Source organism: Triplophysa rosa, linkage group LG12 (genome assembly GCF_024868665.1).
Source record: "Triplophysa rosa linkage group LG12, Trosa_1v2, whole genome shotgun sequence".
In the NCBI taxonomy this organism is placed as follows: domain Eukaryota; kingdom Metazoa; phylum Chordata; class Actinopteri; order Cypriniformes; family Nemacheilidae; genus Triplophysa; species Triplophysa rosa.
Genome location: NC_079901.1, coordinates 10,259,406 through 10,379,443, shown reverse-complemented (window position 1 = coordinate 10,379,443; position 120,038 = coordinate 10,259,406). Strand labels below are relative to the sequence as shown.

The 120,038-nt window shown below is 38.1% G+C and overlaps 5 protein-coding genes across 7 annotated transcripts; 2 read left to right on the top strand and 3 right to left on the bottom strand.

Annotated features, from left to right (window-relative positions):
* The first annotated feature begins 12,368 nt into the window (after positions 1-12,368).
* On the top strand, positions 12,369-79,288 carry LOC130562597 (latent-transforming growth factor beta-binding protein 4). Of its 3 annotated transcripts, XM_057347693.1 has the most exons (40): positions 12,369-12,693; positions 16,972-17,042; positions 18,715-19,009; positions 23,795-23,997; positions 30,540-30,746; positions 40,545-40,769; positions 45,496-45,770; positions 46,134-46,236; positions 47,746-47,814; positions 54,692-54,814; positions 56,641-56,805; positions 57,219-57,662; positions 57,753-57,860; positions 58,450-58,578; positions 59,020-59,145; positions 59,377-59,496; positions 60,318-60,437; positions 60,551-60,670; positions 60,770-60,889; positions 60,993-61,112; positions 61,216-61,335; positions 62,470-62,589; positions 62,749-62,868; positions 64,339-64,458; positions 64,553-64,672; positions 68,114-68,239; positions 68,557-68,682; positions 69,471-69,593; positions 70,930-71,061; positions 71,152-71,277; positions 71,389-71,532; positions 73,873-74,124; positions 74,223-74,294; positions 74,399-74,527; positions 74,941-75,084; positions 75,206-75,358; positions 75,441-75,720; positions 75,860-76,113; positions 76,194-76,343; positions 76,616-79,288. In XM_057347693.1, the coding sequence occupies exons 1-40, from the start codon at positions 12,485-12,487 to the stop codon at positions 76,750-76,752; spliced, it is 6,300 nt and encodes a 2,099-aa protein (XP_057203676.1). In that variant the 5' UTR covers positions 12,369-12,484; the 3' UTR covers positions 76,753-79,288. The 3 variants fall into 3 exon arrangements, with proteins under 3 accessions (XP_057203676.1, XP_057203674.1, XP_057203675.1); XM_057347691.1 differs by lacking the exons at positions 12,369-12,693; positions 16,972-17,042; positions 18,715-19,009; ... (4 more) ...; positions 46,134-46,236; positions 47,746-47,814 and adding exons at positions 48,684-48,723; positions 49,245-49,519; positions 49,883-49,985; positions 51,495-51,563; XM_057347692.1 differs by lacking the exons at positions 12,369-12,693; positions 16,972-17,042; positions 18,715-19,009; ... (4 more) ...; positions 46,134-46,236; positions 47,746-47,814 and adding exons at positions 48,737-48,871; positions 49,245-49,519; positions 49,883-49,985; positions 51,495-51,563.
* Positions 79,289-83,003: 3,715 nt separating this feature from the next.
* esrrd (estrogen-related receptor delta) lies at positions 83,004-89,244 on the top strand. The gene is made up of 7 exons (XM_057348393.1): positions 83,004-83,167; positions 83,620-83,975; positions 86,415-86,531; positions 86,772-86,882; positions 87,042-87,203; positions 87,299-87,568; positions 88,133-89,244. Exons 1-7 carry the CDS (start codon positions 83,112-83,114, stop codon positions 88,375-88,377), a joined length of 1,317 nt encoding a protein of 438 aa, XP_057204376.1. The 5' UTR covers positions 83,004-83,111; the 3' UTR covers positions 88,378-89,244.
* Positions 89,245-89,353: 109 nt separating this feature from the next.
* On the bottom strand, positions 89,354-96,551 carry shkbp1 (SH3KBP1 binding protein 1). Its single transcript, XM_057348392.1, has 18 exons — positions 96,370-96,551; positions 95,957-96,010; positions 95,403-95,448; positions 95,232-95,305; positions 95,087-95,145; positions 94,904-94,984; positions 94,648-94,815; positions 94,367-94,457; positions 94,087-94,277; positions 93,850-93,965; positions 93,629-93,716; positions 92,714-92,830; positions 92,445-92,615; positions 92,173-92,328; positions 91,956-92,052; positions 91,687-91,871; positions 91,310-91,436; positions 89,354-91,118 (listed from the first exon to the last, which is right to left on the bottom strand). The coding sequence occupies exons 1-18, from the start codon at positions 96,414-96,416 to the stop codon at positions 90,509-90,511; spliced, it is 2,478 nt and encodes an 825-aa protein (XP_057204375.1). The 5' UTR covers positions 96,417-96,551; the 3' UTR covers positions 89,354-90,508.
* Positions 96,552-104,239: 7,688 nt separating this feature from the next.
* On the bottom strand, positions 104,240-107,248 carry LOC130562541 (serine/arginine repetitive matrix protein 1-like). The gene is made up of 14 exons (XM_057347628.1): positions 106,716-107,248; positions 106,298-106,370; positions 106,115-106,183; positions 105,963-106,031; positions 105,810-105,878; positions 105,657-105,725; positions 105,504-105,572; positions 105,351-105,419; positions 105,202-105,267; positions 105,056-105,121; positions 104,734-104,817; positions 104,587-104,657; positions 104,418-104,499; positions 104,240-104,333 (listed from the first exon to the last, which is right to left on the bottom strand). The coding sequence occupies exons 1-14, from the start codon at positions 106,900-106,902 to the stop codon at positions 104,240-104,242; spliced, it is 1,137 nt and encodes a 378-aa protein (XP_057203611.1). The 5' UTR covers positions 106,903-107,248.
* A 7,907-nt stretch (positions 107,249-115,155) lies between these two features.
* On the bottom strand, positions 115,156-118,174 carry LOC130562980 (proton-coupled zinc antiporter SLC30A1). Its single transcript, XM_057348349.1, has 3 exons — positions 117,789-118,174; positions 116,525-116,767; positions 115,156-116,412 (listed from the first exon to the last, which is right to left on the bottom strand). Exons 1-3 carry the CDS (start codon positions 118,057-118,059, stop codon positions 115,637-115,639), a joined length of 1,290 nt encoding a protein of 429 aa, XP_057204332.1. The 5' UTR covers positions 118,060-118,174; the 3' UTR covers positions 115,156-115,636.
* Positions 118,175-120,038: the final 1,864 nt, after the last annotated feature.

The following is a 120,038-nucleotide window of genomic DNA, read 5'->3' as shown; positions in this document are numbered from 1 at the left end:
ACACACACACACACACACACATTCTCTTGTTCTTTCTTTCCTTATCATAATTTTCCATTTTATTTCTTCCTTTACACACACACAGAGGCCTTCAGATATATGGCGTCAGAGCCGCTGTGCCTGGTCGCTTGTTACACACAGGTCAAGGTGAACCATTATATGGACACTCCATCAGGAGTTTCAGCAGAAAGTAGAAGACCTGGCACAAGCCCAGAGACCACAGAGAAGGCTACAGTAACAGCTTCAGCCACAGAACACCTATCTTCTGTTTTACACGAGCCTGAGGGACGTGAGAACTCCAGCATAATCAGAAGAAGAGTGAGGAGCGAATGATAATATCGAGTACCCTTCTCTTATCTCCTATAGTGAGAACTTTGAAATGAAATGAAAGAAAGTTCTTTGCATTTTGCTCGACAATTTATATAATGGATGTACATTAATATTATAGGTCGGGTTCTTATATCATGTATGTTTCATGTTCACACTTAGAAAGATAAGGTCTATATTTATCCACATTAACTACACATGCATCTCTTTGAGATCCCTTATAATATGAATATTGCAGCATAGGCTCTTGTAATGTGGGTATGTCTGAAAGGTTATGACTAATGTATGCTTTGTGGACTGAACCAAATGTGTCCCACTGGACTTCTGGATCAACGGGGAAGTAGAGAAAAGTACACAAGATGCCTGCTGTATAAGAGAAAGTGTAACGCAAACTTTAATCAAAAAAAGTTGACAATGATCCACTGTGGCTTCAAGCGACTGTGTTCTTGTGCTAGCGTTGATTTAATTCAAAGAAGTTCTTGGTACAATGGATAGAACAAGATGTTTGAGTCATTGAGTTTAGTAGATGATGCTTATTTTTCTGACAGTAGTTTTAGGCTGTTGGGCTTGCACAGTGTGAGTCAACCAACCCTGTTTTCTTTCAATCCTCCGATCCACCCCCATCGTTTCCTCGTTCTTATATTTCTGACTCAATGGAGCGAAGGGGGTCCTCCACTCTTCATGTGTCGTGACATATGAGAGCTTTACATGTTCTTGGGTTGTAAACGTGCTTTTTGTATCGGTGTGTACAGATGGCATTTTAGGTTATAATGATGACTATTTCTATTAACCCTTGGCCCAAAAATAAACTTGGTGTGATTACTTAACGGTCACATTCTACACATTTAGCACTTTTTTAAATCTCTTCTGATTTTAGAATATTCAAAACTGCTTATTTTTGCCTTGCTAACAGTCTCATTTTTGTGCTCATTTATTTCTCCTTGTCTGTGTGTTTCTCTTCCATTCTGCTTCTACTCCCACTCATTTCCAGCAGCCGCTTGGCTGTTGCATAGGATTGTTCAATGTATGTTTGAGCCTCGCAAGGCATTCAGGCTATGTGCGAGTGGCTTTCCGACTGGGCCTTGAGCATGGAAGTACCGCTTGTATTTCTCCCTAATTGGGTTGGAAATAATCGCGTTTCACCGCTGAATGGTTAAGCCACAGCAGAGTGGAGAGAGGGTGACAGCCTTGTCTCACGGGGTCTCATGGGTCCTTATGCTGCTGCTGCAACAGCTGCCTAGCTCAGTGCCGCTTACCCCAGGCCATATTCTGAGATGGGAAAAAAACAGTCAACAAACACCTGAGAAAATGGACATCTTCATTTTGTTAAAGTGTGTGCATCTGCTCCCATCCTGTCCAACTGATTAGTCATTTAATGACGAGGTGGCAAAACTGCCAACCCGTGATTAGGCTGAGCGCGGGTTATAAAATATTCACTTTGACATGTGGATCATGTCAGATTAGAAGAGAAGGCAGATTCATGAAACAAGACGGAAATGAGCTCTATATTTAGAACATGCCCTTTAGTCATTCAATGGCTAATTGTAATGTGCTTCCTATAATTTAATCATTTGTTGGATTTCTCATATCCACACCACACGAGGAATCATATATGTTAACATTTTTATCATGACTATTTAACACTTTTAAAAATCTCAGTTTAGCCCATAGACCGTAAAAAAGATGGTCGATGCATCCCCATTAACTTCCATTGTAGAAGAATGAAGCCAAAATGTCCAAGATGGCCGCTGACATATTGTGCCGATATCGTCATTTGGAGCCAGAGTCTGCGTAGTTAGTATCAAGGTTCCGCCCATATTCCCTGATAACTCAATCGTAAATGAAGAAAACATGTCACCACGCCCCTTTTTATTACATCTTATAACTAAAACCCAACTTATTAGAAAAACGAACACTTGAACATTAACACTTGAACACTAACAACTAACTCAAATGACAGAAGCTTGACAGCAGCAACCTCAAAGTTTTTTTATATAAAACTTGATTTTGTTTTTGCTTACGTTCATTCAATTCACTTTCTCTCTCTCTGTCTTTCTCTTTATAGCAGGCGTGGCGCCCCCTGGAGTTGGCGATCACTGATAATAAACATGCTCCCACATGGCCATCATCACAGGTGCCAGGCCATTGTGGAGGAGCCGGAGAACGATCGAGAGGAGAGGATTTTGGCAATACTAGGGATTATTGGCACTGTGCTCAACCTACTGGTTGTCATCTTCGTCTACATTTATACCACGTTTTAAGATCCTAAGTTACAAGATGCCTTCATCAGCTGGAGGAATGGCAATAAGGCAGAGAAGAACAACTGTGGATAAAGACTGGCATCATTTGTCTTCAACAAAAACCATTAAGAAGTGCCTGACCTATTCAATCACTCTACTAAATGCAACATATAACTTTGCTGACATCTTCTAGATTCAGTTAAAAGATAAACGTTATATTTTATGTGTATATTATTATGATTATTATTACATTTTGAAGTATATATCTGTTCATTTTGTATAGTCTCAATTATAATTGCATGTTGTCTGATTTCTACATAACTGTTAAATGCTGTTTCAGATGTGTGTAAAGTTCAATTACAGCTGACCTTGTTGTCTGGACACAGCTAGGATGTGGGTCAAGAAAAGAGCAGCATAAAGTAGGCACTAAATTCTGCTTTGAGCATGCAGAGATACTTTACGAGAGAGAATCATTATCACATTTGTTATTTTACTGCTTTAGTCAGAATCCTCTCTATATGAAGCACAATACAGCAGAATGCAGCAACTTTGATCTGTTCTTTCTCGGGCGTGGTGCGGGCTAAGCAAAAGTGTGCGTTTACTTGTAACATGAAGGCACACTGACAATTGGTGGCCTCTTTTGTTGCTGTCACACTCATAATGTGCACTTTCTACTCAATGTACCTTTTGAATTTAACAAATCTGAACCTGAGAAGTAAGTTTTGTACAACAAATGTGGTTTGACATTCTGTTGGATTCATTTTTAAATAATAAGAAAGACAGTGGTTATACTGGGCTCTTCTGCAATGTTTTGAAAGAAAATAAAACATAAATGATAAAGAAAAGCATCCGAATTTTTTAATAATTGAGGATATTAAAGGGATACTTCATGAAAAAATGAAAATTCTGTCATCATTTAACTGCCCTCAGAGAGTTTCAAACCTGTATAAATTTCTTTGTTCTGTTGAACACAAAGAAAGGTATTTGGAAGAATGTTAGCAATTTTTAGTTTTGGGACATCATTCACCATTAGAAAAAACAATTGTATATTTTTGTTCTGTTGAACAAAAAAGAAGATATTTTAAGGAATTTAGGAAAGCAAACAGTTCTGGGGCACCTTTGACTACCATTTAAATTTTTTCTATGGTAGTCAATGAACTGAAAATGGAATTCTTCGACATATCTTCCTTTGTGTTCAGCAGAACAATAAGTAATTTATACAGGTGTGGAACAACTCGAGGGTGAGTAGGCTATATATATTATGAAGTCAGAACTGTCAACTATCCCTGTAAGACAATGTTCAGTTTTCTTATTGATTGATTTTACACATTCTGTTTAGATTTATATGAAATGAAGAGTAACTGCTAAAATCCATCTGACAAAAAATGGCGAAATAGTTATATTTACTAAGCCTTTTGGTATTTGTAATTTGTTCTGTTTGTAAAAGTGCAGTTAAAGCAAAAGCATAGTTGCTAATTCTCTGAAATAAGACCCCTGGCATATGTTGCTCTCTGACACCACAGTAGCTGGAAAGACATGTTGAATCTCCAAGATGATGTGCGAAGGTATAAAAGAAGAGAATTCCCTCACTCATATTTGCTCATTGGGTAAAATGACGTAGGGATGGGGTGAGGGAGAACGAGCGAGCAAGCAGGAACCACTGGGTGCTGAAATGCCCGCAGCAAACACACGCCATCTGCTCTTCTCATGGACAGTAGCATTTCCCAACATACCATCCTTACACTGTCATCTTATTGTGAATGTAAAAGTTTTAATTTCTTATGTTGTTAAATATTCTGTAATAGATGCAATATGTTCTGTATGGCATATTATTTTGTATTCTAAATTATTTCTATACTGTACATTCTATATATAAATAACATTATATTGTATTTGGGTCAATTAAACAACACTAATTTTTGTCCTGTTTTCAATCATGCATTTCATACAGCACAGATTAAAATATAAATTTGTAGTTTTCCGAACAATGCTCATGTGGCATGGACTGTCCAGAGATTATAAACCAGTAAAGGGTATGTTTAAAAGATGCCGAATCTTAAAACAATTATCCTTAATATTTTTGTATATCATATCAAGTTAAAAGTGTCAGGTGGCTATTTTCTTATCATATGACAATCCTTATTTATCATTAATCCATACAGTCTAATGCTATTCTTGCTATGTGAGAGACAAGTTAATCTAACCACTTAATACATTTTTGACTTATTTTATACTATAAACTTCTTTGATTTGCAATCAGTCATACTTGAATTGTTGCCATCCACAAAAGCTCAGAGAATCATAGCTTTAAAGGGATACTTCACGCAAAAATGAAAATTCTGTCATCATTTAATCACCTTCAAGATTTTGTTCCAAATCTGTATAAATTTCTTTGATCTGATGAACACAGAGAAATATATTTGGAAGAATGCTTGTAACCAGACAGATTTTGCCCCCATTGACTCCCATAGGAAAAAACACAAAAGAAGACATTTTGAAGAATGTAGGACAGCAAACAGTTCTGGGGTACTTTTGGGACTACCATTGTATTTTTTCCTACTATGGTAGTCAATGTCTGGTGACAAGCATTCTTCCAAATATATTTCTCTGTGTTCATCAGAACAAAGATATGTATACAGATTTGGAACAACTTGGTGAGTAAATTATGAAAAATCATTTTGGGTGAAGTATCACTTTAACTTTTCTCTTCCAGCAGCAGTTTTAAGTCTTCACTGAGTTCAGTCTGTTGACCTACGACAATACAATGGATACAAAGCAATGCTGTCATATTCCCATAGTCCCGTATCTTTTAAAGCCGTGAAAGTCTGTCAACCAGAGACCTATATTTTTCAGATCTAAAAGCACTTATACATATTTCAAGTGATACTGTTTGGTTTTGTCCTTTTCCTGAACTCCCAGGAAAACATGACCGTATATAGAAACAGAATTGTTCCGTAATAGTGAGTCGAGGGGATGCAAGGAAACGTGTTGTTTGTCCCTAATCAGGCATCTTGTCACTATATCAACCATGTCAACATGTAAACCCAACCATGTCGAGAGGTTTGAAAGATCAGCGTTTGGCTGTGTTTGTCTGTTACACAACTCCACACATTGTCCCAAGTAAAGCAGATGCAGAGAACAGTGTTTTCTTAAAATAAAGATTGGGAAGATACTGTTGTTTTTGCTGTCCTTTTGGCTGAAGCTTTCCTGAATTATTTACACAGACCTTCTGTTTGGATTCTCTATTTAAAGGGTTTTTTTATGAATTCAGATAGGCCTACAGTATATGTGCAGAACAGTTATTGAGACATTCACTGACAGTTAGTTGCCCTGCAAAAGAGCTTTAAAGGGACAGTTCATCCAAATGTCACTACAGTGCTCACCTTCATGTCATTCCAAATCTGTATGATATTATTTCTTCTGCAGAACACAGAGAAGATATTTTGAAGAATGTTTGTAAAGAAACAACATCGCCCTCCTTTGGCTTCCATTGTCTAGACATTAAACCACTGAGATGTTTCTCATAATATCCTATTTTGTGTTCCACAGAAGAAAGCATTATACACAATCTCTGCAGAAAATCTAAAAACTTAATGCGATCATGCAGTTACATAATACAGAATAAAGCAGCAACAACACCACTGGATATCACTCAGGCACGGTGGTGTAGTACTGCTAATACAAAATACTGTTACATTGTCAGAATGTGTGCATCTTCTCCACTTTATGTATCTCTGCACTGAGAACGGCTCTGTATTCTTTCATTTGGTGTTGGCTTCATCAGCACATTCTTGTAGCTTTGGGCTAGAATGCTTTCTGAACTTCCATAAACTACTCACAGTCAGCTCACAGTCAGCTCTCATTACAACAGCTGATAGAAGTAAGATTGTGAGTGATTTGACTATAATCTGTGGAACAAAAAATTGGACTATACAATCTATTTTTAACTTTTTCAGTGCCAGTTAATGCAAGCATTTTTTTAAATCATTTTCACAAAACCTTCATGGCCCCACAATAGTTTCTTCTATGAATATATGAACATGCAATATATCAAATGAGAGTGCAGAGCCTTTGCTTAAAAACATATTATGATATGTTCTTTTATCTCACTTCATCCAGTGCGGATTTATAGAGCATATGCTTGTTTTTTGGATCTGTAAATGCTGTAATCTTTTAGAATATGTATGACATCCCCCTTCTGTTCACACTGAAAAAACACAGTAAAAAAAAAAGATTTCTGGCTGGGGCACCAGAAATATACCATAAAATACATAAGTACAATAAATACATGTTTTGTGAAAATTTGCATTCTTTTTCTGTAATTTGACGTATTTCAAAAAAATCTAATTTCCTTCAAATTACAGTTTTTTACATTATACTGTAGGTTAAAAATCTGGCGGGTGAAACTGTAAAATTCTGTAAAATTACATAGAAAATGAAATTATAGATCCTCTTCTTAGTATTATTAACCGTTTTCAATTTGTAGCAATAAACAATGAGGTGTCACGCAAATTGCAAGTCCAGTACGGTGTACCACAGGGCTCAGTCTTAAGGCTCTTCGCATTATACATGCTACCTCTAGGAGATATAATAAAGTGACATGGAGTTAGCTTTCACTGTTATGCTGATGATATTCAACTTTATATTTCCTCGAAGCCTCAAAATACACAGCAGTTCCATCGAATAATGGAATGTATAGGCGATATAAAAAACTGGATGAGTAACAACTTTTTATTACTGAACTTGGACAAAACAGAAGTGTTACTTATTGGACCGAAAACCACCATACGTAACAACCAAGAATACTGCACAACTATTGACGAATGTTCCATACAACCCTCGTCGTCAGCTAAGAATCTTGACGTTCTATTAGATAGTAATCTGTCATTTGAGAGCCACGTCGCCAACATCTGTAAAATTGCGTTTTTCCATCTTATTAATATATCTAAACTACTTCATATGCTGTCAATGTCAGATGCAGAGAAGTTAATTCATGCATTCATGACATCAAGACTAGATTACTGTAATGCAATGTTAGGTGGTTTCCCTGCAGGCTTATTACAAAAACACCAAATGGTCCAAAACGCGGCAGCTCGAGTTCTTACACGTACAAAAAAGTATGAACATATTAGCCCGGTTCTGTCAACCTTGCACTGGTTACCTATAAAGCATAGCGTTAACTTTAAAATCTTGCTTATTACCTATAAAGCCCTACATGGTTTAGCTCCTCAGTACTTGAGTGAACTCCTCTTGTATTACAGTCATTCACGTGCATTACGCTCTCAGGCGTCCTGTCAGTTGGTAATACCTAGAATTTCAAAATCAAGTGCAGGTGGTAGATCCTTTTCCTATCTAGCGCCTAAACTTTGGAATAGTCTTCCTGGCACTGTCCAGGAGGCAGACACACTCTGTCAGTTTACAGTAAATCTAGACTAAAGACGCATCTTTTTAATCTTGCATACACTACACTTCCATAATATAAATCCTCTGAGGGTTTAGGCTGCATTAGTTAGATCAACCGGAACCAGAAACACAACTGATGTACTTGTTGCATCAAAGAGTGCAGAACAGTACTCTACTCTCAGCCAGTCTTGTCTCATTGTTCCAAGGTTACCACAGTGAGCAGGATGCAGTTCATGGCCAGAACTGATGGTAGAACGGAGAATGGGAAGCGGCTGAGATGATAGAGCTGGATAAAGAAGGACGCCGTGACTTGACACGTCTTCACTACAAAATTTTAAATGCTATTAGATTATTAATGATAATCTTAAAACTATAATTGACCTTATTAGTAAGTTTATTTATTTTTATTTAGCATTGTTGTGCAAGCCCTGTCGAGCTTGTGCAGAGGCAGCAGCTTTTGCCAGAGGGGAACTGGAATCCCCTGGTTGGGCCGGGGTTCTCCTGAGGTTTTTTTTCTCGATTAGAGTTTTGGGTTCCTCGCCACCGTTTGCATACTGTTTTTGCACTATCTGCCTGACCGGGGGGGTTAATATTGCATATAAGGAATTTATAGTCTTGTTAATATTTGACCTGTGTTTCTCCTTTATCTTAAATTGTGCTTTCACTGTGCATGCGTGCGTGTTTGTCTGTGTGTGTGTGTGTGCGTGCGTGTTGTCTCTGTGTGTGTGCTTGGTCTGTTGTGTGTGCTTGTCTGTGTGTGTGTGCTTGTCTGTGTGTGTGTGTGTGCTTGTCTGTGTGTATGTGTGTGCTTTTCTGTGTGTGTGTGTGTGTGTGCGTGCGTGCGTGTGTGTGTGCGTGCGCGTCCGTGTGTCTGCGAGTCCGTGTGTGTGTCTATGTCTATGTGTGTTAGTATGTTTGCATATTGTGTGTGTGGAGTGTTTTGTATGTGGGTATGTCTGTCTTCTGTGTTTTGACCTTTTTCTTGTTTTTACAGGTATAACTTTAATTGTTTTGCTTATAGTCAATATCTCTCATGTACAGCTGCTTTGTAACAATGAAAATTGTAAAAAGCGCTATGTAAATAAGATTGAGTTGAGTTGAAAAGGGTTCATTTCTTTTCATTTCTTCAGTTTATAAAGAAAATCTCTCTCTCTCTCTCTCTCTCTCTCTCTCTCTCTCTCTCTCTCTCTCTGCCTTGTGCAATTAGCCCTGTGTCAGGTTTTATCAGAGGAACATCTCTGCTGTTAATCCTGCTCCAAAGGGCTTAGAGTTTCTGCACTGAAAGCAAAAATTACATTCCCTTTAAAAGTCACAGGACACTTCCCAAAAGATCCAGGAGAACATATGCCATTCAGAAGGGACTTGTTTTTTCTCTTTGGCTTATACATTCAGTAGGCTACTGTAATTACAAACTGTTGAGGACAAATGAAAAAAGTCACAAAACTCATGCACTATATTTATAGTATTTATATTATAGCAATTTAAATAATTATTCAATAAAATCATGAAAAGTTATGGTCATTATTGACTTTTTACTTCATGTAAAAGAGAAGTTTGAACACTCTACTGTAAACACATGGAACAAAAGTATCATTTTTAGGCGACTGGTTCTTTTAAAGTGACAGTGACCATTTAAAAACAAAATTAAAAAAATCTTTCATCTTTACTCACCCTGTGTTCTGTAAAAGAAAGAAAGTCATACAACAAGGTTTGGAATGACATTATAAGGTGAGGAAATGGTAAATGATTTTGTTGTTGTTTGATTTTAGGTGAACTGTCCCTTGAATGAAGACAGATGATTCTTTTCTCCAATCAATCTTCATGTCTTCATTCTTATCGATTAAGTAAAGCCCTTTGAAACCTGCTTGGCTAACATGGTCTCTGTGTCTTTTTTGTGTACAGCTGTCAGCAGTCAAAGGCTGCAGCCGATCAGAGACTAGACAGAATGTTTTGGTGAGGTTGGGGGAGAACACAGCAGGAGCCTTTCCATTCCTGATCGTAACCCCAGTCCAAAACCAGTGCAAACCAGATAATAAATGTGAAGCAGTCCATATTTGAAGAAGGGCTCTCCATGCATCCAAAAGGGCACAGGCTGTAACCTGACTCTTTGTAAAAGAACTCAAGAGGAACGTGGAGGAGACGCTTGTGGAATGACAGTAGATCCAGTCAGTGAAGAGAGGAAAGGACATCAAATCCATTTACTTGATAGAGAGAGGAACTATGGCTCAGGACGATGCACTTCAGGTAATTAAGGTTTATCATAAATGGATGATATAAAACTAATACATATGTAGAATGTTTGCTTAATGTCAGGGTCACTTTCCATCTGTCTGAGGAATGTAAATTGGAGATTAACTCATGTGCACATCTATTGAATAATAAAATACATAAAAGGGGTGAGAAACAGGAGCTGTGTAGTGCCTATAAGTTTTTCAAGACAAATTGACATGTTCCTTCTGGCAGTGGTTTTGTATGTTAATTTTTAACATATTTGAAATGTTGTTGGCCAAAACAATGGTTTTATTGTGTTTTTTCAACATTACTTTTTACATTTTTGCTGATTTGTGTTGTGCTTCTTGTTTGTTTAACTGTTTATCATGCATGGTTTAAATCGTTGGGGCACGTTGTCATGCTCTGTGTGGTGAAACAATTTCTTTGAATTTTAGTGCCATCTAGTGAATATGACACAACAGCACAGATTTAACCCTTACCTTGATACAAAAAATTACTCTGCACATTTCGTTTTATTTCATATTTTCGTACACATCAGGACTAAGACCACACAATATGTTTCATTTACATTTTAACAGGGATGGAAATGGAAATCTTTACATCTCATTAATGGTCTCCAAATGCTATGCACATTTCATCTTAAATAAAGTGTCATTTTCTGCATCTATGGTTTAAAAAGTATGGTTTCAAGATTTTACCAGTTTATAATCATAATCAGCATTTACCTTGAATGATCTTATAAACCATGAAAGATGTTAAGTTTATGACAGAACACAGCAGTCAGGTTAAACATTTTAAAACTGGATTTTGCTAGCAACACCCAGATCATGAGTTTAATACCCAAGGAACACACAAACCCAACTAAAGTTTGCTGAAATGTACAGCTTTGCAATGATAAAATGTGTATTTGTTTTACAATTTCATAAAACCATTAAATTAAATTAAAATAGAATTATTTCTGCGACCATGTTTTTCAGAATTGATAATGCATCAGTTTCATATTATGCATACAAATATGTGTGTGTGTTTGCAATTCAAATGACACAAAAACATGTTGATAGATAATGTTACTTCAAAGTATAAGTTCTACCTCTCCTCTGCAGGAACAGCCTACAGAAGTCATAGCATCGGTCCCTGGTGAGGAAGGTCCAGTGGCCACAGAGGACGATGACAGCAAGGACTGTGGAGAGAGGATATTCTTCCTTATCGGGGTCTCTGCCATCATCCTTAATCTTCTAGTAGTGGTGTTTGTGTACATTTACACCCCCGTGTGAAGAGAAGTTCACTACTTTTGACTAGACACCCAACCTTCAGACATCTGGACTTTCTTACCACTCAAAGGAATAGGCACACGGTTGTTTGGCTGAGCAGCATAGAAAAATACATTTCCTAACTGTAGGATACATTTTTTGTTTGACGTTTTGTGTTTTTTATGTATTTTGTTGCAGTGTTATAATGCACACCTGTGGCAGAATAAGGTTTAGGCGACATGCAAGCGTCTTGGTTTGTATGCTGATTTCAACTTGAGAAGAAATGTTAACCTTGCATACATAAATAATGAAAGGCTTGTAAAAACGGTGTTTTATTTTCTTTTTAGATTTTTTTCAACACTTTCAAACTTTTGATAAAAAATAAAATAAAAAACACTTAAATTAATTTAAATTATTATATTAATTTAAATAAATTAATTGAATTATTATTTTATCACCTTCAATTATTACATTACATATACATTTTATTTTTCATATGATTAGTTAACTACAAAAATTACGTGTGTTTTAATTATGGCTTTTATTTTGATAAACGGAAATATTAGAGTGCAGCTCCCCTTCGAAAAAAAATATTAATGAATAAAAAATAAAACCAATATGAATAATATGATATGAACCAACAAAATATGTGAACCAACGAAATAAAACTAAGACTTATAAAATAAGAAATGATTAACACTTTTAAACTGCACGATTTTCAGGTAGTGTTTATAAACGACAACCTATCAAGCGACTCTCTCTCTGAGTCTGGGCTCTGATTGGCTGCCTTCTGCCTACTTCTGCCTACAAGACAGAAATCATTCTGATTGGCTCAAAGTTTTTTGCACCTCTTTCATTCGAGTCACTCATGGAGCCTGCGGACTGAACGCAACGCCAGAGCAGAGATGGAGAGAGGACACCGTTACAATGAATGAGGAACCAGTGACATTGATGCAAGAGTGATTATGTCTTTCAATCTGAGAGCAACACATCAAAAGTAATTAACTGAAAAGTACCACGTTCGGAACAGCGATGTCGGAACAGAGGAGACTGTCTTTCTGCATATTTGCAAGTCTATTTATAGCTGTTATTTCACTCGCGATCGCAAACTCATCAGTCAGTGATCAGTCATCATCACATCACATCGGTCATAATAATATAAATTCTGCGCAAACCCGGAGCAAAGCACAGAGACAAAGACCTCAGACCAACACTACACGAATACAAATTGATTTAAAAGGGTAAGTGCGTTCTTTAAAGTCATCTCAAACGGCCTTGAATTTAATTTACATAATAGGCTACAATAGATTAGATATTTGCCGTATTATATGTGATTTTAGTATTTTTTTAGATTCCAAAACAAACGAATTCAATCAATAATTGTGCACTTAACATTTAATCATTTTTAGAAACTTTTGTTATTGTTATTATTAAGTTACTTAAAAGAAAAACAAGAGCCAATAATAACAGTACTGCAATGTCAAATTTGACGTTGTAGTCCAGATGCAAAACAAAAATATGTAGAAGTAGCTAGTAGAAAAACATAGAAAAAGAGAAAACAACAAAGATATTTAAAAAAGGGTTATTCATAGGAAGTGCCTTGTGTATACAGTCAAAATAGGTTGTGTACATCCCTTAAAAATGTTTTGACTATGATACCAGGAGAGCTTCTAGTAAAGGAGGCACGTCATGCTTTTAACTGAACATCCAATCCTTGTCTTGACCCGCTGTCTAAACTGTTGCTTTTTGTCTTTAGTGTGTCATCGTGTTCTACATTTAAAAGCCATTTATAGATCCCACGAGACAGCTCCTCACTTTACTTTAACCAGACACCCCACAGTTATTTAAAGAATTATCATAACACCATAAAAAACCGACCTACCGTATATCTTCACAGTGGTACTAAAGACCCTAACTTTCACCCAAAGCTATCACCGGAAGTGTTGATCCTTCAAGCATGAGAGGAATTCCTGATTATCCTGCAAAAGCTGAGACACAGCGACTGGTCTTTTTAAGCCATTACAATGCAGTAAATTACTTTCTCTTTTTACATTCATATTGAGCTAAAATGCAATTGAATCTCTGCAAAAGTTCACCATGGATGCACCACTGCTCTTCAGAAACAATCATTGTGCCTACAGGTCATCCAAGGACATTGACTGTGGCCAAACGTTCTTTGGTGGCAGGGAGGAAGGATATGGTAGCGTTTTAACAAGCTGTGAAAGGAGAGGGAGGTGTTGTTGTGGAGTTTAGTGATGCGAACAGGCCAAATGCAGGTTCAGGAGTTCAGAGCACGAAAGGCAAGTTTTAAGAACGGGCTCCTATTCAGATCCCATCAACGGCGTCTTTGACACCTCTGAAATTTAAAAGGGGGACAGAAACACTTTCATTCCTTATTCATGGTGGTGGCAAGCAAATGGGAGCTTTATGATAATCCAGCAGTTAGCGCACATGTTTGACCTCGATGACTGCAGTCAAAGTTTTATAGAAGCCTATGTTTGGACCTCTGTTATGGGGTGCTGAGGAAAAAAGTTGGGGCCAAGGAGAAAACCATAAACGTTGTATTTTCTCTTGCTTTCTTTGGAATGCAACACATTGTTTTTAAATAAAAGTGCAGTAGTGCCCTTTTAAAATCTTTATTTTACAGTCTTTGTTTGAGATGCTCATGCTCATTGTACTTTGGGAAAGATGTAAAGACTCGCCTATTGCTCCATTGTGTTTGATGCCTTAGAAACATTGCCTTCTGTATTTGCAGTCAGCTCACACAGGGAGAACAAAAAGTTAAATGTTGCCTGTAGGCGAGAGATGCAAAAACAGCTGGTAAAGAACAGACGTTGTATTTTGGACGATACCCAAAAGCCAACATAATTGTTCTCAAAATTATGAGTGGATTTTAAGTAATGTAATATATGTTCTCCTTACAGAAAAAACTGAAAATTCTGTCATCATTTACTCACCCTCAAATTGTTTCAAATCTGTGTAAATTTCATTGTTATGCTAAACGCAAAGAAAGATATTTAGAAGAATGTTTGTAAGCAAACACATCTGGGGCACTATAGATTTCCGTATAGGGAAAAAACTACTATGGTAGTTAATGGTGCCCCAGAGCTGTTTAGTTTCTGACATTCTTCAAAATATCTTCTTTTGTGGTCAACAGTACAAAGATTTTATACAGTTTTGGAACAACTTGAGGGTTAGTAAATGATGACAAAATGTTCACTTTTTGGTTAACTATCCCTTTAGGAACTGCAGTGTGTCTGTTGTATCAAGATTACCACGTGAACTGAATAAGCACAGACATGTTTGATCACTATGGAGTCTTGCTTTAATGGGATGTGAGGAAGGTCACTCCTCTCTCAGCTCTGTAAACATTGCTCAGGTCTGATTTGGAATGTATCGTTTAAGTGTTGAGTCCGCATTAAAACCCAAACTGGGTATAAAAGCTGACGCTAAATTTCCATTCTGTCAGTTCAGGCATTTCCCTATTTGGGTCTAATAGTGAAGGGTCAAGGCCTTTATTTATGAGATCAGACAGATAGGCTGGTGTAAAGGAGTTACAGTCAGAGACGTGAGACCGTTTTAGTTTGAGGATGAACAGAATCATATTAATGTTTCTGTAGCAGGCACTATAATGAATGAAAAACGAATACTTATTGACATACTTATGGAAACTAATACTTATAACTAATACTTATTAAAAACCAATCAAATAATGAGTCGTGAGAAAATACATTTTGATATATATTTTACAGTACAGTTTTATCCATCCAGCATTATGTGTGTAAATGTAAGTAACACATTTAACATCTTGGTCCTGTGAGAGCCGCCGTAGTGCTTCGAAAGTGAGGGGGAGGGGCTTAGTGAGCCGTTGGTTGCAATTCTCAACCTCACCGCTAGTTGCCACTAAAATTCACACACCGGACTTTTAATTAATTTTTCAATTAGCTTTTATAGTTTTCATTTTATGCCATTTTTTTGTTAATATTTTAGCAATTTTGTTGTATGCTCCTGTCATTCTACTAATTTTGTGTTTATTTTTCATATTGGTTTATAAATGTATTTTTATAGTTTTATTTATTTCGTTTTCATTTAGACATATAAATATAAACCATATAAAGATAGTTTTTTATTTATTTTTAGTTCATAATTTTAGTACCTCAACTTAACCTCTTGAGACGCACTCGTTCGTTGGCGGTATTGACGTCACTATTACTATTTAACACAATTATACTATTTAACGTTGTTTACAATGACTATATATATTACGGTCAAAAAGTATTAACAAGATTCACAAACTATACATCGTTTAAAGTGTATTAAGGTTTACTGTCAGTATATGATCTCTGTTTTGTGATGTAAATGCTTCAGCAACAATATAGTAATTTGTGACGGAAGTGCAAATAACAACATGCAGAGTAAAAAAGGGACTTTATACCTTTGTTTTGATATAACGATCATGAGTCGAATCCAATCTGTCGCAGCTGTGAAAAAAGTTCAGGAAAACTGTTTAGTGGAATACATCCAATGGCCTTTTTTGTCCACAATAGCGTAAAAACGTTCAGTTGCTAAGGCTATAAACATTTCTGTTTTCGTTAGTTTTTCAAATATTTAGGTCGATGTTTTACTTAATTTCAATTAACAGAAATATTTTAAGTAAACTAGTTTCAGTAAACTATAATAACCTGAATTAGCTTTGAGTACTCTTCGAGTACTATTGAAAGGTTTTAGGCCATTCTGGCCTCCGATCGCCAATACCACTTCTGTCTCAATCAGCTTGTGCTGAACAGAGATCACACATCTCTCTTCCTCATATACAGCTCCAGTAATGTCCCTTCTGAAGCCAGACAATAAAAGCACAAAACTGTAACTAATTATCAAATCCCTCTCAGTGTTGTAGAAGGGTTAGGTGATCGGAGTTATGCACGCCGGTCACAGTGTTTAAAACAAGTCGTGGGATTGTGCTAGTGTGCTATTGTCTTTACGTCCCAAAGCCACTAAATAGATGCTGTCGGGCATCTGAAGAAAATTCTTAATCCACTAAAGTTTACCCATCTGAAAAGTGCCATGCCTACGCTGCTCTGGGAAACGCAATATTTCTCCTGTGCATGGCCGCAGGGACAGAGGCCCAACAAGAGGGGTGTCCATAACAAACTCACACCCCCTCTCGTTTTTATTCATCGCCGCTATTTGTCCACGCTGAATACAACACAGGGTGAAGGGTCAGTTTAAACTCAGGGCTATTCACCCAGTCAATGCATATTAAGGGGCCCGGGGCCACGGATTGTAAGTCTTTTAAAGATGCACTTTCAGAGGTGTTTAAATCGCGATTATGCCCGACAGATTGAATTTGCGTGGAGTCTGAAATAAACAGTAAAATAAGCAGCAATGTTTTTCTCAACCTTACACAGCGTGATGCGTGTGAAAATGAAGGATTGTTTAGTTTGTGCTTATGCTTTTTTTAATCATACAATCACCCCATCACCTTTGATCTCTCTCTGACACCATTGATCTTTTTGCAGACCCAACGTTTGTGGCACCAGGTGTTGCCTTTCATGGCTAGTCAACCCCAAGACCGGACAATGCACAAAACGTGAGTAGATTTTCATTCTTTTGGTTCCAATTCTGATTAGTTTATACACTTCATGTTGTTACAAAGACATATATATATATATATATATATATGTCTTGTATCTTGCTCAAATCCGTTTATTTTGTCTCACTTGTAAAGTGTGCAGATGAACAGGAGTGTCAACACAGCTGGCTGTTGTAACAGCTTCATTCATAAACAGAAGGGGGATGATGTGCAAAGCCAATGAGCTTTCATTTATACAGGATGGATGAAGTATAAAAACAAACCTTGCGATAGTAGTATTAAAACTTTGTAGAGGTTTATCTGCTCGCTTTTTAAAGATGGCATACAAGTAGGATTTTTTAACAGAATGTGTCAGAATTAGGATCTTGTATGTTTGTAAACGGACGAAAACGCACAGACTGTATGACATCAGTTTAACTTAGCTTCTCAGATGACATTGTAACCCTCACAACACTCTTACTCCGGGATTCAGAAATGGTGAAACTTATTGTGTAGAATTGGTAACAAGTGTTAGATGTAGGTCAGATACAATCTGATACAGCCTTGACTTGAAGGCATAGTTCACCCAAATATGAAAATTCTGTCATCATCAGAAGACAAAAGAAGATATATAAAGGATTTGGGAACCAAACAATAGTGGTACTTGCATTGGTTTTGTGTCTGTACATTAGAAGTCAATGGGTACCGCCGTTGTTCGGTACCAACATTCTTCAAAATATCTTCTTTTGTAAAATGACAAGAGGGTGAGTAAATGATGACAGAATTTTCATTTTTGGGTGAACATTCCCTGTAAGAGTCAGTCATATTTTTTTTTGAGTAAAATCATGCATTACGTCCATGTTACAGTTGATGGAGACAGTTACGACAGACGAGATGTTATATCAAAAAGCCTAGCATTGCCTCAAGTGATTCTTAAGTTAATGGTCATAAGTGCACACATGTAAATCTGGTTTTGATTTAGTTTTACTGTACACAGTGTTCTTTGTTTCAGTGTGTAGCTGTTATTGTTGTTATTTGTTCACAATTCATTCTTTGTTTATTCATTTTTTATTGATATATTTTTATTAGGCTTATGTGGAGCATTAAAGATTTGCACTCACAGAGATCCCTTTGAGTTTCTGCCGTAAAAACATACTTTTTGTGTGTAAACAACATAGGAGTCTGAACATTATAACATTCCTCTTAAGTAGGCCAAAATGACCAGGCCAATACCTGGTTAAGGCAGCTTTCAACAGCCTGAGCTCTTGACCACAACTAATCCAGTACCTCAGCTTTCTCATCATAATCTACATCTTGCTAATCCTTATTTAGATAGATTTACACTCTTATAACTAACCCCTTGACCCAGGTGCCTTTAAAGGGCCAGTGCAACTTAAACTCAGTTCATTGTTTGTTGTCATGGGAGAGCAACCAAAAAAACTGCCCCAGATCCTGCGGTTAAGGGGGGAATAGCCTACCTCTTTGCACCAAATGAGGGGGGCCTTCCCAAAATGTTTTGTCCTGAGACCTGTAAAATTTAGCGCCATGCCCATTTGTCCAATTTAGGAGTTTCTGAATGGCTGTAGTGGCTGCAATGCTCCGTTTTACAAGTTGGGAAAACATTAAAAGAAAGTGTTGCCATGTTGGAAAAAATACAATAAACATGTTCTGTTTGTCACTGTCTCACTAGCAAGATGTCATCCCCGATGCCATAATAAAGCGATTTGTCGTCGGCCGAACATCTGTCAGTGTCGTCCTGGTTTTCACGGTCATCGCTGTGAGCACGCTAATGTTTCCTCAACCCCGAGCTCCTGGTTTGAAGCACAGCTTGGTCCCACCGTACTCTCAACTACAGCCACACCAGCAGTCACTGCAGTTTCCACCACCACCCACCAGAACGTCTCCATGTTTGACTCGGACCGAGCTCCCAGAGAAGCCAACCCAGATGTCTGGAAGTCGTATTCATTACAGTGGCAACCGCTCAAGTAAGTGAACTTATAATGCTATATTTTTTAACAGTACAAAACAGTTCCAAGAAATGTTAAACGTTTCGAATTCAGAGAATGGCACTTATCACCTCAAAAATAAACGCTTAAGCCAATTTAGAGTCAAATTAATCCAAACGCTCTATCAGATGCCGTCGGAAAATATCAAGAAAATGCTATTATACACTCATGGTGTGCTGTAAAACTGCCAGAAAAAAAAACAGATCCCATCCTTTATCTCCATAACGTAATCACAAATGGCCACACTGCGTCTCATTTGTACAAATGATTAAAATATTGATGTCTGAGATTCTGTGAACCTGGAGACTGCAGTGTACTTTGTGAGTTTATAAACGTTTTGCTTAAATAACTAGCTCATAAATGGCTGATTAAATACTATCCTCCATTGAAATGAGTGGAGGCTTGGACCCGGAAACAGTATTCCTTACGTCACGACTTAACAAGTGGACTGCAGCTGATTGTACTTCAGGTTCATTTATCACACTGGAAATGAAAGGTCACATTGGAATGGATACGGTTGGAATAAAATATGGAAAACCGTGTTCTTCGTGATAATTAATTATTTATATACTTGTGCACTATGCATTCAGTTGCAAAAGTATTAGTCATCAAGTATGCCATGCATACCTAGAACGTGCAGGCTCAGAATATACATGCTGTATGCTGCAAAAAAAGTATGATTATGTTAGTAGGAAGTACGGGTATGAACAGTGTGAGTAAGGCGGTTATTCTGAACAATCCTAGACACTAAAACCAGTGATTTGACCTTTACTCTATGACATACACACCCCCTGTTTATGTTAGGAGACACGTTAAAGTGAGATCATATCAGTTACGGATGTGAGGGTGAAAGTAAACGGTTGTCTTATTCATTTTTTTCTTGTAAGCTTTAAAATGTCACATTTTATCAGTGACAGTCCTGCTGATGGAACCCATATGACTGTTTTACTCTCCAAAACCCACACGTGGAGCTGTGTTGTGCTGACCTTGCATTGTTTTGCTCTGATACATCTTAGTAAAACCAACACAAATGTTGGTAACACTTTACAACAAGGTTGTATTTGTTAACATTAGTAAATAAATGCATTAACTAACATTAAAAGAGCAGTTCATCAAGTTGTTTCAAATCTGTATACATTTCTTTGTTCTGTTGAACACAAAAGAAGATATTTAGAAGAATGTAGAAAAGCAAACAGTTCTGGGGCACTTTTGACTACCATTGAAATTGTTCCTACTATAGTAGTCAACTGTTTGTTTACAAGCATTCTTCCAAATATCTTTCTCTGTGTTCATCAGAACAAAGAAATTTATACATATTTGGAACAACTCAAGGTGAGTAAATGATGATAGAATTCTCATTTTTGGGTGAACTGCCCCTTTAACCAACAATGAGCAATATAGTTTTTAGCATTTATTAATGTTTGTTAATGTTAGTTAATATCAAAATAGTTGTTCATGTTAGCTCATGGTGTATTAACCAATGTTAACATTTGCAACATTTGATTTAAAACTAATTAGTAAATGCGAAATTGACAATAACTAAGATGAATAAATGCTGTATAAGTATTGTTCATTGTTAGTTCAAGTTCGCTATTTCATTAACTAACGTTAACAAACACAACCTTATTGTAAAGTGTTACTACCTAAATGTTTTTCAAAAAAGAAATGTTGTTACTAGAACTTGTCCACAGGGGGCACTCTCAACTCCAGATTCACATGATCTACTGTAAATTCCCACACTACGGTATCCCACTGCCAGTAAGCGGCAGCACAGAGCTTTTGCACATAGAGTACATCCCTGAAAAGAGACAAACTAAAGCGTGTTTGTCCTCCATTTATCCTCCTAAGTTACTTTGAAAATGTACTTTAATGTACAAAACACTCCATAAAGGAATTTTATGTTTATATTTGGGATTTTAATTCTATTTAACATGTACACTACTGTAATAATATGCAGCATTATAACAACTGTAAACAATGATGTCGATTCTTTTTGCAGTCAGAAACCTTAAGTAACCCTTATCTTCACATACAGTATTGTAGCCTGCTCTCCCACCCTGATCCAAAAACTTGAGCTATCAAACTAATCTCACCGGGATAATCTGAGCAAGAAGAAGGACTGCTCACTGTTAAACTGACATATTTATTGTGATTGGCACGTCCAATGAGCAGATGCTGATTTATGAGAGTCTTTTGTATTGCGTTCAGATGCAAAAGAACAAAAGATGATCTCTCTTTAAAGATTTCGAAGAAAAGTATTATGTTTGGAGAGCCACACCTCATCTGATCTCAGATTGATGGGGCAATGAATATCATAAAGTTAAGAAGTCTTGTCCTTTGGAAGTCTCTGATCTGAGCTTTGATATCCAAGATGGAAGGTATCTACTCTCTCTCAAAACAAGATAGAAATGAAGATACAAAGGGTATTGGGCTTGGCAGTCATGGTTCATGGTCATCCAGATGGATTTGGGAGCAGAGATTCAGATGTGGTTTTTAATAGGAACTCATCAATGCCAAACAAGAATGACCAGTTTACCTCTCTGTCTTCAACCTAGTGATTATGTATTTTATTTGCATGTGGTTCGCATTTATATTGACGATCTGAAATAGTAAAACTCAGACGTTGCACCCATGAGTTGTACCTCATAAATAGACTCGCATCACATGGAATAAGAATTGAAACAACTGTTTTCCCAAACTTTTCATTTCGCCTGTCAAGAAGCTGCAAAATCTCTGTCTGATATGGTATAATGAAAACCATTTTTTATATATACTATATATATATATATATATATATAAACTGCAACAAATTTTATAGTTTGGGCTTGGGTTCCAGAGCTTTATTGCCTGTTCTGAGGTAGTTTAGACCCACTTGGACTATGCCATGATGTCAGACTGTTGAGCAAGATAGTCTGATATTAAGCTTGGGAAGGAAGGGCCTGGTCTTGTGGAAACAGCTCGCTCACAATAGACTATTGAAAAGCTCCATTTAAGGGTCCGCTTCATCTGCTGTACCTGATGGGCCAATGTTGCTTACCTTGTGCTGACAGGCTGCGATTTCCTGAGATTTCAACAGCTTTTTTGATATCACATTCAATGTATAAACAAGATTGTATGATAAGTTCTCTGGTTTTGCATTGCTCCATGCCTGGCAACCGACCCCAGAGGGTGTAAACAACTGCAAAAACAACAAAGTTCTGCTGTTCACGGCTTATCTCGATACGAATGCTTGCTTTCGTCCGGAATGAAAGGTATGGGGTCTATGTATATCTTTTAGAAACTGCTTTGTCTAAAATGTTCTCAGAAAGGTTGTGACTCATTACAGAGAGGTTTACAGGAAACGTCCCTGATTATAGAAAGTGTTTAGGGAATTTTCTCAAAAGCATAAAATAAGAAATGGAGTATTAGTCTACACAGACAGACATGTATTTGGGTTTACAATCCAAAATGAGTATTGCACTTGGAAGAAAACGACTTTATTGTACAGTATACTGTATATGTTCTTGAGTAAGTTTAAAATAGTTAATCTGAGAAAACAGTTTTCTGGTCACTTTAGGGAGCATAACAGTCAGTTCCATGATCTACAGTAGATGTGAAAATGTTTAGAGCTTAGAGCAACTGTTGTAAATCCTCAGGGTTGTGTATTAGGATCTGCCCACTTGTCGTATTTAATGCTTTTCAGTGAATAGGACCTTGCTCAAATCATCCCCGGTGGATATCTGCTATGTTTACATTAATTACGTGCGTGTGTGAGACACTGGCTGTGGTTGTGTGTAAGTAGTAATGTCCATATAATCTGTTTTGCTAAGGACTCTCACCAGCATGTCTTTAAAGTCTGTGTTGAGGAAAATGAGCTTATGTTTTAGTCAGCCATAGTACCAACCTGTTTCTTTTACTTGGCAATAAGAAACATAATGCCTTTGTATGTGTGCCTGTGCCCATTAAATTTCTGTATAAATATTCAAACATGATCTGTCAAACCATTCCCTGTCATATTTCACTAAACCTCCGTCATGTTTACTTTGAGTCAGGTTTGGAGCGGCCTCGCAACATTTGCTTCAGCTTGGACATGCAGTTGTTCAGGAAACCGCTGCCATGTGAGAAGAAAGTTGGTTTCTGCTGCTCTCTTGTAATATTAGCCAGAGTTCTTTTAATAATTTTAATGGACTGTAAAACCGTGCGCTGTTTGAATTCAAAGAAGACATTTTAGATGGCTTGAATGGCTTTTAAGTATAACAAATGTCTGAATCATGGTGGGCTCTGTTTTAAATGTACGTCTTTATTATGAATCAGAATACAAGACATATGTTATTTATCTTGTAAGAATTCAAGTTGTATACTGTACCTAACATCAGAGTTGTCATTCACTGAAATGCACATACATCTTTATAAAATACATGACATTATATACTATATATGAAGAGTTTAAATGAGATAACTCTTTTTTATTATTCTGCATTCCAGTTAATATCAATCAAACTGCAGTTGGTTTGTTTTTATTTAAGCCATAATAACTCAAAAAATACAGCTAACTAACACAATAAAAACATAACATAATAAAAAAACATGATTTTTGAAAAACTTTTAAAACGAAGTTGACTCATTTTGGAACCAAACTCTTCATATTACTGTTATTACATCATCCTTCTACTGTATATACTATTTTACTGTACTATATACAATGTACGCAGTGTATGTGTCTTATTGGTTATGGAGATATTACTCTTCAAAGAGGAAGCATGTGCTTGTTTCACTGTGTCTCAGGTTAGAGGAGGCTCAGTCAGCCATACTGAAGAAAGCTCTGACTAGTAAAACTGCTGGGGAGAAGATCACAGGACTTATACTGAAATACATTGAATCAGAGCGAAGTAAACCACAGTCCTCCTCTTCTACCCAAGTCACAACAGTCTCCAGCATAAAGACCTTCCACACACAACGGGGACAGTACACCCTCATCTACACAGCAGGTCAGTCCATACCAGCTATACCAATGTTAATGTGTTTTATGCAAAACAGACACCTTTCGGTATAGTTCTTAACATCTCCGTTGTTTCTACTAGACAGCACTGAGATTAAATAAAGGCTTGTGTTATGCTTCTCAAAAAATTCTCCTGAAGTAATTATCCAGTAATCTGTCATGTGACTCTAGATTTTGAAAAGAACAAAGTCTCAAACTGTGCTCAGGTTTGCCAAGATACCGAAGTGTTGTTATGAACTCAAATATTTCTCATTCAATTCTTCCATAAACAGATTTGAACGGTGGCATTCACAGTTATATCATAGTGCTGTACTTTATATCAATAAATATCATCGCTTTTTTTTAGTTTGTTTGTTTTGTAGCAAGGTTAATTTAGTTTCTGTTTATTATTTATTGTTTATCTGTTTATTTTAGTTTCTGTTTATTAAAAAAGATAAACAAAAAAATAATAAAATATCAAAAGCATATAACAAAATTGCTAAAAATGTAACTAAAATTAATATAAAAACTACAAATAAAATCTAATTTAAAATATGAATAAAACTAAAAACAAATCTATAATAACTGTAAACAGGCACCGAAGTTTCAAAACGTTAAGTCATTTAAAGAGTTAAAACTAAACAAACCTTTCTCTATGATAAAAAATCCATGGGTAGTTGACAGACTAATATAATACGTTAACTGATGCATAAATTGAAACGATTTTCTATAATAGGACTGTATTTATAAAAGCAAATTGTACATTCTAAAGTTAAATCTGTCAGCATGTGAACCTTCAAGAAGTAGCAATGGCTTCAAAATAAAAAGAACTTGCTACAGTATATCTTGTTTTAATAATTTGGCATGGTTCCTGGATTGAAAACTTTTAGGCAGCGATAAATTTTATCTGTCCGTAGATTCGGGCTAGTTTGGATTTGGACAGTCCCTGATAAGCCATTGTAGCTTATTCCTGCCATTGTTTAGTTTGGCCCAGAGGTGTTAGTGCAGTAATTACTCAGGAGATGAATGTGGTGTTTTGTTAATGGGAACCCCTGTGTCTCCATGACCTCATAATCTGTTGGAATGGCCCTCTGTGGTTACAGATAGGAAGTGTGGGGAGTCTGACCCCATTTTCACTCACTAACACACACACACACATCGCAGGACACATGTCTGCTGTTGCTTATCTGAAGATTTATGGTCTTGAAGCCCTTGAATAATAATCCAGAGCTGATAAGTGAAAGTCTAGGGATTAGAGACACTGAACTGCGTGTCACTGCACCTTTTGGTAATTCAAGGAATTTAAAATGAACCATGACTTTGTTATGAAGATGTTTCGGCTCGGTGGAATATTTTTGTTACTTTGAGCTGGTATATACAGTTATACTTCATCCGAGTGCAGTTTAACATAATGAAGTGCAAACTTTATCAGAGGCCACAAATATTTCCCAGAAGGCCCTTTCTTCATCAGTCCTAGGCTTTTAAATCGAGAGCCAACTTGTAAAAATCCCTCCGTTACACACGTAACCTCAGGGCTTTCCTGCTTACCTTTCTTATCTGCTATGTTAACATTACAGTAGCACTACAGTAGTTACAGTATATACTTCCATTCTCAGATTGTCAATGTTCTTCGGCTTTAGAAATGGAAAATGAAACCAGAGACGTCACTTCACGTGGAAAAAGAAAGGGCTCCTGCCGAAAGCCAAATCTCTCGAAATACACCACCTAATGCAGACTGTAAAGGTAGAGTCCAAGTTTCCAAGTCGGGAAAGATTGCAACGAGTGACATAGCCGCTCCACTTTCTGATGGATGAGGAATCCTTTTTTTATTAATGACTTTTTTTAGCGATGACGTGCAAAATGGCACACATAAATATTTACACTCGTGCGATGATAGAAACATTTTCCTGGTTTCCCTGTGTAAATAACATGAAGAGATTGCAGTTGGCCACAGTGATACAGCTGTGGCTGGACTTGATGAAGACATTACTGTAGATCTTTATTGACGGAGTCAGGAGTGTTGCGCAATAGCTGGACCCTTATGCTCTCAATCAAGGTTTTATCATCCAGATTGTGTTGCCAAATGTGAATGCTTGTGTGAGATGTTGTTGACAGTGGATTTAGGTAAGCTTGTGATGAATGCTGTGATGAGTTTCTTCAGTGTCTGAAGTCAATAGCAGTGGTAAATGGAATAGTCCAAATAGGGGAAAGCAGTTGTAGGTTTAAAAACCATCTTAAAAGTACACTTGATGCTGAATCCACACTATATACATTATAATAATATTAAACCGAGTGGACAAATGATTTTCTTTGCTGTTGTGATGTAGTGATGGTCAGTTGCATTGCGTTTATTTTTCGTACCCCATTGGCAGATATTTTGCTTGTTATAAGCATAAACTTAAAAAAGTAAGTCATTTGGCTTCTTAAGTAAATGTGTCTTAATTTAAGAATATTTAGATATTTGTACTAAAAAAAAGACAAGAATACTACCGCAAAAAAAATTTCAGTGCTGCCCCATCTAAACTAAGCATCTGTAACAACCACCCCACCACCATGTGAAGGGTTTTGCTGAAAGTTTGATTAATATTTTGTGAAGCAATCGTAGTCGTACCCAAAACAACAAGACTGGTTGCCATGTTACGGCATGTTTTTCTGCTTCATTAATATGTTAAGTCTGACATCATGACACATTTTGACAAGCACTCTCACAGTGACTGACGTCCCTGTCCAGTTATAACAACTGGTGTGCATTATACTTTAATATACAGCAGTCATGGTATGGGGTGGGAATCGAAAATCAATTCCAATTCCGGAATCAGAATCGAAAGGTTAGGAATCGGATACTTGATATACAATTAAAATTTCAATTCCTCTTAGGCTATCAATTCCAAATGTTAAAGGGATAGTTTACCCAAAAATGAAAATTGTGCCATCATGTTCTCACCCTCATGTAATGTAATACCTGTATAAATTACTTTGTTCAGATGAACACAGAGAAAGATATTTTGGAAGTTACAAATGAGTTCGTCATGCCGTTTTGCTGTGTACTGAACCTATTCACTGCTCCATCAATGTTTCATGCCAAATCGCTTATTTCCTTGTTTAAAATGTACTGCAAGATGCAGTTCCTTTCCAAACCGCTATAAGCGCCGAACCTGTTTTTAGCCTAAATGCGATATGTCCTCTCGACCAATCAGAATTCGTTCGATGCAATCCAACATGGCGACGCTTTGAAGCGTTTGTTTGTGCTCAGTCTTCAAAATGAGTGCTTTAAACTATAATAACACTTTTGATGGCCTGGATAAGCCAGTGAGACCTACACCTGGGGGTAGAAAACGCCGACTGGACAAAGAAAATCACAAAAAGCAACAAAAAAAGAAGGTTCGTCACTCAGGTGGCACGTTAATACCCACCTGATGATGAATTTCAACAAGTTTTATGAAAGACCAAACAAGGTTGACCAGGACAGGGCCATACTTCATCTCCTGGACATAACGCGAATGAAAAGGCAGCGTCTGAAAATATTTTTATTTAATTAGTGGTATTTGTATGCGTGTTATTTTTAAATTATTTGTTTTATGTGGTGGACAATATTGAAACATGAAATTGAAAATGTTTATTTTATTTTACTATATAGTTTGTTACTATTTATTCTATTTGGCTGTTATTTATTTCATGCATTTGCATTTATTTGATTTATATTAATTTACAGTATGAGTCCCTGATGTCATATGTTGCATGTTCTCTTGTTTGTTTGTTTTTAAAAAGACATAAACCAACATGTTTTTGAAAAAAAAGGATGGATTTGTAGCGTTTTGAAAAAATAAAAATAAACTTTGAATTTATAATCGACAATATTGTTGTTTCATTTAACAATCATTGTTTAACATGTTCAGACTGAGCCAACAGACCATTTTAACAGGATAAATTGAATATTAACAAAATGTATGGGTCTAGGTAAAAAAATGTCATTTTCATGAAAACTATTCAAATGGATTATAGCGTTTTGGAAAAGAGCTCTTCAAATATTAGTTACACTAGCAATTTTCACTTCTGGGACATCATTGACTATCATTGTAGGACAATTTAAAATGGTAGCAAAAGGTGCCCCAGAACTGTTTGTTTTCCTAAATTCATAACAATATCTTATTTTGTGTTTCTACAATGGTATTGGATGATGTACCGAAACTGAAAATTGCTAATATTCTTCCAAATATCTTTCTTTGTGTTCAAGAACAAAGAAATGTATACAGGTTTAAAACTTGAGGGTGAGTAAATGATGACAGAAATTTCATTTTTGAGTGAACTATCCCTTTAACTTGTGATCTGATAATATCTCAACAAAAGCCTTCATAAAAATTTATATTTTTACTGTAGTAACCATAGTTTAACTATGGTATTTGTGGTAAAGCACAGTAACCACAAATGTACCATAGTTTCATAGTAACTACAGTTTAACCATGATATTTGTAGTTAAACTATGGTAATACAGATTGTAATAAATTGGACAAAACATGGTTGCTGTGTGAAACACAAAACGGTGCTCATAAATACTGTATATATTTTTGCAAACCAGTTAATAAGCAGGCTACATTACCATTCAGGTTGACATCTAAATGTTTTACTTCAACCTGGGAATCGATAAGAATCAAAATCAATAAGCAGAATAGGAATTGATAAAATGAACAAAAAACGATACCCAACCCTAGTCATGATGTGCATTGATAACTTTGTTTTGAATGTGTAATAATGTAAATGAGCCACATCAATTGTGTTCTAAATTGTTTTGTTTCTTCCGCTAAAATAACATGGACGAAAAAATGATTTTCAGGACTACATCAGGAGGTCATGTGGGGTGAGCGGGGTTGGATCCTCCCTACGGTAGCGTTATTAATTTACCGTCCCACAAGGCTTTCTTCCACCAGCTGCAGAGACTCGCAGTCAGTCTTCTGGACTACAGGTGTCGGGGAGAAATTTGTTCTTCTCCAAAACAGAGTTTCCCCTCGAGGCTCCCAGACAGAAAACAGGGTCATTTGTACCAGATTCAAAAACTGTGTCAAGTCACCTAATTCTAAACCATTTAATCCATTGTTTGCTGTTCTTCCGAGGAAGATTTTTTGCTCAGGGTTACTCTCTTACAGCTCTGTGATGTTTTATTCATTTATGAACTTCATTATAAGAACAGTAATAATATTCAAACATATGATACTGCTGTAAATGCTACATTACCATTTGGATATTTTGCTGACACTTTTATTCAAAAGTGAGAAAAATAACAAAGCGATCCATCCCGTTAAAAGTTTGCAACTATAAGATTAATATGGATGGCACAACTCGGGTCATTTAGTTTTGAATTTTATGAGAAATGTTTGAGTTAATGTTGAAATGTTGTTCATTTTTAATATCTTTGTTTGTTGTTTGTATGCTTTTATACGTATCTGTTGTATGTTGGTATGTCGTCTGTTTATGATATTGATAATAGTTCACCCAACAATGAAAAATTTGAAATTTACTCATGTCGTTTCGAACCTATGACATACTCTCTTATGTATAAGACAAAAGGTGGAATATTATTGGGGTCAGATGCTGTCAAGCTCCAAAATGACAAATGTTTCCATTAAAGTATCAAACACAAATTCATTTGATTTAGATACTACAAATCTTTTGTTTAATCATGTCACACTTTTAATATACGGTATAATGCTGCTTTCATTTTTAAGCACCTATATATTCTTCAATACATCAAATTTTGTGTTCCACAGCACAAAATGACGTTCTCTCTGCTGGCTTCGAAACAACCTGAGAGCGAGTAAATGACAATTTTCTTTGTGGGTGAACTATCCCTTTAATGTTTGGAGGACACAGGGGAACAGTAAAATCTTGCCAAATGACAGTGTTGAAAATGCAAAGCAAAAGAAAAATACCCCCTCCCTTCATCTACAAGCCCCCAGTACTCACACACACGCACATTTAAACAGCGCTGACCTCACCCCCATGTGCAATGCCAGAGACTCAAAGTCTCTCCCCCACTAGTTTTCTCTCTTTCCTCCTCTCGTTCGCCGCCCACTCTCGTTTCTCCTCCTCGTATGAAAGAGAAACTTCTCCTCATGTAGCGAGTGCATGGAGAAGTCTGTCAGTGTGTTTGTCAGCGCAGGGCGGAGAGAGTTGGCCAGCGAGGACCAGTGAACACCAGCGGGTGATGGATACAATCCCGACTGCGCGGAGCGTTTGGATCGCAGCAAGAGTTAGCTTTTAGATATCCGGACGGCATTAGTCACTTTTATTCACTTTCTTGCGCTTCTAAACATATACACACCCTTACAAAGCTGCGCACGGTATATGCATACACAGGTGTGAGTGGCACACATTACCCATAATTCTGTGCACTGTTTGGCATCGTTCTTCTTATTGGGATATCGCAAGGAAAAACAGACACAGGAGGACGTTGAGAAAAAAATGTGTGTGTGATGCGTCTGTAAACGGGACTCACCATGCGTGCTCACAGACTGACTCTGCTGCTTTGCTTTGGCTTTGCTCTCTGCATCTGTTTAGTCAACGCTCAGCCGTCATCCGGCCAACATTCGCCCGGAGTCATCCGCGGGGGTGCGGAGCGGATCAAGGTTATGTTCACCCCCACCATCTGCAGACTGCGCTGCACGCAGGGACGCTGCACCAACTACTGTGAGCGGGGAAATGTCACCACTATCTACAACAGTGAGCAGGGACGACAACCGGTGCCCGGATCTGGCTTTAGAGTTTGTGAGTACACACACACACACACAGACACACTCCTAGCCCAAAACAAAAATTCTGTCATCATTTATTTACCCTCATGTCATTTGTGGCTCTTTCTTCTGTGGAGCACAAAAGAAGATATTTTGAGAAATGCCTCGGTCGTTTTGTGTCCATACAATGGAAGTCAATGGGGACCAATGTCGTTTGATTACCAACGCTCTTCAAAATATCTTCTTTTGTGTTCTGCAGAAGAAAGCCATACACTCTTAAAAAGGATGTGTTAACATTTTTCAAAAGCACTATTGACTTCTTTTCATAGTTTTACAAATGTGGACAACCTAAAGAGAAATTTTGTCAGGTGTACTGAAGCTCACCTCTGTGGACACATTGCTCCCCGAAGTATGTGAAGCACACTCACACATGCACAGACCTGCAGGTGTGTAAGACATTTATCTCCAAGTATTTACGAGCAGTGTGTTTGTATGTAGACATCTGTTGCGTCTGTGTTATTTAGGAACAACAAATGTGAGGGGTGTGGCCTTCACTGATGTTTAACAGACCTCTGTTAGATACTTTCGTCTGTCCTGAGAGATGAGGTTGAGATGCTTATCAAACGTTTAGTTGTTCTTTCTATATTTGCCTTTGTTTAGATTTATATAACATAATGGGTGTTTAGGTGCATAGGAATAATCAGAATACTGGAGGGGGACAAAAAATGATACACCTTATAGGTTTGGCTCATGAACATTATTCATAATATTCTGTAGGTCACTGTTTAACATTTGCGGAACTGACTTTTCCTTGGTCTTAAAGTTGGCTTTTTTGTTGGTATCGGAAACCTTCAAGAAATGTGATACAGTTTGTAGTATTGTGTCTGTTACGGTACCGCCATGGTGCTGTCTATTCTGGTCTTTTTTTGGATTAAATAAAATCCCTAGGCAAGTGACACTGGTTTGCACTCGGGACCTGGTTTCTATTCAGAGCTTCGCTTCTTGTCCAAGAGGAAATCGGCTCCAACAACCCAGAAACATTGTGACCTATTTATACAAGTGCCGCCTGTAATCTCCATCAAGACAAGCCCATTATGGGCCGCTGAAATGAACTTGTAAAACAACAAAGCCTCCTCTGGCAAAATTTATACAAGGAGATGATCATTTGTGCTTTAGTCTGGTAAACATGCTTTCCCTACATAAAAGAAGAAGGTGATTTATACACGTTATCCAACGGTGTGGCACCCACATGCGCTCGGCTCGAGGTGTTAGGAGGTAAATGTGCACGATAGCGCACATGTTTGTGGAATCAAAGGAATGCCATTGGCTTCCAGTTTTTGAGATACTGTAGCAGCAGGTATGTTTTGAAATATTGTCTCGGACTCCTAAACTACTGCCTATGTTGTCGAGTGGATTCTGGAGTTTGGATCTTCGTCCTGCTGGCATTCAGTGTTGAGCCCAGAGTGCTGGTTTTCATTTTGGTCTTCTAAAGTCATTTGAATGCTTTTTTTCTTTTTTTTTGAGGAGTTCTTAAAAATGTGCAATGGACTTCAACATGCCAATTGAAGGTAGTTGCTAGTGAAGGGCCTGGGACTGTTACTTGCCTATCACCATTGTTATGATGTCATTTTCCAGTGGCTTGAGAGTATTTTGTTGAATTCATGCTGTATTTCTGGTGAGGGGCGGTTCTGGCAAAAGCTGAGCAACTTTTATTGACATGAGCGGCAATGCCAGTGGAGTTATATACCTCCTTAGTTTGACATGGTACAACATATGACTGACGGAAAATCTTCTTTCTCCCTTCACAAATGTTTATATAAATTATGTTTAAATAACGCAAGCCCTATTGCTGTATGGCTAGATTCAATTCCAATTAGAATTCTGTATCGTTTGCTCAGTCTTTATTGTGTAGATTCATTTTTAAGAATCTATTAGCCTGGTAATTTTTTGCCTTTGTCAAATTATTGTCATACTAATATACTGTCAGAAAAAAAGTACAAAACTGGACCTTTCACCGTCACTGGAGTGTACCACTAAAAGTTCACTTTGGTGTGCATAACTGTAGCTGCTTTTCCGGCAGAATGAACATTCGTCTTACTATTTTGTGGGGTTTCTTTTGCGTGCTAATCAGATATTCACATAACTCAATTGGTGGAGCATCACGTCAGCAATACAAGAATGCCAGGGAACACAAATCTCCATAACGGCAAAATACATAAAAGAAAATTCCAAGAAATATTGGAAAAGCAGTGGGTGAGGGACCATCTGAAAAGTTCACGTTCAGTTCAAACAAACTCACATTTTGGGAGCAGAGCTCAAATTGTCATTTTATGACATCACACGTGATGCAATACTAACATTTTTTATCTTTAAAATATTATAGGTCATATTAAAGTAGTAAACACTCCTATGGATTATATTTGTTACCACTAGCATGCAGGTTCTGGGTGAACAAAAAGAAAAAGCTTGCGATCGTTCAATCGCTTTAACTGGAGAAGAATGGAGACATGCACTTCCTGTGTGCATCATTAATGTGCCTGTCTGAAGAGCAATCAAGCAGCCATTACTTCTCACACTGTACATGTGTTATTTCTCTCAGGGGTAATTCATTTACCTGCAGTGGACCTCAGGGGCCTGAAAAACATCTGGACGATGGCACAGGGCCAGAGAATATCAGGGGCGTTCCTCAGTCTGTGTTAGAGTGTGTGCATGCGTGTGCATCTCTTATTCCGCATGCATTTACACATGAGTGGATGATCCATAAAAACCTATTAGTGCAGCGTCCATTTGACAGACGTGTACATAAACTCATGTATTCATGGATTTTAAGGGGATAGGTGATATATTGCACAGTAAACTTTTTAACTCGGGTGTGTAAGATACATTATCTTTGTATACTTTCATGGCTCTTGCAGAACTGCACTTACATGCTAGAGTGACCTCTTGTACTTGTGAACTAAACCAGCCGCTGCCATTGAAATGAATGAGACAGCTCACAGATATTTTTTGTCATTTTGTATTACTTTAGTGTTCAGGTGCCTTGCACTAACTCTCCATAGAAATCTTTACAGCATGTGTCTTTAATTTACCTCAGAGTTTTGCTTTATGTGCTTTATCATTTTCCCTTTTAATCAGATCTTGGTCAGCTTTGAAGTTCATAGAGATGCATGCAAATACTCATGTCTATTAATACAAAGACCTCCTGAGCCGTGAAGCACATTTTTTAAAGACACTCTACTTGAGGTATATCCAGTAAACAGATGTCCACTAAATGTCCAGTCTTGCTTTCCTAGACCTTAAGACATAAATGTGACCCTGAAGCACAAAACCAGTCATAAGGGTACATTTTTTGAAACTGAGATATATACATCATCTGAAAGCTGAACAAATAACTTTCCATTGATATGTGGCTTGTTAGGATAGGACCATATTTGATAGAGATACAACTATGTAAAACTCTGGAATCTGAGGGTGCAAAAAAACCTAAATATTGAGGAAATCGCCTTAAAAGTTGTATATCAGAAGCGCTGTAGCAGGCCGTTGATAAGAAGAAACATGATTGTTAACGCTTTCTATGGGCTTACCGCTGTAATGCTTTTGTGGAGAGTAGATGAGTTTTACTGCGGACAGCAGCGAGGGATGTTTGTAGGCATGTTTCCAGCCATTTTGGAAACAGATACACTAGTAACAGTGACTTCCTCTGGATGAAGTTTTGAAGTGTAAATGAGAACGTAACCGATCTTCCCTGCTTGGATCCTCTCCAATGAAAATGTCTTTTTTTCACGTTTGTATCCCATCAACGGTTTTGTAATTTTGTTGTTTCAGTCAAGCAGAGTATCCCTGGTGTTTCTTCATTTCAAAAGAATTTTATTTACATATTTTTCCGATCACTGAAAGGGCTTCCTGTTTTATAGATGAAGCCAATATTTATCTGAACCCTCAATAGTTTGAAAACAACTGTGTATCTATGGTCTAAAAGTTCACAAATTGATGGCAGAAAGCTAGAAAATAGAGGGTAATGGTTACAGGGAATTTTCAGTTGTAGTGTTATGAAGTGCAAGCGTACTACCAGCTGTTTATATTTACATGGATGGGCTGACGGGTAAATTATCGTCCTGGTATAAAGAACACCCCACCTCCTTTATCTATGAATTACAAACCTCTGCCACATCATATCCAAACAACGCCCTGCTCACCCTCTACCTCTTTCTTTCTCAATTTACATCTGGAACGGTCTGTGGTAAAATACAATTTGGCCGGTTAATATACAAATCAAGAGGTCAAAAGGGTTTTTTTACCGAAGAAGAAAGAGTTTATACAAGGCTTAGTCTTGTGTGTTTGTGTGTAGTACACTAAATCCACAAGGTTCATAGGCTAATGATTTAGGTAAAATACAAACTACACAAAACATACAGTATGTTTAGCCATGTGACTTATTAGGCCATGTTCACGCTTGACTTCTTTTTGTGAAGCTGCTAGCGTCTGTTTTATACTATAATCCTATGGAGTAAACCGTGTTTTCAAAAAAGTCCTGAGCACTTTTTTAAACGCCAGCGCCACCATCTTTTTCTGCAGCTCAGAGCGTCTTTTGAGGTTGAAAAAAGTTCAACTTTTCTAAAAAAAAAGCCCTACGTCATGCACCTTTTTCAAAGCTAACCAATGACGGAGACCTGTGATTTCCATAACAACATGCGAGGAACGTGGTTGGTCGAGAAGGCTCAAGCTCGAAAAAATTTTATGGCGGCCGAAATGCCCATTGGAGCATAGTTTTATATATATGTAAGTTTAATTTTCACTTTCAATAACTTTTGAACTTTTTCTTGTCAAAAAAGAAGTCAAATGTGAACACGGCCTTAGATGACATTTTAGTCTTTATTGTCCCTTAAGGCAAACATATGTTTTAATGCAGTTCAGTTGTGACTGAATATCGTATACTCTGATGGCCTTCATGACTGTAAACTGTGATCTGAATCTGATGCAGTGGTAGAAAGTTAGAATAAAATCAAATGGGAACATTTGGTCTAAACACCTCACATTACGTGCCTTGACAAAATGGAAAATCCAGGTTGTCAAAGAAAATGCCTCAAACCACATCACCTCCTGCCTTTTGCATGAATTAAACCGCTTCCTGTACAAAGCACAATCCTTTCCTGGACTACTGTAGCACAGCGAAACAGCTCATTTGTGCCAGAGAGATTCAAGTAGATGATTCCGTGATTAAACCTTTTGAAGAAATTAAAGGAAAGTGGGTTTCAGGTAAGCCCTGCTGCCAGTCAGACTACACAAAACAGAAAGTATGTGCTTAGGTCATTTCCTCTTTACACTCCTGTGAGCACAGCTACCCTGGAGTCATCGGCTTTTCTCAAATGTGAATTGAGGTTCATTTTCTAATATGTAAGAATAGTTTGGTCTCACGCTCATCATGATTCTAGTAAAATAGGCCATTGCATGTTGTGTTGCATGGTAATGTTTGTTCACCAGCTAAACCAGCACCAAACCAGCATTGAAAGCCATGCAGTTCTACCTAAAACGTTAAGGAAATTGATGCTCATATTATATCTGATTCAGATGTCTGTCAAACCGTTGACTCTTCTCTGGAGTTATCGTGCTATGTCAGGGAAACCGTTTGGTAGCAAACAAACCACTTCAATGTACACAAATGAGCGCCTGCACATTATCTCTCCCCAGAGCCTTTAAAAACACACACGCAAACCAACACACACAACAGAAAGTCATTCTTGACACTCGGAGTGGTTTTCACTGTCACACACATGCACAGAGTCACTAGTGACCCAGCGTAGAACCCTGCCATAAAAATGATGAATACGTGTGGACTTTGGATGCCGTTCAGCCATCCAGCTTCCGCTAAACCTTGGCTAATAGTTGTGTGTCTGCCTCTGAGGAATGAAAGGTAAAACTCATCTAACTGAACATAATTGCTTGGGTGACCTCAGGGTCTTAAGACTGAATGAAAGTCAAATCACACGCATACTTTTGTCGCCACCAGCTGAGAGGAATTGGGCCTGCCAAAGCGGGCTGACCTTTTCTCCACACTTACTTTTTCAATCTTACAGGAAAGCAAGACTGGCCTACTAATGTATTGTAATATATTTATTTTTATGGAAACGTGGTTTTGTTTAAATGCGGGCATGCTACAAAGTTTCCACGAAGCATGCCCTACCCACATTTTTATTAATATTTAAAGTTGGTGGTGAAAAGTCGGTTTAGTCACTTTGTTAAACTTTAATGAAATTTTACAAAGACATAAGACATTACATACAAAGGCATTTTTTTTCATAATGTCCGTTGGTGATTCATGCACGGTAACCAGAAATGAGCATTTAGGTAAATAGGATGTTTTTTGATGTCATGTTTACATTAGATACGTTACAGAGCATGTGGTTTGGTTATGTCACAATCACTCTCTTAATCTTCTTCAACATCAAACTTGTTTTCGCTTTCCATCACATTAGGTTTGTTTATTCTCTTCCTGTAAGGAGCGAATTCTGCATTTTGTGTGTTTGACAGATGTGTTTGGATCTAGCGATTGCGTTAGAGTGATTGTAGAGGAATACTGCAAAAGCACAGCTCAGCTGACAACCGCAGAGAGATCTTTCTCTCTCCTAAACTTTGGATCATATGGCACATTTATTTCCATTTATTTAGGCCTGATCCCAGTCCACGCTCTCCAGATTAATACATCACAGACATGATATTGAGAGCATGCTCAGGGTTCTAATGAAATGTAAAAATTACATCTCGGAAATGGTTGTGTAACATTGATCATTTTATATTATAAGCTTGTTTTTTTTATTTTTGGTGGATAAATCTCAGGGCTCTAGACTAACTTTTTGCACTGGTTGCACTGGTGCGCCTAACTTTTTTTTCTTAGGTACACCAGCACAAAAGTTAGGTTCACCCAAATTTTCGACCGCATCGCATTTAACACCGCAGTTTTACAAGTTCACTTTTTTTTTAAAATCGCTATCCATATAGGCAATATTGACTTGTAAATGATTAACTAACAATCTGGTCAACATAAAGTTCTTTATTTGAAGCACAATTATACAAGAAAGCAGGGCTCTAGACTAGTGTTGGGCGATATTCAATATAATCAGATCGTTCGATCGCCAGCCTGTGGATCGCCGATACACGATAGTATCGAGGGGCGGGGCAATTACGCATTTATCTATGACCAGCTGGATTTGTGGACAAAAACAGTAGCTTATGTGTCTAGAAAATGCTCATGTGTGACTGCAATTAGCATTCTATCAGAGTTTAAGTTCAGTGCAGCTGGCAACATTGTTACTTACCAGCGCAACCTTTGAAACAAGAGAAAGTAAACTATTGCTATAAGTCAATATCATTCATCCAAATGCGTCACTGATGCCCGCGTGCGCTGTTATTACTTGATTGCCAAACGGGAAAAACTCGTGCGCTGGTTTTAAACCCTCACGCGCATAGCAATTCCTGAGCCGCGCGCATCACAAGCTCTCTCGTGCACTGAAAACTCAAAGCCCGCACATTATAAACTCTCTCTGGCGCGAGGAAAAGCCCGAGCCGCGCGCATCACAAGCTCTCTCGTGCACTGAAAACTCAAAGCCCGCACATTATAAACTCTCTCTGGCGCGAGGAAAAGCCTAGCCGCGCGCATCACAAGCTCTCTCGTGCTCTGAAAACTCAAAGCCCGCACATTATAAACTCTCTCTGGCGCGAGGAAAAGCCAAAGCCGCGCGCATCACAAGCTCTCTCGTGCTCGAAAACTCAAAGCCCGCACATTATATCTCTCTGGCGCGAGGAAAAGCCCGAGCCGCGCATCACAACTCTCTCGTGCATACAAGCTCTTCGTGCATGAAAACTCAAAGCCCGCACATTATAAACTCTCTCTGGTGCGAGGAAAAGCCTAAGCCGCGTGCATTGCAAGCTCTCTTGCATGAAGAAATGCGCAATGCGCGTTTGTAATATTGATTTGCAACATATATTGGCAAACAGCCAACTATCGTCTAGGGAATCAGCTATCGCCGATAGGTCTGAGGATCGTCGATACACGATAGTATATCTATCGGAAAACCCTACTCTAGACTAACACTTGAGAGAGGTGGCACTGGTGCTACCAAGTTATTCAGTTGGTGGCACCAGCCCTTAATTTGATAGCACCAGAGTCGTGGGGTGAGGTAAGAAAAAAGAATCACTAAAACTTCATTAAAATGTGTTTAATACATTAATAAATCAATTAGAAATTAATACAAATCATTGTTTATTATTGAATTATTTTTATTGTACATGTAAACTCTCTTTCAACACTTTACCATATTTAAAGCACATCTTTCTTAAAGCTACTTTCTTCCTTTATTTGTTGTGAACGACTCCTATAAGAGAACACAATTCCTTTAATATCAGTGAGTGTTTTTGGGCCCGTCCGTTGTTGTTTGATGAACATTATAAACAGAGATCTTTATTATGCTGCTGCCCCTTTAAGAGCTCGCGCAATATACTGGAACACGTGTTTTGTTTCCCAACTGTTTGGTCACGAAACAAACTGAATACCTTTACAAGGTTTCTTGTTAATATGGGAATTTTTAGGTTATTTTGTGTTAATATGTCCGTTTCAGAGTAAGAAGGCGTGAAAGAGAACTCCGTTTAGTATTTTGTGCTCTGACTCTCTGGGCGCGCGCATATCTCAAACAACCCGCGAGACCTGAAAGCTTTTAGTGATTATTCATCATGAAAGCTGCATTGATACTCGTTTGGCTTCTATCAATAGCGACTCACAAATAAATAGTATTTAGCGTGATGTATAACGTTTTGTATGCTTTGCAGTATTGTTAAGAGATCTTTATACAATAGTTCAGTGCTTAAAGTTTAAACACGTGTTTCCTGCATTAGCTTCACAGGCATACAATACTGGCAACACATTTGGTTATCTTTGCTGTTTTGTACCTTAGCAGGGGAAATTCTTGTATTCTGCATATTTATTTCAGTTGCAAGATTGAGCGCTTCACTCGTCTGCTCTTCCGGTCCTTCGCCTCTACCCGTAACCCGCGAATTACGTCTTTGGGGGCGGGGCCACTGATAGATGAGCGAATGGTTGAAGGAGGGGAGACGAAAATGAGTGACCGAATGCGCAGCTTGCGCAATATAACATTTCTGCGCATTAATTTATAATACGCAAAAATTATATATTGATCAGTTTGACAGTCGCACTGGCAGGAAAATTTGTCGCAAAATGAGACCATTTAGTCGCAGTCTAGCGTGTCAGAGCATTGGTTATGATTTTCGGACGGATCAGGCCTTAACTTAACATTCTTAACGAAAAAGTTGTCAATCGTTCTTTTCATCTTCTCTCATCATCCGCGGCAATATCCACTATGTTTATCTGACGGGCCTATAGGCTACTCACCTCTCTGTCCGACTGCAGCACAGCATTTTCAAACGTACACACACGTACAGGAATATCTGGACCACGGCCAATCAGAGGGGGGTCCGCCCTTCACTATCTCTGATTGGTTTAGACCACGATATGGGCCTAATGTGTCTGTTGTTGAACCACAGGGAGACTTTCGCAGAGACTTTTTTCCCTCGAACTGCTGGTGCGACCTCAGATTTTTTGGTCGCACTCTAGAGCCCTGAATCTCACTCAGTCGTGTTCCAACAAGAAAAAAATAATTGTATACAGTCTCTGGAAGACTGGAATGAATAATTTTCAAATACATCAGGTCATTTTTTTTGTATTCTTTTATAGCCTAAAGGAATGAAGAATGCTGCCATTTTATAGTAATTTAGGTTTTTGTCTCTTATCTCTGTAACTAATGTTCTCTCTTTTTCTCTGCAGTCGTGTGTCCTATGTTGTGTCAGAATGGAGGTGTGTGCATTCAGAAGGACCAGTGTCTGTGTCCACCCAACTTCACCGGGAAGTTCTGCCACATCCCCATCTCTTCTGGCTCTTCCACCAATGATATTGAAAAACCACCGTCAGATGCTGCCCATTCAGCCAATCACCCGATGACGTCTGAGTACATGCTGCCATTGCAGACTCCAGAGCAAAGCAACACCAATGGTGAGTTTCCGAGAGTGTGCACAGGCTTTAAATCTGATCATTGGCCAAACAACAAAACACAGAGAACATGAGTTCACATCACAACATCAGGCACAAGAACCTGTGCCAACACGTTCAACACAGAACGCATGGCTGTCATGATCCTAGAAAAATATTACTAGAAAAAATGCTTAAAGGGACGACAGGATCATGAAAGGTGCATCATGTTGATAGACTATATCAGGTGAGCTGTCACAAAAGAAACCTGCTGTTTATTTACTGTATTTAAGGTGAATATCTTTTCATTTTATTATTTTTTACTGTGATTTAAAACACTACAGAGTAATCGATTTCTAAAAACTGTTATTTGAAATCGACAACAAAACACACAACTACGCAACAGGAATCCGCCTCCTCCTGCATTGCTCCGCCCTCAAACGTGCTGTGCAACGCAGGCATGAAATACTAAGCTTTATCATAGCTTAGACCATGCAAATAATAATGCAAATGAATAAAATAAGCGAAGACGACACGAGTACAAGCAACACACTGGTTCCAGATAAACGATGACGCTCAAAACTGCACCGTTACACAGCTAATATTACAACAACCACAACAGCATATTTTGGTTCTGACAAACAGCAAAACCAATGTTACTCACATACTGATCAGAATCAAAGAATTTAGACGATCTTTCTCTCCAACGTCTCCCTGCTGCAAAGCCTTCGCCATAGTACCACGGGTCCTAACGCGCCTTTGCTGGAAAGTCTTTATAATAATAACTCGGGTCCAGCTCCTGACTGACTTTTATCCTTCTTTTTGTCTTTAAAACCAACAGACCCTTTACTTTTATGTAATAAAAAAGACATCGCACTTTCTACAGTCTTTCTAATGCCCGCTTGCTCTCTTCCCTCATCAACAAGAGCGCACACACCCCTTACTGCTGATTGGCTACACATTTGTTTTGGTACTCGGCCCGACTCATTTTGAAAAAATGCTAACACCGCCTTTAAGTAATCTACTGTATGTAAGTACTGTATATTGCCCAACACCTTTGCAAGCCTAATTACATAAAATTAAGTGAAAATTCTCAGAAAGAGTAATATGTGCTTTGGCAAAAAGTTGAGTTATGTAACCCATGACCACAGAGCCAGACTGTTTCATGATGATGAAAAATAACAGTGTCACAGACTGGCAACATTTATTTTCTGTTTTCATTTGGCAGTGGCTCACAATTTGGATGCATCCCAAAGGTGCCAGTATCAGCCTTGCTGTTTACTCAAAGCACAGTGTTGAATGAAAGCAGAAACATGTCCGATACATCATGCAAATGTCAGTCACATCTGGAGTGAAACACGGTAGTAGATCATGTGTCTGTCAAAACATCAAGAGTCCTGACGTCACCTTGTACCATATCCATCGAGAAACATAAGCTCCGAACTTTAACTTAATCAAGAAACTTTGGCCAATGTCAGGATGTGGCCCCTGCTAAGCTGTGATGGCATTTTAATTTCTTTTTGCGGCTTTTTTGCCTCTTTATTAGACAGACGTAATCGAGAGTGACGGGAAGCTATTAAAAAGGGGGTAAGGGAAAAGGACCAGATCACAGCACAGGCCAGAAGTGATTCTCCAACACACAAATGAGCACCATTGATTACGGATGCAAAATGCCATAGCTCAAGTGGATTTTTTTTTTTTCAATTTTGTAAGGCCCAATGCCATGTGATTTTAGCACTGCATTTGGCATCATACCTAAGAAAAAAACTATTAAAAATAAGTAAGTTAAATCAAAATCTGACGGTCATTCAGTAAATGCATCACATACTTTGCTGTTTATTTCTTTCCGAATTTGTGTTTATATATGCAAGCAATAATGATTAATCTTTTTCAGTTCCATCTGTCATTTTGGGGAGTGTCAGGTGAGTTCATTTTTTGGCATGGATCAAAATGAGCAGGCACACAAAGGCCACCTCTGTAACCTTCTGTATGTTGAAGAAAAAAGACGAATTGCGTTATAAATGTTTCCCGGCTACAGAGAACTGACTTATGAGTTTTGTCTGCAGGCACATATGCTTTTAAAAGATGGATTCACAACTGGCCTTTGATGTGTCTCCATCATGTTTCACCTCTCTGCCTTATCATTTCCTCTGATTTTAACTCTCTGTAATTGGGAGGGGACAAACAGAAACATCGTCCTGGGCCTTGTAATAAGGCACGGCCAACTAAACGTGTCTTCACACTGCTTATTGTATAGGGGTTAGGTTCCAGCCTTATAATTTAGTCCTAGGCTTCATAAATTATAGTGGCAGCGCTTGATAAAAGATAGGATACAGTACTTTGTATTTCAGCATAAACTCTGAATATAGAGGAATTATAAATCGTTCTTTTAACAGTAAGATCTAGATGCATGAACCTTGTGTTCTTGCATGTAGTGAAAGTTTACTTAATTTACTGACTACATGGTCATGCCAGGAGAGAGTGCAAATATTGGAAGTAATTTTGCACAGATAAGGCTGGTAAGCAATTTTTTCACTAGCATTAACACAAATATTAATGAAGTGTTTGACTTTTACTTCAAAACGATGCGCATTTTGGTGCTCTAGAATCTTTTTATTTGTATCAACAACACAGCTTTCCTGTAGCTCAATGGTTAGAGCATGGCGCTAGCAACGCCAAAGTCATGGGTTCGATCCCAGGGGATTGCACATAGTCAGAAACCAATGTATAGTACAATGCAATGTAAGTTGCTTTGGATAAAAGCGTCTGCCAAATGCATAAATGTAAATTTATGTATCCACAAACTGAAGGATGAGTCGAAATTATGTTTTGTGGTTGTCAACAGCTCAGCACAGATGTTACCCAAACCATTTGTGTGCTGTGTTCTAAAATAACAGCTTCTTTTTTATTTGGTTTTACAGTAAAATAAAGGGAAATGACATTATGACCAGAAATAACTTATAACTTACACATACACATAAAGGTACTGTGGATAATAGTGTGATCTGAAGTTCTTCAACTTTATTGTAAGAGATGACTTTAGTATGGCACAAAATGGTAGTTAAAGGGACAGTTCACCCAAAAATAAAAATTCTGTCATCAATTACCCTCGAGTTCCAAATCTGTATACATATCTTTGTTCTGATGAGCACAGAGAAAGATATTTGGAAGAATGCTTGTCACCAAACAGTTCTAGGGCACCATTGACTACTATAGTAGGAAAAGTTACAATGGAAGTCAAAAGTGCCCCAGAACTGTTTGCTTTCCTTCATTCTTCAAAAAATCTTCTTTTGTGTTCAACAGAACAAAGAAATTTATGATGCAATTTTTCCTACTATGGTAGTCAATGGTGCCCCAGAAATGTTTGGTCACAAGCATTCTTCCAAATATCTTTCTCAGTGTTCATCAGAGCAAATTTTCAGAACAGAATTTTCATTTTTGGATGAATTGTTCCTTTAAATTAGCTTGCTTAAACTATATAAGGTGAAACATTACTTTGATATTTTGTTTCACTGGTTTTTCTTGGTTCTCATGCTGTTAGGGGCTAGTGCCAGGGAGGACCTCTTATTGTGCAAGCGTTAACTTGGATCAGGGTTATTGGCCCTAAAGACTGTCTACACTGTTGTGTAACAATTCGATTCCCAAACTAAACCTAATGTTCCCAGATGGTACTGAAGAGATGTTCTGCAAATAAGACCGATACTCTCTATTTCATATTTAGGCCTTCATTATCAGATAGCCATGTGTCTTAAACACACAGATACACTATTCATCCAGACATTAAAACCATCAGCTATTCTTTTATTCAACATTTAGGACTGGTAAGCGACAGCATTGTGTTTTACTGCCTGTTTGGCAAGAATTGGGTGATCCCGGAGGAAAATTGGAAAAGCTTTTTGCCAAGTTTAATCTCCCAGAGGCACCATAGTGAGTCACGGTTCGAACATGTTTCAGGAGAATGAGTTCTCTGATTTCTGAGATCGTAACATTCGTTCTCCCTGCGCTTTTCGCTTTCATTGTGTTATTTCTGGAGCATCGGTCTGTTTATGCGAAAAACAGTAAACGCGTTACAGGAATGAGGACTCTTTCTCAAGTGTGGGGCGTGAGTGACAGATGGGGTGGGCCGTAAATTCCTGAAGTCGGTTGCATTGTGTGTATCGCAGATAGTGTTATAACATGACCCGTGACAGCTGGCCTTGAAGCAATGACGGAGGGGTCAGAATATGTGTGTGAGTAAGCGTGTTAGGAATGGTTATAAAGCCTTCCGCAGTGTTTACAGGCATGTTCATGGGAAGCGGTGCGGTTGCGATGTTTGAGGGATTCATCCCAGGGGTCGGTTTTTATTGCGACTGAAAGATTTCAGGCGTTTTCCTTTTGGTATGTGTGGGTCACATTAAACTGTCTTGGAAACTTGTTGCAATGCCTTTATAGTTTATTTCGTGCCATTTATGCGTTTTATTGTTTCTCTCATAATTTACTCACCGTGATGCCATCACAGATGTGTATGACTTCATTTCTTCAGTCGGACACAAACAAATAATGTTATACTAAAATGCTTTCATGTTTTCCTCTTCTATGGGGATCTAAGCTCCAAAAAGCCCATACATCCATCATTGATGTAATCCACATGAATCAAATGGGTTAATAAATGTCTAATTGTCTGGCGTTTACTTTTTTTTTATTAATTAACTACAATGTGGATCAGACGTCATGCTGACATGAAAAGTTAGTTTTTTTTTTCTCTCTTCAGGGTCCCCCATGGTGAAGGTAAGAGTCCAGCACCCTCCAGAGGCCAGTGTTAAAATCCACCAGGTGTTAAAGGTGGGTTACGGACCCACCGTGCACCAGCAGTCCGAAATGGTCACCTGGTCCGCAGGGCTTTCGGGTGCTCGCACGCACCATCTTCCAGGGGAGAGAGCAGAGGCCCCGCCCCCACAGATACAAGCCCAGACCATACGTGGAGATTCAGTGTACACCGAATCATCTGGATTTAAATACTGCTTCAGAGAAATCCGCAATGGACAGGTTAGATTGAAGCTCCTCTGTTTCAGATCTGTTCTCGATTCTCATACTTTACATATCTTTCGTTGAGCAACAGATTCAGATCCGGCTAGAATAAAGCTCACCCCTGTGTAAGCTTGGAATATGATGGATAAATTGGGGTCGACTTGTATATGAATGTGATATAATATTTAATAATTACCCTGTCATTTGATTATGCCTGTTTTTGCAGTTTAGTTTTCATACTGTAAATGATTTGGGAGCTTTATGTTGTGACTGTTTGAGAGTATGTCTGCATATTAATCCAGCTTGAAAATGTTTTCAAGAATCAAGTGAATGAAAGTGAATCCACTAAATGAACGTATACGTCTTCTTTCTTTCCCACAGTGCAGTTCTCCTCTGCCCGGTCTGCGGAGTCAAGAGATGTGCTGCCGGGGGTTCGGGAAAGCCTGGGGTATCAACGAATGCACGCTCTGCCCAACAGGCTCAGGTGAGTCTTATTCCAGCTGCCGGACCACCTCACTCACAATAAAAACCTTTTGCTGGGAGATACAGGTTTAGAAGCACAGTTTGTACTCTGAGAACAAACAGGCAACAATGCACTAAATAAAAACAGGTTTGTTCCCTCTGAACGAATAAGGTCAGCTGGCTAACAAAACATGCGTCTTGTAAAGCAGGAAATGCAGCAGACGCTGTGACTTCAGGAGATAAACATAGCTTGTTCGGGGTTCTTGGGCTTGTCATTTTAGTCTTGCTATTATTATTGTAACAGTCAAAGTGCCGCCATCAAACAGCTGCCCGTCTGGCCAAACATTACAGTATTTACATTCCTGGTAAATATTTTTTTCCTTCATAGCTTTAATAGCAAGTGACGCTACTTTTAATTTTAAACACAGTGAAGAAGGATTACATATTCAATGGTTATTTTATGAGACAGTAATACAGATATAAAACATACAGTGAAGCCAAAATTTTACTGGAAATGCTGTCACACTTTTTTAAGTTAAAGCAGTGTTGTCATATTATTGGTTATGGCTTTTCTTTCAAAAATAAACATTAAAACAATATTAGAACATCCAAAATAGAAATGACCAATGAAAGACGACCCTATAGTCTAAAACACACGCGACAATTTACCCCGACCTGACATCTATGGCAAATACATTTAGCCTAACACCAAAGTTCAACTTTTCGATTGAAACTGACCTTCATTGCATTGTTTTCCTTTGCCTGTGTAGTTGGCCGTATTGTGTTAATTTGTTTCAGTTCACAAATGATTCTAATTTAAAACAGTTTTGAAGTAAATGTTTGAAAGAAACACACAAAAGCACTGTTAGAAAATACAAACATTTGCGCAATTGGACTTTGGATTCAAAACCTAGTTACAGAGATGTTCTCTTGAAATCTTCTGGGCACTTCTTCTGTTGTTCCTTTGTCTTGTTTGCCAGCTATGTATTTTCATAACTTCTTGCCGACCCTGAGGGGTTGATAACTCTGAGCGCACGGTTACATAATTTCACCCAGTGCCGTGAAGGGTCTAATACAATACAATGCGATGGTTTGTGTTGCGCCCCAGCGTCACAAATATTTGACCTCACAGGGACAAACAGTTATTTTTCTTTTTCATGAGGCACTGCGGAAACTATTTCTGAAACGCTGGAAGACATTGTTGTGAAAAACAGATTAGTGCACATGTCTTACCACATAAAGAGAGTAGTCACTCACTCTACATTTAGATGATGAGGTGCAAAACTCTTCACAGGAAATTGAGGGTTTGGTCAACGACCAAAAGAATAAGAGAAAGAGGTTGTTATACATTTTCCCATATGTAAGAACAAAAACAAAATGGCCTGCTGGAGAGGCTTAGTCCAGATCTATTGTTGTATTTGTTTTATCCATGTTGTTTATAAATCACATGCTGTGGTCTTCAGAGTAATTTCTGCAGGCATTTTTACAGTAGCAGAGGTCATTGAAGCTCAATGTGCTGCTATCTTCACAGGAAACAGTGTGAATGGACAGGGGAGTTGCCCGAAAGGCTTTGAGAGGGTCAACGGGACGCAGTGTGTGGGTAAGAGTCCTCCATTCTTCTGTTTTGGATGAGTGATAGTGCTCGTGTTCTTTTTCACAGGATCCCCATTTCACATATTCGGCCGAATACCGAACATGCGTTTTTTGCTATTTTCGGCCGAATATATTCGGTGGCCGAACATTCGGTGCATCCCTAATATAAGGTGAAACATTACTTTGATATTTTGTTTCACTGGTTTTTCTTGGTTCTCATGCTGTTAGGGGCTAGTGCCAGGGAGGACCTCTTATTGTGCAAGCGTTAACTTGGATCAGGGTTATTGGCCCTAAAGACTGTCTACACTGTTGTGTAACAATTCGATTCCCAAACTAAACCTAATGTTCCCAGATGGTACTGAAGAGATGTTCTGCAAATAAGACCGATACTCTCTATTTCATATTTAGGCCTTCATTATCAGATAGCCATGTGTCTTAAACACACAGATACACTATTCATCCAGACATTAAAACCATCAGCTATTCTTTTATTCAACATTTAGGACTGGTAAGCGACAGCATTGTGTTTTACTGCCTGTTTGGCAAGAATTGGGTGATCCCGGAGGAAAATTGGAAAAGCTTTTTGCCAAGTTTAATCTCCCAGAGGCACCATAGTGAGTCACGGTTCGAACATGTTTCAGGAGAATGAGTTCTCTGATTTCTGAGATCGTAACATTCGTTCTCCCTGCGCTTTTCGCTTTCATTGTGTTATTTCTGGAGCATCGGTCTGTTTATGCGAAAAACAGTAAACGCGTTACAGGAATGAGGACTCTTTCTCAAGTGTGGGGCGTGAGTGACAGATGGGGTGGGCCGTAAATTCCTGAAGTCGGTTGCATTGTGTGTATCGCAGATAGTGTTATAACATGACCCGTGACAGCTGGCCTTGAAGCAATGACGGAGGGGTCAGAATATGTGTGTGAGTAAGCGTGTTAGGAATGGTTATAAAGCCTTCCGCAGTGTTTACAGGCATGTTCATGGGAAGCGGTGCGGTTGCGATGTTTGAGGGATTCATCCCAGGGGTCGGTTTTTATTGCGACTGAAAGATTTCAGGCGTTTTCCTTTTGGTATGTGTGGGTCACATTAAACTGTCTTGGAAACTTGTTGCAATGCCTTTATAGTTTATTTCGTGCCATTTATGCGTTTTATTGTTTCTCTCATAATTTACTCACCGTGATGCCATCACAGATGTGTATGACTTCATTTCTTCAGTCGGACACAAACAAATAATGTTATACTAAAATGCTTTCATGTTTTCCTCTTCTATGGGGATCTAAGCTCCAAAAAGCCCATACATCCATCATTGATGTAATCCACATGAATCAAATGGGTTAATAAATGTCTAATTGTCTGGCGTTTACTTTTTTTTTATTAATTAACTACAATGTGGATCAGACGTCATGCTGACATGAAAAGTTAGTTTTTTTTTTCTCTCTTCAGGGTCCCCCATGGTGAAGGTAAGAGTCCAGCACCCTCCAGAGGCCAGTGTTAAAATCCACCAGGTGTTAAAGGTGGGTTACGGACCCACCGTGCACCAGCAGTCCGAAATGGTCACCTGGTCCGCAGGGCTTTCGGGTGCTCGCACGCACCATCTTCCAGGGGAGAGAGCAGAGGCCCCGCCCCCACAGATACAAGCCCAGACCATACGTGGAGATTCAGTGTACACCGAATCATCTGGATTTAAATACTGCTTCAGAGAAATCCGCAATGGACAGGTTAGATTGAAGCTCCTCTGTTTCAGATCTGTTCTCGATTCTCATACTTTACATATCTTTCGTTGAGCAACAGATTCAGATCCGGCTAGAATAAAGCTCACCCCTGTGTAAGCTTGGAATATGATGGATAAATTGGGGTCGACTTGTATATGAATGTGATATAATATTTAATAATTACCCTGTCATTTGATTATGCCTGTTTTTGCAGTTTAGTTTTCATACTGTAAATGATTTGGGAGCTTTATGTTGTGACTGTTTGAGAGTATGTCTGCATATTAATCCAGCTTGAAAATGTTTTCAAGAATCAAGTGAATGAAAGTGAATCCACTAAATGAACGTATACGTCTTCTTTCTTTCCCACAGTGCAGTTCTCCTCTGCCCGGTCTGCGGAGTCAAGAGATGTGCTGCCGGGGGTTCGGGAAAGCCTGGGGTATCAACGAATGCACGCTCTGCCCAACAGGCTCAGGTGAGTCTTATTCCAGCTGCCGGACCACCTCACTCACAATAAAAACCTTTTGCTGGGAGATACAGGTTTAGAAGCACAGTTTGTACTCTGAGAACAAACAGGCAACAATGCACTAAATAAAAACAGGTTTGTTCCCTCTGAACGAATAAGGTCAGCTGGCTAACAAAACATGCGTCTTGTAAAGCAGGAAATGCAGCAGACGCTGTGACTTCAGGAGATAAACATAGCTTGTTCGGGGTTCTTGGGCTTGTCATTTTAGTCTTGCTATTATTATTGTAACAGTCAAAGTGCCGCCATCAAACAGCTGCCCGTCTGGCCAAACATTACAGTATTTACATTCCTGGTAAATATTTTTTTCCTTCATAGCTTTAATAGCAAGTGACGCTACTTTTAATTTTAAACACAGTGAAGAAGGATTACATATTCAATGGTTATTTTATGAGACAGTAATACAGATATAAAACATACAGTGAAGCCAAAATTTTACTGGAAATGCTGTCACACTTTTTTAAGTTAAAGCAGTGTTGTCATATTATTGGTTATGGCTTTTCTTTCAAAAATAAACATTAAAACAATATTAGAACATCCAAAATAGAAATGACCAATGAAAGACGACCCTATAGTCTAAAACACACGCGACAATTTACCCCGACCTGACATCTATGGCAAATACATTTAGCCTAACACCAAAGTTCAACTTTTCGATTGAAACTGACCTTCATTGCATTGTTTTCCTTTGCCTGTGTAGTTGGCCGTATTGTGTTAATTTGTTTCAGTTCACAAATGATTCTAATTTAAAACAGTTTTGAAGTAAATGTTTGAAAGAAACACACAAAAGCACTGTTAGAAAATACAAACATTTGCGCAATTGGACTTTGGATTCAAAACCTAGTTACAGAGATGTTCTCTTGAAATCTTCTGGGCACTTCTTCTGTTGTTCCTTTGTCTTGTTTGCCAGCTATGTATTTTCATAACTTCTTGCCGACCCTGAGGGGTTGATAACTCTGAGCGCACGGTTACATAATTTCACCCAGTGCCGTGAAGGGTCTAATACAATACAATGCGATGGTTTGTGTTGCGCCCCAGCGTCACAAATATTTGACCTCACAGGGACAAACAGTTATTTTTCTTTTTCATGAGGCACTGCGGAAACTATTTCTGAAACGCTGGAAGACATTGTTGTGAAAAACAGATTAGTGCACATGTCTTACCACATAAAGAGAGTAGTCACTCACTCTACATTTAGATGATGAGGTGCAAAACTCTTCACAGGAAATTGAGGGTTTGGTCAACGACCAAAAGAATAAGAGAAAGAGGTTGTTATACATTTTCCCATATGTAAGAACAAAAACAAAATGGCCTGCTGGAGAGGCTTAGTCCAGATCTATTGTTGTATTTGTTTTATCCATGTTGTTTATAAATCACATGCTGTGGTCTTCAGAGTAATTTCTGCAGGCATTTTTACAGTAGCAGAGGTCATTGAAGCTCAATGTGCTGCTATCTTCACAGGAAACAGTGTGAATGGACAGGGGAGTTGCCCGAAAGGCTTTGAGAGGGTCAACGGGACGCAGTGTGTGGGTAAGAGTCCTCCATTCTTCTGTTTTGGATGAGTGATAGTGCTCGTGTTCTTTTTCACAGGATCCAAAACCTTATCTGTCTTCTTTATCGAAGGAAAGAAAAATGAATCTTCTGGGCTAATCCAGGGTTATTCATAACCCTGGGTTAAAACAAAACCTTTTCATTTAAGACTTAATTTCATGTTGAAATTGGGAACAGTGGTGATTCTTCTTGATCCTGCGGGATGTTAAACCAAAATGAGCTTGCTCTTGGCTAACAAAAACTACAAGTACCACACTACAAAAAAAGTGTTATTTTGAAGTCAGAGTTGGAGTTGAAAATTTTTGAATTTGACCCAACAATGGATTAAAACAACCCAGCATTTTGGGTTGAAACAACCCAGCATAAATTAACTCACAACTCAACGGATGGGTTTGACCCTTTTTGACCCAAAAACCCAGCATTTTTTGAGTGTACCATCTGATTCCATAACCATACCATAGTACCAACACAGTCTTTTTTTGGTAAAGACCACTGGCAATAACCGAAGACCAGGAACACAGCTCAGTTATGCTTCAGTTTGGACTAAAGTACCGTGAAGCATATCCAACATGATTTAGCCACTCCATCTATACAAAAGCAAAACATATTTCCCCCCAAGGTAATTTTTTTACTTACAAAGCTATTACTCCAAACAAGATGTTTGTAATTATGACTGGATGAGTCTTTTATGATATGTCATGATTTGATGTTTATGAAATAATGACACAAAAGGTATGAAAGGTGTACTCTACTGCTCATTTCCACAGATGGTTTGCTAAATAGATCAGATTATGAAGTTATAGCTGAAGGTGATCTGATGCGCAAATAATGACAACTCCAGATCTTTTACAACTCACTCACTCACTCCATTGTGACATACAGGGATTATCATTATTTTTGCTTTTTTACTATTTTTGCAATACTGTTTGCTAACGCTAATGGGACAGACAGTTGACTTGAGTGTTACTTTGGTCATATGTGTCAACTTCTGGCATGAGTTTAAGGTGGGACCCTGTTTGTCTGAACATGTTAAAGGGGTCATATGACACGGCTAAAACAAATATTATCGTTTGTTTTAGATGTAATGCAATGTGTATACACGATTTAAGGTTAAAAAACGCTGTATTTTCCACATACCGTGCATGTTTGTATCTCGTCTTTGCCCCGCCTCTCTGAAACGCGCAGATTTTTTACAAAGCTCATGGCTCTGAAAAGCGAGGTGTGCTATGATTGGCCAGTTAACCAGTGCGTAGTGATTGGTCAAATACTGCAAGCGTGTGATGGAAATGTAACGCCTCTTACCATATTTGGAACATCAGGTTCCAAAGCAATTGTACTGACAGGTACGCCCACCTTACTTGCGTATACATTTGGGCGGTCTTAGTCAAATCATACCATGAACTGATGTAGATTTGTGGGGGTGTGGTTACATGATGCGTTTCAGGCAGGTCTGGGTGAGCATTCGCTTTTAGATAGAATGCATCTTTTGTTCCGACACTTTAATTTTTGCAATTTTACGTGTCTAATACATGCATGGGCAGCTTATAACACACCAAAGACACAGAAAGACACGTATTCGTGCCATATGACCCCTTTAAAAGTGTTCTGGAAACCATTGTTTTTGCAATTCTTTTATCTTCATTTTCTGCACCAGATGATGGCCAAACAAAAGCAGCCTGTTAAATGGCTAACATGATCTAAAATACATATTTACACACAAACTAGGACTATCAATGTTAACGTGTTAACGCATGCGATAACATATTTTTAGATTAATGCATTAAAAATATTTGACGCAATTAACGAAGCATCCGTTTATTTTGTCAACCTTTGTCTAGCGTTACATTATACAGTATAATCACGCTCTTATTCATGTGAAGGCTTTTAAACCACTTAAGCGTGATTTGAAAGAGTTGCTTTGACGCGTTCAGTGTAGATAGACAGTTTCTAGCTGTGGGATGCGGGAAAACGCAACCCGACAGTGGTCCAGTCTGGAGTATACAGTCACGGGCTGAAGGCTGCGTCAGTGAATCTCTGTCAGAATCTGTCAGACAGTGCACCAGTATTAAGTTCTCTTTCGTGCTTGAATGAACAAAACCGCACAAGATTATGCCAGAAAGCCTGTTTTGTCTAGCATTTTCGTAAGCACAGACTAAATAAAATCTAAAATGAATGCAAAGAGTTGTGAAAATTGGAAAGGGCGTCAGATCTGCGTAGAGAGAGAGAGAGCTCTTAAACCTGCTGCTGTGACTCCTGTCATTATTAGACATCTGTCCGATTAACCGAAAATAAATATCAAGTGATTTATGCACAACTTGTGAGTGACGTACGGTAAAATGCTGCTGCATCCGAAAGCCAGAGGGTGCTCTCATGCAGAAACTCCAAATACGCACTGCAGAAGAAGACCATAACACAAGTAGTTCTAGGAAATGCCTAAGGACATGTTTTTATCACTGCTCTTCAAGCCTCCTCAGGTATATTAATGAAAATAAAGTATATTTATAATGATCATGTTTGACGGGTGTTGCTTTTTTAAATGCACGTTATAAGCGACTCAAACTCGCGCTGCTTTTAGATCGAGCAGCATTTCCTACTGATCCCAGAGCCGTGCTTCACGGACAAGCTACGCATCAATAAAATAATCAATACTTTGCATTATCACAGCCTTCTGTATTTAATTTAGAATTTAGCATTAAAGACTGTAAAGTGTTTGAGAACTTCATTCAATATCTGTATATTTCCTACCTGTTAGACATGATAGCTCTCAATTATACTGTTGAATGGCTATAATTAATGTTAAAATAAATAAAAAATGATCAATTTAATAGAGACATCTGTTGCAGAGGCTTTCATTAATAAAATAATGCTGTTAAAGAAATTGTTGTTTCTACATAAATTTTGAGATTAAATGTGAAATTATTTGAATGTAAAAGTACATATAAAGCATTAATGTTATGTGCGATTAATTGCGATTAATCACAGAAAAAAATGTGTGATTAATCAGATTTGTTTTTAATCGATTGACAGCACTAACACAAACACATATAAAAAAGGACATATCAACACATCTGCCTGTTGTGACGGCCGTGTTTCCCCCTCTGGTGTAGATATTAATGAGTGTTTGCAGCCTGGTTTCTGTGAGAATGGGAATTGTGTTAACACCCGGGGGAGCTACAGTTGTGTCTGCAAAGAGGGCTTCTTATTGGACGCCTCTCAAGGGATCTGCATCTGTGAGTATGGAGCTGTCGGACGCCACGCCGTCGCCTGAGAGGAGGCTGGTGACAGGAATACGACAGGGCAGCCATTCCACACAGCTACAACCCTCAGTCATACATGCACTTAATGTAAATGCGAGACCTTTTCGCAGGGCAGAATACACCTGCAGAAAAGATCTTGTCCAAAAAAATGTCTTGTCTAGAGTGGTTTATTCTAGTTAAAGAGACTTGAAGGTTTTGGCTGTGTGGCAGTGTAGTTCTGTCTATTCCCGCAGGCATTTCTTAGCACCTGTAGCTCGGCTTCCGAGATGACTGCTGGGCGGAGCTGTCCCTTGACCTCTGACCTGACTATATGCGTCTTTGCATCGGGGCCTGTCTGATCATCCCTGCCTCTGTATTATCAGCAACTGACCGTTCAGTCTGTCTGGTGTTTTACAGATGATATGGAGCTGCCTCTATTTGTCTGTGTTTTGCGTCTGGGATACTCAGTGGTTCTGTTTTAATCACATTTTCTTCTTCTTTGAATGTGGTCAAGCCTCCTTTAGACTCTGAGCGCATGTATATGTGTGTCAGTCAGCTTTCAGGTAAGTTTACTCAAGTGAACTGTCCTGATGTGTGTACTAGATGTGTATTACTGCATTGATTGCTCAAGCTGTTTTGTGCTGTATGTGATTTCCAGTGGCTCTTTGGCTGATTATTGTATGCCTGGCTCTACTTCAAACCTGTTTGTGCTGCTAAACCATAATTGCCATAATTGACATTTATGTGGAATGTGTAGCAGAAATGCTTATTTCCTTTGGACTGTTTTTTTTTTTCAAATAAATTGAAATGTTTTTTGGTGTTTTAGGTGGGACAACAATTTCAAACCAATCTAGTCAGTTTGTCTCTTTTAATATGCACTGAATTTAAAGAAACAGTGCACCAAATATACTGTCATTATTTACACTCTCTCATGTCAGTATAAAGCTGTATAATTTTTCCTCCGTAAAAACAAAAGGGTTGCACAATGTCCACTGATGCTAATGTACAATTACTTGAAGTGACAGTTCACCCAAAAATAAAAATTCTGTCATCATTTACTCGCCCTCAAGTTGTTCCAAATCTGTGTACATTTCTTTGTTCTGATGAACACAAAGAAAAATATTTGTAAGAATGATTGTAATCAAACAGTTCTTGGCCACCATTGACTACCATAGTAGGAAAAATGACAATGGTAGTCAAAAGTGCCCCAAAATTGTTTGCTTTCCTACATTCTTCAAAATATCTTCTGTTGTGTTCAACATATCAAAGACATTTATAAATACATTTTTCCTACGATGGTTGTCAATGGTGGCCAAAAACTGTTTGGTTACAAGCGTTCTTCTAAAAATCTTTCTTTGTGTTCATCAGAACAAAGTGTATACAGATTTGGAACAATTTAAATGGGAAATGTCTCCGTGATTCTGTGGCCATACAATGGAAGTCAATGGGGGCCAATGTTGTTTGATTATCAACATTCTTCAAAATATCTTCTTTTGTTTTCTGCAGAAGAAAGTAATTCATGCAGGTTTGAAATGAAATGAGGATGAGTAAATAATGACAGAATTAAAATTTTTGAGTGAACTATCCCTTTAAGAGACATTGAAACCATCTAAAGGAACCAGATGGAAAACCATCTCCCTTAAAAACCTTTTCAGTTTGTTAAAGGAATGTGATATGCATGTACGTTCCTGCATGTTCAGATTTATGTTGTCTTTATTAGTTGTCTACGTAAGACCTGAATCTAAATGAAATTATTTGGTTCCTAACTGCGTGTTATCTGTGAGTCATAAGTGTTACTCCTCTATTATTTCCCCCCACAGCACAGAAGGTGATCTCTGAGGAGAAGGACCAGTGTTTCCGCATCGTAAATCAGGGTTCCTGTTCGCTACCCATCCTGAGGAACATCACCAAGCAAATCTGCTGCTGCAGTCGAGTTGGCAAAGCCTGGGGGAAGAAGTGTGAGTTATGTCCTTACTTTGGCTCAGGTAAGAAGTTTTCAGAGTCACACAAACTTACATCTCAACATTCGTGGAATGCATTTGTGTTAAAAAAAAATCCACTGGAATGAACATCTTTGATGCAGAAGTGCAGGCGGAGAGCGGGAAAAGATAAATGATAGAGCTGAGAACATTATTTTAGTACAGAACATTGAAACAACATGGATTTCGACTGTTCCTCATGGACGTCATCCCACCCACACGTCGGCAATAATTCTTTTGAAAATATCTGGCGGCATATCAAAGGAGTCAATATTTACAGCGTAATTTGTCTTAATCCACATACCGCTTGGATTTCAAAACAAGTGTGTTGTGTTGTCCCTGTTGACCATTTAGAAAACGTAAGGTTCTGACAAAAACACTTCGTGGACTAAATTCTTGGCGTTGAACTCTGTCCACAGCTGCTTTCAAAGAGATCTGTCCTGCAGGACCAGGTTACCATTATTCTGCTTCAGCCGTCAAGTTAAACCAGAAGCTAGCTGAGATGCTCAACACTGGTGGGCCGCCTTTGGTCTCCGAGAACGTTCGAACATCCACTCTAAACATCGGACTCCAACCTGCGGTCCCTGAAAGCTCAAGAACACACACAAATGCACAGTCCACCAGAACCCAGCAACCTCCACAACTGTCCAACACACAAACCATTAGAGTCCAACAACCAGTGATCGCTCAGTCAAGACCAGTCCAACCTCCACAATCCACTTCAGTTATTGTACAAACGCCACCAAAACCAAACCTGTCGACAGGAAGCGGGTCTCAAACCACTAATGCCAGACCTCAGCAGCCCAACCTCGGTCCTGGCAGCGTCGCCACGGCAACCAGCCAGCCAACTAGAGTGATCACACGTGAGTGATAACCTCCTTAAAGAATCTTAAAAGATGTGTATTTATTATTGTGTGTGTTATTGTGTATGAGTTCAATTGAATTGTTTTCAGCTGTTGTCCGGACGTACACAAGCCGACCATCTGTTAACAGGCAGCCGATATATCCAGCCAGACCACTTCCTGTGCCAGCTACGCCCCGCCCACTTCCACCTAGACAAGGTATGGCAACCATTAAGCCTTATTCCAAATGAAAAATACGGCTCAAGCTTCTTACATTTTTGGGGGTGCTTTGTAGTGTTTGCACTGGTGTGGACTTCACAGCAAACTTCTAGAGTGAAAACAATCTAATAGAAATATAGATGTTGGGTTAAATTGAAGGAAAATTTAAGTAAAGAGATACCGGGTTTTCTTCAAGATGTTTATAATATTTGTCCTAACAGCTAAAAAAAAGAATTAGTGGCTATTTAAGCAGGAAGTCAAACAGAATTGTCCTTATCGTTTCGGCAAATGGATAAACACAAAGACTATTTAAGAGATTTTGAGCAGGCCAAGAAAATTCACCAGCTGCCTCATACACTTGACCGACCTTTCTGATTACTGAAGTTGAAGTGCTACCAAATGTAAATCAAGCTTAAAGAATGTGGAGCCGGAGGACGCGCTATAATTTTCTCATTATTCACGTGCATCCCACTATGTGGTTCAATGGATTTTGGTTTGGAGGCGGATGAATAAGTGTCAGTCATGTTAAGAGCTCCGCATCCGAGATGTTGACCAGATATTATTATGTCCTGATGTGTGCTTTATCCAGGCGTGCGAGTGTGTGAATCGAGACCTCAGGTGTGTGGACAGGGTCGCTGCGTTGACCAGCCAGGTGGCAGACACACATGTTTGTGCAATACTGGATACATATTCAATGCACAGCAAGGTCATTGCCAAGGTATGAATATGTGTGTTATTGCATTACTTTAAATTGAACTTTAATTCAGACTTCCAGATAACAGAAAAAAAAAAAATTTTAAATAGATTTTCAAATAACGTCTTCCAAATTCATATCTTAATTGTTCCTTCATCACTAAATCTCTGCATTGTTCCCACGGCACATTTCAGACTGTTTTCACGACTATATTTTTGCCATTGTTTAGGGATTCCTTTGTCTCCTCAGCATTTCCACAACACTAAAAGTTCAAAGGTCCGGGAGAGAGTTTTCTCTGTAGTTAGAAGCACTACATTGATGTGAAAGTACTGTGACCTCCAGGGTCATGAGAGTGAAGGGTTCAGGGACAATAATCCTTTTGTCCTGATCCGTTCTGGACAGAATGGTGAAGATCAATGTAAGGTCATTGCTCACCATCATCTCTCTCTCCGCACACACACGCAGATATAAACGAGTGCCTGTTGACACCCAGGCCATGTTCTGCAGGACAGTGTCAGAACACAGATGGGAGTTTCCGTTGCGTGTGTCCGTCAGGATACCAGACCAAAACCCAGCAGACCCAGTGCATTGGTCAGACATGTTTTCTTTCAATGCACTGTTTTAAAGCATCCTCTTTTTATTAGATCCGAGTACATTTTGATTTTTTTATGCATAATTTAGCAATATACATAATCATAAAGTAATAGCGATAATGTTATGGTAGATGAAAACAGCACATCCATTCTTTAATGAGATTGATGAAAATGATGAATATTCATAATTAATCATTAACTAATAAATCTGACTGTATCAACGCCACAGATGTTGATGAGTGCCGTCAGGTGCCTAACCCCTGTAATAATGGCCGCTGTGAGAACACACTTGGCAGCTTCAGGTGTGTGTGCAGAATTGGATACAAGCTACAGGAAAACATCTGCACAGGTAATTACAATCATTTAAGCTGCAATGGAAACATTTACATTAGGGGAAGGAAAACAACTAGAACATTTCTTAATAAAGACAATGGCAGCACATGCAAAGTAGCCGATATGTTGTATTTGTATGATAAAAGATAACTGATGATGTACATTATTTCAAATAGCGAATTTGATTTTTATATAGACTGTTTCATCAGATGCGCTAACTTCCCAGTCTGTGTTTGGCTAGTGTCTAATAATAGAACTTTTTATATTTAATTTATGTTAATATTAATTAATATTATTATTTTATTGTATAATAATTGTATTAAATAAACAATTTGTTGAATTTTGTTGCATGTTCATTTTATTAAATAAACATTTTGTTGAATGGGTCTCGTAGTTTTGACGCATTTAAAGAAACGTATGGTACATTGACATCTAGCGGTTGAGCTTGGCATCGCAGTCTAAGTTCAAAATATTGGAGAGACAAGTTTAGCCATCTAATGGTTCTTCTCGGTTTCTTTTGCTTGTTATCAGAAATAATCTACATGCACTCTGTTGTTTGTGAATGTGTACCGGAAGTTAAGGGCAGTCCACGAACGTGCGCATGCGCAGTAACGTTTGTTTATGTTGTCACTTTGAAACCGTCTATATTATATTATAGTTTTTATTCAATATTATATTTACAATTTATTTATAAAATGTAGTAACTATTACATTCATTATTTCAGTATCAGTGTCATTTCTTAAGACATTATTAAGAGGCATGTGGTCATAGTCATGTTTTCTCATTTCTGAAGAAGTGAATTCCGATTCATTTTATGTGCTATTTTGTTTATTTAGACATAGATGAGTGTGTTGATCCTCTACGGTGCTCTGGTCAGGAATGTGCGAACACTCCGGGTTCATTCAGGTGTATTTCCTGTAAGCCTGGCTTTGATCTACTCAACGGACAGTGTTCAGGTAATCCCCAGCACTCTGCCAATTATGAACCTTTCTTTTACAATATTTTAGATGTGTTTGTTGCGTAACATTCACAGATCTTCTTGGGTAAAGAATGTCTTTCCCTGATTTAGATATCGACGAGTGTCGTCGGACCCCGTCCCCCTGCGCTGACGGCCGTTGTGAGAACACACCGGGCAGCTACAGGTGCTCGTGTCGAACAGGATACAAGTTCCAGGCCAACACATGTGTGGGTAAGAAAATCTGAATTATAAAAAATGTTTGATTATGACTCCAGGTGTGCTTAGATGTAAACCACAGTTGTGTGTGTGGGTCTATGGTGTGCATTACAGATGTGGATGAGTGTCAGGACTCATTACAGTGTCCTGGTCAGGAGTGTGTGAACTCTCAGGGTTCGTACAGGTGTGTGTCGTGCAGACCTGGCTTCGGTCCCATCAATGGAAGATGTTCAGGTAAAAAACCTTATTTAAAGCTTTCAAACCACTAGAAGGGGGAGTTGTGATTCTGTAAAACAACACCACTACCAGAATGATAACAAAACATCTTTCCGTTCAGATATTGATGAATGCCGTCAGACACCTTCTCCTTGTTCTAACGGTCTGTGCGAGAACACACCTGGCAGTTTCAGGTGTACGTGCAGGACAGGATTCAGACAGCAGGGCGGCACATGCATCGGTACAGTTATTAATATTAATTATAAAAAATGTGCAATTTTTCTGATTTTGTGCATCTCATGTGTGTGTGTGTTTGTGTACACGGGCGTTTCATGATATTTCAGATGTGAATGAGTGTGAAGATCCAGCTCAATGTCCTGGTCAGGAGTGTGTTAACACTCTGGGTTCCTATAGATGTGTCTCCTGCAGGCCTGGATTTAGCCTGAGAAACGGCGCATGTGCAGGTATACAATATTGAAGTTCATGAGAATCCAGAAATTGACCAAGCTGCTATAAAACCAAAAAGCATTAAAGTTCCAGTGTATGAAATTTAGCGGCATCTAGAGGTGAGGTTGTGAATTGCAACCAACGGCTCATTCCACCCCTTCCTTTCGAAACACTACGGGGGCTCTCACAGGACTAAGATGTCGATTATATATTTATGAAACGCGCTCCGTAGAGCAGTTTGTCCGTTTAGGGCTACTGTAGAAACAACATGGTTTCAGACATTTCATTTCAGAGAGGTGCCACTTATGCCACCAAGTTGGTGGCACCAGCCCTTAATTTGATAGTACCAGAGTCGTGGGGTGAGGCAAGAAAAAAAACCACTAAAACTACATCCAAACATGTTTGATACATTAATAAATCAATTACAAACTTATAAAAAATCATTGTTTATGACATAATGATTATTGATTGTATTGCTTATACACAAACTCTCTTTCAATACAAAGTAGGCCTAAAGTTTTAAGTGTATTTAAAGGGTAAACTTATGGTGAAAGAGAACTCCGTTTAGTAGTTTTCACTCTTGACTCCCAGGGCACACATGTTAAAACACATGTTTTCTGCCTTAGCTTCACACTGCATACAATACACGCAACACAATTTGTTATTGTTGCTGTTTTGTACGTTAGCTGTGGAAATGCTTGTATTCTGCAGGCAAAACATATTTATTTTAGCTCCGCTCTGTCGGTCCTACCGCTTCATCATCAATAGCATTAAATGCATCTTTTACCCACAAATTACGTCTTTGGAGGGTGGGGGCACTGATAGATAAACGAATGGCTGGTGGGGAGACGAAATGGAGTGACTGGATGCGCCGCTTGCGCAATATAACATTTCGGCGCATTCAATTTATAACGTGCAAAAATTATATATTGATCAGTTTGGCAGTCGCACCGGTGCGACCATTAAGAAAAACTGGTCGCAACAGCAGGAATAATAGTCGCAAAATGCGACCAAATGCGACCAAATATTGCATTTCTGTCTGTGGATCCTCGAAAAAATGACACATTGGACCTTTAAACCATTCAACCGTTATCTTAAGCTGCATGGAAATGTATGAATTATAATTCACTTTGTAATTTTATGTATCTCAGATATCGACGAGTGCCGTCAGACTCCTTCACTGTGTGTTGACGGAAGATGTGAGAACACTGCAGGTAGCTACAGCTGTCTGTGTCGGCCTGGCTTCAGATTGGATGGAAATATCTGCAGAGGTATAGCATGACATAACCATCAATACTGTTTTACTACATTACACCTTGTTAAGTGCAACATTTTATTGCTGTGTTTTAGATATCACACTCATAGGTTATTTAAAGTAGCTCAGGTCAGGAAATAATGATGTTTAGGGGCTGTTTCTTGCCCTGTTCCAGATGTGAACGAGTGTGAGAATGAACTTCAGTGCCCAGGGAAACACTGTGTGAACTCGGTTGGCTCCTTCAGTTGCGTGTCCTGCCAGCCGGGCTTCGAGGTTCTGAATAGCCAATGTCAAGGTATCACTTTCTGATCATCTAGTAGGTGAATGAACACGTAAAGTATAGATATTATTTTTACTTGTCTTCAAGGTTTTAGGTTAAACAAATAAACGACAAAAAAGAAGTGTGATGTTAGTACACTGCTACTAAACCGAAAATGAGAATCTGCTTTCAGTTAATTAGTTTATTAGTTTTTTTATGTACTTCTCAGAAATATACTTCTATTAATTACACCTTTACCTGTTAAGTATACTTGATTTACAGTATACTAACAGAAGTCAGAGTATATTTGGCCTATACTCAATATTTTGGCATATATACAGTATATATATACATATTCTAAGTATACTTTGCTTGAGTAGCCAACTTTTTTCACATAGTTTTACATACTGTCTTATAAACTTACATGTTCAAGTTTATATAGTAACAATGTACTATAAATAATACATACTTAATCAATTTTAAAGGGATAGTTCACCCAAAAATGAAAATTCTATCATGAATTACTCACCCTCAAGTTCTTCCAAACCTGTATAAATTTCTTTGTTCAACTTTAGGTTGAGTAATTCATGACAGAATTTTCATTTTTGGGTGAACTATCCCTTTAAGTATGATGTTAAGTTCACAATGTGTACTTTTATACTCTAAAATGTGCTACAAGGATTGAACTAGTAAATGAGTATGCCTATTAGTTCACTTGTAGTGTAGTTGAAATACAAACAAAACATGTTGTGTATTTTAAGTATACTTTAAGTATAACGGTAAACTTCAAAGTACTTCTATGAACTAAAACGTGGGCCATTTCAGTCCCAAGTAGTACACTTAGAAGTATACTACTAGTACATTGATACACAAAGTATACTTAAAATAAACATGAGCATTACTTAAAGGGATAGTTCACTCAAAAATAAAAATTCTGTCATCATTTACTCACCCTCAGGTTGTTTCAAACCTATATAAATGTCTTACTTGTTAAACGCAAAGAAAGATATTTGTAAGAATGTTAGCAATTTTCAGTTCTGCGACATCATCCACTACCATAGGAGGAAAACAATATCGTATATTTTGTTGTTCTGTTGAACACAAAGTGAGATATTTTGAAGAATTTAGGAACACAAACAGTTCTGGAGCACCTTTGACTACCATTTAATTTTTCCTACTGTGGCAGTCAATGATGTCACAGAATTGAAAATTGCTAACATTCTTCCAAATATCTTTCTTTGTGTTCATTTATACAGGTATGAAATGACATGAGGGTGAGCAAATGATGACAGAATTTTCATTTTTGGGTGAACTAGCACTTTACGTCTTAATAAAATGAACTTGAAGTGTGCTTCTTTTTTGTGGCGTTAGTCAACATTTCTTTAAAGTGTTCACTGTTTTGATAAACCTTTTGAAGGTCACTTAAAGGTATGGAACGACTATCTGCAGCCATTTTGCAAACTTGACGTCCATCACAGCTGCTTTGTTTCACTTGTGTCTTTTCAGACGTAGATGAATGCGTCCGAAATCCCTCGCGCTGCACTAACGGCCAGTGTAAGAATACTCCGGGCAGCTATAGATGCGTTTGCTCTCTTGGTTTCCAGCTAAAGGAAGGCGCCTGCGCTGGTAAGTGAACACGCAGGGTCATTACATCATTGTGTGATTTCTTCCATCTCATTTAACAGCATTGACACAATCTTTACAAATCTGTCTCTATCAGACATTGACGAATGTTTGGACCCACTGCAGTGTCCCGGTCAGCAATGCCTGAATTCTCCGGGCTCGTACCGCTGTGTTCCCTGCAGAGACGGGTACAGCATGCAGAACGGACGCTGTGCAGGTTAGATGAGCCCTAAAACCCAAACCGCAGACCACAACCACGACCATTTACGACATCTGGATCTATAAAATCAAAATGTCACTTTGAATCTTTGTAAATTCTTGTTTTGCACGCGTCTTGGAGCAACCTTTATGCTGTGGATCTTTCAAGTCCTTTTGAAGGTTATTTGAGTGTAAACAGCTGCTGCTCTGCTGGCTTTTCTTAAGAGCTTCAGAATAAAGGATGTACTGGAGAAAGTTGCCTTTGGCAGACAAAGGCATCTAATGTGTCAGTACAAAACTTCATTCCTTCGGGGAATATCTGTCTGTGATCGACTCTCTTCCTTCCTCTCTCTGTAGATGAGAATTAGGTGTGAAGGGGGCATGTGGTCTACAGATGGCAGAACTCAAACCTCAGCCATGTGTTTGGGCACGATTATCTATTTCCGTGTTTCTGTTTGAATCATACAGACGATGAGATAAAGCGAAGGAGCCATCTAAAGGTGGTGGGGTCAGGGGAGTGTTGAAAGGATAGACTCAAAACATCTGTCTTGAAGATGTATCGTCTATCTGTCCCTCTCCTTTAAAGGCAGTTATAATTATAAACAGCACATCATAGAATCTTCTAGGCATTACATGTCTATTTTCACATTTAAATATGAAGTCATTTTTAATAGTAATTTATTCAAATGCACAGAAAGTATATACACTGCGTTCCAAATTATTATGCAAATGATATCTTTCTCTGGTTTTCCTAATTTGTCGATGCAAATGACAGTCAGTATAATTTTCAAGTAATCAACAGTTAGGGTACATTTGGAATTTTATTGAACAAACCTCCCACTGACAACAGTATTTATTTAAAAAATGAAAAACTCAAAATGCACTGTTCCAAATTATTATGCACAACAGAGTTTGAAAACATTTCATAGGTTGTAAAAAACTGAAAATGGTCATTTGTTGAATTTGCAGCATTAGGAGGTCATATTTACTGAAATCAAAAGCTATTTCAATCAAAAACATCCTAACAGGGCAAGTTACATGTTAACATAGGACCCCTTCTTTGATATCACCTTCACAATTCTTGCATCCATTGAACTTGTGAGTTTTTGGATAGTTTCTGATTGAATTTCTTTGCAGGATGTCAGAATAGCCTCCCAGAGCTGCTGTTTTGATGCTAACTGCCTCCCACCATCATAGATCTTTCGCTTGAGGATGCTCCAAAGGTTCTCAATAGGGTTGAGGTCAGGGGAGGATGGTGGCCACACCATGAGTTTCTCTCCTTTTATGCCCATAGCAGCCAATGACACAGAGGTATTCTTTGCAGCATGAGATGGTGCATTGTCATGCATGAAGATGATTTTGCTACGGAAGGCATGGTTCTTCTTTTTGTACCATGGAAGAAAGTGCTCAGTCAGAAACTCTACATACCTTGCAGAGTTCATTTTCACACCTTCAGGGACCCTAAAGGGGCCCACCAGCTGTCTCCCCATGATTCCAGCCCAAAACATGACTCCGCCACCTCCTTGCTGACGTCGCAGCCTTGTTGGGACATGGTGGCCATCCACCAACCATCCACTACTCCATCCATCTGGACCATCCAGGGTTGCACGGCACTCATCAGTAAACAAGACTGTTTGAAAATTAGTCTTCATGTATGTGTGGGCCCACTGCAACCGTTTCTGCTTGTGAGCATTGGTTAGGGGTGGCCGAATAGTAGGTTTATGCACAACTGCAAGCATCTGGAGGATCCTACACCTTGAGGTTTTCGGGACTCCCGAGGCACCAGCAGCTTCAAATACCTGTTTGCTGCTTTGCAATGGCATTTTTGCAGCTGCTCTCTTAATCCGATGAATTTGTCTGGAAGAAACCTTCCTCATTCTGCCTTTATCTGCACGAACCCTTCTGTGCTCTGAATCAGCCACAAATCTCTTCACAGTACGATGATCTCGCTTAAGTTTTCGTGAAATATCTAATGTTTTCATACCTTGTCCAAGACATTGCACTATTTGACGCTTTTCGGCAGCAGACAGATCCTTTTTCTTTCCCATATTGCTTGAAACCTGTGGCCTGCTTAATAATGTGGAACGTCCTTCTTAAGTAGTTTTCCTTTAATTGGGCTCACCTGGCAAACTACTTATCACAGGTGTCTGAGATTGATTTCAGTGATCCAAAGAGCACTGAGACACAATACCATCCATAAGTTTAATTGAACAATATAAAATTAAATGTTTACGACACTTAAATCCAATTTGCATAATAATTTGGAACGCTGATTGTGTAGAAGCGATTTTTGAGGTTGTGGTTTTTTTTTTAAGTGTGGCGCGTTTGCTGTGTTCTGGATCAGACCAACAGTCTAGTGATATTAGCAATGTTACATACTACTTAGTTGGTTTGATCCCGCCACCTTTAAATAATTGTAAATAATAAGACTAAAGAGGAATTAATAAAAAAAAAATGTGGATGAACTTTTCCCATTAAAAAAAAGTATTTGAGTGTGCTATTAGTATACTTGTGTTAAACTAAAAGTAAGAAAGTATACTTTCATTCTACTTTTTATGTTCTTACACGTACACTTATAGTATACTATAAGTACATTTTGCCTATACTTTTACCTATTTTGGTCAAGCTATACTTCAGATCTATACTTAAAATATACGTTTAATAGTAATTTAAGTATAAAAATTAATACCAAAATAGGAACATAGTAGTATACCTAAAGTGCAATATATAGTAAGTTCCCTTAAAGAAAACCTTACTACAGTAAGTATAGATAGTTTCATCGGACGTACGCGCCTGGCTCGAAGTTAACTTCCGATCTGTTTTCGGTTATAATATAGCAATGTATTATATATTTAAATTTATATTGATATTTTATTGTATATTAATTGCATTAATTTAAATGAAAACTACGGAGGTTCATGTTCACTTGTACTGTAGGAGAGTTGCAGTACAAACAAATAAACAAAGTTGTAAACTTATACTACTAAAGTATACTTAAAAGTATTCTTTTACAAACTACTAAATAGTAGACCAATTTAGTCTCGAGTAGTATTGAAATGATACACTTAAAAGAATACTACTAACAATTTATTGTTTGGATACCACAAGTGAATTGAAAATGTACAGTACTTGAACTTAATTTATGGATACTTAATAAAATTTGAAACATACTTTTGTGAAGGTTAGGTATTTTGTGTTTGTCAGCTGTACAAAGTTCATAAAACCGCATGCACATAAGGTTAACTGCCCATGCGGTGTTAACTAATAGGATGTTATCCTAAGACATTCTTTCAAAAGGGGTTAAAATCTCTTAATATTGAAACCGAAAAAATATATGATGTAAAAATCATAAGTCTTAGCCAAAATGATCTTGTCAGACAGATTGTCTGTTAGTTTCTGGCTTGTCGCACGCATTAATAAACGCTTAATGCTTAACACAACTTGTTTGTTTTCTCTTCAGACGTTGATGAATGTGCGAGCGCTCAGATGTGTGGACCACAGAGCTTGTGTGTGAATACAGACGGGTCTTATCACTGCGACTGCCTACCAGGATACAGAGCAGCTGGTCCCAGACGCCAATGCCGAGGTCAGAGAGCATTCAGATTCACATTTAGTTTATTATACACTATTTTTTTTTAGATTTACTATATTTTTACACCCGGGGTGATTATTAACGTTATAGTGTCGTCTTTATGGGCTCCAATTAACACTTCTGCCATAACACTTTTCTCTCAGGCAAGTTTCTTACACTCTGAATATTTAATGAGGTCAGCACTGAGGCTGTTTGTTGCTAAGCAACCGGTGTTACACTGTAACACTGATATGAAATGTGAATGTCTGAATTTGGGTTTGTTTTTGATCCAATTTCTCCCGTTCCATCATTCTGTGCTCATTCTGGCTCAGACATTAATGAGTGTCTGGAAGGAGATTTCTGCTTTCCAAGCGGAGAGTGTGTGAATACAGATGGCTCGTATAAGTGCGTTTGCGCGCAGGGCTACAAGAGCGGCGTCAACGGGACGTCCTGCCAAGGTATGACACATGACATAATACAAAGCCATGGATCGTACTGTTATACTGCCATTCATCAGCAAAAGGAGCTGGGAAATATGAAATCTAAAGAGACAAATGTGTTCTTGTTGTTATCCTCATAAATCTCAACCCTCGGATCTGTGGATATTTTGGTCATAGGGAAGTTGTTTTGAAGGGAAGGTCTCAAATCTGATTTTTTTTTTACTTTTTATAAAATCATAAAAATTTCAAAACTACATTGCTCCGAATAATGAAATAAACTTCTTTGTTCTACCTCACAAACCTCTGGATAAAATAAATATATAGAATAATTACACAGTATTAAGGGGGGGGGGTAACACAATGTCATGTTAATCTTGAGTCCCTACAGAGCATTGGTTCTCAAACTTTTTCATCGGAAGGCCCCCTTTGCGTAGAGTGCATCACTTTGCGGCCCCCCAAATAAAAATTTACCAGATAATCTTATACTTAGAATTTTATTAAAACCAGAAACTCAGATTTGTTATACAGTGCTGGAACATCCATACTTTTGTTTGGTGATCTTATTTTTCGGATTTTTGATTGCATAAAATTTATGATAATTTTCTAGATTTCATATAATGCCACAAAATCTGTGCCCCCCCGGATCCATCTGGGGTCCCCAGTTTGAGAACCACTGCTATAAAGTACAGTGTGTTTTTTACCTTTCCCCAGTCAACTCATTGTCAGAGTAGATATGTTTTATGTTTTGGTTCTACTGAGTTTTGTTTGGGATGATGTCATTCTGATTTGTCTTTGTGTGTTACCAGATATTGATGAGTGTGCACGAGAGGGAGTTTGCCAGGACGGCCGCTGCACCAATACAGAGGGATCATTCCTGTGCCACTGCCAAACTGGCTTCACCACTAACCCAGAGAGAACAACCTGCCTGGGTACAAACATACACATGCCATTGCATACAGACAACAGAATTTAACTGTGAATTGCTTCAAATTGAAGAGAATGTGAATGAAATTTGAATTGCGATTTAAAGAATTTGAGATTTGGGAATTTAAGATTAACCCTCCTGCAATGTGCAAACTTTGGCAATGAATTAATGTGTGGGGTTATATTAACCTCACAAATGTTTTAATATACAATAAATTACTCAAATTTAAATTATTAGACTTTTTTAACTCACACCTTACCTACCTAATATTTAAATATTATAAGAAGCTGTTGAATCTCATAAAATTTGAGAAACAATTTTTTTCAAGATTTTTTTTTGTTGAGAAACATCTTTAAAAAAAAAGAACAAACAACACCATTCAAGCTCTAGTTCCAGAGGGCATGGGAGAAAAATTAATGAAAATAATTGAAAACATATTTATTATTTTCATATAATTATGTTATTATCACATAAATGCATTTTCTTGATGACAATTTTCAAGACTCAAGATTTTAAAAAACTTTTCAAAAGATGTCAAAGTTGCTTTGGGGTCTATTAGACCCTAAACATAACAGGACGGTTAAATATTCAAACAAACAAAAATACCAAATTTTATTCATTTAAATGTACTGATTTTGACCAACTATGCAAATTTAATCCTTGCTCAGTAAAATATGTTTTTCTAAACTGTTCAAATCAGTAGATTTACATCTGTGTCTCTCTATCGCCATCTCTGTTTGAAACATAAAATTGCAGGTTGTCTTTATCATTTCCCACAAAATGAAACCTAACAGTTTAATTTATAATTAGCTAATAGTTGTGGATTCGGGGTAAGGTAAGAAGACTCTTACCAGATTTTTATGTATATGCTTAGTACGTTTTTCTTAAGAGTCATTTTTGTTTTTCAACCAGGAAAGTTACAGATTGCATCTCTAATTATTATGATATCGTCGCTGTCCTTCCGAAACCTTGAATGTCCAAATCACAAATTTGAAAAACTGTGTACTTTTTAAATGATTATATACTGTGTTGTTCAAGTTCACAAGCACTTTACAATAGTTTTATTGGTTAGATATAAAAAAACAGTGACAAACATAAAGGGGAACAAGCTAACAATAATGATTTATGGCAAAAAAGTACAACTCACGAAATATGGAGAGGTTTCAGAGGGACAGCAGCGATATGCTTTTGGAAATACTGTTATATGTTTTGTGTAAGTCTGAATCTTATCTGAATTGGTAATAAAACAATCCAAAAACCTCGCTCTGTACTGTCTCAAATCTCCAACAAACAAGGACAAGTGTGCTTGTGTGCTCACTTCAAGCTATTTCCTCCTTCAGATGTGAATGAGTGTTTGGACTCCGAGGGGGCCGTGTGTGGATCCCAGCGCTGTGAGAACACCATCGGCTCTTTCCACTGTGTGTCGTCCTGTGAGCCTGGATACCACATCACAGTCATAGGAGAGTGTGTGGGTAAGCTTCAGAGCCCATAAACGAATAACACAAAATACGACTTTGGCCATGTTCTGTGTACAGAAATCAAATAAAGAATCTCTCTCGCAGATATCAATGAGTGTGCCAATGCGACTGTGTGTGGGAAAAACTCCTACTGTCAGAATCTGATTGGCACATATCAGTGCATCTGCGACCGGGGCTATGAGTCCACGGGCGATGGGCAGGCATGTGTCGGTGAGTCATGTACATACTTGCATGCTGTCAGATTCTGTAAACGTGTGCAGAAAAACTGCCCAACAGTGTCACAATAAATGTACAATACACTTGATGTTTCTTACTCATCAGACATAAATGAGTGTGAGATAATGGAGGGTGTGTGCGGATTTGCGCGCTGCTGGAATGTGGAGGGAAGTTTCACATGCGAGTGTGAGAATGCACAGGAGGAATATATGCCACTAGTACAGCGGTGTGTGAAGAGAGCGAGTGCAGGTGAGCACACACGAGTTTAACCTAAACAGGAAGATTATTACTCTTTCACTGCTGCCCTCTAGTATTTGAGTAAGGTCAGAAAAGGTTGTTTTTAGAAACTAACTTCTTGAATGAGTTATGTCAAATGTTCTTAAAAATAGTATTTGAACAGCAGTAAACCCTGCAAATATGACTTTCCTAAAGGCAGAATATGTATTCAATCAAATGGTAAATTAATTAAACTAAATAATACTAATTAAATAAAAATAAAGTGAGTAGTTTAGGAATTTATCAGAATGATCATAAAATTATTAACTCAGTTTAAGTATGTTTCCTTTCATGGCCTTGACAATTATATACAGTTTAAATGTTAATCTTCTTTTAACTTTTTATTTATTTGTTTATTTACTATTGTTTATTTATTTATTTTTGTACATTTTGGTACATGAATGTGTGTGCATTGTATGTTATTTGGCATTTAGTAAAAGTGAAGTGCACATTTTAAATTAAAGCAAGGCAGGCAGGCAAGTTTATTTATATAGCACATTTCATACACAAGGGCAATTCAAAGTGCTACATAAAATGATTGACAGAGAGAAATAAGACGTATCTTTAAAATGCAAATGATTTACGATCACAAATACTTTAGATTTTAAGAGACAATAAAACAGCAATAAAATTGATTAAAAATGTGAGTGTATATATAAAAAGAATAAGAGCAAAAGAAAAAAAAATTAGAAATAGAAGAAATAGAATATTAAACGTATTAAACTTTTGGTTATCACCAAATTTTATCACCAAAAATAATTATAAGAAAAAAATGTGTGTAAATATTAAGATATATGAAATATATGAATAGATGTTTGCAAAAACAAATAACTCTTTTTTTTTTTAATTCTGAAAAATCATGTTTTTTTTATTTTGCATTCCAATTAATATCCATCTAACTGCATTTGGGTTGTTTTGATTACAATTGCTATGACAATTTTCTTCAATTCTCCTAACAATTTTCCTAAACTCTTAACACAGCAACACACCTAAAATGCACAATTGGCAAAACTGTTAATTTCATGTTCAAAATCACACATCGTAAACCAAATTCCAACAATAATTTACACAATAAATTATTGTTGGACACAATACACTGTATCACCAAAACACTAACACGTGTTCTCTGCTAACAGGAACATTTAATTCAATCATATCACCATGTCATAAAAAACACTAAAATCAGATGGAATAACAGATGTGTCAGGTCTGCCCTTATACAATATCCTAACTGTTGGTTTCTTGAAAAATCTGGACAATAGATTGTGTCCAAGATGAGATTTGTCTGTATTTCACCAGCCTCTCTATATGATAGCCTGTGTTTTATGATAGGGGTTTTCAAACTGGGGTCCGATGAGCCCCAGTGAGCCTCCAGAAGGTTAAGTGTTTATCTGCTTTTTTTGCTACATGATAGTTTTCTGAATTGTTTATATTTGTCTATTTCAAGTGAATATTTCCTTTTAACTTAAAGTAATAACAGTACAAATACATGTTGAAACTGTCTCTTCGGGTTATATAGGCCTACCTCTAAGTTTGGAAACAATATGTTGTCTTTGTACTGTAATATCACATTCACTGTTTATCTAATAAAATTTAAATGTTTCTTTACACATATAAAATTATAGATGGATATGTATTTTAGGAAAGGGGTCCCTCACAAAAGGTTCACCTTACTGTAATGTTCTGTCCCTCACTTGAGAATGACAGAAGGTGTAAATATAGACTACGGCTGTGATTTATATAGTTGCATAACTTCAATTTGCTTTATATCATGAGCAATGGAATAAAATACAGATGATATATTTGTGTTATTCAGAATATGAACCGTGATGTTATCTGTTCTGACAAACAGTGTAAAAGCATTTGTAAATTTGCAGTAAAAAAATACATAGTTTTGGTCTTTGTTGAACTTGTGAGTTAAAGAAGTTAAAGCATTTTAAATGTGTGTTAAATGTATGCATTTTGTGTCAAAGCAACAAGAAATGTGTTAATTGTATAACTTACACAGCCAGATGTTGTGATAACTGTGTTAAGAGTTTAGGAAAATTGTTAAAAGTATTGGAAAAATTGTCATAGCAATTGTAAAAAACTGTAAGTAATGACTCACATCTTACACAATTAAACACAATAAAAACATGATTTTTAATAATAAAAAAAGACATTTTTGCAAATAAACTCTATATAAATATAAAGAAAATTTCAAATTATTTTTTCAGTGCTTCAGGATTCTCTGTACATGTATATGTTTAATTCAATCATATGACCATGTTTGTGTTATTACTGTGTTTACTGTATTTTTGTATGGATTTACAGCAGGTAGTTCTGGACTGATGGACGGAGATTCCTCTTCCACAGCTGTGCACGGATCAGTTGATTCTGGTTCAGAGTCCGGTTCTCTTCCTCAAGCTCGTCCTGGAGAGCTGAGAGAGTGTTACTTCGGCATCTCTGAGCCCTACTCGTGCAAGATATTGACTCAGAACACCACGCTGCAAGAGTGCTGCTGTACGGTGGGCCAGGGCTGGGGTCTCCTCTGCCAGTATGACATCTGCCCTGAACCTGGAACAGGTGACGAAAATTGAATATGCATGTTCATTACCATAAGAAAATTGACGAATGTCATACTCTTAACTTTCACAAACTCATCAATAACTCTCTCCGTTTAGCGGAATACCAGTCGCTGTGTCCCAACGGAAGGGGTTATGTTACCGTGGAAACGGGACCTTTCAGCTATAAAGGTAAAGCATAATCCAAACAGGCTCTGTATGCTCTCACAGTTATCTGTGATAAATCTTTCTGTCATTTGTTCTTTCTAATCTGTGTCTGGTTGACCTCCCAACAGATGTGGATGAATGTAAGCTGTTTGATCCAGAGGTGTGTAAGGGCGGCGTGTGTGTCAACCACATTCCTGGCTACGCATGTTACTGCCCCAGTGGATTCTACTATGACATGGAGCTGATGGAGTGTATCGGTCAGCATTAACAATATAATAGATAATGATACATATTTAGCCTTGAAAGAATCTACGGATATTTGGGGGGGGTTATTACATAGCACAGAGTGTAGCCTACTACAGTCCCCATACTCAAAGGGACCATTCACCCAAAAAACTCACTCACTCTCATGGCATTTCAAACCTGTACGACTTTCTTTTTTCAGCAGAATACAAAAGAAGATATTTTGAAGAATGTTAGTAATCAAACAACATTCACCCCCTATTGACTTTCATTGAATGGCCACAAAAACAAAGAGACATTTCTCAAAATATCTTCTTTTGTGTTCCACAGAAGTAAGAGTCATATACAGGTTTTAAACAACATGAAGGTGAATAAATGATGATAACATGTTAAAAATCTATATTTTCGTATGTCTCTCTTTCTGTAGATAATGACGAATGTCAAAGTGAAGATTCCTGTCCTGGTGGCATGTGTGTAAATACATTAGGCACATTTTACTGTATGTGTGAGCCCCCTCTAGTGCTGGATGACACACAGCGCAGCTGCGTCAATGCAAGTGACCTTACTCGGGGTAAGAGAGAAATGTCAATGTTAATATTAAGTAAAGTAACAAAACGTACCAGCCATTAACATTGTTCATAATTGTGCCAAAAGATTTATGTTTGTTTTTACGATCTGTTTTGCTCGTTCAGGTGAGAACTTAAATTTCTGTTGGCGTCATGTGACGGCGAGTCTGGTGTGTCAGAGCCCTCTGCTGGCAGTTCAGCTGACCTTCACTCAGTGCTGTTGTTTGTATGGTGAGGCGTGGGGTCTGCAGTGCGCCCTCTGTCCCCGCAGAGATGAAGGTACCCACACATACTCATGCAATCTTTTACTGTCCTCTTATGACATTTTAACACTCGTAATGTTGTTTTAACTTGTGACCAGAAGCCCATGAGGCTTTGTGTAATGAGCTGGGTCCTCCTCCGTATTCTCCACGTTATTATGAGCGCTTCGGCCCGCTCCCTCCGCCTGTAAGAGAAGAATACCTCCCACCTTACGGCCCACCTGAGTTTCCCGAACCTCTGCCAGGGCGTCCGGAGTACCTCCCTACTGATTATGATGACTACAGCCCTGTAGGGGCAGGGGGGAGACTGTCCGGGCTGAGAGAAAGACCACCCACTTCATATGGACTCCCAGATTCCCCCTATAGACAGCCATCGACGGGGTAAGCTGCATAACGGATTAATCCTCTTTTACAACTTGTTAATTGCTCATTTTCAGTCCGTTCCCTTTATTGCACCACTAACTTTACTAATATAACCTGTGATCAAATTGTGTAAAACTCTACTGGTCCATTTTTCCAGTGGAAGTCGTTATTATGAGGAAGACGATTATGAAACCGCCCCTGGTCCTCCCTTTGGGATCCCCGATCCTCGCAACGAGCGGGCATTCGATGCACGACCCCTGCCAGCCCGCCCAGACGGGCGCCCGCTGAGCCTGGCCCCCTTCCCTGAAAACTCCCCCTACAGTGAGGGTGAAGGGGGGGAGTCATGGAGAGTCCCGCCCCCATTCCCAATCTTCCCTGACAGACGGGAGGGACCGCGGAGAATCTATGACGGTGAGTAATAGCGGCAGAATTTTAATTTGGGGGGGTTGACTGTTCTTTTAACAATGATTATGTGTGTTTGCTTGTTTTAGGGAGATATGAACCATATGGAAGTCTGAGTTCAGAGGAATGTGGTATCCTTCAGGGGTGTGAGAACGGCCGCTGTATCCGTGTGGATGAAGGATACACCTGTGATTGTTACGATGGTTACCATCTTGACATCACCACCATGACTTGCATAGGTATGATTTTGCATTTTATCCTGTCATAGTCATAGTTATTGATTTTGTCTCTTATACAAACATGGACCCTGAACAGACTAAAATAAAAACAGAATAAAAATAAAACAATAGCTTGAATGTTTTGTAAGTTGCTTTTAGGCAAAAGCGGCTATAAAGTTGTAGTTGCAGTACACCACACATCCTTTAGGGGGCAATATTTAACAATATTGTTCAATATTAATAAATGGTGTTTTTATTTATTCATTCATTGTATTTTTTATTTATCCCCGTAGATGTGGATGAGTGCGAGGAAGAAGACACAATAGACTGTATTAACGGTCGCTGTGTGAACACGGAAGGCTCCTACAGGTGCGTGTGTCTCAGGGGATTCATCATGTCCCGAAGACCCAACCACTGCATCCCTGCTTGAGCGAACACACACACAAACCCGTCACGTAAACCGGACTGCCAATCATCTGACAGTTTATAGATTAGACTATTCATCAGGTCAATAGAATTTTTTTCTCTGCATTGCTGTAAATTGTTACTTTATTTACAATGTTTATATCATAAGACTTAATACCAAATCTTTACACATTATAACACACATGAAAGACTTGGATACTGTCGGAAAGTGATGTGGCTTTAAATAAACCTGTTAAAGTTTGGTTACGTTTGTTCAGAATTAGGCTACAGTAGATAAGCTTAAATGACTAAGGCCCCGTTTACACTGCAGTTCTTGATGCCCAATTCCGTTTTTGTGACTATATCAGATTTATTTGACGACCCGTTTACACCTTATTTTCAAAGTGACCTGTATCCGATATCTGCATTTACACTATACTCAGCGAAACATCCCAAGTTAGAAGTACTAACCGGTAAAAAGAAGAAACGTCATTTGCCACGTCACTGATTTTTAAATAGACTGCAGAACTATTATCACGGGCAAAGAAATGACTGAAATGATTTTTTTTAGTCAAATTTGTATTTAACATTATTAAATCAGTTGTTTGGCAAATGGTTCCTTTAGTAAATAAATATGTTATACCAGCAATATGTCCAAATATAATGTGGTAATAGTTTGCATACTGTATGTCAACGTGCACAAGAGAGTACCGGAACCTTTTTTCCCCACTTCAAGCACTGGCCCTTTTCATACAGAGATTTTGGAAAATGCAGGCGTAATATGTGCCGGGATTTGTTCCTCTGTGTGCATATACACATAAAGAAACGTGATGTTATGCTACTGTAATGTAATGTTATATTTTTTAATCGTGAACGTAGCTGTCACTGTAAAGGAATTTCCCTTGCGGTGTTTTAGGTGGCTCAATAGCGCGGTTTGGTTTTATTACAACTTTTCTTCTATTATTAGTGCCAAATACTAAATAAGCTCTGTTGATGGGTTATTATTATGTAGCATTTGTTGTTTATTAAATGTTTAATTAAATCATTTTTATTAATTTATTGGTAAATGCAGAACAACGACCAACAATAAGAACAAAAGGTTCTCCTTTAATGAGAGAAGGATTAGCCTCAGTCAGCCAGCTTATGCTACATATAAGATAATATAAATATTAAAATAAATAAAAGCAAATTGTTTATGCGTCTGTAGTGCAAATTAAAACGGAACGCAGCAGAGTTCTAACCAAGTACACATGAGTATTTGCAACTACAATATAAAATGCACAGGAGGGCACTTTTCAGTTATATGACGTACAAACAATGTGAGCTCAAAAATGACTTTAAAAAAATGATGTTTTTTTAAACAAAGTTTGAGAAAGTTTTTTATTATTTAGATTATTTGAACAAGCTCTTGCAGACCGAACAAAAAACCCGTCAATAAAGCAGACTGCACATGATATTACAAAGACCATAAATAAACACTTGTATGTACAATACATATAGGCTACAATGTTTTTATTAAGGAAAAAATAGGTAAATGCTCGGGCAAGTGTTTATCCTGTTAAAAGTTAAGTGGGTATCTGCAGAGAAACTCGAGCTTCCCCGCTACGTGGAACAGCAAATCTTCATCATGTTTATTGAGGCAATTTGTATTTTTATGAATTTAGAGTAATTTTGAGGAATTTCAAACTTTAAAACTGCATTTAAGCAGACAGCGCTATTTTCTCGTCTTGAGTTTCAGTTTGGTGATAGGGTGTATCATGCATGCATGCATGATTTAGCTAAATACAATTTTTTTTAATTTTCAAATAATTGGCGAACTCGCTTAACTTAACAATATGGCAATTTTCCGGGATCATCTCTGTCTGAAAGGCATTAATGATATACGACTCGCATTGACGGGTGAATATCCGATCTGCCTGTTTACATGACAGTCACATTGGCACATATCTGATTTATTTCCACATATGAATGAGGCCTGAAACTGATCTCGAAATATCCGAATGCATGCGCTTTTTTCCTGTTTACACTATCGTGGGTCATATCCGATCTGTGTCACATTGGAGGAAAAAAATCGGAATTGGGTCACATTTAACTGACAGTGTTAACGGGGCCTTAGATAAAGATGAAATCACATCAAGCAAAAGCGCTTTTGAAATCTAAATTCTGTACGGTTTACTCCAATTTTAATATTTATATACCCATATCAATGAAGGCAATTTCATGTATACTCTATAAATATTTTTACAGTACATGATTTTATATTTTTGTCTTGTAACTTTGGTGTCTGAGAATCTTCCTGTGTTATTATTTGTTACTGTAAACGTTTTCCGCCATTTGTTTACTTTAAATAGTCTTCTGCCTCACCACAAATCTTATTTCATGTAACAGAATGCACTGTATTTGTGGGGGAAATGCAGTTGTGTGAGCTTTCACGCAACTACTATTGTACATTTTTTTTAACAAGACGTCTTAGATGTTTGTTACAGTACATATTTTTATGTATGTTTTTGATATCTTCTACTGTATGTTTGAAAAAATATATTTGCACACATTCTATTGTATCGCGTGTTCTGTATTCATTTGTTGACTTAATGTTGATTTTTTTCATTTTAATTTACATCCGGATGAAGATGATTTTTTCTTGTCCAACGGTGAGCCTTAAATTAGACGGACATAATTGAAATCCTTTTTGTTGTCATTCTTAGGCGCTCTCATTACCCCCTCACGTGCTTTGTGTGAGGTTTCTAACAAGCTTATCTGCGTGGCCCTAATGTTCCTATAGTGTTTATATGACTCCAGCTCATATGTCCCTTTATAGGCCAATCCTCCCACATTACAGACGCAGGCAAGCTGATTAAAAGGCTTCACTTCACTCCTAATGTACTTCTGTGGATTGCACCGACCAGCGGAATATCAGCTTTCTCTCCATTGTGCCTCCATCCAACAAAATGCTGTGGAGAATTTCAGTTGTCCCTACAAACCTCCTCTGATCCGCGTTTGTTGATAGTGTTTTGTTGTATTCAGTTAAAACAATGATGCAATGGGTTGGAGTGAGTGTGCATTACACATATATACACATACGTAAAATGCTAGAATTGCTGCTGAGTGTTTATTGTCGCGCTTTAGGTCAAAGTTCGATTCAGTTCATAGCTTATGTCAACACGTGGATCAAACAATTCCAGCGTTATGGATGTGACGTTTTGAGTAAAACTTGAAATGTACATTTTCAGAGAATGTATTAATTGGCAATATATTGAATCATCTGTTCACTGTATATTTTAATAAACCCCCGTTGATACAGTCCAGACATCAGAAACATAGTCTATGCACAAGTTTTCTATTTTAAAAGAGGGCGTTTTGGATGTGACCAGAGCTGTTGAGAGAGAGAAAGAGAGAGAGAGAGAGTCGCGACAACGGAAGTTCAAAACTTTTGCATGTCACATGATTCATGGAGCCTTCGGATAGTATTAATGTATTAATTGGCAATATATTGAATCATCTGTTCACTGTATAGTTTATAAAACATATCAGTCTATGCACAAGTTTTCTATTTTAAAAGAGGGCGTCTTGTTCAAAACTTTCACAAGTCACATGATTCATGGAGCCTTCAGATAGTTCCAGGAAGTTGTTTTCTCTTTAAATGCTTTATTTCTTTCATTTTTTTATTCATTAAATGACTAACGTCTTTTAATGTGTTAAAAGTTCGTCACAACTGGTCTGTTTTGCTGCTGCTCCATGCATTAGTGGTAACCTCCGGGAACTATTGAAAGGCTCTATGAACCGCCATTGCTGTGAAAAAGACTGTTCCATTGGTGTAAACGGAGTTGACGCAACTCTCTCTCTCTCTCAATGGCTCTGGATGTGACAAAAAAGGACGCATGTTTTTGAGGGACAACATACTTTGTAGGATTTCTGTGAATTAAAATGTACAAACCAGCTCAAATACCCAACAAATGGAGAAGAGATGACTCACGTGCCCATTTAGGAGAAATATGGACTGTTCTGCATGCATGTGACAGTTTAGTTAAGCGACAATTCACTTACCAGACTATGGACAATGCTTTGAAAACACACAAAAAAGCTTAAAAAACTTTGAGAGCTGACATATTGGCATCTGAACTACAAGTACGATGAAAACCTTTGGTATATATTTGATGTTTTATATTAAGATTGACATTTGCATGGAGTTACACACACTGTGATTGCTATAGCTTAAACGCATCATATAGCGCAAATAAGTGTTTTTCTGTGTCTTTGGTGTGTTATAAGATGCCCATGCATGTATTAGACACGTAAAATTGCAAATATTAAAGTATGGGAACAAAAGATGCATTCTATCTAAAAGCGAATGCTCACACAGACCTGCCTGAAACACCTCGTGTAACCAAACCCCAACAAATCTACGTCAGTTCGTGGTATGATTTGACTAAGACCGCCCAAATGTATACGCAAGTAAGGTGGGAGTACCTGTCAGTACAATTGCTTTGGAACCTGATGTTACAAATATGGTAAGAGGCGTTACATTTCCGCCACACGCTTGTAGTAGACAACAAAATCTATTTTTAAGAACATTTTGCATTGTATAATGCATTGCATTTTGCTTTGTGACATTATTGTAACTTTTAACCATTTTGCATAAATGAAGTTACTTTTTTTATTTGATGGTGATGGTTATTGCAGTATGATCCCTGACCCATTTCTTAGCACTTTTTAGGACATTTGCTCACGTTTAAGTGCGAGTGTGGCACACCTGTTTAAGTGTTTGAAGTGTGCGTTCGAGATGAAAGTCAGCAGTCTGTCAGATTAACTCTCTCTCTCTAGCCATGACGCTGCAGGAAAGAAATACACTGGCACAGCCCACTGCACCCACAGGCTCCATTTTATCAGCGCTGCCACACACTGCATGCTAGAGCGAGAGATCTTATGTAAATAGGAAATGTTTATGCATGAGTACAAAAGGGGCGTGCCATTATACAAAACTAATAGTCTCAATTTGTTGCTGAGGAGGCCTTTCCCGGATTAAGGCCTGTGCAGAACGAGACAGGTGTTACTTGCAGCCTAGACGTTAATCCTCTCACCTGCCTGAGATGGATACCGCGGTTGCACTGGGTCAGAAATGGGTCAGTGTTCCATTATACAGCAAAACAGGGTCATCACCTCACACCCAAAAAAGGGTCAACGTAACACAGCTGAGTGAGTGGAACCCCCCCAAATTCTAGGAACTGCTCTAATCCTCCTCACAATCCAAGTGTACAAAAAACGAATTGTTACACATGCACAAAATTGATTATAAAAGCGAGCAAGCAATAAAAATAATTAAAACGTAATTTAAATTAATTTTAAGCATCAATGGACGTGGTTGGTTTGACCACATAAAACGTGGACCCTGTAGGCAGTTTGTGTAATATTGCATCATAGCAGTCATACTTCTCCTATTTCACTATGTTTATCACCCCCATGCAATTTTGGTTGCAATAAGGTTGTAATACAACATATTTAAATAAAAAATACAGGCATTTAAATAAAAAAATGATTAAAAATTAATAAAATAAAATCCATACTACAACTGTATACAACACAATACCACAAAAAATGATGATTTAGTTGGTTAGTCCAAACTCCAAAGAGTTTTAAGAAAATCCAACTTGATCGTTTTGTAGTTCAATTGAAAGAATTTGCATTTTACCTCAGACATTCCCTTTCTAATGTGACGCTGATATGAAACTAATAACCAGTCAATGTATTTCATCTGATTGTGCCACAGCAAGAGATGTTCTAGTGGTGCAGAGTTCCTGTTATTCTAGTAAAGAGAACTCAAAGTAGACACTGTCAACAACGAAGGAAGGCAGCAACAAGGAAACGACAATGATTTTCGTGGAGTGGTTTGTTGGTGTTCTCAGCCAACTGCAGACAAGGAGTGTCTTTGTATTTATTTACATACAACAAAACACACTGGGGTGGGGCCTTACAATGGAAAAAAAAAACATACATACTCAACACAATATTTTTATGATCTGAATATGAATAGCTCTTCATAAGGTTTTTTTGTTTTATGATTATGTAATTCCACTCGAAATGGTATGTGAAGTTGAATCATCTTGTTTTACATAACGTCTGGCCTTTATGGAGTGATTTGAAGTTGGACTGCATGCATTGTTGTTTTTGAGGATTTGACCTGCCAGTTATGAGAACTCATCAATAGGGTTTAATCAGCATGCATCTGGATTAGACCATTCGGCCCCGCCCATCTCTCTGCATCAGTTAAATAAACCTCAATCTGTGGAGGTGCTGGTTAGTGTGTCAGCTCTTTTCCCTCCCTCTCATCTCTACTGCTCTTTCTACTTTCTCCTTTTTTAAAGTTACAGTCTCTGGGGAAATATAGTTATGGATCTGAAAGAGTTTTGCTTGAGTGAAAACTTCCATTTTCTAAACCAGCATGAGTAAGTTTCCAATGATTGTTCTTGTTTTGTGCAATATTATATATTTTATTTTATATCTGTGTGAGACTTATATGTTTGGATTTTGTCTTTCATTTTAAAATGTTAATTACACATTATTTTAAATGATCAGACTATTTTTGTAGCCTATTTCCTGTGCTTCTTCTAACAATAGGCCTATGCCTGTCCCCCCAAAAAGTCCAATGGTTTTGTTTTGTTTCGTTTTCTGCTACCTAACATCAAAAATAATATGTGGGCTTTTCCTGTAGTAATAATTTATGAAAAAATGTTTATTAATTATTAGGTGCTTAATTAAAACATATTAACATGATAAGAGCTTGCTTAAGTTATGACTACTTTCGAAACTTTTAGCCTCATACCTCATTGTTAATTACACTTTTCTTGTAAGTAGCTTATGTACTTTTGAAAAACGTTTTTAGTTTTATCGTTCCCAGTCTTTTAGATGCGTCATCCACCGATGATCCTCCGTCCCCCGCGGATCCGCCGGTTAAAGCCAGCCCTCAGAGCCCGTCGTTCAGCTGCGCGACGCCGTTCAGTCCCGGCAGCACCTCGGACAGCAGCGGATACAGTCTCTTCTCCCAGACTCGTCTGAACCCGGACTCTCCCGTCAGCTCCAGCTCCATCTCCAGCTCTGTCTACAATCCCGTCATCCTCAGCGGCGACTACATCCCGTCACTGAACCCCGGGCCCAAACGCTTGTGTCTGGTGTGCGGAGACTTCGCGTCCGGTTATCACTACGGCGTCGCGTCCTGCGAGGCGTGCAAGGCCTTCTTCAAGAGAACCATTCAAGGTAAAGACTGAAACCTTTGTAGAATTGAAGAGATTTAAACGCATTGCAAAACATTATTGCATTATATATACAGTACAATGCGAATATAAAAAAAACGTTTCAAAGCAACAGAAACAAACGTCACTGCTTTTGTGGTCTGAACTTAACTTCCGATGCACATCCGCAAAGAATAGGGTCCCTGCAGATTATTTCTGTTAACAAGCGAAATAAAGCACAAGTAAATTACATTAACAAGCAAGTTAAAAGTATGTCTAGCCAGTATTATTTTGGGTAACCAGTTGAAGAAGAACCGTTACTTGGCTAAACTTACAAGACCCATTCAACAATTGTTTATTTAATACAATTATTATACAATAAAATACGAATATACATTAATATGAATATAAGTTCAATTCAATATAAATAATTATATTATTAGCCACTAGCCAGACCGATAAACAAGCACAGACCGGAAGTTAACTTCGAGCAAGGCTCGTACGTCCGATAAAACCGTCTATAGACGAATTTAGTGGCAACAACCTAAACATTATGAAGCCCAAACTTAACTTCTGGTAGACCTCCGCAAAGAATCAATAACTGTTGGGTAGTTTTAATTTCATTTATTACAATAATACACAAAATGATGAATATAAATTAAATATAAAATAAATGGTATAGGGCTGTCAAATGATTAATCGCGATTAATTGCATCAGAATAAAAGTCTGCGTTTACATAATGCATGTCTGTGTACTGTGCATATTAATTTAGTACTTATAAACACATACATGTACACAACATGTATATATTTAGAAAATGCTTCCATGTATTTATTTATATTTGCCAATAATTTAAATTATATGTAAATGTTTATTAATATTAAAATAATATATATTTAAAATAAATAAATGCGTATGTTTTTATAAATACAAAATTAAAATGCACAGTACACAGACATGCATTATGTTAACCCAAACTTTTATTCTGGATGCGATTAATAATGATTAATCGTTTGACAGCCCTAATAACCAAACACAGGCCGGAAGTTAACTTAGGGCCAGGCATGTGCATCTGATGAAACCGTCTATATAACTACTTTATATTTAATTGTCTACTTTGAAGTACATTATAATATTTATATAATAATATTGTATATTGTAAAATGTTATATTTTAATATGATAATGCTATATTCAAGTTTATTTGTCATGCACAAGATCTCAGTGACAATTTGAAATGCTTGTATGGCTCTATTCTACAGCAATATAAAATAAAGATTGAAATACAACAGAACAGCAAGTTCAGGCGTATTTGTGCTGAACTGCGTTATGGTGCATTATTATTTTAGTTAATGAAGAAGTTAATGAAAGTTTGTTTGAATGAGTGTGTGAGAGGCTTAAGGTGCTGAATACAATGATCAATATTGCGTCAGCTAACTATCTGCCCGAGATTGATTTGTGTGTGAACACTCAGTGTGCTGTTTTGAACAAAACACATCATTAGCAGGAACAAAAGACTTTGTCAATACATGTGTCTTCTCTGAGTTTTGCTTATTCACAGTAGGAGAGTATTGTACAAAAACAAAGTTAACAGACGAATTTGCATTCTTTATCAAAAATAGACAAAACTGTTGCCAATCATCCCCAATATGAAATGCTGTGTCATTTTGTCTAAATATATGTAACACCGGCTTTGAAGTCTGAATGACAGACTGTTTATTAAACATAAAAAGCAATAATTAGGTTACAGGCTGAGAGAACAAATTTATTGGGTTTGGCTTTGGGCAGACAGGGGCCAGCGGTACGCAGTGTGTTAACATATCAATATATTGAAGTGTTCAATCACATAATGGATGTCTAATCACAGAGGCTTGTCGAGTGCTGTGTTTGAGAGAAACCCATTGATCAGATTTAACTGCGGCTCTGATTCTCTCTGCATTAATGGCTGCTCAACAGTGATCAATACTCTGGCCCCTGGGAAAGCACAACATTTGTAACTCGGATAAAAATGATTCAACTATGAGGCGGTATAAATCAATACATGAACTCTGTCTGGGCTTCTATGGATTTCTGTGTGAAAGCTCAGCTTGTGAAGCACGGAACGAATGGCTTTGAAGTTTGATTAAGCAAAAATGGCAGACACATTTGAGCACTCAATATTCTTTCGTCGTAATGTTGTGTGAAAAGGAAGATTGGGATGTTTACCCAGTTAAATTTCAGAAAGGCATTCATTGTGTTCCAGGAATAGCTTTGCTTTTTACAGTTTTAGTTTGTTTGCTTGTTTGTGTTTTAAGTAAGAACCATGGCTTATTGACGTTGAGTTGTGGTGCTAATATGGGACATTTGTGTTCAGTCCTCTTCATTGTTTCCTGTCTCTCATCGTACCTGAATAAAAAGTATCAAAAAGGAAACGAATGTCTTTTAATGTGGACATTGTAAATAGGTTTGACTGTTGATGTTTCAGGAAACATCGAGTACAGCTGTCCTGTGGTGAATGACTGTGAGATCACTAAGAGACGACGGAAGTCATGCCAGGCGTGTCGATTTCAGAAGTGCCTGCGCACCGGCATGATGAGAGAGGGTGAGCACAACGTTTTGTTCATCTACAAATAGTGTTTTTCCTTGCATTTTTCATAATACCAAAAAGTTTGAATAAAAATTGAATTCTTGATTTTCAGTGTTTTGAACCAAACATGAAATCTTTCTCTAACGCTTAAGGAACTAGTTTAAGTGTGATGATATGAATTGTGTTTACATGTATTAGTAGACGTTTTATCTCTTGGTCTTAAAAACACACGCTAAGTTCACGTGACCTGTTCAGGTGTGCGCATGGACCGTGTAAGAGGCGGCAGACAGAAATACAAGCGCAGGCTGGATTCAGGCACCTCTGTCTTCACCAGAACACCTTACACACATCCAGGCAAAACAATCCGTAAGTCTCGTAAATATATTTTGCTGTTAGCATATTTCGAGCTTAATACTAAATTTCCAAGATATTAGAAAGGAAAGGATAATATGGTTGAGGATTTAACCTGCTTATGGATTTAACATCATAATCAATAAGTCTCTATATAATAAGTCTCCTTTCCAGGAAACAAAGTCATCTCTCAGCTCCTGGTTTCTGAACCAGCCCCACTGCGAGCTGCTCCTGACCCCTCGAGCCCCGACAGTGACCTTAAAACACTGCTGACCTTATGTGACCTTTTAAACAGAGAACTGCTGGTCGTGATTGGCTGGGCAAAACACATTCCAGGTAAACAGCTTAAAACGGGGGGAAAAAAATGAAACCAATTAAGTTAATCCGTAGGACGAAGTTTTGGAATATTGATCCATCATCATGTCATCCAGGATTCTCCGGTCTCTCATTGGTGGATCAGATGGCCCTGCTTCAGAGTGGCTGGATGGAGACGCTGGTGCTGAATGTGGTGTGGAGGTCTCAGGGTTTGACCGATGAACTTCAGTTCACAGAGAACATGCGACTGAACGAGAGCCAGTGCAGCGCCGCGGGACTGCATGATCTCTACACAGCACTGCGACACCTCGCCTCCAAATACCAACAAATGGGCTTGAACCAGGAGGAGATGGTCACTCTCAAAGCCATGTCTCTGGCCAATTCAGGTGTGTTCACGTACACATTCTAACATTTCAAGTAATAATAAATATGAATGAACGATGACATTCAAATCTAGAGAAACATACTGTATATCAGGATACCGTCTCACATCCTGCAGTCATAAATTTGGACACACCTACTTATACAGTACTATTATTTTCGACATTTTATAAGAATAGTACTCCAAATCCTATAGGTCGCTCCCTCGTAGTTTTCATTTTTTGTTCTAATTTTAGTCACAGACTCATTGACCAAGACAAAAACAATCAATATGTGTACAGCAGTCCGGCGCACAGATCAATGCATCTGTCTAATGCTGGCTCTCTAAACCATACGAACCATTAGCCTTACATCTAACCACAGGGCATTTTGGAGACACACAACACTGAGGATACTATTGTTTTAACTCCTGACACAAAAATATCCACATACAGTAGATGTCCTTGGCCCATTGAACAATAAAAGCCAACATGGCTTAAAGTAAACACAAAAGAGGGTTTAACACTCAATCGGTGGCTAACCCAATCAGCCAAGAGCTCCGTTTGACCTTGACAATCATTTCTTTTCAGATGCAGAGAACGTAGAGGGCGCAGATGCCGTGCAGAGTTTCCAGGACGCTCTCCACGAAGCCCTCCAGGACTATGAGAGCAGTCAGAGACCCTCCGAGTCTCATCGTGCCGGGAGATTGCTCATGACCCTGCCGCTGTTACGGCAGACTGCTCACAGAGCCGTCCGCTGCTTCTGTCGGCTAAACACTGAGGGCCACGTACCAATGCACAAACTCTTTCTGGAGATGCTGGATGCCAAGATCTAGACTAGTTCGGTCTAGATGCCAATGGAGGTGGATTGAAAGAAAACCTAGTGATGGCGTTATAGGGCAGCTGAACTTGGGAATGGGAATCAGAGGAAGGTTGATGTATTTCTTCACTTGGTCTTTGGTGACTTGTTGAAGGAAGAACTCTTTTCAGACATGCATCAGTTAAGTGGCGCAACTCTTTGGAGAGCTCAGGCAGCTAAACTGCACTTGAAGATGCGAGGTTAAAGGGACAGTTCATCCGAAATGAAACTTCTGTCATTATTTTTATGTTGTTTATTTTTTGATGAGCACGTAAACAATGAAAGTGAATGGTGATAAACACAAAAAGTTGAATGATAGTGACTGACACAGTTAGTCACCGTTCACAGATTTTCGGACGTTTGTCTAAAAAAATGATATTATTATTGGGTTGAAATAACCTGAGGAGGAATAAATTATGTTAGAAGTTTCTTTTTTTGTGTGAACTACTGCTTTACCATGCTCAGCCTCAATGAAGCACAATCTTGATGTTGTATTATTTATTTGATCTGTATGAAATAAGAAGAGATTATCATTTGATACGGTGTTGGCAATAGAGTCGATGTAATTTTTGTATTTCCTAGTGTTTTACATATATCAATAATTTTTGTATCCTTTTAGAATATTGTCAATCTAGATTTGGGAATTTGGTTACTTGTGTGATGGCAAAGCTTTATTTTTGCAAAACTGCTACAGCGATAAATGGCAAAATGTCATAAAATATCAATAATACATGTCTGTAGTATATTCTCATGGAGCAATACGCCTTTTTATTTATAGTCTAATTTATTAAATCCTATACATCTACAGCTATTTATATGAGAATAAACTATTTTAATTTTTAAAGAGTCCTTTTTCTATAGCATTTCAAGCAACCAACTTAAAACAAAAGGTTTTTATTGTGTTGTGAAAAAAATGTAACAACTGACTCATGTTAAACAGGAAGATTCTTAAATCCTTCCTTTTTTGGACAACATTATTAACAATTGTATATAAACCAAAATCCAATAGCATACATGCCACATTTGTATTAGACGGAAAGCAAGTCAATTTAAGCTTGTAATAAAAAAATTGTCATATGAACAGAAGCACAATGTTAAGAAATCCTTGTATTAGATAAACAATGTGTGCATGGTTTAACATTCTATATACAAACTCTACAATCCAACTGAAGCGTTGATGTTTTTAATACAGTAACAGCCCGTGTTTACCCTTTTAAAGGCACACCAGCAGCACTGTCTGCATTTACACACAACAACCCACTCCTATTTGGTTTCATGTAAACTGCCAACTGACGTCTATAGATTACATGCAGACATCGTGGTGAACGTTGGATGATTCTACATATACAATCTTCCAGTGTTTTCTGTAACAGAGCAAGCGGTAGAGTGAATATGAGTCCATCTCATCTTTATCACTGTTTAACAGTAAAGTCCACACATTTTTTAGATAAACATTTTAATTTAGTTTTAGACATTTTTTGCATATAGCAGTCAACCAATATGATGGCAAAGGCTGACTCATCAGCCAATAATTGGTCTGTAAATGACAGATTAAAGGAGCCATTGACTTTCCATAGTAATTTTATTCCTACTATGGAAAGTCAATGGGGACCAATTTTGAAATGAACTACTCATTTAAGGTAAAAAAGCTACCAAATTTGGGGCATGTCGCCTAAAATAAGCATTCGTTTTTATTCGGCAATTGTATGCATTTCATAAGGGAAACCATGATATCTAGCTATATATAAACAGTGTTTAGATATATTTTGTTTTTCGTTCATGCAGTTACATTAGCCGGTGCACAAACAACCAGTGTGATGTATGAAATACCAAAGCCTCACAAAGTTGAAGCTATTCCATTATTGTATAGTGTGACTGAACAAATATGCCTTCACTTTAATACAGTTACAGTGTGTTAGTAAATGTACATAATGCAAAACATTTCTTTCAATGTCTTTCTCCATCTTTTTTTGAAAAGTCTCGAGGAATGTTTCTTTAAAAGAGTTTGTAAATGATAAAGACGTCACATTCAATCTTATAAGGCACCCTGCATTATCGACAGCACGGTCTGTTTGACTACTCGAAGACATTCTTCAGGTGAAAAGTCCTCAAAAGCTAGTTTCATTCATATTAGGTTTAGGGCTGGTGGAAGGTGGAGAGGTGGGGCTTTCGTGGCCAGTCGCAATCTCACTGGGCGGAGTCTCACTGGTTGGAGAGGTGAGGGGTCGTCTTGGAGACACCGGTGTTTGTGATCTCGCTGGACTGACAGGAGAGGGGGTGGGGCTTGGCGTGGCAGGTGAAGGTCTTCTCATTGAACATGCTGCTGATGATGTTGGTGTCTGCAGGGCGGAGAATGGTGACTGCATCCTGATGCCGAGCCGTGCTTCGAGCTCACTGCACACCGCTAAACTCCGCCTACCCGCGTCCAGGCTGCTCATATCCGAGCACTTGGCTCTTTCCTGACATCGCTCTACAAAGCTTCCTCTTCGGATAGCTCCAAGGCCGTCACGGTCAAGCGGGGCTCGGCTCGGGTGGGGGCTGTTGCTGCCGCTGGTGGTACTGGCGAGAGAGGATTGGCTAAGGCCGATGTGGGACGGGAGCTCACGAGGTTTGCTGAGGGGTAGTATTGGCGCGTGGCGAGGGAGACTACCGTTTAGTGGAACAGGGCCACGGAAAGCACCCCCTGCTCGAGCGATCTCACTCAACTGGGACTGCAGACTGGAAGAGAGAGAAGAGACAATGTAAATAAGCATACAATGCCATCTACTGGTGATGGAGAGGAATTTCACTGATTCAAATTTTTGGTTTTGATTTTTTGGTAAAGCGTTATTTATTTTTGGATGTTCTGTCTATTTAACACCTTATTTGTATTTTTTTTGTAAGACTAGAAGCAGGGAATGTGTGCATACCTGCAGGTTGAGTTGCGAGAGGAGTGTGTGAGAGAGGCGGCAGGACTCATGTCTGGGGTTCGAGTCAGTGCAAGATCGCATTGGTCTAACAGTTCCAACAGTTCCTCTTCAGTGGGACCACCAAGAGCTTTTATAATAAAACAATGAAGATCAATACAAAGCAGAAAAGAATCAAATAACATGGTACTTCATGTAGCTAAACTCGCTTTGCGCTAGCAACACCCCAAGCATGGGTTTGATTCATGTATTGATAATATGTAAAACTTGAAATCACTGTATGTCACTTTAAAAAGAAGATGTATGGCAAAGGCACAAATGTAATTTATTTCAAGACATCCATATTTATTTATATGCTCTTTGTCTTCCTCTGCATTTACCTTTGATGTCCACTTTTCCTGCGATCTCCATTGCCGTCGTCAGGTCCCACATCTGGATGCTGCCGTTACTATGTCCACTGAAGAGGTAACGGCGCGGCCTGGAACCAATGCGGCTGGATCCCTCGCATTCATGAACCACGAATGCAGTGATGGAAGTCCCATCCACCGAGCGCACCTCACACACCCTTCAGAGAGATGATATGTAAAGCGCATGTGCTAAAATGTATGTGTAGTATTTATACACATTTAGATGGATCTGTTGAACTGACCTTTTCCCATTGGATGAGAGCCTCACGTAGAGTTTATCAGTGTCAGGAACCACACGCTGGATAAACACCTGCTGTTCATCTCTCTCACCATACGGACCTGAGCGCACAATAAACAGTCAATGCGTTTTGTCCCAAGGACCATCAGTGAAGTCCAGATGTGTCCAATCATCCTTCATCCTTCAATAAACTGGAACTTGTTTAGCTTTTTTCATCTTACCGATTTCTGTGCCTGCAGTACAGCCACCATGGCCATCGATATCATCCAATGAGAGGATCTTAAAGGAAGTTAGGGGGGTGGAGCCAGGCTGGGTGGATATCATGCCTCTAAAACGTGTCACCGTCCATGTACGGACATGATTGTTGTCAGCACACACTGCACAAAGAAAAATGGGAATTTAAGTGTGCCGGTTCATTTACTCTTTATATTACCCTACAATCTTCACATATGTGACTATGCAAGTTTGTATGTGGGAAAAGAGAGCTGCTAACCAGAGATGAGATGTTTCTCAGACAGCATGATCTTGGTAACAGGGCTGCGGTGTACAGAGAAGGTCTGGAAGAGTTGTGGACCAGATCCCACGGTCTCCGGATGCTGCACAATAACACGCACAGTGCCTGAACTGGTACCGTACGCTATCTCGATCCAGTTCCCACTGTCGCCTAACAAACACAAAAGCACTGGTGTGAGTGGTTGTACATGTGGTATTACAAAAGGTCTGTGTGAATGTGATAGATTGTGTAGGACTTAGGCAAGTTACTTGTTTTAGGTGTCAGGTAGACGCTCATAGCAGTGATGGCATCTTCACTGGGGTCTCGATACAGTTCAGTGACTAACAAATCGTTGTCCTTCATTCGCAGTGGAAACTTTTGGACATCTGAATGACACATATTCATGATGAATCCCCAAAACAACTTCAACATTAATAAACACATAGTAAAGGGAGGCAAAATCTGACATCACATATACAGACGTGGAAAAAATGAAGAGACCATTTCAAAGATTTTTTCCGTTTTTCTCAATTTACTATTTATAGATACAGTATGTGTTTAGGTAAAATTATCATTTTTGTTTCACAATATTTCTACCAAGAATCAAATACAAATCTTGTTTCTATTTGCAGAAAATGAAAGGTCAAAATAACAGAAAAGATGCTCTGTTTTTTCAGACCTCAAATACTGCAAAGAAAAAAAGTTCATATTTACTTTGTACATGTATTTAGGAAAAGTTCAAGAATTAATTTATATGTAATAACCTCGATTTTCATCACAGTTTTCATGTGTCTTGTCATGCTGTCAGTCTTTCACATTGCTGTTGGATGATTTTATATCCTCCTGAGGTTTGATTTTGTTGAAATTCCGGACTGGATTGACCACAATACATCTAGAAATGCTGATTAAATGAAAATTTGCGATGGCCTCTTCATTTTTCTGCGGCTATAAAGTACTATTATATAATCCTGTATTACATTAATGGTATATAAAACAATATATCAAGAATTTATATTTCATACACAATGTGGTCCAGTGGATTTAATCCAGTGGATCAAATGAACTACAAATTACAAATGAAGTTGTCATCACATTTATTTATTTCTCTTTGTGAATTTGAATACGATTGAATAAACAGTGTGCAAAAACTCAACACTGTGTAACGCTCGAGTTATGATACTTACCTATGTAGTAAATAGAGCCGTTATTACAGCCCAAAATGAGGAAAGATCCAGCTGTGTCGTAACTGTTGATGGGAACCACATCTTGATTCTGCATAGAGACAGATGGACACATCAAGAAAAAACAAACTTCTGCTCATATCATTACAACATCAGACTCTTCATCAGTACACAAACAAATGCAGGAGATGTGAAACACAATGCAACAGGCGGCCTGAAATTACCTGCCAGTGTTTAGTAACAGCGTTCCACACTCCCACTTTACCCGTGTGGCTGGTGGCAATGAGCTGATTTCCTACAAAGAATAAAGCCTCCACCGGCACGTTCAGACTGAACACACCTTTAGACCAGAACAAACACACTCTTGTGAACATTGAAAAACATTAACAGAGCTTTTTCGTTCCCATGTTTGTTTGTTTACATAGCTCATATCACAATCAATAACATCACGAAATTCTTACCGATTTCATTGCCATTTCCATCAGGACAGATAGCCCATAAGATTATCTCTGTGCCCGACGCCACAGCAACCATCTTGTCATTGTCCCCAAGTGAACCGCCCATGACTTTAGCATTAAGAGCAACTCTGTCGATCACCCAGTCCAGCCTTGGGCTCGTAAAGACCTGCTGCCATCCAGTTGACTCCTTGACCCTAAATACAGAACAATAGTTTCACATTGTGAGAATGTGCTGTGTACAAATCCAAAACATAACCATTAGTCAGTTCAAGAGAATCTCTACCTGTAACAGACAACAAACTGGGCGTAAGCCACAGCAATCCAGTTATGATGACCGCATATAATTCTGACCATGCCTGGGTCAGACACCGGACCTGAGACCAGAAATCACACGATAAAAGAAATGATTTAAAGTAGTTGTTTTAAAATGTAGGAATAAAGTAAAACATTGATTGAAAGCAACAATGATCGTATGCTGAAAAAAAACAGTTTTTTTTATGCTACGTATTTACCGTAGTATAAAATAACTTAAGAAAGGGTAGAAAACTGGAGCAGAATCTAGACCTGGCACTCGCTCCTCCACAACAGCTCTGCCCAGTATGCCAGCATTGCCCAGGTTAGGTGGCATAGTGTTGCTTCTCCTCACGGGGGCTCTCTCCACCGGCCCTGAACGCCCACCCATGAAATGCGGTCCTGCCACGCTGTGCCTGTTTCTGCGCTTCACTGGGTATACTGTAAAATACACACGCAAATAAAGCATTATAACTATAGCTTCTTTATGCAACCTGAGCTGTCAGGCTATATGCCAGGTGGTGCTCACCTGGTGGTGGCAGGTAGCCATTGAACAGGACGTTCCCACAGGAGGAGCGATCCAACTCATCACACAACTGCAGTTTTCGCACTGGAGATACAGAGATGTCGTGAGAGACCAGACATGGAGATGAAATATGAAAAATGATGTTTCTTCCATATGAGTAATGGGAAATCCCATGCCTGGCTTTACCTAGTGGAGTGATTCCATAGAACTCTGCCTCGTGCATGAGTAAATGAACATCTATGGACCTGCAATGAAAACAAAATGTCATGCAATAACTTTCTGTTCAATCTATTCTGTGTTAAAGGAAATCAACAGCAACCTGGGATCTTACCTGGGGTGGAGCTCTTTTGTGCGCAGAAAGTTCAGAATCGTTGCAAATAGAGATGGATCTCTGTCTACGAAAATCTGGAAGAGAAAAATTCAATGTACTTTTTAAAATCATAATGAGTGATTTATAAGGTGAACATTCAATCAGTCAAAAAAGTAAATAAATAAAACTTACTGCTCCGGTCTCATCTTTTAATGTCGATATCCGCCCACTTAATAAACTAAACAAAGAAAGATTTATTTATTAGATTTATAGATACTTTAGGCACACACATATTTCTAATCTGCAATGTTGACTGATATTAATAATCTAATATTGCGTCTGTCAAGACATAATGTACAATATAAACAAGAGGTTAACTGATCAACAACCAATTGAAAAGAACCTTAAGTAATAGTTCATCTTCCAAATGAAAATTCTGTCATTATTTAATTAATCTTGTCATTTCAAACAGGTATGACTTTCTTTCTTCTGCAGAACTCAAAAGAAGATATTTTGAAGAATGTCTGTAACAGAAAACTGTTGGGTCCCCATTGACTTGCATTGGTTTTGTGTACCTACAATAGAAGTCAATGTGTACCAACATTTTTCCAAATATCTTCTTTTGTGTTTTGCAGAAGAAAGAAAATCAAGCAGGTTTAAGATGACAACAGTGATGATGACCGAATTGAATTACTCATTTAAAAATCGGATTCAGTTTAGTTTCCACTGAACTAAGAATTACAAACCTTGAGAAAAATGAGTCAGGAACCCATGTCAGGGTCTGTCTGGAGGTACTGAATCTGTCCCAAAACACAAAAAATGTCGGTGTCACAACTATTTGTACAAACAGATCCGAGCACCTTAAAGTTACAGAAGCGCATTTATAACAATCAATATTCATTATGCACTAACTTAAATATGTGCAGTTTATATAGTTTCACCTCAGGCCTTACAGCTGCTTGTATTGGAATGCAGCTGTTTATAAACATGCCGGGTAATAGTTACAATAGGTTCAATAAAAGTAATCGTTGATACAATCAGCTGTTTTTTTATAAAGACTACAAACATATTTAATAATATAAAGTGTCAGGATGTGTGTCTCTTGGTTAAGTAACGTTATCTCATTTAAACAGGATATGCAGATGATTTAATAAACAACCTTTTGCCCCCGACGTTTAGATGAATGATGTCACCAATCCTCGCCATGATAATCCCTTTTATCGACAAACATTCATATCGAACAGAATAGTTGAGTATTGATACAAACTACATGATAGAAAAAAGAAAAACGAGTTTGTTACTGGCCGTAGCCAAACAACGGAAGAAAAGACGATTTAGCTAAATGTCTCACGGAAGTGGAACATTGCATTTCAAAATAAAAGTATCTTATAAACCTTTGGATGTTCTCTTGAAAAATGTTACAAAAATCTAACCTTTTATTGGAGAATTTTAAATAGAAGGATGCCATTATGAAATAAATGCGATTTTCTCTAATACACATTGCTCGTAATTATTCATTCCCATTTAGAACTTCTTTATTTTTTGCCAACAAAACAGCTCAGTCTTCACCTATAATGCCTGATAAATTTGGAGAACACCTGACAAGAGATTGAGGCAATTCCTTTATGTTGGTGCTTCTCCTCTTCAAGGGTTCAGGTCTGGAAAGTCGGATGGCCATGGCAGAAGCTTAGTTTTTCGCTCAGTGACCCATTTTTGTTTTGATGTTTGTTATAAGATCATTTTCCTTTTGGAAGATCCAAACTTAGCCAGGGCCAGTCAGGTTTTTATGTTTTATCTGATGAAATTTGCTAGTATCCATGAAGCCATCTATCTGAAAAAGACAACCAGGATCTTCAGCAGAAAATTAGGCCGAAAACATTAAAGATACAGCAGTAGATTTAACTTTACTCATGGGGTACTTTTTTATCCCTGTGTGCAGCAAACCAATCTTGAGTGTTTGCTGCTAAAAGGTTCATTTCACGAGAAGAAAATGTTTTTTATCAACATTTAGAAAATAGCGTTTAATTTAAATTAAATAAAAAAATCCAAAATTAAATTAAACAATTTGTTGAATTTTGTTGTATGTTTATTTTATTTTATTAAATAAACAGTTTGTTACACTGGTCTTTTAACTTTGTCTTATTTATAGAAACCGTGTGGGAAATTGACATCTAGCGGTTGAGATTGGTATTGTAGTCTCTAAACATGATATAGTGTTGCAATATGTCTACAGTGGGCACATTTGTCAGCAGAATGAATCACAGTCAGTGTCATTTCTTTTCAAAACAACAGTCAACCTGATGGGTCTAACATACACTGTTTTGCATGATAATCCAAATATCAGTTCCTGTCAGTAGTCAGACACAGCGAAGTACATTGCAGTCAGGCTATACATTTTTCTTATGTGTTGCCTGGGAATCGAACTCACAATCTTTTATCCTACTAGCCCAATGCTCCAACCACTGAGCCACAGGAACAGAGAAAGAATCGACTGACGAGTAGCGGTTTAGTTCAACTTCATATTTGGCCTGAACAGTTTCAAATAATCAGAACATTTACAAGGTAAAAATAAAGGACAAGATCCATGAGGAATTTTATGCTTTAATAGAAATTTAAACAATGGTTGCATATACATGATTGATAACATATACAACAGAGATTCACAGAGCTCACAAATGGTTAAAACATGTAAAGAACACATCCAAGCCATCAAAAAAATGAAGTAAAAGTGCTTTTACACTCATTTATTAATTTGTTTTTGTGGCAGCCTCTAATACAAATTTATTACTGATTCATAAACTTCAAAATTAGTCGAATGTACTTACAGTGAATGATGTTGTGATTGTCCGGCAAAGTATTCGTCATCACAGTCAGTCAGAATCTTGCACATCTCGTTCATGGTTTGTGAATCAAGTGCAGGCATGCGCATGACTGACTGCAAATGACAAGACACAACCACAAGAAATGCGGAATGGATAAAAATAACTACAAAAATACAAGAGGACTTGAATAGGCCCATTAATGGCATGTTTAAGTCATTCTCTTATGCAATGCATGTTTTATTTCCTCTTTCCACATTGTGAATAATAAATGGGTGTCATTTTAATTTGCTTGTTACACAATGGAGCCTAACTTATTGTAATAATTATTTGACGTAGCCTACTTTTACACTCCTCACGTACTAAACTGCTTTTTTTTATTGTTTGCGTGCTGACTGGGGTATGGTATTACGTCATGTGCAGAGTGATGTTACCAGCTAGCAGATAGCTGGTGAGAGAAAATGGCACTATCAAAGAATCTAAAGAGGAAAGTTGACAGTGAAAATAGGGCATACAAAGAAGAATGTAAAGACAACTATACGTTTATCCTACCCAGATTTGTGAATGCAAAGCAGGTGTGTCTTATCTGCAACGAAGTTGTCGCTGTTTGCAAAGAACATAATATTAGACGGCACCACGAGACGAAGCATAGCACTTTCAAAGTGGCCTTTCCTCTCCAAACAGAGGCACGAAACCGCAAAATTAAAGCACTGACAGCATGGTTCACTATTAGTTTTTTCATACAACACATTTCATGATGGCTATTTTAGAGGCGAGTCTAGCGATTGACAGACTCCTTTGAATGTCTTTCAGAACTTTTCAAACTAAAAGTTCTCAATTCATTTACAAACAAAACATTGCTGCAAAAACGTTCTCGTACTTTTATTTTCAAGCCAAAATTACTAGATGTGATTGTGAATAATTGTTGCTGTCATGACAGATCTATTTCAGAACCAGCCGTTATGAAAATAATGCTGCACGGCACGGGCCAGATATTATTGCTGGTGGGCCAGTTGTGGCCAGCGGGCCGCCTGTTGCCGACCCCTGCTCTAAAGCCACGCCTCCTCCAAGACACATGATGACGGAAGATCATCTGCTGAGCAGCGTGCGCAGCAGTATGCAAAAACATCGTTTTGACAGAGGTGAGATATCCTATTATTGCATACTAACCGGAAGCAATGATTGGATGAACATTTTATGGTCCTACGCCTTCCTCTGAGGATGCATGTTTATATATGTATATTTGACCACTTAGCGATTGCTATGAGGTTATAAAGAGACTTTCAACCAGCATATCAAAAAATGTTTCAGGAAAGAATCGCCTACCCTGCCTTTAATAGTAAGCATTAACACACTAACACTGACAGCCATAATACAAATTGAAAACAGACTATTGAAAACTGGTTTGAAGTGCAAATTTTTTAAAACTAACATCTAAAGAAATCTGTGAAAACAGTGACAATGACTACATTTACATGCACCTTCATAATGAGATTGTAATAGGATTTTGGCAATATTGCGATTACATTTTACCTCATGTAAATGCAATCATTGTATCTAAATAATGCAATTAAGCTCATGATCGCAGTAAGCACAATCGAAATAAAATATGTGGCGTACGCCGGTTTTAATCGCAATAAGAAGGCATGTAAACACTTCAATCGCATTTATGCTCCTTAAAGGGATACTTCACCCAAAAATGAAAATTCTGTCATCATTTACTTAGTATCCCTTTAAGTGCAAATTAATGGTAAACATGAATACGTCAACAACAACTATAAAATACGTCCACATAGCGGTGTTTTGCATTTGACGCGAATATACACACCTACTGTATCCGAGATCATCGTTTGTGCTGTGTATTATAGCAAATAATCAAACTCATAATACTTTCAAGTAAACTGGAGCAAAAAGGTGTTCTCATGTCATGTACACATGTTACTGTGATTAAGTCCTTACTCTGATTATTGTGTCACGATATGTATGGAGAAGAACCCAAGTGCAGGCAGGCGGTAAAGGGGTTAACAACAGACTTTATTGACAACGAAAAAAACAGAAAACAAAGACCCGCAATGGGGAAAACAGGACACGACAACTTAACAAAAACTCAAAAACAACCCCTTCCCTCAAAGGGGTAAAACAAACAAAACTCACGAACCACGACACAACATGCAAGGCAAGGCAATCCACAGATAACTCCTTGGCAAGGCAAGAGGAACACGAGTATCACACGGGGAATATACAAAACGATTCAGCACAGGACAGCAAACACAAGGGCATTACATAGGGAGACTAACAAAGGAAGATAACAATGGGCAGGTGTGGGTAATAAGACACAGGAGGAAAGCTATACAGGAAAGAGACACGAGAAAGCACATGGCATGCCAATATCTAAACAATACCATGTCTTTCTCACACTTAACACGTGTGTCATGATTCTGCCACCAGACTCAAAAAAACATGACTAGGAAGGCAGAACCATGACATATTGAGATAATCGCATTATTGGTGCACATGTAAACATTGTCATTGCTAATAACGAGTACATGTGATTGATCAACCTGTCAATCATTTAACAGGATGTATTTTAAGCAGTCTCATACCTTTCTATTTTGTCAGCATCCCTTCTCCACCTGACTCACTGCAGACTCCCATTACCTTCTGTTGACAAAGGCATCATCTGTGGTCATCATGAGGTTGAGCATTCAGTCCAACCGGACCTGGCTCTGTCAGACTCACGTGTCCCGAGAATGAGACAAGAAAACAAGACAAACTTATTAGGGTGAGGCCGCTCACGTTATTCAAAAATGACACAATATGACAAATGTTCGCAAAAACATGTGTAGACAGTGTTTACTGTGATGTGGCATGATATATAATGTAAAAAGCTGCACTAAGATCCAGACAAGATGGTTGTTTGTCACTTTGAAAAATCCTGTCTCTGTACTGTAGTTTAGTCTAACTTCTCATGAAAAGTTTTTATGGATACTATTTATATTAAAAAATCTTAGTTTGGTGGAAACTACTACCGAATTCTCAATCGTAAATATGACTTTAAACGGTTTAATGTGACATTCTGACAGTTTAATACGCTTTTGTGAATTTGTGTTTTTTTTAGCTTTCGGATGATGTGTTTTTACGGTGCATGTTATTTCTCTATGAATTAGCTGTTTGTCGTTGCTTATGAGTCTATGCGCTAAGATGGATAAACACCTCCCTGTGCGTAAGGGCCAATCCCATTTCTACCCATTACCCATACACTTCCCTCTACTTCTCCATTTAGGGCGTTCAAGTAAAGGGGCGTTCAAACTGGGGGTCTGCCCCTCCGTCCATTCCGGAAAGCAATCAGACGGGAAACCGGGATATAATCTGCCCTGTACGGTTTGTGGACGGTTGTTTAATGTGAGCAAAGAAACATACTTTCTGTACAGCAGCGGAGGACTATTTATTCGGAACCGAGGGACAACCGAAGACGTCGCTTACTGACCTTTGATTTGCCAATCAGCGGAAGGGGGAGTTTCATACCGCCCACATGTGAGAAACTAGTTTTCAAGTTGTTTATTCGTTTTTTAAACGTTAAGTTGAAAACGAAAAAAAAGCCAAATTCTCGTTTTTCCGTTTTTTTTGATGAACGAAAAACGAAAATGGCGCCGTTTTCTCACTCCCGTTTGTTCAAGTTCAAACTGAAAAACAAATGGCCAAAAGATACACGGACCCTGTAACCCACGGAACTGATATGACTACAGCTGACGGTGGAATCTTATAAGTTTGTCATGAACATCACCGCATCTCCATTAATGTAGGAGCTAGCGATGATGTATGACAGTGTGGTAGTGGCGTCCCATTTAATATTTTCAACCCTTCCCCTTGTTTTGAGAACAGAACTGGGATTGGGCCTAAATATCCATTAACTATGCACTCAGGTTAAAATTGACCTTTTTCAGTGCAAAAGAACCTCTATTAAAACACGCAACAGCACCTCAGACAAAAGTGGCTTAAGAACAAAGCCTTGCTCAGACTATAGATAGCTGGACCTTGTGGGCAATAAGTACACAATTTGCAACATGAGTAAATAATTGTACACAAGATAGAGATATGTTCCGGTATTGTTTATGTTGTAGTTGGTTTGTTTGTGTTATCTCCTGCGCCTTTTCTTATTAAATTACTACATTTGATTCTACTCCTTCATGTGCTCGATTATCCACAGCTACATATTACAACTGATTCTAAATACACTGATTTGAAATATTTTAATAGCTCGTTTGTCATGAATACAAACCTTCCAAGTCCAACGTTCAAGCAAGACAACCATGCTGTAAATTGAATCAGTTATAACATAATCTCAAATTATTATAAATAATCATATTTCTAGCAGATTTATTCTAGCAGTAAATAATTGTTAATGTCAAATTGACTCGCACTATCCGGATGAGCATGTGTTATTAGTTTTGAACAGTTGTTATCTGGGAATAACGGACCTCGGAATGTCCCGACCAACCAATAAGAATCAAGTATTCCAGAGCGCCATGTAATTAAATGTAGAAAATCCTGTGTTCCCCGGTTTGTATATGGGCTATGGGAGTTCATTTTTGTGTTTATTCTATATTATACAATGCCTTAGAAATGTTTACAGGTAGATTTTTTGCTTTTAAGTAAAATTAAAAACATTGCAATAAACCTCTTAACCTCTCACTACTCATTTCACCTTAGCCTAGAATAACAAAAACACTGAAACCGAACCGAAAACCGTGGTTAAAAACGAGCTGTTTACATGTTTCCGGTATTTCCTCGGTTAAGTATCTAAAATCTGCTTATGACTTTTTGCAGTTAATTATCTTATTGTAGTTATTGTTCTGTCAAGTATTACTTTCACTGATGATTTAGAAGAGTTTTCAGTTGAAGAATATTCCAGCACTGTGGTAAATGAAAGTTTAGGATTGTTATGATGAAGTTATACAGAAATAACGGTTTGATCGCCTGAATCATTCTGTCCCCTACTAAGTACATTATGGTTTGAGTTTAGAAGTAGATACATCGTTTTCTGCCGAAAAGAGCCTTTAATTTATTTTGCTGCTTCTCGGTTTTGGCCATTTGGTGTCTCCTGGCTGCATCCCAGCTCTTCAGCTGCAAAAACAACAAATAAACATGAAGTACAATTATAATAAACAATACTTCATAACCTGTGATTATTAATGTTTATGGGTCTCATATCACTGTACCTGTCAGATGAAGGTCTCGGTCGTTTGCGGCAGAGCCTTTTGTCCAGGAGACAGGGCCGAGGGTTAGGGTAGGGAGCAGGTAAATGCCTAGTAATACAAATAGAAATACAGTTTATGCAAACCATCAAATAATAAGTAATTGAGTCTGAATTTATTTCTACATGGGCAGTGTTAATATCACAATGTTTAAAGCTAAAACTGAGAGAATTTGTTCGACTTACTCAGGTGCAGGATCTGGTCTAGGTGGGGCAGGGGTTTTTGTCCATATCTTTCGTCCAGCCACTGTCTGATGTTGTGCAAAACCTGCTGAGAACAAATCCAAGTAGATAATTGACACACTTGTTCATCCAAAGATTAATATCAAAAACTGAGATTTTCAAAACAGTATTAAAAGAGTGTTGAAACTGTTGGTCAGACAGAACAAAATATTACAACTTACCAAATGTTGGTTGTACTTGAAAAACAAAAGTGGCTGGACGAAAAGGAGGATTTGGCCTGTTCGGTGTTGTAAAGGATGTTGGCTTTTCGGACAGGTGCAATGCATCCAACATCTTACAGAGTTCGTCGACACTGCAGCCTGTCCTCAAAGAGCTCCCCACCCCCTGCCTCTGTGGAAAAGCTGTTGAGAACAAATCAGAGTAGATGAAAAACACATCCAATGACTGAAATCAACAGTTTTGAAAAATAAAGAGCATTGATACTGTACTATTTACCGTGAGGTTCTGTCCTTCTCGTGGTCTCACTCCGTTTACTGTAGAGGAGGAGCTTGTTGAAGCATCTTGATGTCTAAAAATACAAGGAAAACTACTTTTAAGTCCTGTTTCATCAAACATTTGAACATTTATAAACTGAGAGAATTTGTTCGACTCACTGAGATGAAGCTTTGGCAACAGGGGGCTCTGGCCTTTTAAAGAAACCTGAAGGATGAGGTCTACAACTAAAAATGCATAGAAATGTATATTAAGTACCGTTTCAGCAAACATTCGAAAATTTATGAACAGAGAATTTGTTCAACACACTGAAGGGGAGGAGCCTCTGTAAGAGGAGCCCTCGACTTTTTAAATAAGCCGGAAGGAGATGTATGCCTAATAATACAAGATAAAGTACTTTAGGTACAGTTTCTGCAAACAATCAAACATTTATAATGTGACAGAATTAGTTCTACTCACTCAGATACAGGAGCTGGTGTAGGTGTGGTATGGGGCCTGCTGGAATATTCTGGCCCACCCATCTCCTGCTTTTGAGCAACAGCTGTTAAGAACAAATCAGAGTAGATAAATGACACACATGTTCATCCCCATTTAAGGTTTTGAAAAATAAAGAGCATTGATACTGTACCCAGAGTTGTGCTTTGGCCGTCCCGTGGGCTCACTCCATTTCCTGAGGAGCCTTGTAAAAGACCTTGATGCCTAAAAACACAATGAAATGTATATTGGGTTCTGTTTCTGGAAACATTTATAAACTGAGACTGTTTTTTTAACTCACTGAGATGGTGAAGATTCTGTGACAGCGGGCTCCGGCCTTTTAAAGACACCTGAAGGAGGAGAGCCCGAGGCAGAAGATCTACACCTAGAAACACAAAGAAATGTTTATCAAGTATTGTTTCAACAAACATTTGAACATTTATAAACTTAAACAATTTGTTCAACTCACTGAGGTGGTGAATATAGTGCGAGAGAGGGCCTCCGCTTTTTCAATGACCCAGAGGGAGGAGAATTTTCCCTAAAAACACAAAGAAAAGTTCTTCAAGTACCGTTTTGGCAAACGTTCGAACGTTTATAAACTGAGAAAGTATTTTTCAACTCACTGAGGTGAAGCTTCTTTGACTGGGCGCTCCTGTCTGTTAAAGACGCCTGAACAAGGAGATCTCCACCTAAAAATACAAAGAAAATGTTAATAGCATATCTGCAAACTTTCAAACATTTATAAACTGAGACAGTTTTTTCAACTCACTGAGGTGAAGCCTCCACTGCAGTGCGCTCCGACCTTTTAAAGAACCCCGAAGGAGGAGATCTTTGCCTAAAAATACAAAGAAATATATATTAAGTACTGTTTCGGCAAACATTTGAATATTTATCAAGTGAATTTTTTTTTCAACTCACTGAGCAGGTGAAGCGTCTCTGACACGGCACTCCTGTCGATGACAGTACCATGAAGGAGGAGATCTACGCCTAAAATACAAAGAAATGTACATTAAGCACCGTTTCGGCAAACATTTGAGTATTTATTCATTGAAACCGCTTTTTTCAACTCACCGAGTTGGTGAAGCCTCTCTGACAGGACGCTCCGGCCTTTTAATGAAGCCAGAGGGAGGAGATCTACGCCTAATAATACAAGGAAATGTATATTAAGTACCGTTTTGGCAAACATTTGAGTATTTATTAATTGAGATTGTTTTTTCAACTCACTGAGTTGGTGAACCCTCTCCGACATGGCGCTCCTGTCTAGGAAAATACTCTGAAGGAGGAGATCTACGCCTAAAATACAAAGAAATGTATATTAAGCACCGTTTTGGCAAACATTTGAGTATTTATTCATTGAGACCGCTTTTTTCAACTCACCGAGTTGGTGAAGCCTCTCTGACAGGACGCTCCGGCCTTTTAATGAAGCCAGAGGGAGGAGATCTACGCCTAATAATACAAGGAAATGTATATTAAGTACCGTTTTGGCAAACATTTGAGTATTTATTAATTGAGATTGTTTTTTCAACTCACTGAGTTGGTGAACCCTCTCCGACATGGCGCTCCTGTCTAGGAAAATACTCTGAAGGAGGAGATCTACGCCTAAAATACAAAGAAATGTATATTAAGCACCGTTTTGGCAAACATTTGAGTATTTATTCATTGAGACCGTTTTTTCAACTCACTGAGTTGGTGAAGCCTCTCCGACAGGACGCTCCGGCCTTTTATTGAAGCCAGAGGGAGTAGATCTACGCCTAATAATACCAGAAAAGTACTTTTAATACCATTTAGAATGATGACAGGTATTTTAAGTATTGTTTTTACAGATATTCAAGCTGTGTATAAATCCAGAGAAATGCTCAACTCACCAACATGAGGAAGGTGCTGGCTGTCTCCACACTTTAGACTTCTGCCGGAAATCTCTCCGGACAAAACTCTCTGCTGTTGAAAAGAAATAACAGAAGGTCAATGACAATAAATAATATTTTAAGTTTTTAAGCAAAACCATTTTTTTTAAATGAAAACAATTGTTTTAAGTAAAAGTAGTAATTTAATTTACGCTACGTTTTATTATTTTACACATAAATAACGTAAGTTGGCCTTCTCAACGTTGACGTCAATGTCATGGTCTTACTCGGTCAATATTAAAGATATCAACATGTAAACAGAATGTAGTAAACCGTTAATAACAAATTCATTACTTTAACTGGCATTTCACAGGCAGATTCACACATATAAGAGCATTAGTGTTGGTCAAATTTTAAGTACAAAAAATGTATAACTCACGATTCTCGGCTCTCCTCTGGACCGGGGGTGAGGCATTAGGATCTTCAGCCCTCACCGTGGAGAAATCCAAAACTGCCCAGGACGGAATTACCACTTCTAACGCCTCATATTCGGCATCATCGATGGAATCCGCCCATGATACGGGCTGGATATCGTCGCCGGACGGAGGAACAACAGCCGGATCCATCGTGACTTGGTACACGGCGGTGTGCAGCCAAACGACTCGATGCAGGTGAACTGTGGCGCTGTTTTACGATCAGGCAGGAGTCAACGAATAAGTTACCTTTCGATAGCTCTTCGGTCTCAACTTCCTTCACGCAACGACAACACCAGCAGAAAACAAGCTCGAATCGCAGGGAAAAGCACGCACGCGACGTGAATCCACTCGCAGGTGAACTGTAGCGCTGTTCAACGATCAGTCAGGAGTCAACGAAAGCACCTTTCGGCTAACTATTCGGTCTCACTTCCTTCACGCAAAACAAACAAGCAACAGAAAACACGCACGAATCGCAAAAAAAGCCTCGATCTCTCAGAACAACAAACTCCGTCCACGCCGAACTCAAACCCACGAAGACTGCTGTGAGGCAGCGGCTTTTATAGAGGCAGATGGAACGCGCTTTATGGCGTCACAACCTCAACAAAATGAACACAAGCCATTGCCTTGGAGAACGAAAGAAACCGTGTAATACATTACAGTGAAAATATGAATAAAATATAAATATGGCAAACGTGTTTCTTACTCAAATGTAATAAAATATATAAATTAATAGGATAATGTTGAATCGACGTCTGAATGTCCATTAAAAACTAACAAAAAAAATCGACGCAATTGGTTTACTTACCTAACATTGAAACGATGTTGATTTAAGTTAACATTTACCATAACAAACATTAAAATGAACATGAACAATCTAAAAATAGTTAAAACTAATAGATACATGAGCTGGTAATCAATTATTAAACATCATATTCTGTTACGTTGCTTTATTTAAAAAATATACATACATTAACAAATACATCTTTAATGCATACAAACATTCTTTGCAAGGCTAATATAAAATGCATTTACTCTCAAATACACACCAAGAGGTATAAAGGTAAAGTATATGCTACTAGTCTCAATTTACAAATTAAGTGCAATATTTCACCAAGAATAAAACAGGTCATGTTATTTTGTAGCAACTGTGTATGTCTAGTATTTTCAGTGCATTGGACTAACCGTGACTGTTTCACAAAAACAAACACACAGAAAAGCTTTATTTACGTGACATTGAGGGACTAGCACCAGTTCAAATCATAGACCTTTCAGGATTGAAGATGAACTTAACATCAGATTCTGGAAGATAAATTCTCCAAACAATGTTACAAGTGGAAGTGGTGCTGGTCCCTCTAGTGTCACTCGCAACCTATCTGTCTTCATGTGAAAGAAAATCTACTTTATAATAATGCACATCTGAACACCAACAGGTGTTTCTGCTACCAACATGATTTAAAATATCTTCTTCTGTGTTCTGTTGAAGAAAGTACGTCATACAGGTTTGAAATGTCATGAGGGTTAGTAAATTATGACAACATTTTTGTTCTTGGGTGTACTATCCCTTTTATAACATGGTAGTAGCTGAGAGGTCAGTGTGGTGTTCTGCAGGCCAACATCCGTCCAGGCTTCTTGATGTCTTCAGCTGGGTCTCACAGGAAAACAGAAGACCTGCAATAAAAACCATACAATTCATACCCATTACAAATCCATTCCGTCACAAACTGTCTCAAGAGTATTCACATAACTGTAACAGCGCAACTATTCTCTGTGACAAGGTTCGTATAGGTTTCGGAAAGTTTTTTTCAAACATGAAATTGCGTTACGTAAAAACTTTTCTTAGTCTCTTATTGACCAATTCTCGCGGAAAAGCACGCCCACGCGTCAACCAGCGAGAGAGATAGAAAGAGCACACCCACGTAAGAGTGGGAGAAAAAGCACACGCACACATCAACCATATAGAGTGAGAGAAAGACCACAACCATCAATGTGATTCGTGGAAGTTCCACTGTGTTTGTTTGTTCATGGAATTTCGGTGATGAAGGTTATATAAACGGTGGATATAACGCTGGATTGTCAGAATATGCTCACCCTCCAGTTGTTACAAACCTGTAAACATTTCTACAAATTTCTTCAAATAAAGATATTTTAATGAAAGTCTGTAACTAAGCCGTTTTGGGTAACCACTGACTTCGATAGTAGTCTTTTGTTCTACTATGAGAGTCAATAGTGAGCCAAAAAGAATTGGAAACCAACTTTTATTATAACAGGGTTTCTGGTATTCCAGGTTTCACCAAGTAAAATTTAAGACTTTTTAAGACCATTGTGAATTAAATTTAAGACGTGCATCACAACAAAAAACACACACACCCAACATTCCCAGATTCATTTCTGTCTTAGCAACTGACTTTACATTGAGTTTATTCAAGCCAGGTATCGCTAAACTTACACTTCCCCATAGCTGAAAAATAGTGGTTAAACAGATCACACAACGTACGGTTTGGATCAAATCACAGACATTGTGTTACAAATTAGATCATTTTTAGTAAAAGCAAAAAAGTTAGGAAAAACCTAACTTTGCTTCTCATTTACCTTTCAAAATGAATAAATAAATAGTGTTTTCATCAAGTGTTTCTGAGAATGTGTGTGGGGGGATAGGCTTATATTGTTGTTTCTAAAAGATGCTTGCAGAAACTTGCCATTCATTACTACTTAGAAGTTTAATTCTTTCCATACTTGTATTAAGTTTTGAGAAGTGAATGTTGTGAAAAAGGTCCTGATACAGAGAACCTTGTTTACCATTATTTATCATCCTGGCTAATTAATGTAGGCATTATTTTAAAGACAGACAACATGTATAACAAATGGGTATGGCACAAATGTGCTGTGAGAGTAAATGGACGAATCTTTTGAGATCAGATTTAAAGCTGGGAGGTTTTAGTAGCTTCTAGAACACAGTACACACACACGCAAATCTGCGCATCTTTCTCTTTTTTTCATCACTTTATTATGATCGATCGTTATTATGATCGATCTTTATTATGATCGATCAGAGCTCATTTGTCTTTTATCATTAATCCGTATGATCCGTTTAACCGCTGATGAAGAATAAAATCTGTTTCATGTCTGTCTGTGGTACAATCTAAAAGAAACTCACGCCAATAAAACGAAGCTGATTGGCTGCAATCTACAGTAGGTACTCAACCAGAATGAGCCTTCCGCCGGTACTTCTTTAATGTGCGTTGACTCTTGTTTACCGCTGAGTGACAGTCTATTCACAGATCTGCACTTAGCGCGAGTTGACGCGTCAAACTCATTGCCTCACTATGAAACGTCCTTTGAACGGGTCCTTTGGGCTGAAACGATTCCCCGAGTAACTTGAGTAATTCGAATACAAAAAACCATCGAGGCAATTTTTGTTGCCTCGAAGCCTCGATTAATCCATTTAACTACAGTACACACGGAGCACTGCGTTTCCCCACGGACCGTTATTACTGACGCACAGACCACTAAACTCTGTTCATGGGCTCTGAAGTCTCACGCATTCACCGCGAGACACACCTATTTTAGTCTGTTCTTGGATAAATAACTGATAGCTTATTGAAATGGTGAACTGCTATTTTACTTAGTTTTCGTCTATTTTGCGAGTGAAACTTGTTATTCGGCTGCATTGAGTCCATAACACTAGATGCTGACTAGTGGATGCCGAATCCTGTTATTTACAAGTCATCTGTCTGTTCTGCATGTCTGAGTGAATGAACTGCACAGTTTAACGTGCTACAAGCATGATGCTCATGAATTTGTCTGCGCTTTATGAGGACATGAACTTCATCTCCAGAGTTGCTCTGAGAATTTATTTCAGAACATTTTACTGAGTGAAGTTAACACTAAAAAATAAGCGTCTTCCAACGACCTGCCAAAATAAAAGTCTGGTTAACTGTATTTTTATGTGGACAAATATATTACTATTTAATAGTAAAAAAAGAAACTAAAATTAATTTAGATAAACTAAATGCATCATGCATATGCTTTACCTTTAAAATTATTCTATCTATTTTTATTAATGTTTCTTATTTATAAGAATGTACATTTGTATTAGGCCTATATTGCATTTTGAATTTAATATGGCAATGTAATGTACTACATGGGTTTAGTTTTCACAGATATTAATATATGCAATTTCAGCAATAAATGTTAATTATTCTAAAAAGAAAACAAATTAGTTGTTCATATTGAAAGACCTGTCTTATTTTCTCTTGTATATTTAGTATTGTTCTTTAATAAAGAAAAAGTACTTATTATTCAAATATCCGATTAATCGATGGAAAAATCAGTAGAATACTCGATTACTAAAATAATCGATAGCTGCAGCCCTAATTGAATATCACTGTTCACTGCAGTCAGTGCTGCATTCGTTTTTCTCCAGGTATAAATACATTAGTATTAAGCATCAGCAAGGCATCTCACCTTATGTGCTGTGGGATGCTGTTGGCCAGGGTTCAAACTCTGACTGGGTCCCTGCTCCTGTGTGATGGACATAGCTTCTCTGTGCCAGTACAATCTGATAAAGCAGTTCAGAGTTGTGGAGATGGCCCTCCATGCCTCATCATAGGCCATATACTGCCTTAAGGTTTCCCCCGAACACAACCTGTACTTTGTAAATATAACTATAACTGAATTCACAGCAGTTGAATGATTTAATAAAAACCAAACTGAATATGGGATTCTACTAACATTACTTCTGTTCATCATACTCGTCCTTGACAGCTGCTGGACTTGCTAAATTTTGCATTATACAGGTGCTGGTCATATAATTAGAATATCATCAAAAAGTTGATTTATTTCACTAATTCCATTCAAAAAGTGAAACTTGTATATTATATTCATTCATTACACACAGACTGATATATTTCAAATGTTTATTTCTTTTAATTTGATGATTATAACTGACAACTAATGAAAATCCCAAATTCAGTATCTCAGAAAATTAGAATATTACTTAAGACCAATACAAAGAAAGGATTTTTAGAAATCTTGGCCAACTGAAAAGTATGAACATGAAAAGTATGAGCATGTACAGCACTCAATACTTAGTTGGGGCTCCTTTTGCCTGAATTACTGCAGCAATGCGGCGTGGCATGGAGTCGATCAGTCTGTGGCACTGCTCAGGTGTTATGAGAGCCCAGGTTGCTCTGATAGTGGCCTTCAGCTCTTCTGCATTGTTGGGTCTGGCATATCGCATCTTCCTCTTCACAATACCCCATAGATTTTCTATGGGGTTAAGGTCAGGCGAGTTTGCTGGCCAATTAAGAACAGGGATACCATGGTCCTTAAACCAGGTACTGGTAGCTTTGGCACTGTGTGCAGGTGCCAAGTCCTGTTGGAAAATGAAATCTGCATCTCCATAAAGTTGGTCAGCAGCAGGAAGCATCAGAAGCGTCTCGCCTGGGCTAAAGACAAAAAGGACTGGACTGCTGCTGAGTGGTCCAAAGTTATGTTCTCTGATGAAAGTAAATTTTGCATTTCCTTTGGAAATCAGGGTCCCAGAGTCTGGAGGAAGAGAGGAGAGGCACAGAATCCACGTTGCTTGAGGTCCAGTGTAAAGTTTCCACAGTCAGTGATGGTTTGGGGTGCCATGTCATCTGCTGGTGTTGGTCCACTGTGTTTTCTGAGGTCCAAGGTCAACGCAGCCGTATACCAGGAAGTTTTAGAGCACTTCATGCTTCCTGCTGCTGACCAACTTTATGGAGATGCAGATTTCATTTTCCAACAGGACTTGGCACCTGCACACAGTGCCAAAGCTACCAGTACCTGGTTTAAGGACCATGGTATCCCTGTCCTTAATTGGCCAGCAAACTCGCCTGACCTTAACCCCATAGAAAATCTATGGGGTATTGTGAAGAGGAAGATGCGATATGCCAGACCCAACAATGCAGAAGAGCTGAAGGCCACTATCAGAGCAACCTGGCCTCTCATAACACCTGAGCAGTGCCACAGACTGATCCACTCCAAGCCACGCCGCATTGCTGCAGTAATTCAGGCAAAAGGAGCCCCAACTAAGTATTGAGTGCTGTACATGCTCATACTTTTCATCTTCATACTTTTCAGGTCGCCAAGATTTCTAAAAATCCTTTCTTTGTATTGGTCTGAAGTAATATTCTAATTTTCTGAGATACTGAATTTGGGATTTTCATTAGTTGGCAGTTATAATCATCAAAATTAAAAGAAATAAACATTTGAAATATATCAGTCTGTGTGTAATGAATTAATATAATATACAAGTTTCACTTTTTGCACAAAATGTGTTGTTTGAGGGTTAAAGTCATTGGTTAATGTCTTGATTGTTGCTTTGAAGTGGTTTCTGGACATATTAGTCATATTTTCTAACTCTCTTTAATGCTATTTGATCCGTTTGACCTGTTTTTCTGGTTTAATTATATTTTTTCATCTGGTCATAGTTTGTTTTAAGCAGATAAAATGGTCATTATCATCGTTGATTGACATAGAAATAAATTACAATCACATTATTTTGGCAGTTAATATTTGGGCTGGGTTTTGTTGGAGTGGGCGGGTTTTATTGAGCCTTTGGGCTGGAAATTGTCCACCAAATCTGGCAACACAGAGCGCATGGCTGATACAGAAAGCTTATCGGACATAGCAACAGGAACGAAGGAGTCGGGTTTTTGCGAAGGGTCAATTTTCTGTGCTCCTAGATTTTTGATTGTCCTCCTAAATTTTTTAATTAAGGCCTAACAAAATAAGTAGCTTGGAGCCGTTACCGATTTATTTTTTTATGGGTCTTCTATGTTAGCGATTATAACGTTACCTAGCTTGTTTGGCATCATAGCTTGTTGGATACTGAGTCACACACTGCAACTAACACATCAATAAGCATTTTATGCATAGATTTTATTTGTGATGATAAGCCACAATATTAACATTAAATGACACAAATATAGCCACCGCTCCTTGCCATTCAGGTTCCGTGTCACACAAGGGCGCGCACAATCCAGTGGCATTTTAGCACACTATTTACTGAAAAGGTCGTCAGTCATTTACATTACAAGGATGTGCGCAATATATTTGTCAAAATATAAAAAGTACAACAAAAAACTTATCCCAAAACCTAATGTAACTTGGGTGAAAAATATATCTTAATCTCGCATGCAATTAAGTTATTTCTGGAAAGGGGTTAAAATTACCTTCATATGCGCTCAGGGCTGGATTAAATTTCAGATAACAGTTAACGTTAGCTAACGAAACCACAACGTCCTTGAGAAAGAAATCCCATATAGGCATGTTAACTATTAACGTTAAGTTACTCAAATCTACAATAATGCTAATGTACTAAAGAGCTAACACGACATTCCACGATACAATTTTAGAGTTAAAATCCGCAAACAAAACAATTAAATACTCCATAAACATTTATGTTACTGGCAACGGTACAAATAACGCGTATTTTAATAGTAGTTTTACCGTGTTGGATCCTCTTCCACCTCACGGTTGCACTTTCCCAACTCTGTGGAGGATATGGCTAACGTAAAATGGCGACGGTTGGAAAAAAGGGTCCGCCCAGCGTCCGTAATGAGTCTGCTTTAATTTATTTGATATGAATGATCTGAAACCACATTACAATGAGAGGTGCGGAATATACTTGTCAAAATATAAACAAAATAATACCCCAAAACTAAATTTAAGTGAAAATATTACAAAGTGGTCTTTCTCCCATTATCTCGTCCATAATATTGTAGAAGGGAAAATTAGCCGGGGATTCTCCACTTTTGTTGTTCTGGAGTTTCGCTTTGTAGGATCCACTCTTCAGGGCTTTCCAGCGGTTTTTTATTTGCTCAACTGAACTGTTTATCCCGGCTTCTTGCAGTTTTTCGAACACCTGCTTGAGCAGTTCGTTATTTAGTGACTTGCGACCGTCTAATTTTTCAACTATGTTTTGTTCTTTTAAAATATTAAGCAACAAAGTGGTTTCTGTTGCAGACCAATTTTGTTTCCCAAACGCCATCTCTACTTCGACAACAGGTGCGTTATACGTCTTTGCGTCCCATCGACGTCTTTGCGCATGCGCAGACATTTCTAGTTCGTTTTCAATCAAATCAAGTGTATACATGTCATATTAAACGGATTACAAACGGTATAAACCACCCCTTACAATCCGACTAAAATTTAAATCGGATTGGCCATTTTTAATCTGATTGACGTGTTTATATGGAACGTTTTCATTCGGATTGGACGTTTAATCAGATTACAATGGTCCATGTAAACGCAGCTACTGACTATGGGATCATTAGATGACATGAGGATGAGCATCTGGCAGGACCAGAGCTAAATCTGTCATCAATGTTTAGAACATTACAGCAAATAAAATATCTAAAAAAAATGGGGTAACAGTTGGTTAAGGACAACTGTGATGTCTGCACAAAAATGATAAATGAAAAAATAAATCAACAAAAATGAACGCAGGACAATGCATGAAATTTTTTTTTTAATTGTAATCTTTTTCAGGATAACTGGAAATGTTTTAATCCAGAAAAACGTCAGCTCCCTCATTCACTGTTTATAGTGGGCTTGCCAGGACTGCGATGGTGGCACTGTTATTAATATAATCATATATTTGTTTTGGGACATTTTTATTTTTTAAGACAATCCAAGCTTAAACAGGTTAGGCCTATATAGCCTCATTATAACAAGTAAATGTGTTATGAGCAAAATTCCTGTTTTACCTCTGGCTTTATTAATGTTAGGCCACCAACTGAAAGATATATATATTTATTTATTTTATGTATTTATTGCTGGAGTAACGTCACCAAATACAGTACTTAATGTACAAAAATGTAGCTGTTAGTAAAAAAATCTTTTCTCCATTATTTAGTCACAGGTATGTGTTCTCAATAATCACATCTGTAGTCGTGCCAACACTAGAGGGAGCAGGAGGGGAGAAACTCTCTTCTAGTGGACAGATAGATCTCAAATTCTCAGAGGCGGTGGAACTGTTGGCTTTGACAATGCAGGATTTGTCCATCTGTGAAGAACAGCAGAGCTTCTCAGCACATTCCTGCCCACAACGTAAGCTACAACCTGAGCTCACCGGTGCTGTTGGTCCATCTCCACCACAATTCGCTGCATAACTCCTGTCTGAAGGAAGGAATTCAGGCTGCACAGTGCAGTGGTTTATACCGAAGGCTTTCAGCACCCCTGTGATCTTCACCATGAGATCTGAACACTCTTCTGCATTCAGTTTTTCTGGACAGTGCACATGCACAGACGCCACCACATATGTTTCTGAGAGCTGCCACACGTGCAGCTCATGGACCATCAATACACCCTGCACACGAGTAAGAGAATCCCGCATCTCATTGATGCAAAGATGCAGTGGTGTTGCCTGGAGCACAAGCAGTCCATAGCGATACAGCTTAGGCAGGGCCTTAGCTAAAAAAACTACAATGACCAGTGTGGAAAAACTTGCATCTAAATAGACCAGAAGATGGCAGTCTGAATGAGGACGATGGCAGTGTGGTTTCATGAGCAGGACAACGAGACCATTAACTAAAATGAGAGCTGAACACAGAAGGTCCTGGATCACAGTGATGAAGTGTCTTCTGAACCAGGATCTCACAGGAGGAGGAGCAGCCTGGTCACATGACGGAACTATGACCAAAAAAATCACATTTTGGTAATTAGGGAAAATGCAAAAGTGGGATTTTAACATATAGGCCTATTGTATAGCATAACATAATATATTGGTGTAAAAGCTTCTCACTAGTGGGATCAGTGAAGGTAGAGTATACATGTTCCTCTGTAGACTGAAGAACTTTAGATGTACTTTCACAGACACTGGAATTGTGGATTTGAGCCTGACTGAGTTCAGCAACCGGTTTGGAAACATGGTGGTTTTGTAACTCAGAGCATATAGAAGAGCAGTCCCGAGAGCTTTGATCTGGATTTAAAACACTGGGTGCTTCAGGGTTGCAGAACATCAGCGCTTCATCCTGGACAGCAATACCTAAAACACAGTGAATATTATGAAGGTTCTCATATCCTAATATATATATTGACAAATGATGTCACATAATTACTTAAAAATTACATGGATTACAGTGCTTCCCAGATTGTGACAGCCCCCTGGTGGGCTATGGTGGTATTGCGGGGGAGCCGTGGCCCGGTTTAAAAATGTTAAATATTCCAATAAAATTATTGTTTGAAATTCTACTGCAAAAAGTTAAACTGACAAAATCTTATGTAATTTTTAGCAGTGTCACAAATTAACAAATATATTTATTATCATATTACCTTTACCAGAATATGATTAGGAACTTTTGTGGTGGCCCACATGAAAAAAAACTGTAGCCTATATTATAACAAAATTATTATATATTAATTATCAAAATTATTAATCCTATAAATAGGTACGTGTTTGTTTTATTCTGTGAACTACTAACAATATTTCTCCAAAATTTCAAATAAAAAATATTGTTTCTATTTGCATTTATTTGCAGAAAATGAAAGCTGGAGAAACAGGTCAAAATAACAGAAAATATGCTCTGTATTTTTCAGACCTCAAATATTGCAAAGAAAACAAGTTACATATTCACTTCTAAGCAATACAGCAATGCTGTTTGTACATGTAGGCTATTTAGGAAAAGTTCAAATGATTTTTTTATGCGATATTACCCTTTTGTCCTCCTAAGGTTTGATTTTGTTGAAATTCAAAAGACGTTGGTCTGAAATGATCACAACACATCTATGATGATTAAAGGAAAATTTGGAATGGTCTGGAATTTTTTCACGGCTGTATATACAGTATATGTGGGTAGTTGACAGACTAATATGCAAATTTGTCCTATGGCATGACGGCAAAAATGCTATGCTATTTTATATGATAAATAAAAATAATAACATAAAACAATGTAACATTAACAGTTTGTTTTCTAAAATTTGCTATGTCACACCATGAATTATTCGTCAACTACCCATTTATAGGCTAGGCCTTCCTCCCATCTAACAAACATTGAGTTATATTCAACCTTTGCTCTCTGATGTTGAATGAAGGTCAGTTTGTATCAATCCTGGAAACTCAATCCCATCAACAGCTTCACTCATCCCTCCGTTTCTCGTTCTCCAGGTAAACATTAGTATATTGAATAACAGACTAGTTGTCCCAACCACAGTGGACAGGAATGGATGTCGAATGGCTTCGGGCTGCACAAGGCGAGTGAGAATCTCCAGACTAACCGAGACGCACTGAGATGCCAACAGCAGAGCTGAGATCAGAATACCAAAAGGCTGAAGTCGCATCCTGCTGTAGGGTTCCCGATCAGGGAGTGTCCCGGGACATCACATTGACCCTGACGCTGGGTCAACCGTCTGGGTGATGTTTGGAAGAGATGGACCAGAGGCTGTGCAAGAACCAGAATAAGGAACAGATTTATGTGGTTCTGACAAACAGGTAGAGGAAAGATGTGGGTTAATGAGAGAGGTTTTAGGCCGATGATTTGATACAGAAAGAGCCGTATTTATGAAAACGTAGAGCGTGTGAAAGCTATCCACTGCGATGAGGAGAGACCTGCAGATTTGGCCAACCACGATCTCACAAACCAGGAAGGCGAAGGTCAAGACCAGCATGCACGAGTGAGCAGAGCTGCCCAGAATAGCGGATATCTTTGTCATTGCACCTGTAAAACACAAATACACTAATGGAAACTTTGAGATCATCGAACTGAAAGTAAAAATTGGAGATGCATTGATATATCAGCCAATAATAGAACACTTTCACATAAGTGGCTATCGGACGATAGTTTAAAAACAGGCAATGATCAGGGCTGATATATTCCTTCAATTGAAAGAGGACAGGAAAAAGCAATGAATTTGTGCTCTGTATATAGAAAATGTTAAGAAACATCACCAGTTTGATGTTCAACATTAATTGTATGAATTAATAACATTCAGAAAATTAAGAAATGTTAATTTAATCTTCAGTAAAAAATGGTTGGTTCAACTTAAAAAATAAGTTGCCTAGTTGCCTTAAAATGTAAAAATATTAGTCCACTCAACAAGAAATTCATCAAGTTAACTAATATTTTTAAGTTGAATTAACATAACATTTTAAGGCAACTATTTTAAGTTGAACCAACAAAAAAACGGATATTTTTTTACAGCGCAGACATCACTCTGAATAATCAGCCATCGGTGGAGACATTTTCTATCCGTGCATCTCTAAAGATCGAAAGTAATCTATGAAGTGGTTGTTGTAAAATCTTAGCTGAGGGGATTTGTGCACGAGAAACCGAAAACAAAAACCAAAGGCCTGAGGTGAATCCTAATTTTCAAAGATGTGCGCCGTTGCTATGACCTCAAGGACTTCAGTGAATTCCCACTGTAAAAATTACACTGACTGAATGGAATCCTCCTTTTCTGGACATGCTCCAAATTGAACTTAAAAAACTGCACTATAATGAAAACCCTGGAGAAAAACTAAAGCACAAAGTGAAGGTATATCAAAGAAAACGGTTTCTTAAACAGTGTGGCTATAATTACTTTGTGCTTATAGCTTGGCTGGAGAGAAATGCTTTTTAGTGCGAGTCAAACACCTCTATACTGTATATTGACATGGATTTATTTATAAAACAAACCATTGACATGTGACCAGATCATTTCCATCCGATAAATATATTAATAATAAAATATAAAAGTCAATCAATAAAATTCAGTCTTATTTAAATTGTCTACGGTATACGAGTCTAAATGAATTAATAAAATAGAATGACATTTATAATTATTTCAAAGTACTTTAATGATCTGTTTAGCACTATTGAATCATTTGTTTTTAATTATTATATTTGTGCATTAACATCAAGTAAATCTGTGAAAGTGTAATATTTACCTGTTTGAAGTAGGCTGTCCTGTGTGGTACAGAAACTTGTTCTTTAACTCCAGTTGCATGGGATGCTGTTCAGGAAATGAATGTAAGTTTAAGGACAGCCCACTGGTCACTCTACCAACACCACCAGAAAGAGAGAGAGCTTCTTCTAATCGCTATCATGTGAGACAACTCTGTGCTGTCTGATTCATACAGTTCATCAGCCGAACAGCTCTTTAAAGTCTTTCTCAGCAAAAAAAATAAAAATAAAAGTCTATTAAGGACAATTCACATGAAGAGGTTGTGGACTCTTTTTAACTCTCTCATTGCCTAAGGTTATCTTCACCCCGATCTGGCAGAGAACAGTAGGCCAAAAACTAACAAGTCAGATTGAAACTGACAAGCGAGAGGGTCTTTA

Coding starts and splice junctions, on each gene's coding strand:
- LOC130562980 (XM_057348349.1), bottom strand. CDS start 118,059: ATGCGACTTCAGCCTTTTGGTATTCTGATCTCAGCTCTGCTGTTGGCA. Junction 116,768..117,788: donor TTCAACATCAGAGAGCAAAG/GTTGAATATAAC, acceptor ACTGTGTTTTAG/GTATTGCTGTCCAGGATGAA. Junction 116,413..116,524: donor TACCTTCACTGATCCCACTA/GTGAGAAGCTTT, acceptor TTTTGGTCATAG/TTCCGTCATGTGACCAGGCT.
- LOC130562597 (XM_057347693.1), top strand. CDS start 12,485: ATGTCGGAACAGAGGAGACTGTCTTTCTGCATATTTGCAAGTCTATTT. Junction 61,113..61,215: donor GCAGGGCGGCACATGCATCG/GTACAGTTATTA, acceptor ATGATATTTCAG/ATGTGAATGAGTGTGAAGAT. Junction 68,240..68,556: donor TCCCAGACGCCAATGCCGAG/GTCAGAGAGCAT, acceptor ATTCTGGCTCAG/ACATTAATGAGTGTCTGGAA.
- esrrd (XM_057348393.1), top strand. CDS start 83,112: ATGGATCTGAAAGAGTTTTGCTTGAGTGAAAACTTCCATTTTCTAAAC. Junction 86,883..87,041: donor ACATCCAGGCAAAACAATCC/GTAAGTCTCGTA, acceptor TCTCCTTTCCAG/GAAACAAAGTCATCTCTCAG. Junction 87,204..87,298: donor CTGGGCAAAACACATTCCAG/GTAAACAGCTTA, acceptor CATGTCATCCAG/GATTCTCCGGTCTCTCATTG.
- shkbp1 (XM_057348392.1), bottom strand. CDS start 96,416: ATGGCGAGGATTGGTGACATCATTCATCTAAACGTCGGGGGCAAAAG. Junction 95,306..95,402: donor TAAAAGATGAGACCGGAGCA/GTAAGTTTTATT, acceptor TTTCTCTTCCAG/ATTTTCGTAGACAGAGATCC. Junction 93,966..94,086: donor TGGAAATGGCAATGAAATCG/GTAAGAATTTCG, acceptor TCTGGTCTAAAG/GTGTGTTCAGTCTGAACGTG.
- LOC130562541 (XM_057347628.1), bottom strand. CDS start 106,902: ATGGATCCGGCTGTTGTTCCTCCGTCCGGCGACGATATCCAGCCCGTA. Junction 105,573..105,656: donor GGAGAGGGTTCACCAACTCA/GTGAGTTGAAAA, acceptor TTGTATTATTAG/GCGTAGATCTCCTCCCTCTG. Junction 104,334..104,417: donor ACACCAGCTCCTGTATCTGA/GTGAGTAGAACT, acceptor TTGTATTATTAG/GCATACATCTCCTTCCGGCT.